The sequence below is a fragment of the Budorcas taxicolor genome, chromosome 2, assembly GCF_023091745.1.
Source record: "Budorcas taxicolor isolate Tak-1 chromosome 2, Takin1.1, whole genome shotgun sequence".
Classification (NCBI taxonomy): Eukaryota; Metazoa; Chordata; class Mammalia; order Artiodactyla; family Bovidae; genus Budorcas; species Budorcas taxicolor.
In genome coordinates, this window is record NC_068911.1 from 129,690,148 (window position 1) to 129,822,640 (window position 132,493).

Here is a 132,493-nt window from a genome sequence, read left to right on the forward strand (position 1 = left end):
TATTGGGCATCTTTCCTGTTTTAAATTTAACATTTCTAAAACAACTCTTGATCTTTCCCCCAAAACTTGTTTTTCCTAATAGACTTTCATTGTCTCAACTAATGACAACACCCTCCTTCCAGTGCTTCCTTTCCCACCTAATCTATGAGCCAAACTTGTCTTGAAAATATGTCTGGACACTGACCTCTTACTTCTTACTGTTCCGTTGCTTAGCACCCTGGTCCTAGCCCTCGGCATCTCCCATGGATTATTGTAGTTGCTTTCCAGTGGGTTTTCCTACTCCTGTTGTCTTTCTGCCATCTTTCTGTTGTCTTGGCTACCATCTGGGCAGAGTGATCCAGTTAAAAGTTAAGTTAGATCCCAGCACTTCTCCATTCTAAAACCTCCAAGTGCTCTGAGAATAAAGACAGACCTTTACAATAGCCTATAAATCACTGTGTAACACAGTCCCTCTCACCTCATCTCCCAGTATTCTGTCCTTTACTTTGTCCTCCCCAGTCAAACTAACCTTACTGTTTGCAGACCCATCAGACATTCTGACTTAAGGTCTTTGCACTATATTCATTTTTTCTGGACTTTTCTGTCCCCAGATATCCACATTCATTCCTGCACCTCCTTCACAGGTCTTTCCTTAAATAACATCTCAGTGAGGCTTTCTTTGAGCACTTTATTTAAAATGGCTGTCTATACCACAGCCTCCATCCCATCTTCTTTCCAACTTTTTCATCATTGTACTTACCACAAATGAACAAACTAAACATTTAACTTATTTCTTCATATGGAATATAAGTTCCAGGAGAGCAAGGAGTTTGTCTCTCTAGATCATTGCTGTATTCCTTGGTGTCAAAACAGTTTCTGGTTCATGATGGGCATTCAGGAAATGTTTGTTGGACATATGAGTTAATGAAGACAATATTACTTACCAAATTATTTTTTAGTGATTGTGATAAGCAACACTGAGTCCCTGGCCTGTTTTTGAAACCAACAGCATATAGTTGTAGTTATTGCCACATAGAAGAATGGAGCTCGTGTCTGCAAAAGCAAATGTTGCCTTTTCAGAATCACCTGACTTACTAGATATTGCTTATGACATTTGTCTTATTGAAGCCATGCTTTCAGTGAGGTAACCTGAGCTTTTTGAAAATACTTTCCCTAAACAAAAGGACAGAACTGTATTAATTTGATAATGACATATTTGTGAAAGTAATTGTGAATTAACTTTTTTAAAAATAAAAGCTTATATCTTAGTGTTTTTATTATTGTCGCTTTCAAACTTCAAGACTTTAGGATCAAGGCTGCATTCAATGATATTTACTTCTTTTCAGAAATAGCATAGCACAAGCTATATAGTCTCTTTGTTAGAATGTTGGCAGTTAAAGCTCTTTTGTTGTAAGAGAAGTTATGGCTTCTATCCCCTTATGTTAAAGAGTTGAAAGTCTATTATAACTTAATAACTTATAGAACTGCAAGTCTACTGAAAATAACATCATAAAGTTCTGGCCACTGGCCTCCAGGTAGCCTGTGGATTTGTGTATGCGGGCATGGTATCTCTGTTGCCTTTGCTTGGACCCGCCCGATAAGGGAGGACAGGCAGGGGTAGGAGTATCTGCAGTGAAAGTGAGAGTCTACCCTGACTCTAAACCTGAGCTCAATAGTTTCACTTGATCTCAAGTCCTTCCTTTACTCTTACTCTAACAGGCTCTCAGGGACTTCTTGGTGGATGTTAACGCTGTCTTTGCTGTTACTACTGGGCCATCATTTCTGCTTTGTTTCTGAGTATTCTCCTGACCTTAACATTGTTTGTTTCCCCATGTGGAGAGGGGATGGGGAAGAAGAATTTTAAACTAACCCTGAGACCTGTTTGTAATAAATCCTCCAAGGGATAATTGGCTTGATTAGTTTTTGAATCAACCTCTTAAATGACCTGAACCTCAGTGATAGACTAAGAGAATATTTTGGGGACAACGCCATATATTTCACACAAAAACTAGATCCCCTGCACACCATCAGTTGGTGGCCCAGGCATCTCGATATCTCCTCCTTTAGGACGAGTTTTCTATAAACCTCCTGTCCCTCAGAGGCTGGGGGCCAAGTTTATTCTTCCTTTCTGTTTGAGAGTATTTTTTTCTTTCCAGAAGCCTGAGAAGCTCCAGTATAGTTCAGGTTCAGGTGGGTGTGAGCGATGATGCCAATCAAATTCTTACCTAAACGTATATAGACTTTTCTCTTTCCTAAGCAAATGAAGCAACTTGAGTTGTTTTTCAGCTTGTTTTTTTGGCTGAATGCATGCACATCCTGTAAAGTAATGTAAGCATTTTGTACATACTGTGGGTACCTTGAGGAAATAGCAGCAAAACTATGACATTTCAATAATTACATGAAAAAAAATTAAGTGGAAATCTACATCCTACTAAAACTAGATGGGGAACTCATAGTCCATTTTCTGTATTTTTTTTTTCCAAAAATGAACCTTTATATTTGTGTTAGTATTTTTGTCTGACTTCTTTTAATCAGACAATCCTTTTTATTATAACCAGCTCCCTGGGCATAATAAGTTGCCCCCAAAATTGACCTTCCCTCCCACCTCAGGCATCGCTTGTCATTTCCTTTATCTCCTCCTCCTCCTCATTTGTCTACCAGCTATTACCTGGGACTACTGTGTATCCCAGGAATACTATTGTTGCAAGAAACAGGAAAGAATGACTAACGAAAGTTTATATTTCTCACATAAGCAAAGTTCGGAGGTTACTACTTTTAAATGTCAGGTTAATCTGAGTTACTGTGGCCTTTTCCATGTTCTGAGATGCTGGTGATCCCTGGCTTTGTTTATATTTAACAGTGAGGCACTGCATGGCTGACTTTTCTGAGAGCCTTCAGAGCTCTGGGCTTCACACAGGAGGAGGAAAGGACTGGTGCCATCATTTCTGTTCTTTTTATCAGGAAAAAAACATCTTCCCAGAAGCTTCTTGAAAACTGCCTAAAGCCTCTTTGGCCGAAACATGTCACCTGGATGTGCCAGCTATAAGGGAGGGTGAAGATGTGAACTTTTCAACTTCTTTTGGAGAGAGAGGACAAAGGAGCCAGCTGTCTATCACAAACCAGATTAAACACCCTTTTCTTACTTTATCTCATAACCCTTTGTCTGGTTTATTTCTATGTTGGCAGTAGCCAGACAGCAGGTGAAAGAACGTGGAATGGAGGGTAAATCCATGTTGTGTTTTTCATTGCTACTCCTCCATTTTCTCCCCACCCTCTACTATTGGTGGTTCCCCCAACCCTGGCCCTCGTTTCATGGCAGTAGAACCAGTCGTGGGGTTTGTCTTGTGGTTCTTCTATTACCTGAGGACCACTGTCCTTGCTCATGTGGTGACCTGAGCAGGAATCTCGAAATATGGCTTTTCCCCAGAAATGTAGATAAATCTCACTTCACATCTTTGTGTATCCAGAGACTCCACTGATACCTGCCTGTACTTTTGTCTTTCCCTTTAAGAATGCATTGAAAACATAAAAGCTTCTTTATGCCATATCCTTAAGCTGATTCTTAACAGAGAATCTGTTAAAGAATTCAGAAAGGTTATGTGTGAGAAGCCCATTATGTTTTATCAGTTCAGTTCAGTCGCTCAGTCATGTCCGACTCTTTGCAACCCCATGAATCGCAGCACGCCAGGCCTCCCTGTCCATCACCAACTCCCGGAGTTCACTCAGACTCGCATCCATCAAGTCAGTGATGCCATCCAGCCATCTCATCGTCTGTCATCCCCTTCTCCTCCTGCCCCCAATCCCTCCCAGCATCAGAGTCTTTTCCAATGAGTCAACTCTTCGCATGAGGTGGCCAAAGTACTGGAGTTTCAGCTTTAGCATCATTCCTTCCGAAGAAATCCCAGGGCTGATCTCCTTCAGAATGGACTGGTTGGATGTCCTTGCAGTCCAAGGGACTCTCAAGAGTCTTCTCCAGCACCACAGTTCAAAAGCATCAATTCTTCAGTGCTGAGCCTTCTTCACAGTCCAACTCTCACATCCATACATGACTACTGGAAAAACCATAGCCTTGACTAGACGGACCTTAGTCGGCAAAGTAGTGTCTCTGCTTTTGAATATGCTATCTAGGTTGGTCATAACTTTTCTTCCAAGGAGTAAGCGTCTTTTAATTTCATGGCTGTGGTCACCATCTGCAGTGATTTTGGAGCCCGCCAAAATAAAGTCTGACATTGTTTCCACTGTTTCCCCATCCATTTCCCATGAAGTGATGAGACTGCATGCCATGATCTTAGTTTTCTGGATGTTGTGCTATAAGCCAACATTTTCACTCTCCTTTTTCAATTTCACCAAGAGGCTCTTTAGTTCTTCTTCACTTTCTGCCCATAAGGGTGGTGTCATCTGCATATCTGAGGTTATTGATATTTCTCCTGGCAATCTTGATTCTAGCTTGTGCTTCTTCCAGCCCAGAGTTTCTCATGATGTACTCTGCATAGAAGTTAAATAAGCAGGGTGACAATATACAGCGTTGACGTACTCCTTTTCCTATTTGGAACCAGTCTGTTGTTCCACGTCCAGTTCTAACTGTTGCTTCCTGACCTGCATACAGATTTCTCAAGAGGCAGGTCAGATGGTCTGGTATTCCCATCTCTTTCAGAATTTTCCACAGTTTATTGTGATCCACACAGTCAAAGGCTTTGGCATAGTCAATAAAGCAGAAATAGATGCTTTTCTGGAACTCTCTTGCTTTTTCCATGATCCACCAGATGCTGGCAATTTGATCTCTGGTTCCTCTGCCTTTTCTAAAACCAGCTTGAACATCAGGAAGTTCACGGTCCATGTATTGCTTATGTTTTATAGAGGAGCACAAAGGAATGAAATCTTGATCAGAAGCATAAAATGAGACTAAAAAGAAAATTTGTACACTTTGACCTTCATCATTCCATTTCCCTTAGCCCCTGGCAACCACCATTCTATTCTGTTTCTATGAAATTGGATTTTTTTTTCCATGGGTTTGGTGTTTAGATTCCATATATGAGTGATATCACACACTTTTCTTTTCCTCTGTCCAGCTTCATTCACTTAGCACATGCCGTCCAGATTCATCCTGCAAATGGCAGGATGGCCTCTCATGTGGCAGAATAACATTATAAATCACATCTTTATTCATCCACTGAAGGACATCTAGGTTGTTTCCATATCTTGGCTGTTCTAAATACTGGTACAGTGAACATGGAAATGCAGATACTTCTTTAAGATACTAATTTTATTTCCTTCAGATATTTACCCAAGAGTGGGATTGCTGGATCTTCTGGTAGTTCATTTTTAATTTTTTGAGGAATTTCCATACCGTTTTCCATTATGTCTGTACCACTTTACAGTCCTACCAACAGTGCATAAAATTCCCTTTTCTTCACATCTGTGCCAATGTTTGTTGTCTTTTGTTTTTTAAAAAAATAGGGAGGGGGGGTTCAGGATTGGGAACTCATATACACCCGTGGTGGATTCATGTCAGTGTATGGAAAACCAATACAGTATTGTAAAGTAAAATATATATATATATATAAAAAATCATAAAAATTAAAAAGATAAAAATCTAAAAAAAAAAATAGCCATTCTAACAGATGTGAGCTGCTATCTTGTGGTTTTGTTTCCCTGATGATTAGTGATGATAAGCATCATTTCATGTACCTGTTCGCCACCTGTAAACCTTCAATAGAAAAGTGTCTTTTCAGATCCTCTGCCCATTTTTTAATTGTATTGTTTCTTAGCTACTCCACTATATGTGTTCTTTATATACTTTAGATATTAGCCCTTTAATATGGTTTGCAAATATTTTGTCCCATTCTGTAAGTTCAGTTCAGTTCAGTCGCTCGGTCGTGTCCGACTCTTTGCCACCCCATGAATCACAGCACACCAGGCCTCCCTGTCCATCACCAACTCCCGGAGTTCACTCAGACTTACGTCCATCGAGTCACTGATGCCATCCAGCCATCTCATCCTCTGTTGTCTACTTCTCCTCCTGCCCCCAATCCCTCCCAGCATCAGAGTCTTTTCCAGTGAGTCAACTCTTCGCATGAGGTGGCCAGAGTACTGGAGTTTCAGCTTTAGCATCATTCCTTCCAAAGCCTTTTCAAATAAGAGGATCTAGTGTATAACATGGTGGGGAGAAGGCGATGGCACCCCACTCCAGTACTCTTGCCTGGAGAATCCCATGGGCGGAGGAGCCTGGTGGGCTGCAGTCCATGGGGTCGCTAAGAGTCAGACCCGACTGAACGACTTCCCTTTCACTTTTCACTTTCATGCATTGGAGAAGGAAAGGGCAACCCACTCCAGTGTTCTTGCCTGGAGAATCCCAGGGACGGTGGAGCCTGGTGGGGTGCCGTCTATGGGGTCTCACAGAGTTGGACATGACTGAAGTGACTTAGCAGCAGCAGTGTATAACGTGGTGACTATAGAAATGAGATTGTATATTTGACAGTTACTGTGAGAAGGTCTTTAAGCATTCTTGCCACAACAAAAAAGTTAGCTACATTAACTATACAAGGTTGCTAATTTTGTGGATGTAATTATTTTGATTTTGGTAAACATTCTGCAAAGTATATGTATGTCAAAACACATATACACTTTATATATATTCAATTTTATATTTGTCAGCAATGATTTGAGCAAATACCAGGCGATAATGAAGGACAGAGGAGCCTGGCATGCTTCAGTCCATGGGAATCACAGAGTTGGACATGCGTTAGCAACTGAACAATAACGTTCCTCAATAAAGTTTTTTCCTTTTATTTAAGTAAAAAGAAATAGAAAAGCCATTCTCTGGGACCTGTAGGGGAAAGATAGAAGGTAATTGAAGAGCTATTCCATGATGAGAAAATGGCTCAATGGCTATAGCAATATTACGTTGGCAAGAAGCTCAGCCTTGCCACAGTGCTCCCCCACCCCCGCCATGGTTCTTAAATCCTGCCATCAATTTTAAGACTTACTTAATTCCTTCATTGGTTCCTGGGGACCATCTTCAGTGACTTGAACCTGAGGTAGTCCCCACTTCCATTGCCTGGGAGGTAAGGAGAAGAGAGAGTAATTACACACCAAGTTGGGGAGAAAGATGTGTTAATAATATCCCAAGTGGGGCCTTTGTGAGCACATTCTCATAGGTACAGTATTGCTAGTGATGGTTAAGGTTTACAGTTTGTTTAGTGTAGAAATGTCTGTACAGGATGGAGTTACAGGAAAATGTTCTTAAAGTTTCCACCACTGATCTTGTCATTGAACTTTGGAAATGTGATTCAGTGGTAAGAATGCTTTTAAGCTAATTCTACTTCTGTAATTAATACGTGAAGGAGTAGTGTCGCTACTCCCAGTTACTCTTGTGTGTTCTTGAGGGAGGAGTCTGGTAATTTGATGTCAGTAGCTGTAGAAGGAAATGGCAACCCACTCCAGTGTTCTTGCCTGGAGAATCCCAGGGACAGGGGAGCCTGGTGGGCTGCCATCTATGGGGTCGCATAGAGTCGGACACGACTGAAGCGACTTAGCAGCAGCAGCAGCAGCTGTAGAAGAGTTTTTGCTATGAAGTTTGCAAGTTATTTTTAAAAGTCACTGCTTCAAGGTATTTGATGAATCTATTTTATGGCAACTGCTCAGAGGTCCAAGTACTGCAGAATTGTTTTTATCAGAAAGTTTGGATGGCAACATGTTAAAATGAAAATGGCTGGTAATGAAAGAGGTAATAACTCCCTCAGCCAAGTTATAGATCCTAGTGTATGTCTAATAGTAGCAGACAGGATAGACTGTGATCAGTAGTGAACTACCCAACAATCTGTGGCTTATGACAACATAAGTTTATTGCTCCCTCACACTGTGCGTCATGGATGGGCCACGGCTCTGCTCACGTCATCTTTACTCTGGGATCTTAGCCTGTGGAGAAGACCCTATCTGGGATGTTGCTCATCTTACAGAGAAGGGAAAAGAAAGAGCTGATGAATGACAAGTTGGCTCTTAAAGTTTCTCTGTGTCTGTTCAGTTGCTTCAGTTGTGTCTGACCTTTGTAACTCCATGGACCATAGCTCACCAGGCTCCTCTGTCTATGGGATTTTCCAGACAAGAGTACTAGAGTGGCTTGCCATGCCCTTCTCCAGGGATCTTATTGACCCAGGGATCTTCCTGACCCAGGGATCAACCCCTCATCTCCTGTGCATCTTCGGCATTGCAAGTGGATTCTTTATCGCTGAGCCACCTAGGGAAGCTCCTTAAAGCTTCTACCCACATTTAATTGACCAAAGCAGGACACATGGCCATTTCCAAGCTAAACAGGACAGGGATGTATAATCCTCCACAGAAAGGGGCAGTTGCTATCTTGAACAATAATATAATCAACTACACTAATATTGTAACTTTATTCTCAGGTGCATATGGAAACTACAATGTCCAGACCAGTCCTCTCTCCAACCCGCATCAATGCTACAGCTTCTGAAACATTCACAGTACTTCAGCAAAGGATGAGAATAGTTGAAGAACAGACCAGTTCTCTGAGGGATGACCTAATAATGTTGGACTTTGGTGACAAAAGGTAGCAAATGAAAAATAAACACTGTAGGTTGAGTTTTGCTTCACTGGTTACAATAAAGAGTCACAGTATGGATGGTTTGGCAGTTGAAATAAGTATTTAGAAAATAATTGAAAAATAACCATTTTGAGTAGAATATTAATTGGAAAATATTTGCAAGATAAAGGGTTGTCCTCCTATAATAGAACTACTACCACTTGTAAACAGGTATTCAAAGTGTGTTATATTCAATAGTTGATTAAAAACAAATGTAATTATTTACATAATTAGAAAATTTGATCCTTTTTGTAAAAATAGACTTTTATATTAGTTAAGGTTAACATCTCACTGGATTCATGCCATTAATATGATCTGTATTTTCTTTCTCCAGATTTATTGTAAATTAAGAGAGAGGTTTTAAGTCTTAAAAAAAAATTCATAGTTTAGAATGCTGTTGCTGCTAAGTCACTTCAGTCATGTCCGACTCTGTGCGACCCCATAGATGGCAGATCACCAGGCTCCCCCGTCCCTGGGATTCTCCAGGCAAGAACACTGGAGTGGGTTGCCCTTTCCTTCTCCAATGCATGAAAGTGAAAAGTGAAAGTGAAGTCGCTCAGTCGTGTCCAACTCTTAGCGACCCCATGGACTGCAGCCTACCAGGCTCCTCTGTCCATGGGATTTTCCAGGCAAGAGTACTGGAGTGGGGTGCCGTTGCCTTCTCCAAGTTTAGAATGAAGTACTCAAAAAAAGAACTGTGTTTTTCCTTTGTGCTATAGAAGAAGTTATTCCCATTAAAAGTTAGATTGTTAAAGGCCTGAAGAATATGGGTGCTTACACAGCCAATATTGAATTTACTGGTGTGATTTTCTTTAAAATTACCAGAGAGATGATATGGGGTGGGAGGTGGGAGGGGGGTTCATGTTTGGGAACTCATGTACACCCATGGTGGATTCATGTCAATGTATGGCAAAACCAATACAGTATTGTAAAGTAAAATAAAGTAAAAAATTTTTTTAAAATTACATATATATATTTTCCTGAATGTCTCTTATGAAGATCAAAAATTAGTATGATTGGTGTTATAGCACCTATAGAGTAAATAACTGTTCAGCAGTTAAAAGATTAAAATTGTACCAATGTTGAGTATGTCAGAACAAAATTGAAATTTTTATTATGTCTTTGTTTAAAAATTTTCTAAGAAGGATGTGAGTATATTGCCTCCATGCTAACTAATTCTTAATTTTCTATTATAGAATTAGCATTTAGCATGTTTTATATATCACTTGTTTTTACGTACAAAGCAAGTTTATGAAAAATTCAGATTAAAATAACCATTAAAATGTCAGTAACTTTTACCCATCCCACACTGGTCTCATTCTCTTTACCTAGTTGTTGTCATTTAGTTGCTAAGTCATGTCTGATTCTTTGTGACCCCATGAACTCTAGCCCACCAGGCTCCTCTGTCCATGGGATTAACCTAATAGTTCTCGCTATAGTTAAATTTGCAGAGGCTATCAGATATTTGTTAACTAAAGAACTTACTGTTTATTCTCAGTAGAAATGCAACATTGACTCAATGGTTTCAGTTTCACTTCAATCACTCAGTCGTGTCCAACTCTTTATGACCCCATGGACTGTAGCACACCAGGCCTCCCAGTCCATCACCAACACCCGGAGTTTATTCAGCCTCATGTCCACTGAGTTGGTGATGCCATCCAACCATCTCAACCTCTGTTGTCCCCTTCTCCTCCCGCCTTCAATCTTTCCCAGCATCAGGGTCTTTTCAAATGAGTCAGCTCTTCACATCAGGTGGCCAAATTATTGGAGTTTCAGCTTCAACATGAGTCCTTCCAATGAACATTCAGGACTGATTTCCTTTAGGATGGACTGGTTGGATCTCCTTGCAGTCCAAGGGACTCTCAAGAGTCTTCTCCAACACCACAGTTCAAAAGCATCAATTCTTTCATGCTCAGCTTTCTTTATAGTTTAACTCTCATGTCCGTATGTGACTACTGGGAAAACCATAGCCTTGACTAGATGGACCTTTGTTGGCAAAGTAATCTCTCTGCTTTTCAATATGCTGTCTAGGTTGGTCATAAGTTTTCTTCCAAGGAGCAAGCATCTTTTAATTTCATGGCTGCAGTCACCATCTGCAGTGATTTTGGAGCCACAAAAAATAAAGTCTGTCATTGTTTCCACTGTTTCCCATCTATTTCCCATGAAGTCATGGGACTGGATGCCATGATCTTCATTTTCTGAATGTTGAGCCTTAACCCAACTTTTTTACTCTCCTCTTTCACTTTCTTCAAGAGGCTTTTTTAGTTCTTCTTCACTTTCTGCCATAAGGGTGGTATCATCTGCGTATCTGAGGTTATTGATATTTCTCTTGGCAATCTTGATTCCATCTTATGCTTCATCCAGCCCAGCGTTTCTCATGATGTACTCTGCATAGAAGTTAAATAAGCAGGGTGACAATATACAGCCTTGACGTACTCCTTTTCCTATTTGGAACCAGTCTGTTTTTCCATGTCCAGTTCTAACTCAATGGTTGGGATTACTTTATAATATTGTTACATTGGCATCTTTGTCCAGGGGCCAGCTGGAAACTCCAGAATGTTTAGAACAACCTGTGAGCCAGAACATCACTAGACCTATCCAGAATGAGATAATTTGTTCAGGAAAAACAAATATTTTGTGGAAGAACTGTGAGTTCCTGGTCAATCGAATGTGCCGTCTGGAAAGTCTCATCCAGTCCTTGAAGATGAACATCTTCCGTCTGCAAACTGAAAAGGATTTGAACCCACAGAAAACAGGTACAGAGAGAAGAGAATCACCAGAAATTTGGTCCTGTGTGGGTGCTTGATGAGTTTGTGATTCTTTTCCTCACCTTCTTTAAGCTGCTTGATGACCCTTCTGTCCTGTCTGGTAGATTTTCTGAAGGAAAGACTGAATGCAATACAGGAGGAGCATTCCAAGGACCTCAAGCTGTTGCAACTGGAAGTGATGAATTTGCGCCAGCAACTGCGAGATGTAAAAGAGGAGGAAGACAAAGCACAAGATGAGGTGCAGAGGTTGACTGCGACTCTGGAGATTGCCTCTGAGACAAAGGTTTGTGTCCAAAGTTCTGGATAACAAATTCACCATTATGTGTTAGCTGGAGGAGGCAACAGACCCAAAAAACTGACTTTTAAAAATAGGTGATGTTGATGTGAGAATGCTTGACATTTGAAATTTATCTCCATCGATAGTGTAAAGCATTGTGTGCTATTAGTAACTGAATATTTATAGATCTCTTCTATGTGACTTTTGAGGACCCAGAGGTGTGAGGGAGTCTGAGTTCTTCAAAAGCTTATATGCTTACTGGGAGAACAAGGCATAACAGGAAACTAAAGAGAAAAGATAAGAGTATAAGAAATAATATTAAAGGATAAATGTAAGCCAATATTGCCAGCTAAGTGTTTTATGTTCAGGCAGATTTAAGAAGATGTACATGTCTTGTCTAGAACAGATTAGGCTAGGCTTCAAAGAAGAGACAGGACCTGAGCTGAACCTTTAGAAGGTAAATTGGAGAGGTGTGGACATTTCAAAGAACACTCACAGAGGCAGCAAAAAATAAAGACTAAGGAAAGAAATTTGTCTTCCCTCCATAGGCCAGGCAGTATAACAGAGATTGTTTTGTTTAAAACATGTTACTTTGCTTAATCTCTGCAAAACCTCAAAGTTAGGGTATGGTTGTCCTTATGTTAGTGATGAGAGGACTGGGGCCCAGAGAGAGGTCACTTCTCTGAGGTCACACTTCCCTGTATTCTTCCTGTAGCTCAGATTTGAACCTGCATCTTTCTACTGGATGCAGTTAGGGGGAGATGCATAGGCTAGCCTGACCAGAGTGAAGATTTGTTTGTGTGAAGTAAGTTGGAAATCAGCTAGGGCGAACTTCATAAAGGATCTCAAAATCAAGAGTAATCAAGTAGTTGGGCTTGGTCTTTGAGGGAGTGACTAAGATTTTTGATAAGAAAGTGAAGTCATGTCCGACTCTTTGCGACCCCATGGACTATAGCCTACCACACTCCTCCGTCCATGGGATTTTCCAGGCAAGAGTAATGGAGTGGGTTGCCATTTCCTTCTCCAGAGATAAGAAAGTGACATAATGAAAATAAGAAAACTAATCCAGAAATAGTATAGGACAGCAGTCCCCAACCTTCTGGGCACTAGGGAATGGTTTCCTGGAAGACAGTTTTTCCATGGGGACGGTTTCAGGATGATTCAAGCACACTGATTGTGCTACTGATCATCTGTATTTGCAGCTGCTCTCCATTGTTAGCACCACCGCCTCAGCTCTCAGATCGTCAGGCATTAGGTTCTCCTAAGAAGCACGCAGCCTAGATCCCTCACATGTGCAGTTCATGGTAGGGTTCATGCTCCTCTGAGAATCTCATGCTGCCGCTGATCTGACAGGACACAAAGCTCAGGCAGTAAGGTGAGTGATGGGGAGGGGCTATAGACACAGTGGAAGCTTCCCTCCCTTACCCAATGCTCACCTCCTGCTGTGCAGCCCAGTTTCTAACACCCCACAGGCCAGTACTGGTCCATGGCCCCAGGGGTTGGGGGTCCCTGGTATAGAGTATCAATTATAGGAAGAGAGACTGGAGACAGGAAAACCGGTTAGGAATCCATTGCATTATTTGAGGCATAGACCTTATTAGGTCTGAACTACAGTTGTGGCATGTTGAAAAGAAAGGTATGATGGAATATGGTGTTGGGCAGGGGCTCAAGGTAGGGAAAAAGGCATAGATGACCCTATAAGTGTAGCTATATCAGGAACATTCTCTTATGTGAAGTGCTTTATTTATCTGAGGTTTTACATCTTATGAAAGAATGACTAGTGAAAGCTGTGTTTTTCATCCTCAACTCCTAAGCATATTTGAGGCTAGAAGAAATGATGTTTGTTATTTTAGTCTCTAAGTTGTATCTGACTTTTTGTGACCCCCATGGACTGTATGTTGCCAGGCTTCTCTGTCTGTGGGATTTCCCAGACAAGAATGCTGGAGTGCGTTACCATTTCCTTCTCCAGGGGATCTTCCTGACCCAGGGATCGAACCCATGTCTCCTGCCTTGGCAGGCGGATTCTTTACCTTTGAGCCACCAGGGAAGCCCTAGAAGAAATAGAGTACTTTAAAAAAAAAAACAAAACAGGAATACATCCCATAAGAAAAATATCTAGCAGTTACCAGGTTTTCCTCTGATGATTGAATTTTACACAGGAGGTACCTGTGACTAATCATTTTTTAATGATCTAAAAGGGAAAATGATAGAAGTCATGAATCAAAGTAATAAAATAACTTTAAATATCTCATTGTAATAATTTCTTTAGATTCATATTAAGAAGTATTTATAACTGTAGTCAGAATAGCTTTTATGGATTTCCCCCAAAAGTCTAGATTTGATATACATATGGACAGTTTTGGAGAAGGCAATGGCACCCCACTCCAGTATTCTTGCCTGGAAAATCCCATGGATGGAGAGGCCTGGTAGGCTGCAGTCCATGGGATCGCGAAGAGTTGGACACAACTGAGCGACTTCACTTTCACTTTTCACTTTCATGCATTGGAGAAGGAAATGGAAACCCACTCCAGTGTTATTGCCTGGAGAATCCCAGGGACGGCGGAGCCTGGTGGGCTGCCGTTTATGGGGTCGCACAGAGTTGGACACGACTGAAGTGACTTAGCAGCAGCAGCAACATGGACAGTTTATTCCTATCAGATTTTAGAACCTTTTCTACTTCTATTTTTAGAAGAATGCAGCTATTATTGAAGAGGAACTGAAGACCACAAAACGTAAAATGAACCTTAAAATTCAAGAGGTAAGGTAAAAAGGATGCTGAGGGGGTGGAGGGGGCATCGGAATTGTAGAGGGGGAAGTGAAGAAAGTGAATAGAGTGAGAAGAAACCACTGAAGAAGAAAATGTGACCATCAGGAAGATTTTTAAAATATGCTGCTTGAAGTTACACCTGCGTTTATATGACATTAAGACTTCGTTTTACCTCAATAATGCCATAAAACCTGAAAAAGGAAATAAGGGCTCTCTGAGTAAGGAGGGAACAGTAACCGTGGAACTCATGCAGTTGCCCATCCACTAGAGTCAGTGGGCCCCTGCACACAAAGACCTATCACATTAACTGAACGTTTGAAATAAAAAGCTTTTAATAAGTCTGCTCATCTAATTTTACCTTATAACTTTCAGCCTCTATTTAAGTAGATAACAGATTGGAATTATGAAGTAGGTGGCTACTAAAAGTTGTTGGACTAAAACTTTGCAGCTGAAAACAGTAGAAAGAGTCAGAATTACTAACTCAATATAGCCTGACAGTGTCCTAAAAACCTCAGTATTCCCTGACGGAATAATTGACATTAGTCCAAATCAAAAGGATCAAATTATATTTAAAATATTCTGTTCTACAAAACAGAAATAGATATAGTATTTTAAAAATTTTAAATTTTAGTGTGCTTAAGGTGGTAAGTGTAGCTATATCTGGAACATTCTCTTATGTGAAGTGCTTTATTTATCAGTAATTGCTGACAAAAGCATTATTGTTCATTGCTGGAATATATTGTTTCACATTAAAAAAATACTTTGGATATTTTAATAGACTTTTTTGAGCTGTTTTAAGTTTTTAGAAAAATTGCACATAGGCAGAGTTCCCATATACCCTTTCTCCCCACCCCCCGAGTTTCTGTTATTATTAACATTTTGTATTAGTCTGGTGCCTTTGATTTGTTATATTTGGTTATGAACCAGAATTGATGCATTATTACTCAGTCCACAGTTTAGATTGTTTCATTTTTTAATTTATTACAGTATACAAAAGAGTTCCACTTCACTGCCCTAAAAATACCCTCTGCTTTACACACTCATCACCACCACCCCCTTTTTCCCAAGCACCTGGCAACTACCAATCTTTTCACTGTCTCTGTAGTTGGAATCATACGATATGTTGCCTTTTTGGACTGCCTTCTTTCACTTATTTAGCATATGTATTTAAATTCTCCATATCTTTTCATCGTTTGATAGATCATTTATTTTTATCACTGAAGAAGAATCAATTGTCTGGATGTACCAAAGTTTATCCATTCAGCTACTGAAGGATGTCTTGGTTCCTTCCAAGTTTAGCAGTCATGAGTAAAACTACTATAAACATTCATGTGTGGGTCTTTTTGTTTTTTGGGCATGTTGTTAACTCGTTTGGATAAATACCTAGGAGCATGATTGATGGATCATATGGTAAGCTTGTGTTTAGGTGTCTAAAAAACTGCCAACCTGCCCTGCAATGACTGTACCATGTTGCGCTTCCACCAGCAATGAATGAGAGTTCCTATTGTCCCACATCCTCACCAGTGTTTTCAGTTTTTACCATTCTAATAGGTGTATGTATAGTGGTATTTTGTTTTAATTTTCAGTTCCCTGATGATGTGATATTTAGCATCTTTCATATGTTAATTTGCCATCTGTTTATCTTATTTGGTGAGGTATCTTAGACCATTTCCCCGTTTTGCAGCTGGGCCTTTTTTTTTTTGTTTTTAATCTCATTGTTGAGTCTTAGGAGTTCCCTTTATATTTTGGATAACAGTCTTTTATCCATATGTGTTTTACAAATATTTTCTCCCAATCCATAGTTAGTCTTTTCTCTTAACAGTGTCTTTTGCAGAGCAGAAGCTTTTCATTTTAATAAAGTTCAACTTACCACTTTTTTCATGGATTATACTTTTGGTAATTATATCTAAAATATTGCTTAAAACCCATAGTCACCTAGATTTTTCTGCAGTTTTAACTTTTAGAAGTTGTATAGGTTTGCATTTTACATTTAGGTTTTGAATTGCTAACTTTGTGAAAGGTGTAATGTCTGTATCTAGATTCTTTGTATGAGTTTGTGTTTGTCCAGTGGATCCAACACCAATTTGTTGAAAAAACTATCCTTTCTCCATTGGATTGCCACTTAGTGTTGTTTTTTATTGGTAAAGTCTTAATCCTTGGTGCTGTGGTAAAATCTTAATTTTCGTTATACTCGTTGAGGACCTGAAGAAGGACAGTATGAGTCAAACATGAACATCTTGAGGGTATGTGGAGCAAGGAAGGTGTATTCTGCTGGGGCTACCACACACTGCCACACACTAGGCTTGAACAACGGAAGTTTTTGTCTCACTGTTCTGGAGGCAACAAGTCCAGGATGAAGATATCAGCAGGCTGGTTCTCTCTTGAGTCCTTTCTCCCTGGCTTGCAGACGGCTGCCTTTTTCTCTGTGTCCTCACATGGTCTTTTTTCTGTGCACACATCCCTGGTGTCTCTGTGTACAGATTTCCTCTTATAAGGACACCAGTCACGTTGGATTAGGGCCCACCACAGTGACCTCAGTACTGAAATGACCCTTTAAAGGCTTTCTCTCCATTTATGGTCATATTTTGAGATACTGGGGTTATGGCTTCAACATATGGATTTTGGGGGGATACAGTTCAACCCATAACAGAGCTATACAAAGAATAGAATAAATGCAGCATATATCCTAAGAGATAAATATATATATATAAAGTCTGATTCTGATAAGCATGAAATAGATTAACTGATTGCGCTTAATAAAGCTTTAGGAATGAGTATCTCAGTAGTATAATTATCAAATAAAGATTCCTTTTGTAAGGCACTTAAATTATATCCTGAGCAAATTATACTGTATAATTTGATGTAGAGCTTAGAAGAGTATATGATGCTTCTCTTAAATTATAAAGTGATTGTAGTCTGATACTGAAATAGAACCTGAAAAATACAGCCAAAAGCAAAAACTATGACTCATTCTTAAATAAAACTAATATTTAACTGATCATTGGTTAAGGAAGGAATTTTAAAACTTGAACAGGATTATTAAAAGCTCAGTTGGTTTGACTATATAAAAATTAAAATCTTATACATGTAAAAAAACAAAACAAAGAAAACATAATGAAATTAGTTAATAATCTACCTTTTAAAGAACTTTAAATGACTTTGAAAACCTCAAAATCAGTGGGCAAAGGATAAGCACAGTTCAGAAAATATGTGAAGAACAAATAACCATATTGGAAAATTTTAATCTCACTAGGAACCAAAGAAATGAAAAAAATATTAAGATATTGCTTTTTATTTATTAGATTAGCAAAGATTTAAGAATGTGATAATCTCTAGTGCTGATGACATTTATTCAGATACTACTGATAAGGAAGTAAGATTGGAAGAATAATTACAAAATGTATGAAAAGTTTAAAATAGTGTTTATACTTTTAACCTAGTAATTCCTTTTGTAGGATTTATCTCAAGGAAATAATGAGAAATTCAGTGAAATGTTTATTCACAATCATGTTCAGCAGAGCAGTATGGAATAGCAAGACACTGGAAATGTCCAGATGTTCAGTATTAGGTGTGTGGTTAAGAAAATCATAGAACATTTCCAAAACAGTTTATCTTGTAACAGTTTCATGTCAACATACTTTTCATCTTTTCCACTTTTAAAAACTTTTTAAAAACTGTAAAATACACCATCCTTCAAGAAAACACATATAAATTACATGTGTACAATGTAGAAAAGAGTTATAAAATAAACTCAAGTTGCCTTTACTGGGGTTTAAAAATAGAATTTCTTTCAATTTAATATCCGTTTATAAAAGGAATGCATGCATGCTCAGTTGCTGCAGTCATGTCTGACTCCTTGCCACCCCATGGACTGTAGCCCCCAGGCTCCTCTGTCCGTGGAGATTCTCCAGGCAAGAATACTGGAGTGGGTTGCCATGCCCTCTTCCAGGGGTCTTCCTCACCCAGGGATTGAACCGGAGTCTCCTGTCTCCTGCATTGGCAGGTGGGTTCTTGACCACCAGTGCCACCTTCAGTTTCCACTTAAATTGGAAAAAAGGAAAAAAAACCTAACCTTCTTTGTATCTTTATCTGACTGATAGTCATTTATGGATAGAAATAAGGTCAGTGTACCCAAATTCTTGAATGTTATTTTTGTCTGCTAGTTAACAACTACTTCATTATTTGTTCTGATCTTTAAATTCTAACAAAAAAATCCAATACATAATTAAACAGCTTTCAGAGAAATGTTTATACTATTATGGGATAAAAATATATATATACACACATATATAGATGAAGAAATCAAATTATAGAAAAATAGAGTTAAATGCAGAAAATACATATGCTAAGACATATTCGTGTTTTTCAGACTTCCGACATATTTTACACAGCAGCAGCAGCATACACAGACGTTTCATGAAGTGGTACTCACTACTTGCTGTGTGCTCCAATATTTTCTTTGTGTTCTTTTTTGCCCCTTTTTTCAAATGCTCCTTGCAACTTACAAATGTGTCTGCAGGTTGGAAAACAGACTTACCTAGTAGGAACGTGAGGGTAACAAATTTGACTCTGCATTTCTTAGAAAGTTAACCGTTAGGGAGAAACAAAAAACATGTTTTTGGGTAGTCATAAACGTATGAAGGATGGGGGTGAGATGATATGTCTGTAAACTTTTCATGGTGACTTTGATTTTTGTTAAACTGCTGGGAAGTTCCCTTGGTCTCACCTAACTGCAGTGTTACTCTGTAGCTAAGGAGACAACTGTCCCAGGAGAAGCACCTACGGGAATCTCTTGAGAAATCTGGATCAGCCTTGCTACTGAGAATACAAGAAATGGAAGCAACAGTGGAGGTGGAACGGAAACAGGTAATGAGATTTTCTCTCCTTGTTTATGTTGGGGAAGTGAAACCAAAAGGGAAAAGCCAGTGTTTTGGCTACAAACCTATAGTTTTGCTAATTTCCTCTAGATTTATTAAATTCTTTTCTTTAGTAATCTTCTATTAACACTCTTACTATGATTTAAAAAATTTTAGTCCAAAATAAGAACTCTGATGCCATTCAGTCCAATACTCTTACTTTATGAATGGGGAAGCAAAGGACAAAGAAGTTATTATGTGTCAGGGTTTATAGAAGTGAACTCTTAGCTCCTGGGAAGGAATCATTCCCCTACCACATACTCTGTGTTCCAGGAATTGATTTTGGAAGGTATTGCCCTTGTCTCGTATTATATGTACATGATGTAGATAGAAAAGAAGGATTAAACCGAGCTGACATTTGAAGCAAAGAATACCAGTAAGTCAAGTAATCAGAAACGTGTTTACATTGCTGTTTTCAGTTCTCATTATTTTAGCATAATATTTTTGTCTCCAGAAGTTGTTATTTGAAGTACCTATATGTATGGCTCAAGATTGTAAACAATCTGCCTGCAGTGCCAAAGACCCAGGTTTGATCCCTGGGTGGGAAGGATTCCTTGGAGAAGGGAATGGCCACCCACTCCAGTATTTTTGCCTGGATAATTCCGCAGACAGAGGAGCCTGGCAGGCTCCAGTCCGTGGGATCGCGGAGAGTCAGACATGACTGAGTGTGTCACTCAAGTTCACTCACTCTAAGCACCCAAGGGAATCAGTAACTTCAAATCCTAATACCTATAATTAGATTATGTTATGTTTACTATTTTAAGCAGTACTGTCCCTAACAGTGAAATTATTAAAAGGATTCTACTTAAGAAATTTGCAAATGATCCGTTATTGCTATAATTTATATTGCCAGTATAGAGGCCATTAACCATATGTGGTTATTTAAATTTAAATTACTTAAAATTAAATAAAATTAAAGGTTCAGTTCCTCATCCTGGCCACATTTCGAGTGCTCAGCAGTTGGTCCTGAGCTGGTGCCTGTTGTGTTGAGTGCACAGACGTCTCCTGGATGGCCCCACTGTAGGACACTGTACTTTGCTGAGATCTTGAACATAAAAACTCTGCTTTTTCCTCCAGTAACATTCAGAAAATCTGCTTTACACATGTGCTGTAAGATAGTTTAAAAGGAGGGGTTTTTTTGCACAATTTCAGGTGCAAATTTTGCAGGAGAACTGCATTGCCCTACGCAGTTCTATTCAGACCACCCAGGAACTACTGGCACAGGAGCAGCAACAGAAAGGAGAGTTGGAAACTGCTTCCTCACAACTCAAGTCTGACCTAGGTATGAAAATAGATGCTAGAAACTACACTTTTGTTTGTTGAGATTTTGTGCAAAAGCTTTCAAGATTCCAAATTCTTGTAGTGGCCAGTGATACTGGTATTCCCACAGAATGTAAAAAATTGCTGACTTTCTTTCCATCCATGGCACTGAGGGGGAAAAACTAGAATTTGACCCTCTTAATTTTAAACTAATTATTTAGATTTTTACCAAGTTTATTTAATTGCTTGTGGACTTGGGACTGTTTGGGTTCTATGGGAATGAGGCCATTAATCCTTGCTGAGTTACTGATTCTAACCATTTATCATGTCAGACCCTCCATTCTTCAGGTTATCAGTCTGTTTTGGTTAACTTATATTTATAGAAATGGTTGGTTGTAAGGTACTATAGACAGCTTAGATTAACTCGTTTCACATTTTTTTGTTTTTGTTTTTTAAAGAGTCCTTAAAGATGACAAAGCTAGAAAATGGAAGTGTCTTGCCTGGAGAATCCCAGGGACGGGAGCCTGGTGGGCTGGCGTCTCTGGGGTCGCAAAGAGTCGGACACGACTGAAGCGACTTAGCAGCAGCAGACTTGATCCCAGGGTGCTTGGAGACATGTTTCTTCAATCCAACATCCTTTGTCAGATTGCTGTTTGTTAATATATAATTATAAAGGCAGTTTTCAAATAGATCTCACTGTAGAAATCAGAGTTCCAGTGCAGTGCCTCACAAGTGAATAACCCTTCATGGTTTAAATAGGGCTTTCACAAAAATTATCTCAGGTAATAACACAAAACTACCTATACTTTGCAGAGTTACAGGATGAATAAACAGTGAAGTGAGGCCTAAACTGGATCTTCTAACTCCAAACTCAGTGTTCTTGTCATTGCGGCTGCTACAGTGTGGCTGCAGTGAGGGCAGGGAATACTGAAAGAGAAATGAAATTTAAAAAAAAAAGCAAAGAGTAATCATTTACTGGTTTTACTTGCTGCTTTTAGCAGAAGGTACTCTTTTGCCATATAGTTGTCAAGTAGTGAATTATTCTGTGAAGTTCTCACTGATAATGCCCCAGGATAAGTTTCTGTCTTCCTGTGATTGCATACTTACAAAAATACACATTACATTTTATGATACTATGGCAGTATCCCATTTGAGCCTTACAGCAAACTTGTGAGAAAGATAAAATATACCCCATTCTAAAGAAGAATAAAAAGATGTATATCGAAGGACCCCCAATAAATAGAATAGCTGGGACTAAAATACAGATCTTTCTGTTATATTAGGTGTCCTTCTGATTAAGTGATTTTTAAAAAATGTTTCTTTCTTGATAGATTAATGCTTTCCTTTTGAATTTTTAAAGAATATATGAAAGACCATTGAAAACATTAAGATTAGAACAACAGTAATTCAAACTAACATAAAGAAAAGGAGACCTGTCTCAATACCAACTATATGCTTCATATTGAATAATAGATGTTTTACACGCATGCAATTTTATTACTTAAAAATACAAATATTGATAGTTATTATAACTAGATTAGTAAAAGGAATGCCTTTAGATATTTGCTTCAATGAATTTTAAAATGTACCTTTTTGTTATTAGCAATAAACATGTATATATATGTGTGTGTATATGTGTGTGCATAAATACACACACACTAAAGTGATTACATTGTTCTCCTAAATAGAATAAACTTTCCCCTTTGATTCTTTCTTTGAGTAGTGGAATTTCCAAGATAGATCATATGGTTTACCTTGTTGATCCTTCAGTTCAGTTCAGTTGCTCAGTTGTGTCCGATTCTTTGCCACCCCGTGAATTGCAGCACGCCAGGCCTCCCTGTCTATCACCAACTCCCGGAGTTCACCCAAACTCATGTCCATCGAGTCAGTGATGCCAGCCAGCCATCTCATCTTCTGTCGTTCCCTTCTCCTCCTGCCCCCAATCCTTCCCAGCATCAGAGTCTTTTCCAATGAGTCAACTCTTCCCATAAGGTGGCCAAAGTATTGGAGTTTCAGCTTTATCATCATTCCATCCAAAGAACACCTAGGACTGATCTCCTTTAGAATGGACTGGTTGGATCTCCTTGCAGTCCAAGGGACTGTCAAGAGTCTTCTCCAACACCACAGTTCGAAACCATCAATTCTTCGTCACTCAGCCTTCTTCACTGTCCAACTCTCACATCCATACATGACCACTGGAAAAACCATAGCCTTGACTAGACGGACCTTAGTCAGCAAAGTAATGTCTCTGCTTTTGAATATGCTATCTAGGTTGGTCATAACTTTCCTTCCAAGGAGTAAGCTTCTTTTAATTTCATGGCTGCAATCACCATCTGCAGTGATTTTGGAACCCGAAAAAGTAAAGTCTGACACTGTTTCCACTGTTTCCCCATGTATTTCCCATGAAGTGATGGGACCAGATGCCATGATCTTCGTTTTCTGAATGTTGAGCTTTAAGCCAACTTTTTCACTCTCCTCTTTCACTTTCATCAAGAGGCTTTTTAGTTTGTCTTTACTTTCTGCCATAAGGGTGGTGTCATCTGCATATCTGAGGTTATTGATATTTCTCCCGGCAATCTTGATTCCAGCTTGTGTTTCTTCCAGTCCAGCGTTTCTCAGATGTACTCTGCATAGAAGTTAAATAAGCAGGGTGACAATATACAGCCTTGACGTACTCCTTTTCCTATTTGGAACCAGTCTGTTGCTCCATGTCCAGTTCTAACTGTTCCTTCCTGACCTGCATATAGATTTCCCAAGAGGCAGGTCAGGTGGTCTGGTATTCCCATCTCTTTCAGAATTTCCCACACTTTATTGTGATCCACGTACGTTAAATTAGAGTTTATTTAAAATAAGTCTTGGACTCATTTTCAAGAAGTATACTTTTCCTGAGTATATCATAAATGTGAATTGTTATGTGTTTTATAATTTTTCTGGCTTTAAATACTTAAGTGACAAAACTAATAGATCTTTATGAATTTTCTGTGAAGCCAAATATTAATCTCAGAAGAGTTTACATCTTTTGGCTACTAGTATCAAGAGCTTCCCTGGTGGCTGGGTGGTAAAGAATCTGACTGCTAATGCAGGAGACTCGGGTTCCATCCCTGGGTTGGGAAGATCGCCTAGAGAAGGAAATGCCAAACTATTTCCCTATTTTTGTCTTTGGTTTTCTTTTCACTATATATGCAGACTCTCTGAGTGGTTTCAAATCGCCCCCCCACCCCCCGCCACCTCATATCATCCTCCTGAGTTCCAGATGGTATCTTACTGCCAACTAATCATCTATATTTAGATACCTTGCAAATACCTCAAGACACATGATGAAAGCTTTAGTGTTGGAGTCACTATTACTCATTATATATCTCCCAAACCTGCTCCTTGCCTGAATTCTCTCTTCTGTTAGATCCACCATCCACTCTGCTGTCCAGGGCTGCACACTAGATAATTTTCTTGAATCATCTGTTGCCTTCACCTCACTGGTCAGTCACCAAGTCCTGACAACCTTCTGCTTACTCTTCTGCATTCCCATTGTCATTACTTCACAGCCAGCTTTCATTGTTTTACACTTTGGTTACTGCAACAGCTACTAAACTGATCTCCCTGTCGTTATGGAGCCTTCATCAGAGTAATCTAACAAACAGCTTTTGATCGTTTGCCTCTGCAGCTTGAAATCCCTCAGAAACTTGTTTATTATCTGTGTATTGAACAAAATGTGACCTCATTTACCACTGCATGTGACTGTGGACTAGTTTTCCATGATTTAGTTTCAAGTCTATAAAAACATGATAGAAATACTGGCGTTCTGCTTATTTCTGCAAAATACAGACTAAAAATCTTTTTTTAAAAATGAAAATTTCTGAGGGGAAAAGATACCATGTGATTTCAATATAGTTGTAAGCTATGAACATCTTAGTTATGTGAACTTTTTGTCTTTAGTTTCTAGAGACGACATCATTTCCAAGTTGGTTGAAGAAAATAAGGTAAATTTAGAGGTGTAAATTTTTCTTTCATCTCTTCACTATGTAATATTTCCTCATTCATGTTTATAGACCTTCTGGTTCTTCTAAAATCTTTATTAAAAGTTTCAGTGCATATGAGTTTATATCCAGAACTGTTATCAACTGGATATTATGAAATAAATTATTTCACGCAGATTATTATAATTTGGGAAAAGGTAAATTGGCAAAAATAAGATGTATTTGCATTTTACACCTATTGTCAATGAACTGTAATGAAGTTTTTTTAATAATATGTAAGAAATATTAACTATTTTTGTTGATGGCTGCTCAGTATCATGAATGTATGTACTTAATACTGCTGAACTAAACAACCTTAGTATGTAAATATTTTTAAGTGAACTGTACACTTAAAAATGGTAAAAATGAGTATAGTTCCCTGTGCTATGTATATAGTAGGTCATTTTTGGTTGTTATTTTATGTTAATCCCAACCTCCTAATTTATCCCTCCCCACCCTTCCCCCATAAGAGAAAATAATCTGAAAAAGAATGTATATATTATTATATGTATTCTTATTATATATGTATATATTATTGTATACATAATATATACACATTATATATACATGTCACTATATAATATATTATGCATATAATATATATTAATTTCAGTTCAGTTCAGTCGCTCAGTCGTGTCCGACTCTTTGCGACCCCATGAATTGCAGCACACCAGGCCTCCTTGTCCATCACCAACTCCCGGAGTTCACTCAGATTCATGTCCATCGAGTCAGTGATGCCATCCAGCCATCTCATCCTCTGTCGTCCCCTTCTGCCCCCAACCCCTCCCAGCATCACAGTCTTTTCCAATGAGTCAACTCTTCACATGAGGTGGCCAAAGTACTGGAGTTTCAGCTTTAGCATCATTCCTTCCAAGGAAATCCCAGGGTTGATCTTCTTCAGAATGGACTGGTTGGATCTCCTTGCAGTCCAAGGGACTTTCAAGAGTCTTCTCCAACACCACATTTCAAAAGCATCAATTCTTCGGCGCTCAGCCTTCTTCACAGTCCAACTCTCACATCCATACATGACCACAGGAAAAACCGTAGCCTTGACTAGACGGACCTTAGTCGGCAAAGTAATGTCTCTGCTTTCAAATATGCTATATATAACATATATTATGTATATAATATGTATTATGTATATAATGTATACAGTAACATTATATATATAATATAGTATAGAATGTTATGTATAGAATTATATGTATAATTAACCATTAGTATATAACATAGAATGTTAATATATATTAACATTTTTATATAACTGAAAATATAACTTTTATATATAACTGAATAAATATATAACATATATAACATTTATTTATAACCAAATCACTAAAATTAACAATATTGTAAATCAACTATACTTCAATTTTAAAAAGACATTTCATTAAAAAGATTTTAACAGTGGTTAAAATGATAAATTTTGTTATGTATATTTTACTACAATAAAAAATGAAAGATAGATTGGGAAGTGGGGGCAGGGCAGGGACGCGCGGGAGGCGCGGGCTGCAGTGCTTTGTAAGAATCGGGCAGGAACGCCCCACGCGCAACCAGAACGATCTAACTTGCGCTAGCAAACCAGACTGTGGGATAGCTACCACGCGAAAAGCTCGAACATAAGACACCGCCAGGACCGAGCACAGAACAAAGGACGGAACGGAAAAAGCCGGCTGCAGACCATCCCCCGCCGGGGACAGGCAGCCAGAGCCGTAAGGACTGGAAAGGGGCAATTGCAGACCCGGAGAGACTTTACTTACCTAACTGCAAGCAGGCCTCTTTGCTAAGACTTCTGGGGGTGCTGGACACTCACAATCTGCCTCACGGGGGACGCCAGCGGTCCACCCAGAAAGCTGAGCAGCAGCGGCAGAAAAGGTGACACGCCGCGGCGATCGCGCTCGCCAAACTCCTGAGCTACTCGGACCTGGGAAGGGCACAAAACGCAGTCCCAGCCGAATCTGTGCCTCTGAGGGCGGCCTGAGCGGCTTGGACCGGGGAAGTGCACGCAGCCTAGGGCCGGCCCCAGACGGTTCCCGGCGGAGCATCGTAGAGCCGGAGCGGTTTGTACGCCGCAAGAAGGGACAAGTCAGGCGGGGCTGAGACACTGTGCACACGACAGTGCTATTTGTTTGCAGCATCCCCCCTCCCCACAGCGCGACTGAACTAGTGAGCCTAAAAAACCAGCAAACAGAAGAAGTTAAACAGAGGGAACCACCTTGGAAGTGATCCCACACGGCCCAAAACATCAGAGAACGGCCAGATATATTTTTAATAATTTTAAAATCATTCCTTTTTTTTTTTTTCCTTTTTTTTCTTCTTTTTTTTTTTTCTAACTATTTTTTTAATTGTTAAGTCTTCTATTTATCCTCTAATTTTTATTTCTATAACCTACTATTAATATTTTTTAAAAAAAAAAGACTTTTTTTTTTTTTTTTTTTTAAGGCAAACACCATATATAGCCTTTGGATGGTTGTTGGTGGTTTTTTGTTTTTTTTTGGTTTGTTTTGTTTTTTTGTTTGTTTGTTTTTTAAATAATTCTTGTGTGTTTTTTTTCTTTCTTCCTTTTTCCTTCTGCTTCTTTTCTTTAATATTGTATTTTTTAAAATCCAACCTCTACTCTAGATTTTTAATCTTTGCTCTTAGGTTTCTGTTGTCAATTTTGTACATCTAAAAACCCAAACTTCACTACCCAAATTTACCTGAGAGCGAGATTACTGGCTTGACCACTCTCTCCTCCTTTGGACTCTCCTTTTTCTCCACCAGGTGGCCTCTGCCTCTTTTCTCCCCCATCTCTTCTCTATCCAACTCTGTGAATCTCTGTGTTCCAGCCAGTGGAGAACACCTAAGGAACTGGTTACAGGCAGGATTTGTCTCTCTCCTTCTCATTCCTCTCTCTTATCCCCCTGGTCACCTCTGTCTACTTCCTCCCTCTCCTCTTCCCCGTATAACTCCGTAAATACCTCTGAGCGGTCCAGACTATAGAACACACATAAGGAAGTGACTACTGGCTAGCTTGCTCTCTCCTCTTTTGATCTCACCACATCTAATTCCAGTTACCTCTAACTACCCCCTCCATCTTCTCTTCTCCTTGTAACTCAGTGAACCTCTCTGAGTGTCCCTCAATGTGGAGAAACTTTTCATCTTTAACCTAGATGTTTTATCATCGGTGCTGTATAGTTGGAGAAGTCTAGAGGCTACTGTAAAAATAAAACTGAAAACCAGAAGCAGGAGGCTTATGTCCAAAGCCTGAAAACATTAGAGAACTCTTGAATTCAGGGAACATTAAGCAATAGGAGCTCATCAAATGCCTTCATACCTACACTGAAACCAAGCTCCACCCAAGGGCCAACAAGTTCCAAAACAAGACATACCACTCAAATTCTCCAGCAACACAGGAACACTCCCCTGAGCTTCAATATACAGGCAGCTCAAAATTATTCCAAAACCCTTGATGTCTCATAACCCATTACTGGTCACTCCACTGCACTCCAGAGAGAAGAAACCCAGCTCCACCCACCAGAACTCCAACACAAGCCTCCCTAACCAGGAAACCTTGACAAGCCACTGATAGAACCCCACCCACAGTGAGGAAGCTCCATAATAAAGAAAACTCCACAAACTACCAGAATACAAAAAGGCCACCCCAAACCCAGCAATATAACCAAGATGAAGAGACAGAGGAATACTCAGCAGGTAAAGGAACAGGAGAGTTGCCCACCAAACCAAACAAAAGAGGAAGAAGTAGGGAATCTACCTGAGAAGGAATTCCGAATATTGATAGTGAAAATGATCCAAAATCTTGAAATCAAAATAGAATCACAGATAAATAGTCTAGAGACAAGGATTGAGAAGATGCAAGAAAGGTTTAACAAGGACCTAGATGAAATAAAAAAGAGTCAAAATATAATGAATAACGCAATAAATGAGATCAGAAACACTCTGGAGGCAACAAATAGTAGAATAACGGAGGCAGAAGATAGGATTAGTGAAATAGAAGATAGAATGGTAGAAATAAATGAATCAGAGAGGAAACAAGAAAAACGAATTAAAAGAAACGAGGACAATCTCAGAGACCTCCAGGACAATATGAAACGCTCCAACATTCGAATTATAGGAGTCCCAGAAGAAGAAGACAGAAAGAAAGACCATGAGAAAATCCTTGAGGAGATAATAGTTGAAAACGTCCCTAAAATGGGGAAGGAAATAATCACCCAAGTCCAAGAAACACAGAGAGTTCCAAATAGGATAAACCCAAGGCGAAACACCCCAAGACACATATTAATCAAATTAACAAAGATCAAACACAAAGAACAAATATTAAAAGCAGCAAGGGAAAAACAACAAATAACACACAAGGGGATTCCCATAAGGATAACAGCTGATCTTTCAATAGAAACTCTTCAGGCCAGGAGGGAATGGCAAGACATACTTAAAGTGATGAAAGACAATAACCTACATCCCAGATTACTGTACCCAGCAAGGATCTCATTCAAATACGAAGGAGAAATCAAAAGCTTTACAGAGAAGCAAAAGCTGAGAGAATTCAGCACCACCAAACCAGCTCTCCAACAAATTCTAAAGGATATTCTCTAGACAGGAAACACGAAAAGGGTGTATAAACCCGAACCCAAAACAATAAAGTAAATGATAACGGGATCATACTTATCAATAATTACCTTAAACGTAAATGGGTTGAACGCCCCAACCAAAAGGCAAAGACTGGCCGAATGGATACAAAAACAAGACCCCTCTATATGCTGCTTACAAGAGACCCACTTCAAAACAAGGGACACATACAGACTGAAAGTGAAGGGCTGGAAAAAGATATACCACGCAAATAGAGACCAAAAGAAAGCAGGAGTGGCAATACTCATATCCGATAAAATAGACTTTAAAACAAAGGCTGTGAAAAGAGACAAAGAAGGCCACTACATAATGATCAAAGGATCAATCCAAGAAGAAGATATAACAATTATAAATATATATGCACCCAACATAGGAGCACCGCAATATGTAAGACAAATGCTAACAAGTATGAAAGGGGAAATCAACAATAACACAATAATAGTGGGAGACTTTAATACCCCACTCACACCTATGGACAGATCAACTAAACAGAAAATTAACAAAGAAACGCAAACTTTAAATGATACATTAGATAAATTAGACCTAATTGATATCTATAGGACATTTCACCCCAAAACAATGAATTTCACCTTTTTCTCAAGTGCTCATGGAACCTTCTCCAGGATAGATCACATCCTGGGCCATAAATCTAAACTTGATAAATTCAAAAAAATCGAAATCATTCCAAGCATCTTTTCTGACCATAATGCATTAAGATTAGATCTCAATTACAGGAGAAAAACTACTAAAAATTCCAACATATGGAGGTTGAACAACACACTTCTGAATAACCAACAAATCATAGAAGAAATCAAAAAAGAAATCAAAATATGCATAGAAACTAATGAAAATGAAAACACAACAACCCAAAACCTGTGGGACACTATAAAAGCAGTGCTAAGAGGAAAGTTCATAGCAATACAGGCATACCTCAAGAAACAAGAAAAAAGTCAAATAAATAACCTAACTCTACAACTAAAGCAACTAGAAAAGGAAGAATTGGAGAACCCCAGAGTTAGTAGAAGGAAAGAAATCTTAAAAATTAGGGCAGAAATAAATGCAAAAGAAACAAAAGAGACCATAGCAAAAATCAACAAAGCCAAAAGCTGGTTCTTTGAAAGGATAAATAAAATTGACAAACCATTAGCCAGACTCATCAAGAAGCAAAGAGAGAAAAATCAAATCAATAAAATTAGAAATGAAAATGGAGAGATCACAACAGACAACACAGAAATACAAAGGATCATAAGAGACTACTATCAGCAGTTGTATGCCAATAAAATGGACAACATGGAAGAAATGGACAAATTCTTAGAAAAGTACAATTTTCCAAAACTGAACCAGGAAGAAATAGAAAATCTTAACAGACCCATCACAAGCACGGAAATTGAAACTGTAATCAGAAATCTTCCAGGAAACAAAAGCCCAGGTCCAGACGGCTTCACAGCTGAATTCTACCAAAAATTTCGAGAAGAGCTAACACCTATCCTACTCAAACTCTTCCAGAAAATTGCAGAGGAAGGTAAACTTCCAAACTCATTCTATGAGGCCACCATCACTCTAATACCAAAACCTGACAAAGATGTCACAAAAAAAGAAAACTACAGGCCAATATCACTGATGAACATAGATGCAAAAATCCTCAACAAAATTCTAGCAATCAGAATCCAACAACACATTAAAAAGATCATACACCATGACCAAGTGGGCTTTATCCCAGGGATGCAAGGATTCTTCAATATCCGCAAATCAATCAATGTAATTCACCACATTAACAAACTGAAAAATAAAAACCATATGATTATCTCAATAGATGCAGAGAAGGCCTTTGACAAAATTCAACATCCATTTATGATTAAAACTCTCCAGAAAGCAGGAATAGAAGGAACATACCTCAACATAATAAAAGCTATATATGACAAACCCACAGCAAACATTATCCTCAATGGTGAAAAATTGAAAGCATTTCCCCTAAAGTCAGGAACAAGGCAAGGGTGTCCACTTTCACCGCTACTATTCAACATAGTTCTGGAAGTTTTGGCCACAGCAATCAGAGCAGAAAAAGAAATAAAAGGAATCCAAATTGGAAAAGAAGAAGTCAAACTCTCACTGTTTGCAGATGACATGATCCTCTACATAGAAAACCCTAAAGACTCCACCAGAAAATTACTAGAGCTCATCAATGAATATAGTAAAGTTGCAGGATATAAAATCAACACACAGAAATCCCTTGCATTCCTATACACCAATAATGAGAAAGTAGAAAAAGCAATTAAGGAAACAATTCCATTCACCATTGCAACGAAAAGAATAAAATACTTAGGAATATATCTACCCAAAGAAACTAAAGACCTATATACAGAAAACTATAAAACACTGATGAAAGAAATCAAAGAGGACACTAATAGATGGAGAAATATACCATGTTCATGGATCGGAAGAATCAATATAGTGAAAATGAGTATACTACCCAAAGCAATTTACAAATTCAATGCAATCCCTATCAAGCTACCAGCCATATTTTTCACAGAACTAGAACAAATAATTTCAAGATTTGTATGGAAATACAAAAAACCTCGAATTGCCAAAGCAATCTTGAGAAAGAAGAATGGAACTGGAGGAATCAACTTGCCTGACTTCAGGCTCTACTACAAAGCCACAGTCATCAAAACAGTATGGTACTGGCACAAAGACAGACATATAGATCAATGGAACAAAATAGAAAGCCCAGAGATAAATCCACACACATATGGACACCTTATCTTTGACAAAGGAGGCAAGAATATACAATGGAGTAAAGACAATCTCTTTAACAAGTGGTGCTGGGAAAACTGGTCAACCACTTGTAAAAGAATGAAACTAGATCACTTTCTAACACCACACACAAAAATAAACTCAAAATGGATTAAAGATCTAAATGTAAGACCAGAAACTATAAAACTCCTAGAGGAGAACATAGGCAAAACACTCTCAGACATAAATCACAGCAGGATCCTCTATGATCCACCCCCCAGAATTCTGGAAATAAAAGCAAAAATAAACAAATGGGATCTAATTAAAATTAAAAGCTTCTGCACAACAAAGGAAAATATCAGCAAGGTGAAAAGACAGCCTTCTGAATGGGAGAAAATAATAGCAAATGAAGCAACTGACAAACAACTAATCTCAAAAATATACAAGCAACTTATGCAGCTCAATTCCAGAAAAATAAATGACCCAATCAAAAAATGGGCCAAAGAACTAAATAGACACATCTCCAAAGAAGACATACGGATGGCTAACAAACACATGAAAAGATGCTCAACATCACTCATTATCAGAGAAATGCAAATCAAAACCACAATGAGGTACCACTTCACACCAGTCAGAATGGCTGCGATCCAAAAATCTGCAAGCAATAAATGCTGGAGAGGGTGTGGAGAAAAGGGAACCCTCCTACACTGTTGGTGGGAATGCAAACTAGTACAGCCACTATGGAGAACAGTGTGGAGATTCCTTAAAAAATTGCAAATAGAACTCCCTTATGACCCAGCAATCCCACTGCTGGGCATACACACCGAGGAAACCAGAATTGAAAGAGACACATGTACCCCAATGTTCATCGCAGCACTGTTTATAATAGCCAGGACATGGAAACAACCTAGATGTCCATCAGCAGATGAATGGATAAGAAAGCTGTGGTACATATACACAATGGAGTATTACTCAGCCGTTAAAAAGAATTCATTTGAATCAGTTCTGATGAGATGGATGAAACTGGAGCCGATTATACAGAGTGAAGTAAGCCAGAAAGAAAAACACCAATACAGTATACTAACACATATATACGGAATTTAGAAAGATGGCAATGACGACCCTGTATGCAAGACAGGAAAAAGACGCAGCTGTCTATAACGGACTTTTGGACTCAGAGGGAGAGGGAGAGGGTGGGATGATATGGGAGAATGGCATTCTATCATGTATACTATCATGTAAGAATTGAATCGCTAGTCTATGTCTGACGCAGGATACAGCATGCTTGGGGCTGGTGCATGGGGATGACCCACAGAGATGTTATGGGGAGGGCGGTGGGAGGGGGGTTCATGTTTGGGAACACATGTAAGAATTAAAGATTTTAAAATTAAAAAAAAATAAAAAATAAAAAAAAAATGAAAGATAGAAATAAATGTTACTACTTTTATATCTTAAAATATTTCTAAATCAGTCTCATGGTGTAGATGTTATATGATGTTTACTTTTCTTAATGCTTCTTCTGGAAAACTAGGAAAGTGAAGGAAGAGGACTTAGACTTTGTTCATCCCCGTTTGACTTAAGTACTGGTTAGGTAAACCATCCCACAACTCACATCCCTATCACCTTCCCTCATCTTAAAGGGAACATTTTTTTTCACAGAATGAAGGCACTTTCTTCTGCTCCACAGGTATTCCATGATGAAAATATCTTCCCCTACTTATAATTTGAAAAGATCCTTGCATCTGTTTCTTTGAAATAGTAAGATGTTACTGCTACTTAGAAGAAATGTACATGTAATTAAACTAACAAATGTTTCATGTTAGTATAGTTTTCTTGACATATGAATACTAGGTAAATACCAAGGTTCGTTTTCTCTAATTCAGATTTCTAGGCAAATTCTTTCTAATTGGAATCCCAGTATGAAAATATTTTTAATAAATCTTTTTGATAACTTAGAAGTTTGGGAGTTGAAGATACCAAAATGTCAATGTATGGCAAAACCAATACAGTATTGTAAAGTAAAATTAAGTAAAAATAAAAATTAAAAAATTAAATAAATAAATAAATAAAAAGTCCTTTTCTATGTATATCATTAGAACTTGAACTGGTACTAGCCACAGTATAGAACGGGTATTTTGATAGAGGTATATGTAATAACTCTTACACATAGAAAATGAGAAATTTTTTTTTCCCCTATAGAATATACAGATGTCTTTCAATAAGGAACATGAAGGAAATGCATATTTGAGGTCTGAAATAGTATCTCTTCATGAAGCATCAGAAAAAGCACAGGTAAATCCTCCCATTTCCCTAATGTTTAGATGTTAATTTTGTTCAATTAAGTAACCAAGAATAATCCTGGTTACATAAATTCATACCATTGCCATCATCTAAAATTTTTATTTCCTTAAGATTTGTTTCATTTATGAAGCATCATCAAATTAACTCCAGTTCCCATTTAGGAATTCTCTAAATTCCTGTGATAGGTAGGTGTCTGAGATACACTGCTATATCATTCACTAGTCTATACTTTGTGTGCTAATTTACTCATTAAATATATACCTTTTTTTTCCCCCATTGAACTTCTAAACAGTTCAGTGCCAAGGGCTATGTCTTATTGTTTCTTTATGTCTTCTTTGTCAAAGCACAGTAAGAACCTAATAAATAATTGCTGATACTGGAGGTGTATGAAATCATTTAATGTGGGATGGTGGTCCCCAGATTCAGCTAATGTTTTGTGTATATGCATGTGTATGCAGAGGAGTCACCACTTATACAGGACACCATGTTATTTCTCATAGGGCCCAATGAAATAGTGTTGATCAATTGAAAGAACTTTTTGTTAGTACAATTTGATGTTTCAGTGTTAGGATCATAGTGTTGCTATGCTCTTTATGATAAAGAAAATACAAAATGTGTCCTTTGATAAAATAGTGATAACAGTAACTACTAATGTGTTCAGTCACAAAGTCATCTTTGACTCTGTGACCCCATGGATTGCAGCACCCCAGGCTTCCCTGTCCTTTGCTATCTCCTGTAACTTGCTCAAACTCTTGTCCGTTGAGTCGGTGATGCCATCCAACCATCTCATCCTCTGGCATCCCCTTTTTCTCCTGCCCTCAATCTTTCCCAGCATCAGGGTCGTTTCCAATGATTGGGCTCTTTGCATCAGGTGGCCACAATATTGGAGCTTCAGCCTCAGCATCAGCCCTTCCAGTGACTATTCAGGGCTGGTTTCCTTTAGGATTGACTGGTTTGATCTTGCTGTCCAAGGGACTGTCAAGAGTCTTCTTCAGAACCACAGTTTAAAAGCATCAATTCTTAGGTGCTTAGCCTTCTTTATGCTCCAGCTGTCTACTACTACTCTTACTATAAATGATAGTTAAGATTTACCGAACCCATACTGTATACTATGTTACTAACAAATTGTAGTCCTCTCAATAACACTACTACAGAAACTTTTTTCTTATTTTAAAGGTAAGAAAGCTGAAATACAGAGAGGTTTAATAATATAACTAATACGTGACACAGTTGGAATTTGAGCCCAGCAATCTAACTCTAAAGAAAATTAGCTATTTCTTTTCAAAAAGTAAGAGTTCTCCTCTGTCTCACCTCTCAAGTGTTCCTCAATGAATAGTTTGTATGTCTGGTTATGACTTTAAAATGTTCCTTAGTGTATTTCTACCTACTTTGCTATACACACTACTTATGATGCTGTTCACATAGTCTTTCATATATCTCTCCCTTCTTGTTACTAATTTTTGAAGGTTTCTTCTATTAATTCTTCAGAGTTATTTGCCCAATCCTTAAAGAACTTGTATATTAAAACATAAGATCCTTACCAAATGTACTTTGCAAAAATAACTGAGAATTAAGATAAATATTTTCCATAGGAATACAAATTTAAAAATACCAAATGGACAAAAGAATTATAAACTAACTACATATTTAATAGATGTGTTGCTCAAAAGACTTCTGTTTCATTTTGGAAGATTAATCCTGTGAAATGGTACAGGCATCTGTATTTTGCTTTTTTGAATACTGTAATTGGTGATGAAGGAGCTTAGCTATTTTGTGTTATCAGCTAAATAATTCTAAAAACTCATCATCCAATTTTGGGAATGGATTTGTATAACATTGACCATGCATCTACATTGTAAATCCCATTCTGTAGATATCTTGCTCCGATTGACCAGCATGCAAAATGCAAAAGAACAAAAGATTGGTAAACTGCCAAATGCTTCAGTTGTTCTACCAAATCAACAAATTTGTCCTTTTAATTTAGAATTACTTAGGATGGTGATTCCAAATATTTGAAAGTATTTTATAATTAAATATCCATTGGGTTAAAGTTCACATATATAGTGAAATAATACGATGCAATACTATGTAATTGTAAAAAGAATGATGCATAAGTAAAAATAATTATTTATTGGAGAGATCTGTGATTTGCTATATATGTCGTCTTAGATTTTGAATGACCAACTGACCAGAAAGTGTTCAGAATTGAGCAGCATGCTTCAGACTGTTAAAATGGAAAATAGCAGAATCATTGCTGACCACCAAGCCATTCTGCAGGTATTTATTTTTATTTTTTTCACAATAGTAAAAGATGCTTATTCATTTCCATAATCAATAGCCAGATTAAAAATGTAATAACAATTGCAAGTGATAATGGAAACATGATCAACCTAACAATATAAAATAATTACATACAATTTGGGAGAGTCAAGCAGAGTTATGTGCACATGTTTTCTTCCACCCAGTGTCCTTTGGTTAGTGCATTTAATCCATTTACATTGAAGGTGATTATCGATATGTATGATCCTGTTACCATTTTCTCAATTGTTTGGGGTTTATTTTCTGTAGATCTTTTCCTTGTCTTGTGTTTCCTGCCTGGAGAAGTTCCTTTAGCATGTGTTGTAAAGCTAGAATTCTCTTAACTTTTGCTTGTCTGGAAAGCTTTTCTCCATCAAATCTGAGAGTCTTGCTGGGTGGAGTATTCTTGGTTGTACGTTCTTCCCTTTCATGACTTTAAACATATTGTAGCATTCCCTTTTGGCTTGTAGGGTTTCTGTTGAGAAATCAGCTGATAATTTGATGGGAGTTCCCTTGTATATTATTTGTCATTTTTCCCTTGTTGTTTCTAATATTGTATCTTTGTCTTAAATTTTTGTCAGTTTGATTACTGTGTGTCTTGGTATTTTCCTCCCTGCGTTTATCCTGATGGGGACTCTCTGTGCTTCCTGGACTTGATTGACTATTTCCTTTCACATGTTAGGGAAGATTTCAGCTGTTACTGCTTCAAATATTTTCTCACGTCCTTTCTCTCTCTGTTGGTGAGAGAGAGTGTTTAATGTTGTCCCAGAGGTCTCTGAGGCTGTCTTTTTTTTTTTTTTTTTCATTCTTTTTTCTGTATTCTGTTCTGCAGCACTGATTTCCACCATTCTATCCTCCAAGTCATTTATCCATTCTTCTGCCTGTTACTCTGCCATTGATTCCTTCTAGAAGGTGTATTTTCATCTCCGTTGCCTGTTCTTTAGTTCTTTTAGGTCTTTACTAAACGTTTCTTGCATCTTTTCAATTGTTTTCCTGATATCCTGGATCATCATCACTACCATTGTTCTCAATTCTTTTTCTGGAAGGTTGCCTATCTCCATTTTATTTAGTTGTTTTTCTGCCATTATATCTTGTCCCTTCATCTGGAACGTAACTTTCTGCTTTTTCATCCTGATTAACTTTCTGTAATATGAATTTTGTTCTATCTGACGTGGGCTTGTGGTTCTTCTTGCTTCTTCAGTCTGCTCTCTGATGGAGGAGGCTAAGCTTGTTAAGCTTGATGATAGGAGGGACTGGGTCTTGCTCTGGTGAGCAGGACCATGCTCAGTTCAGTTCAGTCACTCAGTCATGTCCAACTCTTTGTGACCCCATGCAGCATGCCAGGCTTCCCTGTCCATCACCAACTCCTGGAGCTTATTCAAACTCATATCCATTGAGTCGGTGATGTCATCCAATCATCTCATCCTCTGTTGTCTGCTTCTCCTCCCACCTTCAATCTTTCCCGGCATCACAGTCTTTTCCAATGAGTCAGTTCTTCACATCAGGTGGCCAAAGTATTGGAGTTTCAGCTTCAGCATCAGTCCCTCCAATGAGTATTCAGGACTGATTTCCTTTAGGATTGACTGGTTTTATCTCCTTGCAGTCCAAGGGACTCTGAAGAGTCTTTGCCAACACCACAGTTCAAAAGCATCAATTCTTTGGCGTTCAGCTTTCTATATAGTCCAACTCTCACATCCATACATGACTGCTGGAAAAAACATAGCTTTGACTACATGGACCTTTGTCAGCAATGTAATGCCTCTGCTTTTTATTATGCTGCCTGGTTGGTCATAAGTTTTCTTCCAAGGAGCAAGCATCTTTTAATTTCATGGCTGCAGTCACCATCTGCAGTGATTTTGGAGCCCCCCAAAATAAACTCACTGTTTCCATGTGTATTTGCCATGAAGTCAAGGGACCGTATGCCATGACCTTAGTTTTCTGAATGTTGAGTTTTAAGCTGTCTTTTTCTACTCTCCTCTTTCACTTTCATCAAGAGGCTCTTTAGTTCTTCACTTTCTGCCATAAGGGTGGTGTCTCTGAATATCTGAGGTTATTGACATTTCTCATGGCAATCTTGATTCCCACTTGTACTTCATCCAGGCCAGCATTTCATGTGATATACTCTGCCTAAGTTAAATAAGCAGAGTGACAATATACAGCCTTGATGTACTCCTTTCTTAGTTGGAACCAGTCTGTTGTTCCATGTCCAGTTCTAACTGTTGCTTCTTGACCTTCACAAAGATTTCTCAGGAGGCAGGTCAGGTAGTCTGGTATTCCCATCTCTTGAAGAATTTTCCACAGTTTGTTGTGATCCACACAGTCAACGGCTTTGGTGTAGTCAATAAAGGCAGAAGTAGATGTTTTTCGGGAACTCTCTTGCCTTTTCTATGGTCCAGTGGATGTTGGCAATCTGATCTCTGGTTCCTCTGCCTTTTTGAAATCCAGCTTGAACATCTGGAAGTTCACGGTTCACGTACTGTTGAAGCCTGCCTTGGAGAATGTTGAGCATTACTTTACTAGTGTGTGAGATGAGTGCAGTTGTACCGTAGTTTGAGCATTCTTTGGCATTGCCTTTCTTTGGGATTGGAATGAAAACTGACCTTTTCCAGTCCTGTGGCCACTGCTGAATTTTCCAAATTTGCTGGCATATTGAGTGCAGCACTTTCACAGCATCATCTTTTAGGACTTGAAATAGCTCAATTGGAATTCCATCACCTCCACTAGCTTTCTTCATAATGATACTTCCTAAGAACCACTGACTTTGCATTCCAGGATTTCTGGCTCTAGGTGAGTGATCACACCATCGTGGTTATCTGGGTCATGAAGATCTTTTTTGTATAGTTCTTCTATGTATTCTTGCCACCTCTTCTTAATATCTTCTGCTTCTGTTAGGTCCATACGATTTCTGTCCTTAATTGTGCCCATGTTTGCATGAAATGTTCCCTTGGCGTGTCTAATTTTCTTAAAAAGATCTCTGGTCTTTCCCATTCTATTGTTTTTCTCTATTTCTCTGCATTGATCACTGAGGAAGGCTTTCTTACCTCTCCTTGCTATTCTTTGGAACTCTGCAATCAAATGAGTATATCTTTCCTTTTCTCCTTTGCTTTTCACTTCTTTTCTTTTCTCAGCTATTTGTAAGGCCTCCTTAGACAACCATTTTGCCTTTTTGCATTTCTCTTTCTTGGGGATGTTCTTGATCACTGCCTCCTTTACAATGTCATGAACCTCCATCCATAGTTCTTCAGTCACTCTGTCTGTCAGATCTAATCCTTGAATCTGTTTGTCACTTCCATTGTATAATCATAAGGAATTTGATATAGCTCATACCTTAATGGTCTAGAGGTTTTCCCTACTTTCTTCAATTAAGTCTGAATTTAGCCATAAGGAGTTCATGATCTGAGCCACAGTCAGCTTCCCGTCTTGTTTTTGCTGACTGTATAGAACTTCTCCATCTTTGGCTGCAAAGAATATAATCAATCTGATTTCAGTATTGACCATCTAGTGATGTCCATGTGTAGAGTCTTCTCTTGCATTGTTGGAAGAGGGTGTTTGCTATGACCAGTGTGTTCTTGTGGCAAAACTCTATTAACTTTCGCCCTGCTTCATTCTGTACTCCAAGGCCAAATTTGCCTGTTACTCTAGGTATCTCTTAACTTCCTACTCTTGGAATCCAGTCCCCTATAATGAAAAGGACATCTTTTTTTAGTGTTAGTTCTAGAAGGTGTTTTAGGTCTTCATAGAACCGTTCAGCTTCCTCAGCACCACTGGTTGGGGCATCAACTTGGATTACTGTGATACTGAATGGCTTTCCTTGGAAACTCACAGAGATCATTCTGTCATTTTTGAGATTGCATCCAAGTACTGCATTTTGGACTCTTTTATTGACTATGATGGCTACTCCATTTCTTCTAAGGGATTCTTGCCCATAATAGTATATATAATGGTCTTCTGAGTTAAATTCTCCCATTCCAGTCCATTTTAGTTCACTGATTCCTAAAATGTCAGTGTTCACTCTTGCCATCTCCTGTTTGACCATTTCCAGTTTACCTTGATTTATGGACCTAACATTCCATGTTCCTATGCAGTATTGCTCTTTACAGCATCGGACTTTACCTCCATCACCAGTCACATCTGCAAGTGGGCATTCTTTTTGGTTTGTCTTTGTCTTGTCATTCTTTCTGTAGTTATTTCTCCACTGTTCTCCCGTAGCATATTGGGCACCTGCCGACCTGGGGAGTTCATCTTTCAGTGTCCTATCTTTTTGCCTTTTCATACTGTTCATGGAGTTCTCAAGGCAGGAATACTGAAGTGGTTTGCCATTCCCTTCTTTAGTGGACCACATTTTGTGAGAAACATGTCTGCTCAGTAAAGCTTTAATCCAGTTATCTTCTGATGGCTGGGGTTGTAGTTTGGCCTGAGGCAACCCAGCCCTGGTGTCTGAGGGTCTATAGTAGGATTAATGGTTACCTCCAAGAGGACTAACCCAAGGGGGACCTTCCAGGACTGCTGCTTCCAGTGACTCTGTCCCTGCAGTGAGCTCCTGCCAACCCACACCTCCACAGGAGACCCTCCATCACTAGCAGGTAGTTTTGGTTCAGTCTCCTGTGGAGTCACTGCTCCTTTCCTCTGGGTCTTGGTGTATGTACTATTTTGTTTGTGCGCTCCAAAACTGGAGTCTCTGTTTCGCCCTAGTCCTGTGAAAGTCCTATAATCAAATCTCGCTGGCCTTCAAGGTCAGATTCCCTGGGGATTCCTAATCTCTTTGTTGGATCCCCAGGCTGGGAACCCTGATATGGGGTTCAGAACCTTCACAACAGTGGGAGAACTTCTTTGGTATTATTGTTCTTCAGTTTATGGTTGCCCACCTGGTGAATATGGGATTTTATTTTTATTGTGATTGCACCCTCCTACCATCTCGCTGTGGCTTCTTCTTTGTCTTTGGACATGGGGTATCTTGTTTTGGTGGGTTCCAGCATTCTCCTGTAGATGGTTGTTCACCAGCTAGTTGCTCTTTTGGTGCTCTCATGGGAGGAGATGAGTGCATGTCCTCCTACTCTGCCATTTTGAGCTGGAAGTTCTGCTCATTCTTTAAGACTCACTGTGATACAGAAGCTTGATCACAATCAGAAAAGATCAGTTTTGTCTTTCAATTTTTACTCCTAGGACACTAAGCAGACTATAATCACAAGGTTCTCTCGCTCTTTTTTTTTTTTTTTTCCCCAGCATACTTATATACCAAGCATGTGCTAAGGATTACATATATTACCTCCTTTAATCCTAGCAGCTGTTATGTAAAGGGATATTTGCCATCCTTATTTTACAGATAATAAAAAAGCTTAGAGAAGTTAATCAGCTTGTCCAAAATCACCCAGCTAGTACGGGATGAAGCAGATATAAATCTAGGTTTGACCCCAGACTTGGTGTTTAATAATTTATGTTATGTTGCCTTTTATTCTGCATTCTGTAGTAGTACTTTATGTGTATGACTCATTTCCTGTACTACATTGTGTTCTTCCTAGGACACTGTCTTATGTGTCTTTGTTATTACCCATAGTGCTAAGTGTATTTTGCATCTAACAGATACTCGATAAATATTTTTCATTATTTCAAACATTGTGTGTTTACCCCATGTAAGTATTGTTATGATACTAGGTCTGGATAGAATTATGGTAGTGAACAAGACAAATCCCTACTTTCATGAAATTGACCACTTAGTAGACTGAATAATGTGACTTATATACATAACACTTTAATAAGCATTTTAAAACCTTGGAATATGACACAAGTGAGATCCCATTTTATCAAGTATGAAGCTGTGAGGATTTGCCTTGTAATCAGTATTGTTCAAAACAATGTATTTTAAAGTATGCTTACAAAAGCAATTAGCATGTACTATATTTATAAAAGCTTTATAAATTGTGGATAGAGGGAGTATGCATAAAAATGGTAAGCCAGAGAAAAATTAATTGTTCTAAACGGTTACAGACTTCTGCTCTCACAGTATCTGAGCACAGTTTCAGATACTGTCAAAAGAATTTACACTAAACTGTGAAACATGATTGTCCCTGGAGAGTGGAATTATTTGGAAGAGGTGTCAAGGAGTTAGAGGTGGAAGAATTTTTTTACTTTGTATACATTCATATTGTCTTACTTTTTAAAGTATAGTACCGTGTTGAAATTTTAAATTACCAAAATATACCTAATACAGTTCTGTATCCAAAAATTTGTCCATGTTAGGAATCGTATAAATTTTGCAGCAAGCTGGGTAAATGATGCACCTTGATTGTTGCAAGAAGAGCTGTGAAGTGATAAAATTGTGGTCAAGTCAGGGTAGGAACAAAGAGAAAACTGGACATTAAGATAAATTCTTTCAAAAAGAGGTTTTATTTATATAAATTAAATTTTACTTTTGTAAGTATCAGTATCTTTGATTAGTTATTTAGAATGATATCCTATCAAATGACTTCTGGCATCTCAGCTTTTAATATTACTTCTAACACTCAGAAGGAACAGAAAATGATGACACAGACATTTCAAGAACAAAACTTACTGCTGGATGCAGCCCATGCCAGTATCACAAGTGAGCTACAGACTGTTCAGAATGAAAAAACACAACTCCAAGTGCATCTGTAAGTAAACTGTAGGCAACTTTTGCGTTTTTTGCTTTTGCACTTGTATTTCATATCTTTAATGCAAAGGTTTTGATTCTGCATTTGCTGGGCCAGCCACAAAAATAAAGACACTGCTCTCATGGAACTAATTTTGTTAGAACATTTTGGTAATTGCTCTCAGGCAGGATATATGTTCTATAAGAACATTTAGTCATAAAGAAGAGCTCCCATTTAGCTTTCATATCTCCTTGTTCTCTTCCTGCAGGGACCATTTAATCCTTGAGCATAACCAATGTATCCAGAAAGCACAAGAGGCTGAGAAGAGGGCAACAGTCCAGAAAGAGCTGCTAGAATCCACTATTGCAAGATTGCGAGGTGACCTGGAAGCATCAATGCAAGAGAAGAAGTCTCTGCTAGAGGAGAAAGACAGACTTCAGAAAGAGGTAGGTGGAGGCAGATTTGTTACCTCCTGGTTGTGGGCGGTGGTCTTGTTTTAAAATTGTATTTTAAGTGCAAAAGACAAGAAATACAACCCAGATGGAGTTTTTCTGAGTTACCCATGAAAGAAGTCTTTGGGTGGGTAATCTCTGTCTTTTAGCCATGTGAGTAGTCTGTGCCAAATAGTATACCCTTACATAGCATTAGTGAACGTTAACTAACCATTCACACATCCTCATGTTAGTTAAGGGGTCAGATTTTAAAAATCAGTTTTCCCCAGTGGGAGTGGGACAGTGTAGCAGAAACAGTGTAAGGGGAAACAGCCCTGTCTTCCTAGTTAGGAAGGAACCAGCAGAGTCTGACATGCAGACGTGTCTTTCTAATTTCAGGGCTATTTGTGAAGTCTGCTCTGCCTCAGAGACTCCCTGAGTGGCCCCTTTTCTGAGAGGATGTGCTATCTCTGCAGTGTAGGTATTAACTCACATGCAGGGTGTGTCTGCTATAGTAGAGCCTGTCAACTGTTTTTAAAAGACTGGTTTCCTTTTTTTCCCCCCTTCTTGGGCAGGTTAATAAAACAGAGAAAGAAGTAGCAGAAGAAAAATGCAACTTGGAAAAAGAATTAGCTAAAAGCAAGGTATTCCACGTTTTCTTTCTTTTTGTGTCATCATGTTTTATTTCCTTCTGTATTGCTGCCTGCTCTATCAGCTTATCTTAGTGAGGAGACAGGTTATATTGTTGAATAGCAAAATGTAGGGGAGAAGAGAAGCTACGAAGCTGGATGCCCTCAGAGCACTTCAGTCACTTCAGCATAAGGCTGCTTCTGGGAAAGGATTGCTTGCTGAGCGTCTTGTGTTTGCCAGTGAATTATCACTGCCTCTGACCCTAGTGTTCACCAAGCAGTTTAGCTAGGAAGACTCCCAAGAGTGAGCTTATGGGCCTATGGGAAGCAGAGGGATGATTGCTGACAGTGCTTTTTTTAGAAAAAAATAAAATAAAATAAAGCTATTTTAGGCTTATTAGTTCTTGCAGTTTTGTGAGATACCCCTTTCTAGGTATTAAGGTAGAATGGCCAGGGAAACGAATACAATCCTTATTGAAATAGAGCAAAAACAACAACAACAACAACAACAGCTTTAAAACATTGCTATTTGCATTTCAGAATTTAAGAGAGTAAGGATTATGTAGCGTTGTCATCTGGAGTATATCTGGAGCACCAAGGACTATTAGGCCACCCTACTCAATAAAAGCAGCAACAGGTGTCAGATACAGTCATCAAGCCTTGACTGTTCGGCTTCTGGCTCAACTAAATAGCCTTCATATTACCTACCATATATGTGAACTTTCTAAAAAACTAATTTTTATTTATCTTTGGCCATGCTGGGTCTTCGTTGCTGAGCAGGCTTTTCTCAAGTTGCGGTTGGGGGGAGGCCACTCTCTAGTTGGAGTGCATGGGCTTCCCATCTCAGTGGCTTCTCTTACTGCAGGGCGCAGGCTCTAGGCACCCAGGCTTCGGTAGGTGTGGCTCCTGGGCTCTAGAGCACAGGTTCAGTAGCTGGGGAACACGGGCTTAGTTGCTCTGCAGTATGTGGGATCTTCACAGATTGGAGACTGAACCTGTGTCTCCCACGTTGGCAGGTGGATTCTTGACCACTGAGCCACCAGGGAAGACCCATCTATGTGAACTTTTAGTTTAAGAACTACAGAGAGAAAAAAAGCTAAATTCTGTACTGGAGCTCCAAGACAGTTCACCAAGCTGGCAATACCTTCTGTGGTTTACTCACTCATGTCCAGTGATTCAAAAACAGTCCACCCAAAAGATCTTTAAATAAAGCTGACTTCCTGTGGCTAGGATTTTGCTGGTGTCAATGTGGCCTCAATATGCTTTTTAAAATTTGGAAAATAGGTGGATACTATTAATTCATTAATACTTTTTGCTTTAAAATTCTAGTGAATATTTCATGGCTGTGGTGAATGGCTATTTATGATTACAACATAGCATTATTATTTTGCTTCTCTGATTTCATTTGTCTTAATGTAGACTAAGTATATGTTCATGGGGCTGAAAGATATTATACTTTCTTGTTTGCTGTTGTTCAGTCAGCAAGTTGTGTCCAACTCTTCACAACTCCATGGACTGCAGCACGCCAGGCTTCCCTGTCTCTCACCATCTCCTAGAGATTGCCCAAGTTCATGTCCATTGAATCGGTGATGGCATCCAGCCATCTCATCCTCTGTCATCCTATTCTCCTTCTGCCTTCAATCTTTCCCAGTATTAGGGTATTTTCCAATGAGTCAGCTGTTGGCATCAGGTAGCCAAAGTATTAGAGCTTCAGCATCAGTCCTTCCAAAGAATATTCAGGGTTGATTTCCTTTAAGATTGACTCTCCTTGATGTCCAGAGGGACTCTTCAAGAGTCTTTTCCAGCACCACGGTTCAAAAGCATCACTTCTTCGGCACTCTGCTTTCTTTTGGGCTTCCCTCATAGCTCAGTTGGTAAAGAATCTGCCTGCAATGCAGGAGACTCAGGTTTGATACCTGGTTCTGGAAGATCTGGAGAAGGAAATGGCAGCCCACGCCAGTATTCTTGCCTGGAGAATCCCATGGACAGAGGAAGGCTATAGTTCATGAGGTCTCAAGAGTAGGACATGACTTAGCGACTGAACCATCGCTACCACCTTCTTTATGGTCCAGCTCTCACAAGCGTATGTGACTACTGGAAGGATCATAGCCTTGCCTATATGGACCTTTGTCAGCAAAGTGATGTCTTTGCTTTTTAACACACTGTCTAGGTTTGCCATAGCTTTCCTGCCAAGAAGCAGTGGCCTTCTAATTTCATGGGTGCTTGCACCATCCACAGTGATTTTAGAACCCCAAGAGAGGAAATCTGTCACTGCTTCCACCTTTTCCCCTTCTGTTTGCCATGAAGTGATGGGACTGGATGCCATCATCTTAGTTTTTTTAATGTTGAGTTTTAAGCCAGCATTTTCACTCTCCTCCTTCACCCTAATCAAGAGGCTCGTTAGTTTTCCTTCACTTTCTGCTATTAGAGTGGTATCATCCATATATCTGAGGTTGTTGATATTTCTCCCAGAAATCTTGATTCAAGCTTGTAACTCATCCAGCCTGTCATAACTTATATATGATGTGCTCTGTGTATAAGTTAAATAGACAAGGTGACAATAAATAGCCTTGTTGTATTTGTTTCTCAATCCTGAACAAATCAGTTGTTCCATATAGGGTTCTAGCTGTTGCTTCTTGGCCCAATTACAAATTTCTCAGGAGACAGGTAAGAAGGTCTGGTATTTCCATCTCATTAAGAGTTTTCCACAATTTGTTATGATTCACACAGTCAAAGGCTTTAGCATAGTCAGTGAAACAGAACTAGATGTTTTTCTGGAATTCCTTTGCTTTCTCGATGATTCAGCAGTTTGATCTCTGGTTCCTCTGCCTTTTCTAAGCCCAGCTTTAACACCTGGAAGTACTCAGTTTCCATAATGCTGAAGTCTTGAATGATTTTGAGAATAACCTTACTAACATGGGAGATAAGTGCAGTTGTCCAGTGGTGTGAACATTCTTTAGTATTGCCCTTCTAGGGAATTAGGATGACAGTTGACCTTTTGAAGTCCTATGGCCACTGCTGAGTTTTCCAAATTTGTTGACATATTGAGTGCAGCATTTTCACAGCATCATCTTATAGGATTTGAAATAGCTCAACTGGAATTCCATCACCTCCTCTAGCTTTGTTCGCAGTGATACTTCCTAAGGCCCACTTGACTTTACATTCCAGGATGTCTGGCTGTAGGTGAGTGATCACACCATCATAGTTATCTGGATCATGAAGATTTTTTTTGTATAGTTCTTCTGTGTATTTTTGCCACTTCTTCTTAATATCTTCTGCTTTCGTTAGGTCCATACTATTTCTGTCCGTTATTGTGCCCATATTTGCATGAAATGTTCCCTTGGTATCTCTGATTTTCTTGAAGAGATCTGTAGTCTTTCCCATTCTGTTGTTTTCCTCTATTTCTTTGTATTGATCACTAAGAAAGGCTTTCTTATTTCTCTTTGCTATTCTTTGGAACTCTGCATTCAGATGGGTATATCTTTCCTTTTCTCCTTTGCCTTTGACTTCTTTGCTCAGCTATTTGTAAGGTCTCCTCAGACAACCATTTTGCCTTTTTGCCTTTCTTTTTCTTCGGGATGGTCTTGATCACTGCTTTCTGTACAATATCACAAACCTCTCTCCATAATTCCTCAAGTACTCTGCCTGTCAGATCTAATACCTTAAATCTGTTTGTCACTTCCACTGTATAATCATAAGGGATTTGATTTAGATCATACCTGAATGGTCTAGTGGTTCTCCCTACTTTCTTCAATTTAAGTCTGAATTTGGCGATAAGGTGTTCATGATCAGAGTCACAGTCAGCTCCTGGTCTTGTTTTTGCTGACTGCATAGAACTTTTCCATCTTTGGCTGCAAATAATATAATAAATCTGATTTCAGTATTTACCATCTGGTGATGTCCATGTGTAGAGTCTTCTCTTGTGTTGTTGGAAGAGGGTCTTTTCTATACCAGTCCGTTTTCATGGCAAAACTCTATTAGCCTTTGCCCTCCTTCATTCTGTACTCCAAGGCCAAATTTGCCTGTTACTCCAGATATCTCTTGGCTTCCTATTTTTGCATTCCAGTCCCCTGTGATGAAAATAACATCTTTATTTAGTATTAGTTCTAGAAGGTGTTGTAGGTCTTCATAGAACCATTCAACTTCAACTTCTCTGCATTAGAGCTTAGGGTATCACCTGGGATTACCGTGATATTGAATGGCTTTCCTTGGAAATGCACAGAGATCGTTCTGTCATTTTTGAGATTGCACCCAAGTACTGCATTTCGGACTCTTGTTGACTATGAGAGCTACTCCATTTCTTCTAAGAAATTCTTGCCCACAGTAGTAGATATAATGATCGTTGAATTAAATTCGCCATTCGGGTCCATTTTAGTTCACTGATTCCTAAAATGTTGATGCTCACTCTTGCCATCTCCTGTTTGACCACTTCTACTTTAACTTGATTCGTGGATCTAACATTCCAGGTTCCTATGCAATACTGTTCTTCACAGCATCAGACTTTACTTCCACCACTCATCACATCCACAGCTGGGCGTTCTTTTTGCTTTGTCTTCTTCTTTTCATTCTTTCTGGAGCGATTTCTCTACTGTTCTCCAGTAGCATATTGGGCACCTACCAACCTGGGGAGTTCATCTTGCAGTGTCTTATCTTTTTGCCTTTTCATACTGTTCATGGGGTTCTCCAGGCAAGAATACTGAAGTAGTTTGCCATTCCCTTCTCTAGTGGACCACATTTTGTCAGAACTCTCCAGCATGACCTGTCCGTCTTGGGTGGCCCTCCACGGTATGGCTCATAGTTTCACTGAATTAAAGAAGGCTGTAGTCCATAAGATCAGTTTGGTTCAGTTCAGTTTGGTTGCTCGGTTATGTCCGACTCTTAGCAACCCTATGGACTGCAGCACACCAGGCCTCCCTGTCCATCACCAACTCCTGGAGTCTACTCAAACTCATGTCCATTGAGTTGGTGATGCCATCCAACCATCTCATCCTCTGTTGTCCCCTTCTCCACCTGCCCTCAATCTTTCCCAGCATCAGGGTCTTTTCAAGAGTCAGCTCTTTCTATCAGGTGGCCAGACTATTGGAGTTTCAGCTTCAGCATCAGTCCTTCCAATGAACACCCAGGACTGATCTCCTTTATGATGGACTGGTTGGATCTCCTTGCTGTCCAAGGGACTCTCAAGAGTCTTCTCCAACACCACAGTTCAAAAGTATCAATTCTTCGGTGCTCAGCTTTTCTCACATCCATACATGACTACTAGAAAAACCATAGCCTTGACTAGAAGGACCTTTGTTGGCAAAGTAATGTCTCTGCTTTTTAATATGCTGTGTAGGTTGGTCATAACTTTCCTTTCAAGGAGTAAGCATCTTTTAATTTCCTGGCTGCAGTCACCATCTGCAGTGATTTTGGAGCCCAGAAAAATAAAGCCTGTCACTGTTTTCATTGTTTCCCCATCTATTTGCCATGAAGTGATGAGACTGCATGCCATGATCTTAGTTTTCTGAATGTTGTGCTATAAGCCAACATTTTCACTCTCCTTTTTCAATTTCATCAAGAGGCTCTTTAGTTCTTCTTCACTTTCTGCCGTAAGGGTGATGTCATCTGCATATCTGAGGTTATTGATATTTCTCCCGGCAATGTTGATTCCAGCTGTGCTTCATCCAGCCCAGCAATTCTCATGATGTACTCTGCATATAAGTTAAATAAGCAGGGTGACAATATACAGCCTTGACGTCCTCCTTTTCCTATTTGGAACCAGTCTGTTGTTCCATGTCCAGTTCTAACTGTTGCTTCCTGACCTGCATACAGGTTTCTCAAGAGGCAGGTCAGGTGATTTGATATACTCCCATCTCTTGAAGAATTTTCCAGTTTATTGTGATCCACACAGTCAAAGGCTTTGGCATAGTCAATAAAGCAGACACAGATGTTTTTCTGGAACCCTTCCTTTTTCAATGATCCAACGAATGTTGACAATTTGATCTCTGGTTCCTCTGCCTTTTCTAAAATCAGCTTGAACATTTGGAAATTCACAGTCCACGTATTGCTGAAGCCTGATTTGGAGAATTTTGAGCATTACTTTGCTAGCTTCTGAGATGAGTGCAATTGTGTGGTAGTTTGAGCATTCTTTGGCATTGCCTTTCTTTGGGATTGGAATGAAAACTGACCTTTTCCAGTCCCATGGCCACTTCTGAGTTTTCCAGAGTTGCTGGCATATTGAGTGCAGCACTTTGACAGCATCATCTTTCAGGATTTGAAATAGCTCAACTGGAATTCCATCACCTCCACTAGCTTTGTTTATAGTGATGCTTCCTAAGACCCACTTGACTTTGCATTCCAGAATGTCTGGCTCTAGGTGAGTGATCACACCATCGTGATTATCTGGGTCATGAAGATCTTTTTTATATAGTTCTTCTATGTATTCTTGCCATCTCTTCTTGATATCTTCTGCTTCTGTTAGGTGCATACGATTTCTGTCCTTAATTGTGCCCATGTTTGCATGATATGTTCCCTTGGTATCTCTAATTCTCTTGAAGAGATCTCTAGTCTTTCCTTTTTTATTATTCTCTTCTATTTCTCTGTACTGATCACTAAGGAAGACTTTCTTATCTCCCCTTACTATTCTTTGGAACTCTGCATTCAAATGGTATATCTTTTCTTTACTCCTTTGCTTCTCACTTCTCTTCTTTTCTCAGCTTTTTGTATGGCCTCCTTAGACAGCCAGTTAGCTTTTTTGCATTTCTTTTTCTTGGGGATGGTCTTGCTCCCTCTCTACTGTATAATGTCACAAACCTCCGTCCATAGTTCATCAGGCACTCTGTCTATCAGATCTAGTCCCTTAAATCTATTTCTCACTTCCACTGTATAATCATAAGAGATTTGATTTAGGTCATACCTGAATGGTCTAGTGGTTTTCCCCACTTTCTTCAATTTAAGCTTCGTTTTTTGTCACTGTGGTTTTCATTCTATCTGCCCTCCGATGAATAAGGGTAAGAGGCTTATGGAAGCTTCTTGATGGGAGAGACTGACTGTGGGGAAAAGTGGGTCTTGTTCTGATGAGTGGGATTATGCTCAGTAAATCTTTAATCCAATTTTCTGTTGATGGAGGAGGCTGTGTTCCCTCCCTGTTATTTGCCCTGAGGCAAAACTGGACCAGTGCCTCCACCAGAGACTCCTGGACCCTCACAGGCAAGTCTGGTTCAGTCTCCCACTGGACACCAAAGTCAAATTTCCTGGGGGTTCTCAGTACCTTTGCCTGATCCTCACATTCGGAAATCTGTTGTGGGTCCTAGAACTTTCTTAACAGTGCAAGAATTTCCTTGGTATAATTGTTCTGCATTTTGTGGGTCATCTGCTCAGCGGTTCTATGTTGGAGCTAATGGCGACCTCCTCCAAGAGGGCTTATGCCACATGCTGCATTATGCCAAATCCTCCTCAGACAACCACTTTGCCTTTTAGCATTTTTTTTTCTTTGGGATGGTTTTGTTTTCTGCCTTATGTACAATATTTCAGACCTCTGTCCATAGTTCTTCAGATGCTCTGTTTACTAGATCTAATCCTTTGAATGTATTCATCACCTCTACTGTATATTCATAAGAGATTTAAGTCATTCTTGGCTGGTCTAGTGGTTTTCCCTGCTTTCTTTAGTTTAAGCCTGAATTTTGCAATGAGGAGCTGATCATCAGAGCCACAGTCAGCTCCAGGTCTTTTTTTTGCACACTGTATACAACTTCAACTCCATCTTTGGCTACAAAGAATGTAATCAATCTGATTTTGGTATTGACTATTTGATGATGTCCATGTGTAAAGTGGCCTCTTGTGTTGCTGAAAAAGGGTGCTTGCTATGGCCAGTGCATTCTCTTGGCAGAATACTGTTAGCTTTTGCTCTGCTTCCTTTTGTACTCCAAGGCCAAACTTGCCTGTTACTCCAGGTATATCTTGACTTCTTTTGTATTCCAATCCCCATGATGAATCCCAAAGAATGCTCAAACTACCGCACAGTTGCACTCATCTCACACACTAGCAAAGTAATGCCCCAAATTCTCCAAGCCTGGGTTTAACAGTATGTGAACCGTGAACTTCCAGATGTTCAAGCTGGATTTAGAAAAGGCAGAGGCACCAGAGATCAGATTGCCAACATCCACTGGATCATCAAAAAAGCAAGAGAGTTCCAGAAAAACATCTACTTCTGCTTCACTGACTATGCCAATGCCTTTGACTGTGTGGATCACAACAAACTGTGGAAAATTCTTCAAGAGATGAGAATACCAGACCACCCGATCTGCCTCCTGAGAAATCTTTGTGAAGGTCAAGAAGCAACAGTTAGTACTGGGCATGGAACAACAGACTGTTTCCAAACTGGGAAAGGAGTATGTCAAGGTTGTATATTGTCACCCTGCTTGTATAACTTACATGCAGAGTGCATCATGCAAAATGCTAGGCTAGATGAAGCACAAGCTGGAATCAAGATTTCCAGTAGAAATATCAATAACCTCAGATACGCAGATGACACCACCCTTATGGCAGAAAGCAAAGAAGAACTAAAGAGCCTTTTGATGAAAGTGAAAGAGGAAAGTGAAAAAGTTGGCTTAAAGCTCAACATTCAGAAAACGAAGATCATGGCGTCTGGTCCCATCACTTCATTCCGAAATAGATGAGGAAACAATGAAAACAGTGAGAGAGTTCATTTTGGAGGGCTCCAAAATCACTACAGATGGTGACTGCAGCCATGAAATTAAAAGACACTTGCTCCTTGGAAGAAAAGCTATGACCAACCTAGACAGCATATTAAAAAGCAGAGACATTACTTTGCCAACAAAGGTCTGTCTAATCAAGGCTATGGTTTTTCCTGTGGTCATGTATGGATGTGAGAGATGGACTCTAAAGAAAGCTGAGTGCCAAAGAATTGATGCTTTTGAACTGTGGTGTTGGAGAAGACTCTTGAGAGTCCCTTGGACTGCAAGGAGATCCAACCAGTCCATTCTGAAGGAGATCAGCCCTGGGATTTCTTTGGAAGGAATGATGCTAAAGCTGAAACTCCAGTACTTTGGCCACCTCATGCGAAGAGTTGACTCATTGGAAAAGACTCTGATGCTGGGAGGGATTGGGGGCAGGAGGAGAAGGGGACGACAGAGGATGAGATGGCTGGATGGCATCACTGACTCGATGGACATGAGTCTGAGTGAACTCTGGGAATTGGTGATAGACAGGGAGGCCTGGTGTGCTGCGATTCATGGGGTCGCAAAGAGTCAGACGCTACTGAGCGACTGAACTGAACTGATACTTTATTGTTCCTCTGTTTCTCCATTACTGTCTTCCTTTGTATTAAGTAGATATTTTTTGTTAACTGTTTTAATTCCCTTAATCTTTCTTTTACTGTGTATTTTTGATTTATAGGTAACAGAATTACAAGCAAAAATAGCTGTACGTTATACCTATATATTGCTACATTTGCTGATACCCTTTATTTCTTTGTGTAGATTTCAGTTATCATCTAATGCATTATTTCATCTTGAAGAGCACCCCTTAATATTTCTTGCAGGGTAATTTTTATAGCCTCACAGTCCAGACCCCATGAAAGAATGGACACTGGTAAATTACCCCACACAATTTAAATTGATATAGAGAGAACTGAAATCTTAGGAATATTGAATCTTCTCATACAGCAATGCAATATATCTCTCCATTTTATTTAGGTTTTTGACTTATCTTGTCAGTATTCTAAGTCAAAAACCTAAATAAAATGGAGAGATATATTGTGTTCCCGTATGAGAAGATTCAATATTGCTAAGATTTCAATTCTGTATTCTGTCAGTATTCTGTAATTTTCAGCATGTGAAATATTGGATTTTTTTTTTTTAGATTTTTACCTAAAAATTTCATGGATTTTGATGTTATAAATGGAACTTTTAAGAAATAGAAATTTTCCAATTTCTTTTCTAATATATAGAAATGCAATTAATTTGACCTTGTGACCTTCAACCTTACTAAAACTCTTATTCAGGTACCTTTTTTGTAGATTTTTTTGGAATATAGAAAATCATGTCTATTGTAAGTAGAGACAGTTTTATTTCTCCCCAGTTTCTATGCCTTATATTACTTTTTCTTACCTAATTGTACCAACTAAGCCCTCCTGTTTGATGTTGAATAGAAATGGCAAGAGCAAATGTCCTTGCCTTTTTCCTAGTCTTAGGGGAAAACATTCAGTCTTCCACCAATATTGGTATTAGTTGTAGGTTTTTTATAGATATACTTTATCAGGTAGAGTTGATTCCCTTTTGTTTCTGGGTTACTAGGTTTTATCATAAATTCATACAAATTTTGTGAAATGCTTTTCTTTTATCTGTTAAGATGGTTATATGATTTTCCTTCTACAGTCTATTGGTGTGGATTATACTAATCAATTTTCAATGTTGAACGTGCTTTTTGTTACCAGGATAAACTTCACTTAATCCTGATTTGTTATCCTTTTATGTATTGCTGGATTCATTTTGCTAATATTTTTTTGGAGGATTTATTTTTACATCTGTATTTATATACTTGAGTTAATATTTATATAAGTACCAAGCACCAGAAGGACTTCCGGTAAATGCACGCTATGCAGTTGGTTATAACCCACCTGCTAAAGACAACTAGAAAAGTAGGGGAACTTGTTCATAAGATACCATTTATTTTATGGTTAAAAATGTCATTTTAAAAACAAGACAGTATTTTTGGATCTGCATAGATTTCTTTTCTCCCTTTGTTTTTCAAAGGTAGACATAAATGCATTAACCTGCAACATGCAGACTCTAGAGGAAAAGAATAAACAACTGACAGATAAGATTGCTTCCCTGGAACTTGAGCAAGCATCTTCTGATTACCATTGGGTGGGTATAAAAAGGTCAGTCTAAAGTAGGAATTAATGACTAACGAGTTTTTTACAAATCAGAAATTAGGAGATGGGTTTCTTCATTTGTTTGTATTTTGATAATTATCACAAGTCCTGAATAACTAAGCAGGCCAAGTATGTCAGAGAGCCCTACAGTATTCAGGCAATAGAAGATTTAAGAGAACGAGAATTGAAAGCAGCTGTTAAACATCTGCCTACACAGATGATCTGTAATGATGAAAAGTACCAGTATTTCTTAACATTTTAAAATACTTTCTTTTCCATAAATTGTGAGAAAGAAACTTGTATTTTTTTTTCCCCTGACAGTTCTATCTGTTGGGAAATCAGTAGTAAGTTAGATTTCTTAAAGCTGTTTGACAAGGTCATTGCCTTACAAATAAATGAAAAAGAAAGTGAAAGTGAAGCCGCTCAGTTGTGTTTGACTCTTTGTGACCTCATGGACTGTAGCCCGCCAGGTTCCTCCATCCTTTGGACTCTCCAGGCAAGAATACTCGAGTGGGTTGCTTCTTCATTCTCCAGGGGATCTTCCCTACCCAGGGGTTGAACCCAGGTCTTTCACATTGCAGGCAGACCCTTTACCATCTGAGCGACCAGGGAAGTCATTACAAATAAACATTTAAGTCTTACAACATCTCCAGGTGAAGGAGACTTAAAGAGATTGTTCTGTTAAACAGCTAGTAAGTTTTCTGTGTGATTTTGAATACTTCAGTTCAGTCGCTCAGTCGTGTCCAATTCTTTGTGACCCCATGAATCACAGCACGCCAGGCCTCCCTGTCCATCACCAACTCCCGGAGTTCACTCAAACTCATGTGCATCGAGTCAGTGATGCCATCCAGCCATCTCATCCTCTGTCGTCCCCTTCTCCTCCTGCCCCCAGTCCCTCCCAGCATCAGGGTCTTTTCCAATGAGTCAGCTCTTCACATGAGATGGCCAAAGTATTGGAGTTTCAGCCTCAGCATCAGTCCTTCCAATGAACACCCAGGACTGGTCTCCTTTAGGATGGATTAGTTGGATCTCCTTGCTGTCCAAAGAATTACCTATTTCTTCTATAGTTTGGAATTCAGCTTTCAGAATTCCAAAGAAGATGTGAAGTCTGTCTTAATCTGAGCTAAATTCTTTCAAGCTCTGTCATAAGCTGCTCATTACTTCAACTATGAAAAATTACAAAAACTAAATCTAAATCCTGTTAGTTTTCATGCCCCTGGAGCCAGACTATTTGTGTTTCAATTTTGGCTGTGACCTTGGGTGTGATCCTTAATGCTTCTGAACCTGAGTTTCTTAATCTGTCAAAATGGGGATAATACTATTATTAGGAGGTTGTTGAGATTAAGTAAGTTAATACATGTACAGCATGTAGCACACTGCTCACATTTATTGAATTCTTAGTATCTCAACTGTCTCTGGAAGAAGCCTGTTAAGTTCCTTTCGGAGCAACAGGGTGCTTTGGCTCTAAATCTTGGTACTATCTCAGGCCAGCCCTCCCTCCCTCAAAATTAAAGATTCATCCTTGTCCTTTGCTAGTTGGCCAGACCTCACCTGGAATTATCTACCCACCAGATTTGTGTCTCTCAGTGTGCATGGTTCTTTCATGCCTGTACTGCCAGTGAGCAGACCTGTGGCCTTATCCTTTTAGTGACTTTGACAAACCTTGCATGTAACTTGGTCAATGTTGATTCCTGCCTGCTTACCACACCTCTTGATTAAGGTCTCACAGTAATTACCCATACCTCAATTCCAGCTTACATATCTCTGCATAGAATCTTCTCTAACCAGGCCTTGTTGCAGTTGGCTGTAATGAGTCTTGAGGAAAGAGGCAGAGATTTTACAACGTTTATTTTTTTAATCTGAGCAATATCATTAAACCTATTGCCATTCGTTGCTGGCAGTATATTTTTGTTTTTTAAAAATTTACACTTAATCCTCAATAAAAACTACCCTCTAGCATAACCTCTTGGAGAAGGCAATAGCAACCCACTCCAGTACTCTTGCCTGGCAAATCCCGTGGATGGAGGAGCCTGGTGGGCTGCAGTCCACGGCGTCGCTAGGAGTCAGACACAACTGAGCGACTTCACTTTCACTTTTCACTTTCATGCATTGGAGAAGGAAATGGCAACCCACTCCAGTGTTCTTGCCTGGAGAATCCCAGGGATGGCAGAGCCTGGTGGGCTGTCGTCTCTGGGGTCGCACAGAGTCGGACACGACTGAAGCAACTTAGCAGTAGCAGCATAACCTCTTATTTTTAGAGATGTGCATATGAGTTTGTGTCTTATATGCCACACCATAGATTTAAATTCAGATCCAGTTTTAACCCATGGCTTCATTTACTGTGTGACCTGGACAGATTCTTAACCTCTGTGGCCCTCAGTGCCAAGGGGATCTTCCCTGTGGAACTCCCCTGAGGGTTCCCACAGCCTACTGTGCATACTCATTAAAATAGTTACTGTTACTTCATAAATTAGAAATTGACCTGTTTCATGCCTCTGCTTTCATGCTGTTATAATGTAAGAATAGTTACTTATTTCTATACTCCCTTGCCTAGCATAGTGCCCATACATAATAGGTGTTTAAGTAACCTTGGTTGGGTAGAACACAAACAGGGTCATGTGTATCATGCCAGGCTGTGAGACTCGAATGTGATATTGTGAGTGAAGTGCCAGACACAGGGCCAACATACAGTATCCTTGTATAAATATCACGCTCGTTTTCTTTTCTCACACTTGCTTATGTTAGGTTTATGTTTGCCATTTCAGCCTTTAGTGACAGTGTAATTTTAAAAAATTTTTATTGAAGTATAGTTGATTTATAATGTTAATTTCTGCCATACAGTAAAGTGATTCAGTTTTACATATATATATTCTTTTTCATATTCTTTTCCAAATTACAGTTTATGACAGAATATTGAATATAGTTCCCTGTGCTATATAGGAGGACCTGTTGTTTATCCATCCTATATATAATAGTGTGTATCAGCTAACCCCAAACTCCCACTGCATCCCTCACACTCTCCCTACTCCCCTTTGACAACCACAAGTCCGTGAATGACGGTGTAATTTAAGTCCATTACCACGGGCCATCATGAAGGGAACCACAGTGAGAAAAGATCCAAATGTGGGAAGTTTACTCTTTCTGGGTTCAAATTAAATGCCTAGTTTCCCCACTTTTTGTTGGTATTTTAAACATACATTTTCAGGTGGTAGCACCAGAAGGAAATAGAATTATTTCCATATACAACTAGGATTTTAATGACTTGAAATTAAACAATATATTAAATATATTAGTTCTTAAAACTCGGATGACATTTAGTCAGTATACACTTGTGAGGGTGACAGAATCGGTTCCATCTGCATGGGCCCATGTCATACCGGTTGTTACTAGCATAAAATTCTTACTTACCCGTCTGCTTATAAAATAGCTTTGTCGTTGTTCAGTCACTAAGTCATGTCTGTTTGTGACCCCATGAACTGCAGCACACCAGGCTTCCCTGTCCTTCACTGTCTGGCAAGAGTTTGCTCAACCTCATATCCACTGAGTTGTTGATGCCATCCAACTATCCCATCCTCTGTCACCCTCTTCCTCTCCTGCCCTCAGTCTTTCCCAGTATCAGGGTCTTTTCCAATGAGTCGGTCTTCACATCAGGTGGCCAAAGTATTGGAGCTTTGGCTTCAGGATCAGTCCTTCCAATGAGCATTCAGGGTTGATTTCCTTTAGAATGGACTGGTTGGATCTCCTTGCAGTCCAAGGGACTCTCAAGAGTCTTCTCCAACACCACAGTTCAAAGGCATCACTTCTTTGGCATTCAGCCTTTTTTTATTGTCCAGCTCTCACATCCATACATGACTATTGGAAAAACCATAGCTTAACTATACAGACCTTTGTCAGCCAAGTGATTTCTCTTCTTTTTAATATGGTGTCTAGGTTGGTCATAGCTTTTCTTCCAAGGAGCAAGTGTCTTTTAATTTCATGGCTGTAGTCACCATCTGCAGTGATTTTGGAGCTCAAGAAAATAAAGTCTGTCACTGTTTTCATTGTTTCCCCATCTATTTGCCACGAAGTGATGGGACCAGATGCCATGATCTTAGTTTTCTGAATTTTGAGTTTTAAGCTAACTTGTTCACTCTCCTCTTTCACTGTCATTAAGCGGCTCTTTAGTTCCTCTTTGCTTTCTGCCATAAGCGTGGTGTTATCTGCATATCTGAGGTTATTGATATTTCTCCCAGCAGTCTTGATTCCAGCTTGTGCTTCATCCAGCCTGGCATTTAGCATGATGTACTCTGCATATAAGTTAAATAAGCAGGGTGACAACATGCAGCCTTAACATATTCCTTTCCCAATTTTGAACCAGTCCATTGTTCATGTCCAGTTCTAACTGTTGCTTCTTGACCTGCATGTAGGTTTCTTAGGAGGCAGGTGAAGTGGTCTGCTATTCTCATCTCTTTAAGAATTTCCCACAGTTTTTTGTGATCCACACAATTAAAGGTTTTAGCATAGTCAATGAAGTAGAAGTAGATGTTTTTCTGGAATTCTCTTGCTTTTTCTGTGATCTAATGAATGTTAGCAATTCATTCTGGTTCCTTGTATATTGCTAAGAGTATTTAAACAAAGGATAGTTTGAGTTCAGCATTCCACAACTCAGAATCTGAGATATTCACTCATTTAAATGGTCTCTTTCTAATTTCTGGTGTCCCATCAATTTTCTTAAGTATAGGGCCTGTTTAAATGATAATTTAAATTACTACCTTAACATTTACCTTAAGTTAGCAAAAAAGGAGGACATTATTTCCAAAGTTTACTTAAAAAATTAAAGAATTATTTATGCCTTTGCCTAAAAAAGGAAATTTTATTGAGGAAAATATTGCCATTATTTAAAAAATTTGTATAAGAGACCCAGACTCTCCAAGTTCTTTTAAAAAAATGAAGGTCTTCAGCATTCCAAGAACACAGAGTATTTTTGAGTATTCTTATGTGTAATAGCATATTTTTGGTTAAATCTAGCTCTTGATTTTTTATAAGCTTTATGTATACTTTGCAATGCTTTGGGCACCTTGATTTATAGAACTTGGAACTGAATTTGAAATTTTAAATAGTTAAGCTTTTATTTCATTAGTTATATGGTGTAGCTTTGTTTTTGTAGTGTTATCAGCCATCCTTGTAATATATTTTCTGCTGAAGACTTGATCAAAACATAGCCCCAAATGTTCATTTGTGGGATGATTTTACATTTTTTACATCATAGTTTCTAAAATGTTGTGTTAAAGGAGGACTGTATGTCTTCCATAGACAAAAAAATTAATGTTATGATAATATATCATTACTGGCCTCCTGTTTATTGCTAGCAGTCTACATTTCTGTTAGGTTACTTTGAAACCGATACTTAATTGGTCTTAATACTTTAAAAAAAATATTGCCTTGGTGGGAGCAACACACAGCGATTACAAGTGAAACTTTAGAAAACTGAAAGTGTGAATCTGTATAAATAAGTATGAAATGAATAGCTGATGTGGCCGTGCTAGTTAGTAACCCACTGATCCCTAATGTTGGGTGCACATGTTTATATTGGATGTGCTTGATTTCATAGCAGAACTATCACTATAATTTCTCCATCTCTTTTTTTTAAGTCTATAATGTCTAAAATGGCTTAATTCTTCTAGTCAAGGCAACTACCAAGAAGACAATGCTTCAGACTAATGTGATCTCTTGTATGCTGTCATGAAAATATTTGAACAGAGGAAAAAATGGGTTACATGTTATATAGTAATCTAGTTTGGAATGTTTTTTTACTTTTATTTGGAAAACATTCACAATATTTAAGATGAAATAAAGTGCACCACAGATTGGCTGTGTTGAAGACAGCGAGGAGCATCTCTTGTGTAAATTAATATCCCAACATATATGTTTTTATCTTTAAAATTTGCCTAAAGCTGAATATAAATTCTTTGGCTTTAAATGCTAAAAAGGAGCCTTGTTCTGTTATTCACAGATTAAGCAAATATAAGCCAGAAATAATGATTTTGTCAGCATAGGATATTTACCAACATCAACAAGACTTTGAACTCAAAATTAACTGCAAATGATCCATAGTGCAGCTCGTTGGCCTCTGTGATTAAGAATTTGTGTTCTTAGTCACATTTGCTTTTGTGTGTATTATCCCTACCATGAGCTTATAAAGGTGATTTTGACTTAATGGCAAATATCAGTATTTTCTGTTATTAAGATACAACAGTGAAACTGATTGTGGAAGGTGAAAATTTCCATCTTCCAATCACTAGTAGTGTTCCTCAAGTATACCAGTAAGGTCCAAAATTTAATCAAGAGAATCTATTTTATACTTATTTCTTCTGAAAAGGTGAGCAAAAAGGCATAGGAAAAAAATAACTGTCATTATTAAAGGTTGTTTTAATGCTTAAATATGTGATTTCATGAAATATAGAGGCTTCAGTAATATTTGTTATAGGTAACATTGTGTTGAGTACTTTGTCAAACAATGTTTCCAACAAGCATTTCTTTTGCTTTTTCAGTTTTTTTTTTTTTCCTAACTGCCTTTTAACTATGGTAACTGAAGTGTCTCCAGTTGTCCAAGTAGTTGTGACCATTTTCTTAAAGAGCTACAGTTATCCCTCAGTATCCATGGAGGATTAGTTCCAGGACCCCCGCAGATACCAAAATCTGTGGATACTGGAGTCTCTTATATAAAATGATATATTTGCATATATTCTACGCACATCCTTCCGTATCCTTTAAATCATCTCTAGATTGCATATAATACCTAGCACAATGTAATGTTATTGTAAGGAGTTGTTAGTTGCCCATATGTGGCAAATTCAAGTTTTGCTTTTTGAACTAGCTGGAAATTATTTTTTTCCTGAATATTTTCCATCCACAATTGGTTGAACTAGTGGATATGAAACCCTATGGATACTGTAATCCTCAAACTGCATATCTGTAACCACTAATAAAACCATCTACATCTGGCTTAGATTGCAACTACAAAGGGATAATTTATGTAACAAAAATAGTTAGGAAACAAAAACAAACTCTGTGACTCTTCAGGCACTCATACTTCATTAGAATTTTCCCTATGTGTTCCCGGGCTTCCTGGGTAGCTCAAACAGTAAAGAATCTGCCTGCAATGTGGGAGACCTGGGTTTGATCCCTGGGTCAGGAAGATCCCCTGGAGAAGGACATGGCAACCCACTCCAGTATTCTTGTCTGGAGAATTCCACAGACAGAGGAACCTGGTGGACTACAGGCCATGGGGCTGCAAAGAGTTGAACACAACTGAGCGAATAACACACACATATGTGTTGCATATTACACTATGATCAGCTGTCTAAAGAAGGACAAAGATGTAGCAGTAGCAAATAAATACGAATCCTGGATTCATTACTGTAGAAATAGTAAGGGTATAAATGCTTGTTTAAGAAGAAAAATAATTATTCATTCTATGTCTAGAGATACTGATACCTATGTTTGTTTTATTAGCTTGCCCAACAACAGGTGGAAAACGTCTTGGGAAAAATTACTGACAGTAAAAATAAACTGGCCTATGAAAAGGGAAAACTTCAGGTATGAACTTTCATTTTCTGATTTTTTTTTTCTCATTTTCTAATGCCAATTGTGAAGCTAAATATTGCTGGACTTTGAAGAGGACCTAGCTCGGTCATTTACCAGTTCTGTAATTTGGACAAGTTTTTAAACCTCTGTAAGCTTGGTACCTTATTCACATCCAGCTGACCTCTATTTACACACTTATAATATAATGCTGAAACCTAAAAGTGTGATCCCAAGGTTCATTCTGTGACAATATGAAACTTTATTATAATTATTTTATGCATAGTCATTTCCTGCCAATGTAGAAAGCCTGTGTTCTGTCTCTTTTTATTGAAGTTTTGTTGATTTCCAATATTATGTTAGCTTTGAGTATACACCAGTGATTCAGTATTTTTATAGATCATATTCTAAAGTTATTATAAAATATTGGCAATATTTCCTGTGCTGAACAACAGAGTCTTATAGCTTATTTTATCTATAGTCAAGAGTTTCAGTTTCAGCTCCTGCCCCACCACTTTTACACACACTGGTTATGGTTACCCTCACTCTGTTCAGGCACAGAGCTGGGTTTGATCCAGCTCCATCTCTCCTAGTCGCTCACTCTTCTTGACAGTGCCAGCCTTTGCCCTAGTGGGGAGCTGCTCCAGAGCAAGAGGGTTTGGAGCTGGTATCTGGTGTGGGCTCGGTCACCTGTTGGGGCCCCAGCCTAATTTCCACTGGTTTCTTCTGCCTTGTTCCTAGGAGTAAGCAAGCCTGTGTGTGCTCTTTAGGAGTGGGGTCTGTTCCTTACAACTCTCTGGTATGTCCCACTGATTTTCAAACCAGGTAATGGGACTCATCTTTCCAGTGTTGGTCCCCAGAACTGCAATTCCTAATATGTGGCATGAGCCCCAAAATCCCCAGGGAGGATCTCTGAACCTATGATATCGCTTTGTTTTCTGTGTCTCTACTAGGGGCTCAAATCCTGACCTGATCATGTCTCCCTACCAAACTGTTGTTTGTCTTTCTTTACAGCCTTGGTTGTAGACATCTTTCTCCAGGTTCATTTGTTTTTAATGAGAGCTGCTCCACATATAGTTGTATTTTTTGATTTATTTGTAAGGGTAGATGAGCTCAGTGTTGTCCTACTCCACCATCTTGGTTTTTATCACGTATGTTTTCTTTTTTGCTGAATTTTTCTAACATTCCTAAAAAGAAATAATCCTGGAAATTAGGTCTCAAGGCAATGGAATTGACTTGAATGCATAAGATGATTCTTTAATTCCATGTTCTTTAATTTTATTGTTCTTTAATTTAATTTGGGTTTTGCCCTTGTAGTATCCACAGAGCAGGAAACTTGCCACTAATATAACTAAGTCTGCCTTAAACGGACTTTGGTAGAAACACTGAAATGTGAATTAATGGTTCTTAGCTTCAGCTACTGGAGAAGGCAATGGCACCCCACTCTAGTACTCTTGCCTGGAAAATCCTATGGACGGCAGAGCCTGTTGGGCTGTAGTCCATGGGGTTGCTAAGAGTCAGACACGACTGAGCGACTTCCCTTTTACTTCTCACTTTCACGCATTGGAGAAGGAAATGGCGACCCACTCCAGTGTTCTTGCCTGGAGAATCCCAGGGACTGGGGAGCCTGGTGGGCTGCCATCTATGGGGTCGCACAGAGTTGGACACGACTGAAGCGACTTAGCAGCAGCAGCTTCAGCTACACAGTAGACTCCTCTGGCGAATTTTAAAAACACCTCGTGCTGGGAAGTGTATGATGTCTGCCATTTACTTTCAAATGAATCATTGAAAAAATATTAGTTTTTTTACATACATAGGAGAAGTGATAGATGGATATATGATAAGCAAGTATAAGAATGTAATGGTTAAATTTGGATGGCAGGTGTCTGTATGTTTAACCATTTTCAAAATAAAAGGGGGAAAATCCCATGAAAAAGCTTGCACCCCAGAGCAATTAAATCAGAATCTCAAAGAGTACGTTATATAGGCTTTAATACTTTTTAAAACTCCCCAGTGATTCCATGGTGCAGCCATTGAGCACCACTGGACTGAATGCTATGAAGCAATGTCTGGTTAGGCTTGGCAGCTATAGAGCTGATAGAATAAGTAATCTCACTAGAGGCTTGCCATGTACCTCAGCGTTAATCTTATCTATTCAAGGGACTTAGCCATCAGGTTAGCAGACATGATCCAGGACAGAAACAGCAGGAGAGCTGTTTGACCACTATTTGCATGCTTTTAATTAATATTTTCTGGAGGCAATGATACATTTAAGTATAATCTATACTTGTGTAATCTTGCACAAGTCTTAATTTTCTTGAGTTTCATCTTAACCTATGAAGTGAGCTGGGGAAGCACACCTCTCTTACTTTCTCACTAGAAAAGACTGTGTAACAGGCTGGATATATAGATTATTACAGGCACAAAAGAACTTTCTCCTTTGTGAAACTAATGGTCTCATAGAAACTATGGCCCATAATATTGACCTTCTTTAAGCTTTCCCAGGAGAAATGAAGTAGATTTTTATGTGTGTGAGAAAAATCACAAACACTCATAGGCAACTTGAAGCCAAATTTTTTCTGGGCGTGGAACACATTTTAAGATTTGTTAGTGAGTCTGATGTTACTTTTCTAACATTTTAAACCTCAGTTACACATTTGAGATTATCCTTATAAACTTAAGGAAAATACGTGCCTTTTTTCTGCCTGTATTCCTATAATAAGGGCCAAAGTGCTTTGATAGTCTTTGAAAGCTGAAACATTTTTGAAACTATTGATTCACTGGTGTTTTTATGTCAAGCTTTGTGTTGAAACACTGCAAAGATACTGATCTCATCAGCCCAAGGGAAAGTGCTCTTATATAGCATAATGGTGGTGGTGGTGGTGTGGCTGTCATTACCCCTGAGCCACCAGGGAAGCCCATATAGCACATTACTCTTTTTAATTGAAATATAGTTAATTTACAATCTTGTGTTAGTTTCTGGTGTGCAGCAAAGTGATTCAGTTATATATTCTTTTTCATATTATTTTCCATTATACTTTATTACAAGATACTGAATATAGTTCCCTGTTCTGTACAGTGGGAGCTTGTTGTTTATCTGTTTTATACACAATAGCTTGAATTCTCCAATCCCAAACTCCTAATTTAGCTGCCTCTTTCACTGTCCCTTTTGGTAACCAGAAGTTTGTTTTTTTTATGTTTTCATGCCTGTGAGTCTTGTTTCTGTTTTGTAAATAATGTCATTTATATCATATTTGGCTCAGACAGTAGAGAATCTGCCTGCAATGTGGGATACCTGGGTTCAATCCCTGAGTTGGGAAGATCTCCTGGAGAAGGGGAAGGCTACCTACTCCAGTATTCTTGCATGGATAATTCCATGGACAAAGGAGTCTGGCAGGCTATAGTCCATGGGTTCTCAAAGAGTCGAACACAACCAAGTGACTTTCACTTTCATATTTCAGATTCCCCATATAAATATCTGTTATTTTTCTTTTTCTGTCTGACATCATGTAGTTTGATAATCTCTAGGGTGATCCATGTTGCTACAAATGGCATTATTTTGCTCTTTTTATGACTGAGTAATATTCCTTTGTGTGTGTTTGTGTGTGTGTGTGTGTGTGTGTGTATGCATGCACCATATTCTTTATTCATCTGCTGATGGACATTTTGGTTGCTTTCATGTCTTGGCTATTGTAAATGATACATTATTCTTTCCAGGTAATCTAAAGAAAGAGCTGCATACTAAGCATAATCAAAATAGTCTTTTCTCTCAATTGGATTATAATTAATTAAAATATTATATATCAACCATATTAGAAAAGAGATTGCATTTTTTTAAACTAATAATATAAATACTGGGTTTCAGGTGTTAATGTAGACTGTCAGAAACTGCTGCCTCACATTCAAACTTGATTTTGATTTGATATTTGGTGCTGTATACTATTACATTATCTAAATATGTCCAAATGTATTTATCCTTTATGTTGATGGATATTTAGGCAGTTTTCAATTGCTTACAAACAATGCTTGTATGATAAATTCTTATACATGTCTTTGTACACACACCCAAAGAGTCTCTAACTATAATTCTTAGGAGGATTGTAGCTTGCCAGTGCAGGAGACATAAGAGACACCAGTTCAATCCCTGGGTCAGGAAGATCCCCTGGAGAAGGAAATGGCAACGCCCTCCAGTATTCTTGCCTGGAGAATCCGATGGACAGAGGAGCCTGGTGGGCTACAGTCCATAGGGTCACAAAGAGCCTGACACAACTGAAGTGACTTACCATGCATTCAGGGTGTGCATAAATTGAATTTTACTAGACTCTCTCAAATTTCTCCTGAAAGTTTAGAAAGCAGTCTGTATAAGAGAATGTAGAATGACAGTGTTATGAATCTTATAAAGTAGATGGATCTCATAAAATAATACTACATGATGTTTTAAAAGTCAAAGTGTTAGTCACTCAGTTGTGTCTGACTCTTTGTGACCCCAGGCTGTAGACTGTAGGCCGCCAGGCTCCTCTGTCCATGGCTGTTTAGGTATATGACATTTATGGTAAAATTATTTAAAAGGAATAGGAATGATAAGTACCAAATTCAGGATAGTAGTAAACTCTAGAATGGGAGGAAGATATTTGTTGGATTAGGCTACACAGAGGTATATTTGTATGTTTTATTCTTTCTAAGTTGAGTGATGGATAAATGGGCTGTTACTATATAGGTCTGAAAGATTCCTGTCACTTTTTTCCTTGTCTTTAAACGTATGTCAGTTAGTGCTTTATGCTCACTCTAATCTACCATCAATCCCATCACTCTTATACCAGCTGGATTCAAATATTATCTTAGCTACTTGGCCCCTTATTATAGGCAGCTGCTTTTATGATCTTAGTTTAAAGATTATTTAAGAGTTTTGTTTCAGTAAATCTTATTAAGCTAGTACAGCTCATGAATTTTCACAAAGTAAAAGTATCTGTGTGACCAGCACTCAGAATAAGAAACAGAATGTTCCCAGAACTCATTTCATAACCTTTTTCAGTCACTGTCTCCCATGATGTTACTATCCATCGTCTTGACTTCTATATCCAGATTAGTTTTACCTGTTTTGAACTTTATATAATTGTAACAGAATATACTTTTTGTGTCTTGTTTCTTTCACCCAGCATTATAATTGAGAGATTCATCCATGTTGTTCGTTGTATTAATGCTTCTTTGGCTTGAATTGCTGCATGAAATTATATGAATGTTATTAAGAGTGCTGTGCTGAAGTTATCACAGTTTTATGACTATATTATCATATTTCAAGTCAAAATACATAACTCCGGCAGTTCAGGTTGTTTCAGTTACGAAACTCAATCTAAACTATGAAGGCGCTAACATTATAGGCTTGTCCTACTTAATTTCTAATTTATCATACGTACTGAAAAAAAAACCTAGGAAATTCTTAATAGCATTCATTTAGAATGCTTGCACTAGGAAACACATAAAAATAAAAATAAGGTTTTCTTTTCATCGGTATCTTAGGTGTCTCATAGTTTCTTTTTTGTTTTGATCTGTCCTGTGCAGCATGTGGGTATAGTTCCCCGGCCAGGGATCGAACCTGCGCCCCGTGCACTGGAAGCATGGAGTCCTAACTGCTGTTACATTTTTTTAGTTTTATATTTCAAAATATATATAACAGGCAGTAGTGGGGTAAGGAATTAAGTGGCACAGACTACTGTGCATAAAATAAGCTACAAAGATATATCGTATATCACATGAAATGTAGCCGATATTTCATAATAGTGAAATGGAGTATAGTCTTCAAAGATTGTGAATCACTGTGTTGCGCACTTGAAACTTACATAATACTGTAAATCAGCTGTACCTCAATTTTTAAAAATACATATCTCTATATTTAAATCATTTGAAATAATAGGAGGAAATGACCTTGACCTAAATACTGCTTTTTTTGAGACTGCCTAATAAGCTGCCTATGGAAGCTATTTTTCATGGATTTAATGACATAGAAACATCAGATCTCTGAGTGTAGCAGGATTTATTTGCTTCTATGTTCTTCCCCATTTGAATATCCTGAATTAAAAATTGTTTTGAAAAAGTGACCCACTGCAAAAACTAAAGTGGCTTATAGATGCAAATATGCCATCTAACAAGTTTCAGAGCATTTTATTGAGTACCTTGAGGCTGAGGGTAGGGTAATTACCTGAGAAAAATTACCCACAAAAAATAATGTGTGTTTTGCTTGAAGAGAGGCAAATTTAAAATTCTTTGGGTGTTTATCAGTACTTTTCCACTGAGTTCTAAGATTAACAGCGGTTTGCTTTTATTTAAAATGAGAATAATTGTTGCATCGAAACACACCTTTAGAGGCAGCCATTCTAATTATGAACCTTAAGTGAAAACCACTTAATGGGGAGCCATGCAACATGTTTTATACTGTGTTGTTCAGTCACCAAGTTGTGTTCTACTCTTCATGACCCCATGGCCTGCAGCATACCAGGCTTCCCTGTGCCCCACCATTTCCCAGAGTTTGCCCACGTTCATCCAACCATCTCATCCTGTCACCCTTTTTTCCTGCCTTCAGTCTTTCCCAGCATCAGGGTATTTTCCAATTAGTCAGCAGTTCGCATCAGGTGGCCCAAAGTATTGAGCTTCAGCTTCAGCATTAGTCCTTCCAATGAATATTCAGGGTTAATGTCTTTTAGGATCAACTGGTTTGATCTCCTTGCTGTCCAAGGGCTGTCAAGAGTCTCCTCCATCATGGAAGTTTGAAAACATGAATTTTTTGGCATTCAGCATTCCTTATGGTCCAACTCTCACATCTGCACATGTCTTACTGGAAAAACCCAAGCTTTGACTGTATGGACCTTTGTCAGCAAAGTGATATCTCTGCTTTTGAATATACACTGTCTAGGTTTGTCATAGCTTTTCTTCCAAGGACCAGGCTTCTTTAATTTCATGGCTGTGGTCACTGTCTGCAGTGATTTTGGAGCCCAAGAAGAGAAAATCTGTCACTGCTTCCACTTTTTCCCTTTCTAATTGCCATGAAGTGATGGTACCAGAAGCCATGATCTTACGTTTTTTTAATATTTTAAACTGGCTTTTTCACTCTCATCCTTCACCCTCATCAAGAGACTCTGTAGTTCCTATTTGCTTTCTGCCATTAGGGTGGTATCATCCGCATATCTGAGGTTGTTGATATTTCTCCCGACAATCTTGTTTCCAGTTGTAACTCATCCAACCCAGCATTTCTCATAATGTGCTCTGGTATAAGTTAAATAAACAGGGTGACAGTAAACAGCCTTGTCATCCTCCTTTCTCAATCCTGAACCAGTCAGTTGTTCCATACAAGGTTCTAACTTTTGCTTCTTGACCAGCATATAGGTTTCTAAGGAGACAGGTAAGATGATCTGGCATTCCCATCTCTTTAAGAGTTTTCCACAGTTTGTTATGATCCACACAGTCAAAGGCTTTAGCATTGTCAATGAAACAGAGGTAGATGTTTTTCTGGAATTCCCTTGCTTTTTCTATGATCCAGCAAATGTTGGCAATTTGATCTCTGGTTCCTCGGCCTTTTCTGTATCCAGCTTGGACATCTGGAAATTCTCAGTTCACACAATGCTGAATCCTAGCATGTAGGATTTTGAGCCATAACCTTACTAGCATGAGAAGATGAGGGCAGTTGTCTGGTGTTTTGAACATTCTTCAGTACTGCCCTTCTTGGGAATTGGGATGAGGATTGACCTTTTCCAGTCCTGTGGCCACTGCTGGGTTTTCCAAACTTGCTAACATGTTGAGTGCAGCACTTTGATAGCATCATCTTAAAGCTCTGCTGGAATTTGATCACCTCCACTAGATTTATAGCTTTTTTCTGGGTTTGGGTGACTGACCACACCATTGTGGTTATCTGGGTCATTAAGATCTTTTTTTGTACAGTTCTCTGTATTCTTTCCATCTCTTCTTGATCCTTTCTGCTTTTATTAGGTCTTCACCATTTCTGTCCTTTATTGTGCCCATTTTTGGATGAAATATTTCTTTGATATATCCAATTTTCTTGAAGAAACCTCTAGTTTTTCCCCTTCTGTTGTTTTCCTCTTTTTCTTTGCATTGTTCATTGAAGAAGGGTTTCTGTCTCTGCTATTCTGTGGAACTCTGCATTCAGTTGGGTGTACCTTTCTCTTTCCCCCTTGCTTTTCATTTCTCTTCTTTCTTCAGCTATTTGTAAATCCTTCTCAGACAACCACTTTGCCTTCTTGCTTTTCTTTCTCTTTAGGATGGTTTTGTTCGATGCCTCTGTACAATATTATGGACCTCTGTCCATAGTTCTTCAGGCACTCTGTTTACTAGATCTAGCCCCTTGAATCTATTTGTCACCACCACTGTGTATTCATAGGGGATTTGGCTTAAGTCATACCTGGGCTGGCCTAGTGTTTTTTCCCACTTTTAGTTTAGGCCTGAATTTTGCTATGAGACACTAATGATCTGAGCCACAGTCAGCTCCAGGTCTTGTTTATGGTGACTGTCGACAGCTTCTCCATCTTTGGCTACAAAGAATGTAATCACTCTGATTTTGATATTGACCATTTGGTGATGTCCATGTGTAAAGTTGTTTTATACTGTACACTGTGGAAGAGAGAAACAGAAACAGGCAAAGATGAGAGAAAGGATTCTGCTGATGAAACAAGAGAGATTTCCTGAGACAAAATGTGTTTCCATGTAGCCTTTCCCAAAAAAGTTAATATTAGCACTCAAATTTTAACAGTTGCTAAAAATTATCAGTACCTACAGCCAAGAGGAGTATGCCCTTCACATGTGGGAAATAAAAGATTCTAAGAGAGGAAGAAGTTTATTTAAAATTTTGGATGAAACTTTTTCTGATTCAGAGATAGGCTCAGTAATGTTATTTGCATGAAAGGATTAAAAATAAGAGGAAGAAAATATAGAGAAATACACAATTTGGAGATTTGTGCGTAAATAATAATGATTCATTTCCCCAAATGGGGCTTCCCAGGTGGCACTTAGTGGTTAAAGAACCTGCCTGCCAATGCAGGAGAAGTAAGAGACTAGCATTCAGTCTTTGGGTTGGAAAGATCCCCTTGGAGGAGAAAATGGCAACCCACTCCAGTATTCTTGCTTATGGAGAATCCCATGGATAGAGGAGCCTGGTGGAGGTCCATAAGATCCCAAAGAGTTGGACAATACTGGAACAACTTAGCATGCACATTCCCCCAAATCATCATCATCTTTAAAGATATGAATAGTCAGCTTTATGAGTTCATTTTCAAATATAATTCAGCTTATAAGAATTCTGTTAATTCAGCTTTTGTAATTCTCTGTTGGTAAAACACAAAATTCTGTCTCCTCCTTACATAGTGACAATTCTAATTATTTGTACTCAGAAAGGTTTCAGAGTGCTAGATACCACAATTCCTTTAAAATAGATATGAAAATACATTGCCCACAAAGTCTCACTGTCATGTTCATGAACTGTGTTAATTTGGAGTTTCCATAAGTGCCATAAACCAAATGAGTTATCTCAGTACTTGTATATGGCTACAGCCTACTTTTATTTGTTGAAGTAACTATTTTAGTTGACATAGAATCATTGAAAAATGTAGGCTTGCTTTCTTAAGAATTTGCTGTGATTTTTTTTTTCCAAAAAATTCTTGGCTTTTTTTTTTAACTTTTTAAAGTGTATATATCTATCTATTTCATCAGCAAGGCTTATTTTATTGCTCTTCTGTTTTTTTCCTCTAGACAAAAGTTAAGCAGCTAGAAGAACAACTGCATTCTCTTACTGAAACAAGTTCACAGAATGATCATCTACGCAAGTTGAATAAGGCACTAGAAGGCAAATATGCTCAGGTGTGATTAATAGCTACAAAACAGATTGCTTTTATGTTTTCATTAGCTTTTAAGAAACAGGCCTTTCTCCCCACCTTACCATACAATCCCAGGAAGATGAATATTCTCTCACTGTACTCCATTTAACAAACATTTTTTAAAACACCCTCTATGTACAAAGTTCCACTTAATCCTAGAGGATTTCAGGAAGATGCCAGAATCAGGATTGGGACATTCAGCTTGCGTATGCTCTAACTGGAGGATTAGGAGTGTACTCAGTAGATTTTATTATAGAAGATTACGGCTTTTGGAAACAAAATAGATTGTAATGGGAGCATCCTTAGGGAGCGTTGTTATGATGAAAGCATCACGAATCATGTTTTTCATAGAAGAAGTGGGTTTTTTTGATGTGAGCCTTAAAACTTTTGGCAGATGCGAGGAACAAGTATCTTTGATTTTTTTAGTTATAGGCAAAGACAGAACTTGGTGCCAGCACGACCCACAACAGCGCACTTGAAAGAGGTATTAGTAGTGGAGGTGCTTACTTGTCAACATGGTGGCTCTTGAGACTGAAAACCTTTCATAAGTCACATAACACTTTAACAGATGAAGAGAAAATTAGACAAATAAGGTATATAAAACATTTAGTGAAGAAAACAATCCAGGAATATGTGTTAGTAAAAAAAAGTGATTCATTTCATTGATTTACAATTTACCACATTATCTGTTTATTTTTAATTCTTAACACTCAGTGTTAGCATGTGTAATGTTTGTGTCTATAACACTTGTGTATGTTATACCTCTGGTAACCAAGGAACTAGAATGCATCTTCAGATGGAATGCTGCTAGTGTTCTAAGCATCCGACTATACCGGAAAAGGGGGCTTCATTAGATTCGCTTTCTTTCTTCACTAGGACATACTTCATTCTGGTTATTTTTTTTCATTCTGAAAGCAAAGGAACACATTTTTAAGTATATTTTCCATCACAGCTTTGTTTAGAACATTGTGTTGTTTCTCATAGTAAACGGGACACTTATTGAATAATAATCCTAGGTTTAGTTGATTTGTTTTTCTCAATTGGTGATGCCTCCAAGAAGAAGGAAATCTCCAGAGAGGCCTGCTTCTTCTAAATTCCTTGAAAGCTACAGGCCTCCTATAAACAGCGTAAAGGAACGAATTTCCTCAGGTTTGCCCAGTGTTGTGCCAAACCCCACACGCCGTGTGACCTTTGCACCTACCCTGACTTCTGTGAGGTCTTCTCAGGAGATTGGAGACTCTAGGATCTCTCTAAAGACTCTCTTGAATGCCATTAAAACCATGGAGGGAAGACTAGAAGGTAAAATAGACATTCTTGCCTCAAGACCATTAATAAATGATGAGTCACCAAATTTCCTTAATCGAGATTCGGTAAGTGAAGACCAGAAATCATAAAGAAATTTCAGATTTATACAACAATGAAGAAAAGTAGTAACATCTAGAGAGATAAAGTTTAGAGATGTGCGTACTAACAAGGAAACAAGCTTCTTCACCAACAGGATAGACTAATGTAGATTGAAACCATCATTCTCGCTATCTCATACTTTTGGACACAGAAATGTCCAATTTGGCTTAACACTAACCATTGAGATTTTTTAAATCTAATTTTCTATTTCTTAAAAATTAGTATGTTAATAATCTTAACATTTACAGTAAAATGTGTGGATAAAGATTGATTTTAAAGTAGAAGTACATAAATAGGAGCCCTAATATCTTGGATGCTGGCATATATTTCTCCCAAAAAACTTACTAGAGCACCTATCTTTGTTTCCTATTTAAAAACAGAAAATACTATAACTTGTCTTAGAGTTAACTGATGTTTAGATACTTTTATTAAGTACTTTGGCTAGCGGCCTTTTCAAATTTATATAAACACTGGTAAAACTGTAAACACTATGTTCTTCTAATGTACTTTTCCCATTCAATAGGTTTTCAAAACGTCTAAGTCAGCATTTCTGTACTATGCTTGGATCCCTACAGAAAAAGTATTTTAAATGTTACACGTTAAAAGTTATAGGGAAGTATAATATTGAGGGAGATATGGGGAAAAGGCATTCTTTGTTGATGTTTGGAGTGCCCTCTTCCCACAAAGGACAATTTGGCTTTGTTTATGTTTATTTCTTGGGCTTCCCTGGTGGCTCAGATGGTAAAGAATCTGCCTATAATGCAGGAGACCTAGATTCAATCCCTGAGTCTGATCCCTGGGTTGGGAAGTTCCCCTGGAGAAGGGAATGGCTATACCCAGTCCAGTATTCTTGCCTGGAGAATCCCATGGACAGAGGAGCCTGGCAGGCACAATCCATGGGGTTGCAACACAAAAAAACCAGAATTGAGTGACTAACACTTTCACTTTTTCACAGAGGAGCCTGGTGGCCTAGTCAATGAAGTCGCAAAGAGTTGGACATGACTGAAGGGACTTAGCACACACAAACACAATATATAATCTGTATTAAGATGTATAAATACATATTTTATATATATATATCTTCAGATATATAAGATATATAAATATCTTTAGATATTTAAATATACAATATATAAATATCTTAATCATAACATAGGTTAAAACAAGGTTCAGAAGAGTGTACAAAATATTTCACTATTTGTGTGCAAAAGGGTTGGGAGAATGAAGAATATATAAATATGTGTTCACCTTTGCAAAGAGTATCTCTAAAATGAATTATAATAAATTGGCAATGTTATTTTCAAGAAAGGAGACTGGGTGGCTGGGAGTTTTTCACTGTATCAAAAGGATAAAGTGAAAAATCTCCCAGCCAAAGCAAAAGTGGACAAAGGATGGTCTTTGCAGCAAGCGGTGCTTAAGCAATTGTATATCACATGCAAAAACAAAAACTAAAATACCTTTGATCTGTACCTCTTACCGTATATAAAAATTATCTCAAAATGGATGAGAGCCCTAAAGGTAAAACCTAAAACTATAAAGCCTCCAGAAGAAAACATTGGAAGAAAGCTTTATAATCTGGAATTACACAAAGATTTCTTAGATTTGACATCAAAAGCATGATCCATAAAGGAAAAAAAAAGAGAAACGATGGCTTATGCTCTTCAAAGACATTGTTAAGAAAATGAGATAAATTACAGGCTGGGAGAAGAAACAACTGCAAATTACATATGTGATGAAAGTTTTGTCTCCAGAATTTATTAAAATCACAAAACTCAGAAGGAAGCAATTTGGAAAAAGAAAAGTATTTGAACATATATTTCACTAAAAAGATACATGGATATAAGTAAGAATTTGAAAAGATGTTAAACATCAGGCATTAGGGAAATGCAAATTAACACGCAGTGAGATACTGCCTCACACTATTGTGTGTTTGTGTTCAGTCATGTCCGACTGATTATGACCCCATGAACTATAGCCCTCCAGGCTTCTCTGCCCAGGGAATTTTCCAGGCAAGAATACTGGAATGGGTTACCAGACAGTAAAGAATCTGCCTGTAACGTGAGAGACCCAGGTTTGATCCCTGGATTGAGAAGATCCCCTGAAGAAGGAAATGGCAGTCCACTCCAGTATTCTTGCCTGGAGAATTCTATGCCCAGAAGAGCCTGGCGCGGGCTACAGTCTATGGACTCACAGAGAGTCAGACACAACTGAGCGACTAACACTTTCACCTCCGGGGGATCTTCTGGACCCAGGGATCAATCCACATCTCTTGCTTCTCCTGCCTTAGCAGGCGGATTCTTTACCACTAGTGCCACCTGGGAAGCCCACCACATACTATTAGAATGTTTAAAATTGAAAAACTGGTTGTACCGAGTGTTAGTGAAGATATGGAGGAGCTCTCATACATTGTTGAAGGGAGTGTAAAATCAACCATTTTGGAAAATAGTTTGGTAGTTTCTTTAAAAGTGAAACAGGGGACTTAACTGGTGGTCCAGTGACTAAGATTCTGCAATCCCAATGCAGGGGTGCTGGGTTCCATCCCTGGTCAGGGAACTAGATCCCACATGCCACAACTAAGACCTGGTGCAGCCATTTTTTTCAAATGAAACAAATTACTACCATATGACCTATCTCTTCCACCCCTATGTATTTGCCAAAGATAGATGAAAGTTTATATCTACACAAAGATTTGTATACAACTACTCAAAGCAGTTCTATTTGTAATAGCTTAAAACTATCACTTCATGGCAAATAGATGGGGAAACAGTGAAAGACTTTATTTTCTTGGGCTCCAGAATCACTACAGATGGTGACTGCAGCCATGAAATTAAAAGACGCTTTCTCCTTGGAAGAAAAGCTATGACAAACCTAGACAGCGTATTAAAAAGCAGAGACATTACTTTGCTGACAAAGGTCCATACAGTCAAAGTTATGTTTTTTCCAGTAGTCACGTACAGATGTGAAAGCTGGACAATAAGAAAGGCTGAATGCCAAAGAATTGATGCCTTCGAACTGTGACTCTTGAGAGTCCCTTGGACAGCAAGGAGATCAAACCAGTCAATCCTAAAGGTTATCAACCTTGAATGTTCATTAGAAGGACTGATGTTGAAGCTTCAATACTTTGGCCACCTGAGTGAAGAGCCGACTCGTTGGAAAAGACCCTGATGTTGGGAAAGATTGAAGGTAGGAGAAGGGAATGACAGAGGATGAGATGGTTGGATGGCATCACTGACTCAATGGACATAAGTTTGAGCAAGCTCCAGGAGATGGTGAAGGACAGGGAAGCCTGGCATACTGCAGTCCATAGGGTTGCAAAGAGCTGGACACGAGTGAGCGACTGAACAGAACAGAAAACTGGAACAACTCCAGTGTCTAGCAGAATACTGTTCAGCAACAGGGAGGAAGAACTGTTGATACATGCAGAAGATTGAGTGAATCTTAACCGTGCTGAATAAAACAAACCATTCAAAAATGAGTACCGTACATCCTCTACATATGAACCTTCAAGTTGTGAACTTTCAAACTTGCATTCACGTGTCCAGTCATGAAGGTTAGTTCTATTTGAGGTGGCGCAGGATTCGAATGTAGACTGGTACTGGAAGTCTGCAGCAGCTGTTCAGAATACAGTCCAGTTCAGTTCAGTTGCTCAGTCACGTCCAACTCTTTGCGACCCCATGTACTACAGCATGCCAGGCCTCCCGTCCGTCACCAACTCCTGGAGTTTACACAAACTCATGTCCATTGAGTCGGTGATGTCATCCAACCATCTCATCCTCTGTCATCCCCTTCTCCTCCTGCCTTCAGTCTTTCCCAGCATCAGGGTCTTTTCCAAAGAGTCAGTTCTTCGCGTCAGGTAGCCAAAGTATTGGAGTAGCAGCTTCAGCATCAGTCCTTCCAATGATTATTCAGAACTGATTTCCTTTAGGAAGGACTGATTGGATCTCCTTGCAGTCCAAGGGACTCTAAAGAGTCTCCTCCAACACCACAGTTCAAAAGCATCAATTCTTCGGCGCTCAGCTTTCTTTATAGTCCATCTCTCACATCCATACATGACCACTGGAAAAAACATAACTTTGACTAGAAGGACCTTTGTTGGCAAAGTAATGTCCTTGCTTTTTAATATGCTATCTAAGTTGGTCATAACTTTCCTTCCAAGGAGTAAGCATCTTTTAATTTCATGGCTGTGCTACCAAAGAGTCCAGTGCTGCCAAAGAGCTATACGACCCTGAAGCTCAGACAGTAAAGAATCTGCCTACAATGCAGGAAACCTTGGTTCGATCCCTGGGTCAGTAAGATCCTCAGGAGAAGGGAATGGCAGCCCACTCCAGTATTCTTGCCTGAAGAATCCCATGAAAAGAGGAGCCTGCCGGGCTACAGTCCATGGGATCACAAAAAGTTAGAAACGACTGAGGGACTAACACTACCCAGATGTCACTGGATCATTTTTTCAAGAGGGTAGCTGGAAATGAATCTAGCAAGTAACCAGAACTTGTGCCATCAGTGTCCGGCATGAGCGAAATTGCAGTGTGCCTTTGTCTCCTCTTGCTGATGATCCTTCAACTCTTAACCATCTCCCACCTCCATTCCCTCTTCCAGTCAGTTCTCACCTGTTCACTTGATGCCAGTCAGCCCCTGTATGCCAGCTGTTGTACTGCTGTACTTTTCAAGGTACTATACTGTAAGGTTAATAATGTTTTTTGTTTGCTTGTTTTTTATGTATTGTCTGAAAAGTGTTATAAACCTATTAAAGTACAGTACTACATAGCTGGTTGTGTTAGTTGGGTACCAAGACTAACAGACTTAAGAACAAATTGAACTTATGAGCACGTTCTTAGAACAGAACTCATTTGTATGTAGGGGACTTACTGTACATAAAATACCTCATTTATATAAAATTCTAGGAAATAAAAATGAATTTATTGTGACAGAAAATAGGTCAGTGGAGGCCTTGCATGGACATGTAGGAACAGGGAGAGAAAACGGTTTGATTACTAAAAAGGCATAGGGGAAGTTCCGGGTAACGGAAATTGTTCATTATTGTCATGATTTTAAGAGTTTATATATATTTCAGAGACATTACTTTGCCGACTAAGGTCCGTCTAGTCAAGGCTATGGTTTTTCCAGTGGTCATGTATGGATGTGACAGTTGGACTGTGAAGAAGGCTGAGTGCCGAAGAATTGATGCTTTTGAACTGTGGTGTTGGAGAAGACTCTTGAGGGTCCCTTGGACTGCAAGGAGATCCAACCAGTCCGTTCTAAAAGAGATCAACGCTGGGATTTCTTTGGAAGGAATGATGCTAAAGTTGAAACTCCAGTACTTTGGCCACCTCATGTGAAGAGTTGACTCATTGGAAAAGACTCTGATGCTGGGAGGGATTGGGGGCAGGAGGAGAAGGGGACAACCGAGGATGAGATGGCTGGATGGCATCACGGACTCAATGGACGCGAGTCTGAGTGAACTCCGGGAGTTGGTGATGGACAGGGAGTCCTGGCATGCTGCGATTCATGGGGTCGCAAAGAGTCGGACACGACTGAGCGACTGAACTAAACTGAACTGATACATATTTCAAAATTGTACATGTTAAATGTACACAGCTTACTGTATGTCAGCTATATCCCAGTATGGCTGTTTTTAACATGTATACTATCATGTAAGAATCGAATCGCCAGTCTATGTCCGATGCAGGATACAGCATGCTTGGGGCTGGTGCACAGGGATGACCCAGAGGGATGTTATGGGGAGGGAGGTGGGAGGGGGGTTCATGTTTGGAAACGCATGTATACACCCATGGTGGATTCATATCAATGTACGGCAAAACCAATACAGTATTGTAAAGTAAAATAAAGTAAAAATAAAAATAAAAACAAACAAATAAATAAATAATGAAAATATAAAAAATAAAAAAAAAAAATAAAAATGTTAATTTTTGTATAAGTAATTATTTTAAAGTATTTAAAATGACTTTCTTGAAATGACAAAAACAATAAAGATAGATAACAAGTTAGTGGTTGCCAAGGAACATGGAATGGATTTGGGGAGGACATGAACACAAAGAAAAAATACAAGTGAGTTCTTTGTGGCAGTGGAGCAGTTCTGTATCTTGACTGTGGTGGTGGTCACCAGAATATGTGCATGGGATCAGATTACATAGTTATATGTATGTGTGCATACACAGGTGAATGCAGGTTAAAAAAATGGTGAAAACTGTAACTTTTGTAGTCCAGTTAATCTGATTAACAATCATGTAAGATTGTGAAGACGTAAAGATGTCATTATTAGAAGCAGGGTGAAGAGTGCGTGGGACTGTCACTAATTTTGTGACATCCTGTGAGTCAATTATTTTAAGATAAAATCTTTTTTTTTTTTTAGAGTAGTTAAGATAGTATGATAATCTGAAATGATTGTGTAGATACACTGAAAGTGTTTCAGGGGTGTAAAATTGTAATAATTTTAATTAGGATTAGAACACTATTTAGAATACTTTTATAACTATTTTCTTGATACTATTTGATACTTACCTGCTTTTATTATGTACTTTGTTAATTTACATCATATTTTCAAATTCTGTGATAACCAATTTCTCCCCCAGTTTTCATCTTACCATCAGAGGGTTTTTTGTGTTTGTTTGTTTTTTTAGCATTTTTAAGTTTTTATTGGTATATAGTTTATTTACAGTGTTATGTTAGTTTCTGGTGTAAGCAAAGTGAATCAGTTATACATACATCCACTCTTTTCCCATATAGGTCATTACAGAGTATTGAGAAGAGTTCCTTGTGCCATATAGTAGCCATCATAATCATAGTCTGATCTCCCATATCCCTCATTCCAGGCCTTTCATATTGACATATATATTAGAGATTTGCACGTATATATTAACAGATTTATTTTCCTTTGTAGTTTTAAGGGGAAAAACAGCTACTAGAGCTAGTTTTTTTGTTTTTTGTTTTTTGCAGTTATAGATAAGCATATTTAATTAAACATTTTAAATTTGGCTTCTAAATTGCTATGTCTTATTCTAACCAGAGCTTCCCTTATGGCTCAGATGGTAAAGAATCCACCTGCAATACTGTAGGTCTGAGTTTAATCCCTGGGTTGGGAAGATCCCCTAGAGAAGGAAGTAGCTACCCACTCTAGTATTCTAGCCTGGAGAATCGCCATGGACAGAGAAGCCTGGCAGGCTCACAGTCGATGGGGTTGTAAAGAGTCAGACAAGATGGAGCAACTAAGCACAGGACGTTCTAACTGCTGATTGATTGTGCTTTAAGAAAGTCATTTATTATCGTTTCTTTCTTTCTGCTAAGGTGAAATCCCTTCTTGAAAAGAGTGAAGCGGAGCTTTCACAAGCAGTGAAGGGTCGTGCTGCAGCCCTGAAAGAGAGTCAGAAGTTGAAAGGGGACCTTGAAACTCTGGAGGACAGGGAGAACAAGAAGGCAAGACATCATCCCTTTGTGAACTCTTTAACTGACACGAAGCGCTTCTTAAATTTTCATGAGCCACATTCGTTCATTTCTTGTTACCTTTAGTTTAAAAAAAAACAAAGAAGATTGATCAGATGAGAATTTTCTTTTCTAAAGGAAAGATAACTTTAGAAAAACTTTAAAATACTTCCCTTAAAAATAGATTTAACTCACAATGTGTTTTTTTTCTTTCTTAATCAAAAATCTACTTTTTTTTGTTGAAACACATCTGACCTTGGTAATAATAACCACCTACTTATGTCTTATTAATGTGATAAAACATTGTTATGATTCTGTGTTAAATCCCCAAATGCTTTCTGCTTAACAGTGTGTTTTCGGTGGGAGGAGAGGTCACATCCCAGACTCGTTCCCCTCTGAAGAGGGCTGTGACTTACACCATTCTTCAGCGGCTCCCACTCTCCCTTATGTTCTTTTTTCCCTCAGATAACTCTGATGGGCTTCGGAGGTGTTATCTTCTTCTGAGCCCATGATAAGATTAGCTGAGCAGGGCCTGTATGGGCCACCCTGGGACTACCTCGAGATCCAAGAAGTTGTCGGTCTTTATGTCTCTGGTTAATACTGATGTGTGTGCTGGGATATGACAGTAGTCAGGAAGCACTGCAGGGTTTTTCACTGGAGCCATAGGATCTGGGTCTAGTTTTCTTTTTCTCAAAGTCAGAATAACTCAATAAACAAAATAAAAATAAAATATACTTTAAAGCAATTATCCTCTAATTAAAAATAAAACATAGTAGAAGCATACCTCACACCTATCTGTGGAAAATCTCTGTGGAATTGTAAGTGAATTTAAGAAGAATTTTATATTCTCTTGTTTATTTAAAACTGCTTTGGTTAAAAAAGAAAAAATACATATTTATGTATACACACACACTTAATCCTCTTAGCATTGTACCAGACCTGGTTTCGGTACTCTTCTAGCAGTCACAGGACTCAGCAGCAGCAGAATAGCTAGACCGGATCAAAACATTGTCTTATTTCGTCTTCTGTTAGGTGGGAAACTTTCAGCGACAACTGGCAGAAGCCAAAGAAGACAACTGCAAAGTGACAATCATGTTGGAGAATGTGTTGGCTTCTCACAGTAAGATGCAAGGTGCTCTGGAAAAAGTGCAGATAGAGCTTGGCCGGAGGGATTCAGAGATTGCAGGCCTCAAGAAAGAAAGGTACCAGAGATTATTTTTGTCTTTGTCCTTGTATTTTTCTGCTGTGTTGTAGTAAGGAACACTGTGTAATCAAGAAACAGTCACTTTATGTTACTTCCTTTGTGAAAAAAGTAGTAAAATGGTATTTAAAGAATTAGCAAATTTGGGAGAATCTGGAATTATAAAAATGATATCCAAAAATTCACATATTTTGTAGTGGTGTAAATGAATATGTATTCCAGCAATTCATGTGATAAATGCTGTCTTGTCCTTGCTGTTTTCTACACCATTTAAACCTGCCCTGGGGTCTACAGAATAGTAATTGTCAAGATTATTAAAGCCAGGCATCTACTTTATTTTGAATAAATTATCCATTTATTAGTATACTATTTAACAAATTATTTTAGAGGAATCATTCTGAGAACTGCTTTCAGCTATAAGAAGACTCCTTTGAATGTTTCAAAATTTACATGCACATTTCCCGTTTAGGTTAATGAACAAATGGTTTGAGTTTAATAAGGCCTCTAAGTATAATGTATTACTGGTACATATTGCCTCTGTGTTAAGGGGGAATTAGTGACTTTTATATTCTTCATCATGCTAATTTTTTTTTTTTTTAACGTTGTGAATCAGTGTTACCTCTGAACTTAAATCAAGGGGATGGTATTAAAAAACAGTTTACTGTTCACAGTAAAATTCTAGGTAAAAAGCAGAAATCTCAAGAGTAAGCCAGTCCATCTAGAGGTGATACATTTTTGTGCCAGTGATATATATAGAGAGAGTATAAAATTGCCAGCTTTTAACTTAGTCAGTAACATGTACTGATAGTTTAATATACCAAGCAAAATTGAATCATAGAGATGGGAGAAATTTTTAATCCCCAGGAGAATTAGTCACTTACTCTGACGCTGAGGCTGCAGATTTATCACCTGCCAGCTCTCAGATATTCTGTAGCCCATGACCTAATGCCATTTCGGCTTCCTGGAAGAGTGCCCTGTACATCCCAGTGGTATCATTGCTAGATGGTTCTTTCCATTTCTAGAAAGTGGTCACTTTCTCTGTGCTATCCATCTTTAGGGCTCTAAATCAACAGCGGGTACAGAAGCTGGAAGCAGAAGTGGACCAGTGGCAGGCCAGAATGCTTGTCGTGGATGCCCAGCACAACAGTGAGGTAGAAGCCAGATCTTTATAGATGATAATGTTAGTGTTTTGTTTTTCTTTTTTTTAATTGGGATATCACTGTTTTGGAAAAATGGAGGAAAATAATCAGGTAAATTTCCTTCCAATTCAAGTCTGAGTTTTGAACAATACATATTCCCAAATGGGAAACTGGTTTATAATCTTGCAGTGAGTCGTTTAGCAAACCAGGACCATAATTATGCCTAATTCTTTTTGTCTTATATGGTCTACATTCTTTTCATATGTTAATGCATAAGGGATTGCAAATGTTAAAGTTCAGCTCAGTTCACTTCTGTCGCTCAGTCGTATCCGACTCTTTGCGACCCCATGAATCGCAGCACGCCAGGCCTCCCTGTCCATCACCATCTCCCGGAGTTCACTCAGACTCACGTCCATTGAGTCCGTGATGCCATCCAGCCGTCTCATCCTCTGTCGTCCCCTTCTCCTCCTGCCCCCAATCCCTCCCAGCATCAGAGTCTTTTCCAATGAGTCAACTCTTCGCATGAGGTGGCCAGAGTACTGGAGCTTCAGCTTTAGCATCATTCCTTCCAAAGAAATCCCAGGGTTGATCTCCTTCAGAATGGACTGGTTGGATCTCCTTGCAGTCCAAGGGACTCTCAAGAGTCTTCTCCAACACCACAGTTCAAATGCATTAATTCTTCGGCGCTCAGCCTTCTTCACAGTCCAACTCTCACATCCATACATGACCACAGGAAAAACCATAGCCTTGACTAGATGGACCTTAGTCGGCAAAGTAATGTCTCTGCCTTTGAATATACTATCTAGGTTGGTCATAACTTTTCTTCCAAGGAGTAAGCGTCTTTTAATTTCACGGCTGCAGTCACCATCTGCAGTGATTTTGGAGCCCAAAAAAATAAAGTCTGACACTGTTTCCACTGTTTCCCCATCTATTTCCCATGAAGTGATAGGACAAGATGCCATGATCTTCATTTTCTGAATGTTGAGCTTTAAGCCAACTTTTTCACTCTCCTCTTTCACTTTCATCAAGAGGCTTTTTAGCTCCTCTTCACTTTCTGCCATAAGGGTGGTGTCATCTGCATATCTGAGGTGATTGATATTTCTCCCGGCAATCTTGATTCCAGCTTGTGTTTCTTCCAGTCCAGCGTTTCTCAGATGTACTCTGCATATAAATTAAATAAGCAGGGTGACAATATATAGCCTTGACATACTCCTTTTCCTATTTGGAACCAGTCTGTTGTTCTATGTCCAGTTCTAACTGTTGCTTCCTGACCTGCATACAGGTTTCTCAAGAGGCAGGTTAGGTGGTCTGGTATTCCCATCTCTTTCAGAATTTTCCACAGTTTATTGTGATCCACACAGTCAAAGGCTTTGGCATAGTCAATAAAGCAGAAATAGATGTTTTTCTGGAACTCTCTTGCTTTTTCCATGATCCAGTGGATGTTGGCAATTTGATCTCTGGTTCCTCTGCCTTTTCTAAAACCAGCTTGAACATCAGGGAGTCCACGGTTCGTGTATTGCTGAAGTCTGGCTTGGAGAATTTTGAGCATTACTTTACTAGCATGTGAGATGAGTGCAATTGGGCCGTAGTTTGAGCATTCTTTGGCATTGCCTTTCTTTGGGATTGGAATGAAAACTGACCTTTTCCAGTCCTGTGGCCACTGATGAGTTTTCCAAATTTGCTGGCATATTGAGTGCAGCACTTTCATAGCATCATCTTTCAGGATTTGAAACAGCTCAACTGGAATTCCATCACCTCCACTAGCTTTGTTCATAGTGATTCTTTCTAAGGCCCACTTGACTTCACATTCCAAGATGTCTGGCTCTAGATTAGTGATCACATCATCATGATTATCTGGGTCATGAAGATCTTTTTTGTACAGTTCTTCCGTGTATTCTTGCCACCTCTTCTTAATATCTTCTGCTTCTGTTAAGGTCCAGACCATTTCTGTCCTTTATCGAGCCCATCTTTGCATGAAATGTTCCCTTGGTATCTCTAATTTTCTTGAAGAGATCTCTAGTCTTTCCCATTCTGTTGTTTTCCTCTATTTCTTTGCATTGATCACTGAAGAAGGCTTTCTTATCTCTTCTTGCTATTCTTTGGAACTCTGCATTCAGATGCTTATATCTTTCCTTTTCTCCTTTGCTTTTTGCCTCTCTTTTTTTCACAGCTATTTGTAAGGCCTCCCCAGACAGCCATTTTGCTTTTTTGCATTTGTTTTCCATGGGGATGGTCTTGATTTGCATAAGGGATTGCAAATGTTAAAGGGCTTAGAAAATAATGTAACTTCAGTTAGAAGTAGGGTAGTCCTACTAAATAAGGAAACAGATGTGTTATAGGTATGTGAATGTGAACTCGCTCAGTCGTGTTTGACTCTTTGCGACCCTGTGGACTGTAGCCGACCAGGCTCCTCCATCCATGGGATTCTCCAGGCAAGAATACTGGAGTGGGTTGCCATTTCCTTCTCCAGGGGATCTTCCTGACCCAGGGATCGAACCTGGGTCTCCCACATTGGAGGCAGACGCTTTAACCTCTGAGCCACCAGGGAAGCCATAGGTATATACATATATATATAAGTTCATAGGTATATACATATATAAATATGTATCTACACATATGCACACATGTTAAATACATAGGGATATTTCATATGAATAAGCTTTTTCTAGAGAAATATACAAGGAGCAGTTGCCAGTTCTTATCTCTGTAGGCAGTGAGGTTAAAGAATCAAAAAGGGGAATTTAACTCATTTAAAATTTTAGAAATTAGGATAAATAAGTTGGTTCTGTTTTCAAGAACTCTCTAGTGACCAGCGGAGCATACCCTTCCCATCACCTTCTAAGAGTCTGCTAAGCACTGTCTGTAATAAGTTCTCACATACATATCCCAGGCATCTGGAGTCTTTGTTTCTGGTTCCAAATAATTATGGTTTCAAAGTTTAAAGAGGGAATATACAGTGTTATGTACTTCTAGTATCTTTTACAGTAGAACAACAAGATTAAAATCAATCTTCTCTTTCAGATGGAACCTCTGCAAAAAGCTCTAGATGTAGCTAGAGAAGACAACAGAAAACTGGCTATGAGCCTGGAGCAAGCTCTCCAGACAAATAATCACCTACAAACAAAGCTTGACCATGTTCAAGAGAAATTGGAAAGCAAAGAAATTGAGCGACAGAATTTGGAAACCTTTAAGTAAGAGCAGTATAGTCACGGTGAAATTAGGGAAGAGCCTCTGGGAGAGTAAGTCTGGCTCATTCACATAAACCAGTTAAAGCTTTTTCCCTACTTTGAGCTGGTCCTCCTGCAGAACCACGTGAAGGAGACAGGCGTAGCTAAACAGCAGAGGATGCTGGCTTGGATATGCTCCTCTTCAGCTCTTCCCTCATCTGGTGTTAATCTTCTGTATATGAAGGTTAAACCAATTCGGGAGGGACACATACACATTTTTGCCAAACCTTTTCTATCAGAAGCTTATGTATCCTTCAAAGGCATGATTTGGAAAAGGAACAACAGAAGCCTGGATGGAAATAACCCCTCCAGGAGTGGGATAATTCCATTTAAGCAGATGCTCGACCATTAATTGTTTTCCATTTTGCCCTGAGATTAGTTAGCTCAAATCCTTCTAATTCAAGTCAAGCCACTAGAGTTTTTTTCTTAAACTGTATCTAGGCACATATGATTTAGATATTAACAACATCCCATGAAAGTTTATACCCAAGGGAAATATATTATGCCCACAGATCTTTATTGCTTTCAGGTAGTGAGCATATTGATATAGCGGAGCATGTTTATATAAGCTAAAGCTAAGAGGGTATTTTTCATGTTTGTAATCTGTACAAATTGTATATTCTGGTGAAATGCTGCTTGCTCCGGACTATTCAGTATTGGTTAAAAGAATATGTGTTTTCACTCTTAAGGGTGGATCTCTTTATACTAATGACTTTGTTTTTTAAGGCTGTAGGTAAATGCTTAGTTTTCTTTCTGTTAATGAGTTCCAGATCAGTGATTTTACATGGTGACTGATCTGCTCAGTTGTAAATCATACTGCCTAAGATGCTTTCTAAAGGTGCTTTAACATCTCTCTTTTTCAAAACAGAGAACGGATGAGTGAAGAATCCAAAATAGAAGCAGAATTGCATGCTGAACGCATAGATGCTCTAAGAAAGCAGTTTCAAATTGAGAGAGAAACTGCCAAGAAGGCAGCACAGCGGGAGGTGACTGAGGTATGGAGGCACACGACAAAAGACACATAACATCCATCCTCTAGGTGGTTGCCAGCTGGAGGATTCCTGAGAATGGCTGCAGTTGTTCTTCAGCGCTTCTAATTCTCCTTTCACCAGCAAGTGGGATGCAGCTGTAAGCTGTTTGATATACAGTTATCTGCCCAGTGAAGGAATGCCTTGATGATAGTCTTCCCCTTGGAGAATAGTAACTTGAGTGGTAAAGAGAAGGGAGGAGACTGCCATCTGCTATACAGATAGCAAGTCACCTATCTCCTCAGTCCACTTCACTAGCAATCCATCATGCACCTACCTTCTCCTGAGAGGCCTATCTAAAAACAGTAGAAGACGTGGTCTATACTAAATGACCCCTTATTTGTCACCTCCACTGTTACATGAGACAAGTAGGGAAGACGTCAGAAGACTCTCTGATATTTACAAGCTATGTACAATTTTAAATGAATGCAGAGTAAGGGAAAGTTTGTTTTAGGCTGGCTGGGTGATAGGAGGAGGAGGGAAGTTTGACCAAAGTACAGGACTGAGACTGGCAGAGCTTGCAGGGATAGGACATGCTATGTAAGAGGATAACCAAATGAAAAACGAACAGCATATGTGAGCAAAGGAAAAGCATTTACCTGTCTTGATTAAAGCAGAGACTAGGAAATTTCTGAGAAAGAAGGGCTGCTGCTGCTGCTGCTGCTAAGTCGCTTCAGTTGTGTCCAACTCTGTGTGACCACATAGAAGGCAGCCCACCAGGCTCCCCCGTCTCTAGGATTCTCCAGGCAAGAATACTGGAGTGGGTTGCCATCTCCTTCTCCAATGCATAAAGTGAAAAGTCAAAGTGAAGTCGCTCAGTCATGTCCAACTCTTAGCGACCCCATGGACTGCAGCCTACCAGGCTCCTCCGTCCATGGGATTTTCCAGGCAAGAGTACTGGAGTGGGGTGCCATTGCCTTCTCCGGAAAGAAGGGCTAGCCTAGAGGAAACCAGCTGGTAGACGGTCTTAACTACCAGAATATTGGCTGGAAACTGTTAGGTAAAAGTAAAGCACTGTAGGTTTCTGAGAAGGATATAAGCACAGTTTTAAGTAGGTTAGTCTGTTGGCAGTGGAAAGAAAGTAATAATGAAGATAAACCGGAAACATGGAGGCTCATGGGAACTAGAGCAGTTACTTCGGGCTTTGGATGATTAGGGCCAAGAAAAGCGGTTCTGTTGAAAGTAGAGAATAATTAAATAAAAAAGCCATTTTTAATAGAAAAACATACACAAAATGTATCATAAGCAAAGAGCAGGGAGTAATAAAAATAATTCCAAGACTTAGTGGAGTGGCTGGTCTGTATTTTGCCAGATTGAGTGCATTGCTTTGCAGTTTACAAGGAGCAGTCAGAAAAATCAGATTCAACTTTTTATATGGTACTTTGTAAATTGCAACAGCACTGTATAAATATTATAATAAAAACGATTTCTGTGAGAAACAAAAATGGACACTGAAATTAAATATACCTTTAATCAGAGATAGTTGTTCAGAATACTTAGTTTAAACCCTTTTAACAGGAATCAGTGAAGATCGTGAACTTGTGCAGGAGACCGAAGAACAGTAGTATGAGTGTGCTGTCTTGAGCAGTTAGCCACAGAGGTGGCATCAGGGTGTGCTGTTTAAGTGCCTCAGCTCTGCCTCTTGAAAGCAATGTGGTAATTTACTATCTGTGCAGATGACTGAACTTTTGAGTCTGTTTCCTTGATCATAAAATGGAACTTCTGAATGTTTCCTTGATCATAAAATGGAAATCATCACAACTACTTTCCAAGGTGGTTTAGAGGATTAAATTGGAAAATATATGAAAAGTAATTACTAAGATCATGGCATCTGCTCCAATCACTTCATGGAAAATAGATGGAGAAACAGTGGAAACAGTGTCAGACTTTATTTTGGGGGGCTCCAAAATCACTGCAGATGGTGATCACAACCATGAAATTAAAAGACGCTTACTCCTTGGAAGGAAAGTTATAACCAACCTAGACAGCATATTCAAAAGCAGAGACATTACTTTGCCAACAAAGGTCCATCTAGTCAAGGCTGTGGTTTTTCCAGTGGTCATGTATGGATGCGAGAGTTGGACTGTGAAGAAAGCTGAGCGCTGAAGAATTGATGCTTTTGAACTGTGGTGTTGGAGAAGACTCTTGAGAGTCCCTTGGACTGCAAGGAGATCCAACCAGTCCATTCTGAAGGAGATCAGTCCTGGGTGTTCTTTGGAAGGAGTGATGCTAAAGCTGAAACTCCAATATTTTGGCCACCTCATGCGAACAGTTGACTCATTGGAAAAGACTCTGATGCTGGGAGGGGTCGGGGGCAGGAGGAGAAGGGGACAGCAGAGGATGAGATGGCTGGATGGCATCACCGATTCAATGGACATGAGTTTGGGTGAGCTCTGGGAGTAGGTGATGGACAGGGAGGCCTGGTGTGCTGTGATTCATGGGGTCGCAAAGAGTCGGACACGACTGAGCGACTGAACTGAACTGAACATAAGTACAAAGTAAGTGATAGTTTTTAAGGCTTACCCAGTTTTGACAAAGCTGTGATTGAGGTAATGGTGGAATGTCTAACAGAAATTTGGTTGAGTGGTAAAAGACGAACACTGTAGTGTGAATTCAGGAGCTGAAGGAATGAGCTAGTATGAAGAGAAAAGGTAACATTATTTTGGTTCTTTCTTTGACATGTTAAACACTTACCAGCCGTAGAAAATACCACCTTCCTATCTTCTCCCTTCTCAGCTGCCTCCTCTTCCTAAAAATCAAGTGGTAACTTTTTAGGTGCTTCTTCCTAAAAATTCAAGGATCCAAGAGGAGGAGAGGAACTCTGTAAAATGATTTAAGTAATGTAAAAAGATAAATTGAGGCATAATAAAATTGAGTTTATTTGAACAAAAATCTGTTTGAATTGGACATTATGCCATTGATTGCAGTAGAAGGCACTCTGAGGAGTTGTACAAAATGGAAGACTCTTATAGGCAGAAGGGAGCAGGAACAAGAGAGTTAAACTAGGCAAAAAAGTAGATGGGTTACAGCAAACTTACTTCCTTTAGTGGATGGCAGGTGTCTACCAGGCAGATTACCCAACTAATGCTGATCAGATGATTCCTGATTGACTGGTTTGAGAGTCCATTTCTGGGAGAGCCAAAACTAATTAAGTTTGGTGACAATAGGGCTTAGCATAGGTCATTTTGTTTGGGGCCTGTTGTATTGTTTTTTTATTAATAATCACTGTTATTTTACCATAAGACAAGTTTCCTAAAATTTCTAAAAGCAGTAAGTACAAATTATTATGTAAAATAAATAAGCTATACGGGTATATTATACAGCACATGGAATATAGCTAGAGTATAGTCTAAAAAAATTATAACTGGAGTATAATTATATTTTAATCACTCATATACCTAAAAATATTATAAATCAACTAAACCTCAATAGAAAGGCAATAATAAAAATATTTATATTCCAATTAAAAATGAATGCATGTAATAGTCAGTAGCTGATAGGTATTTACATGTGTGCTTAGTCACTCAGTCATGTCCTGCTCTTTGCTGCCCCAGGGACTGCAGCCCACCAGGCTCCTCTGTCCATGGGGATTCTCCAGGCAAGAATGCTGGGGTGGGTTGCCATGCCCTCCTCCAGGGGATCTTCCCAACCCAGGGATCAAATCCAGGTCTCCCACATTGCAGGCAGATTCTTTACCAGCTGAGCTACCAAGGAAGTCCATTACAGAAGCTACGATATAATTTATTTCACTTCTCCAAACATGACATCACAAGTGACAGAGATGAGCTTAATCTTAAAAAAAAAAAAAGCTTTAAAGCATGGTAATGATCACAGCAATTAGTGTGTGTCAGGCTCTATATTCTTTTTCTACCTTGTTTTACTGTTACATGACTCCTATGAGGTAGCCTATTCACACAGTTCTCCAGCGATGAACCCAAGGTTTACGGATATTATCTGAAATTACTTGACTAGTGACTGGTGAAGTTGAGATTCAAAGTGGCTGATACAAAAGCCAAGCTCTTAATATATGATGAACATATATTTATATTGTTTATGTGTTCTAAGAAAGATTGTGTTTTTTAGTGTTAAATCACTGAGAGTGTTTCTCCACAAATCTCTTCAGTTCAGTTCAGTCACTCAGTCGTGTCCGACTCTTTGCGACCCCGTGAATCGCAGCACACCAGTCCTCCCTGTCCATCACCAACTCCCAGAGTTCACTCAGACTCACATCTATCAAGTCAGTGATGCCATCCAGCCATCTCATCCTCTATCGTCCCCTTCTCCTCCTGCCCCCAATCCCTCCCAGCATCAGAGTCTTTTCCAATAGTCAACTCTTCGCATGAGGTGGCCAAAGTACTGGAGTTTCAGCTTTAGCATCATTCCTTCCAAAGAAATTCCAGGGCTGATCTCCTTCAGAATGGACTGATTGGATCTCCTTGCAGTCCAAGGGACTCTCAAGAGTCTTCTCCAACACCACAGTTCAAATGCATCAATTCTTCGGCGCTCAGCCTTCTTCACAGTCCAACTCTCACATCCATACATGACCACAGGAAAAACCATAGCCTTGACTAGATGGACCTTAGTCGGCAAAGTAATGTCTCTGCTTTTGAATATGCAGTCTAGGTTGGTCATAACTTTTCTTCCAAGGAGTAAGCGTCTTTTAATTTCATGGCTGCAGTCACCATCTGCAGTGATTTTGGAGCCCCCCAAAATAAAATCTGACACTATTTCCACTGTTTCCCCATCTATTTCCCATGAAGTGATGGGACCGGATGCCATGATCTTCGTTTTCTGAATGTTGAGCTTTAAGCCAGCTTTTTCACTCTCCACTTTTACTTTCATCAAGAGGCTTTTTAGCTCCTCTTCACTTTCTGCCATAAGGGTGGTGTCATCTGCATATCTGAGGTACTGCCTTACCTAAACCTACTTTTTAAAAGGATAGTCTAAGGAGAACAAAATATAGGGACACAGCTAAACATAACCTTCTCTTACTGAATGGAAGGTTAAAATGTTCTCATTTTCCCTTTGTGTCCCACAGATGAAGAAAGCCCTTGATGAAGCCAACTTCAGATCAGTGGAAGTGTCCCGGACTAACCGAGAGCTCCGGCAGAAAGTTACAGAGCTGGAAAAGCTACTGAACAGCAGCAAGGAGAAAATAAAGAATCAAAGGGCCCAAATTAAGCTCCACTTGTCCGCCAAGGCGAATAATACTCAGAACGTAGAGAGGATGAAGGTTGTCTGAGAAACCCTGTTTCCCCTCACCTCCTAGTATCGATGAGGACCCAGGCAGGCAGTGGTGTTGGAGGAAGATGGTCTCAGAGCTCTAACACTGCCCTGTCATCTCTGGGAATTATAGCTACACCTGGGACGTGGGCAGACTGCCTTGAAGGGGATGGGTACTCTCCTTTTTTCTGGCAAAGATACTGCTGTGTGAATGTTTGGCTGCTCATTAGCTGCCAGTGTCCCATCCTGGCTCCTAGCTGTCTCTCCCGCAGTGATTGTATAGGACTTGGCTCTCTTGGGGTCAGTGGGCTGGATGGAAGAAGACCCAGCAAGAACTGATAAAACTGGGTTGCATGTGGGATTCTTTCTGTCATCCTATAGGCAAAAAAAGCAAGGCCTTTTTTCCACTGATTATCTTTCTATGTTATTTCCACATTTACTTTCAGCAAATAGAAACAGAATTGAGGCAAATGGAGCTAATTAAGGATCAGTATCAGAAAAAAAACTACGAACAGGTAGATGATGTCCACACACTGTTTACCATTCATGTAAAATCCCAAACTTGGGCAGGTTCGCCAACCATCTCCCTCTTTGTGCCCTACAGTCACTGAGTATCCAGAAATTTGTATCTGAAATGACTAACCTGCAGAAGGAGATGCAGCTGTTGGCCAGGAGCCAGTATGATACCTCAGCACGGAATAAACAGCAAGAGCTGCGCCTTGAGGCCGAGCGGAAGCTGAGGCAGGAGCTGGAGAATCGGTGCCAGGTGAAAAGGCTTCCTAGGATTCCTCTCAGAGATGACCAGCAAGTGCCATGTGCTGAACCCAGCATTAGGGCATATTGCTTTTCTAGGCTCTAGAGAAGAAAACAAATTTCCAAGTTGTTCATCTTAGCTAAGACCTCAGAATCATATCTAGGAAGAAGCCTGTAGCTTTGAATATGGCACCTCATTGTCATTTTCAATGTAAAAAACTCATTTTTAAAGAAAAGCTAAGTTCATGGGGTTCTCAAGGCAAGAATACTGAAGTGGTTTGCCATTCCCTTCTCCAGTGAAACACATTCTGTCAGACCTCTCCACCATGACTCGCCCATCTTGGGTTGCCCCACGGGCATGGGTTAGTTTCATTGAGGGAGGGATTGGGGGCAGGAGGAGAAGGGGCCGACAGAGGATGAGATGGCTGGATGTCATCACTGACTCGATGGACGTGAATCTGAGTGAACTCTGGGAGTTGGTGATGGACAGGGAGGCCTGGCGTGCTGCGATTCATGGGGTCGCAAAGAGTCAGGACACGACTGAGCGACTGAACTGAACTGAAGTGAAGGCTCACATATGCAAAGTACTAGTTACTGAGTAGGACTTTTGAATTTCATAGCCTTTCAGGAACTTTAGACTCCTTGGTTCTTCCCGTAGCTCAGATCTGTCTGTCTGTTGCCATTACAGGACTTTTGCCTATCCCCAACCAAATGAAAAGCATATTTTATTCCTGAAAAGGGACTTCAGGAGGGCATCAAGCTCTTGCCTTCCAACAGAGATTGTCTGCTACGAATATTATTCCCTCAGTTCTAGAAAGAAGTGTTAATCACCTTTCCTCAGGAGAATCAGTAAATCAATATCTTTCATCATGTACAAATGTGTATACAGTCAATTAAACTGAAAACAAGTTTTTAGCTTGTAGTCTGGTAGCACCTGGTATTAGAAAGTATCCCATCATACTTTCATAATTTGGTTTGTCTTATTACAATACTGAAGGTTTTTCTCCCATATATGGCACATTGGGAGTTTGTAAAAATCTTTGTATCACATTTTCAGGAATTGGAAGAAACTATCAGACACCTAAAGAAATGTAAAGAGGCGACGGAGAATAAGCTGAAAGAAGCCAGTGTGGAATCAGAGCAGGTGAGCCAGACACACGAATGACCCTGAAACACAAACGTCTCTGTAAAATCCTCCATTAATACAGTTGTCAGAAGTGCAAAAGGCAAGAACCAATACCTTATTGACTATTGCCTCTGACATGTTATAAAGAGCAAATAGTTTTAGATTAAGATTCTGTGTCTTGATAAGCGATCATAGAACACTGAAATACTGATATTAACTTGATAGTCCAAGTCCCTACCACTAGATATAAGGGAAAACCAGCATGTGTTTGGATTTTAGTGATTATTGTTTGACACAAAAGCAGAGATATTACTTTGCCAACAAAGGTCCGTCTAGTCAAGGCTATGGTTTTTCCAGTGGTCATGTATGGATGTGAGAGTTGGACTGTGAAGAAAGCTGAGCGACGATGCTTTTGAACTGTGGTGTTGGAGAAGACTCTTGAGAGTCCCTTGGACTGCAAGGAGAGCCAACCAGTCCATCCTAAAGGAGACCAGTCCTGGGTGTTCATTGGAAGGACTGATGCTGAGGCTGAAACTCCAGTACTTTGGCCACCTCATGCGAAGAGTTGACTCACTGGAAAAGACTGTGATGCTGGGAGGGATTGGGGGCAGGAGGAGAAGGGGACGACAGAGGATGAGATGGCTGGATGGCGTCACCAACTCGATGCACATGAGTTTGGGTGAACTCCAGGAGTTGGTGATGGACAGAGAGGCCTGGCGTGCTGTGATTCATGGGGTCGCAAAGAGTCGGACACGACTGAGCGACTGAACTGAACTGAACTGAATAAAAGTAGAAACACTTTACCACCAATAACTAGAAATATAAAGTAGACCTTATTAATTTGTGAATTTGATTTCTCTTAAATAGGCCTTTTTGAAGGTACTTAAAATCATAATTTAAAAAAATTTTATTAAAATATAGCTGATTTATAACTGTGTTCATTTCTGCTATGTAGCAGAGTGCTTCTGTTATACATATATTCTTTTTCATTGTGATTTATCACAGAATATTGACTTTAGTTTTCTGTACTATACAGTAGGACCCTGTTGTTTATCCATCCTGTGTATACTAGTTTGTATCTGCTAATTCCAAACTCTGAATCTTTCCCTCCCTGACTTTCTTCCCCCGTGGTAACCACAAATTTGTTCTCTATGTCTGTGAGTCTGTTTCATAGATATGTTCATTTCTGTCATATTTTGGATTTCATATATAAGTGCTATCATATGTTTTTTTTTTCTTTCTGACTTACTTCGCTTGGTATGATAATCTCTAGGTCCATCTGTGTTGCTGCCAATGGCATTATTTAATTCTTTCTTATGGATGAGTAATGCTCCATTGTGTATGTGGACCATATCTTCTTTATCTGTTCGGCTACCGATGGACATTTAGGTTGTTTCCACGTCTTGGCTCCTGTGCGTAGTGCTGCTATGACCATAGGGGTGCATGTGTCATTTGGGATTATAGTTTTGTCCAGGTGTATGCCCAGGAGAAGGATTGCTGGATCATGTGGTAACTCTGATTTTTTCAGGATCCTGCATACTGTTCCCGTAGTGGCTGCACCAGTGTGCGTTCCCACGAACAGTGTAAGTGGGTTCCCTTTTCTCCACACCCTCACCAGGATTTGTTATTTATCGACTTTTTAATGATGGCCATTCTGACCAATGTGACGTAGTATCTTCTTGTAGTTTTGATTTGCATTTCTCTAATAATTAGCAATATTGTGCCTCTTTTCATGTGCCTACTGGCCATCTGTATGTCTTCTTTGTAGAAATGTCTACAAAACAAAAACCCACTTTTCAGTTGGGTTTTTTGTTGTTGATTTATAGGAGCTATTTGTAAAATCCTACATTTTTTAGAACTGGAAAAGATCTCCGAAATTATTAGTCTACCACGACTACCCCTCATTATCCAGATAAGGGAAGAGATTCTTTGGCTAAAGGTAGCACAGTGACATTGCTGCCAGCTTGTCCCTTTTATAGCCATTAAATTACATGATAGTATGACTTTCAGAATGGTTTATTAAATGGATTATGGACTCCTGTTGTGAGTTTGCCAACTGTGACACTTACTATGCCTAAGTTACATTTACATTGTTTAACTCATCAGTTGCCACATCTGTAGTAGGAAGTTGTTACCTACCATTGTTACTCTGATAGATGGCTCGGAGTAAGTTTGAATGTACGTTAGCTCCCTTCTCATTCACCATACAAGAGGAAATATAATGTATGATGCCATTACAAGTATCATTCCCTCCACTTCTGATAGAGTGCCGAAGAAAAGTGGGGTTTCGTTTGGGTGGGAGAGGTGTCTACCATCAGGATGCACAGACTGGAGAACACTTAGCTTTGTGGCTTTCTAAGAATTAAAGACAAGGGGAGCTGTGTTTTCTTATCTCACAGTTGTACCCACACTGTGCCCTAGTTAATATGAGACAGGTACATTACAGCACAGATTTGAGGACCTGTTATGGCTGTGCTAGGTGCTGGAGATTAGAGGGTGAACAAGCCAGATGAAGCCTCTGCTCTCAAATTTGCCTTCTCATGCAAGAGAGAAATATACTACTCTCTGAGAACTGAGTCAAAACATGAAAATGCTGTCTATGAAACATAAATAATCAAGACAGGGAAGTTAGTCATTTTACATTTTATTCTAGAGGATATGTTGTAGAGCCATTTTGAAGCAGCCTTTATATAAAAGCCTGTTGGCTCCATGTTCAAAATATTAGAATATCCCAAATACTTAGTGGAGTGCCAGGCACATACAGGCAATCAGATATTTGTCAAGTAAGTGAAACTGATTCCAGATCATCTTCAAAGGCAGACTAGTAGAGGGACTGTTTTCAAGTCTAACAAAGATAATTTGGAAGTTTGTGCTTAGGGGCTAAAGTATAAGATATTTTGATAAAGGAAATAAAGAGTACAATTTACACTAAGCTACTCCAGTGTTCTTGCTAATCTATTCTATTACTTTCATAAAACACAGCAGAAAAAAACTAATCTTTATAGTTTAGGGACTCTGGAGAAGTATTTAGTCTTAGAGAACAGAATTCAAATTCTGAATGTGGTTCACACCACCACGTTAATTTTCAGTGCCATCTGACACTTTCATGCCTGCCTTAATTTGAGTCCTCTCTCACCTCACTACACATCCAGGAAATATTAACAATATTTTATTAATGCAGGGCTGCATGTATTCTTTAACTTCACATTCTAAAATAATTCTCTCATCTATAGGAGGATGTGTACATGCAAATAGGTGGCAAATACCATGCAGTCAGAATGTGAGTCTTTAATAGCTAGGTAAAAAGTCTCTCAAACTGGCTATAGTAAGAAAACTTTCACACTAATGTGAAACCCACTTGGGGGGAAATAAAGTTTTTACATTATACAGTGTAAAATGAGTCAAAGTAGCACACAAACCTACAATTGTTTCTTTATTGTAATTTTTAATAACATTTGTGCATTCAGATAACAGCTAACCTAGAAGAAGCTCACCGCTGGTTTAAGTGCAGATTTGACGGTCTACAACTTGAGCTGACCAAAAACCGGTTGCAGAGGCTTCCCCGGGAAGACAAGTGGCAGGAAGAGGTAGGATATTTGTCTTAAGCAATTCTGGATTTATTCCTTCTCAGATTTCTAATTACACAAGTTATCTCTTCATCCAGTTTTGCTCCACTAATTTGTAGATTTCTTTACAGTACTGCTTAGAAAACCAGTGAACTGAATTTCTTTCTTAAAAGTTCTACTTCTCCCATGCTGTCTAGATTAGAACCACCTATATTTATGAAAAAAAAAAAATCTTCATAAAGACAATATAGGTCCTCAGCTCTGCAGTTGTTTTGAACAGTTTGGGGTGTGTGTTCTTTCCAACAGGACCAAGATAAAAGGCACAACAGCATGTCAAACCAGTCTGCTCTGCATCGATGGGAGAATAAACGAAATAGACTTGTGCCCAAGAAGTGCCACTCTGAACAAGAGAGAAAGTGATGTCCTTGACAGAGCAGCTTCTTCAACTTAGAACAGCTTCATCACCCTGATTGCCTGAGTCCAGCAACTAGGGCTTGCCTGTTTCCACAGTCATCAGAACATGAAGTCTTTGATGTGGGCTGAGGATTTTGGACCTAAGTTTATCCTTTTATGAATTATTCAATATCAATTCAGAACCATCCCATCTTTTTTGTCCCTTTCCCTATTTTCCACCCAATAAATTTATATTCATGTGTTTTATGATAGGAGATGTTGTTGCATGATACTTGGCTGTTTTTCCTAAGTAAATTTCATCAAAAAGCATTTAATGGGGTATGGATGATAGACTTCCAGTGAAATGTTCTAGTCTAACATCTAGTAGATAATCCCTGAAAATACAGTAACCTGTAAAAAGGTAAAAACTTTCCCACTGTCTAGTAAGCATATATTTTTCTATGTGAGGTAATTACTAGCACACCTTTAATAAAACCGTGTCTCTTTTTATATAAGATATCTCAGAGATGGTATTTGCAGCTTCCTTTAACATTTACAGAGTTACTGAATTCTGCTCCATGAGATTATGCCAAGCTCTCTCTTACCATACAGTAAGCAATAAATTCAGCTTTACCTTTTCATTTCAGATAGAGTAGTGGATTAGTTAATCCAGACCTAAAATATGTAACTAGCTGGCATAATGCCTCGCTTAATTGATGTTAAGTAATGATAGTTGCTGGTAATAAATAAGAAATCATAATAAATCAAGTGACCAATTATGAAACTGGAGAGAATATCAAATTTAAAACTCAGAGGTTGATGAGCCTACCACTCCATAGCTGATAGAAAAAATAAAAAAATAAAACGCAGCTGAGTTTACTGCTGGATTTGTTTTACTATGGTAAGGAAGAGCTATGTTGGTCAAACAGAGTCCTCCCTGATCAGAGCCAGCCTCTGATCTTATATAGGATTTTAAGGAAGCATGGAGTTAAAGCACTGGAAGACTTTCAGAAGCTTAAATGGGTTCACATTGTCTGTAGAAGTGTAGTTACTTGGGTAAGACCATTGTTGATTAACTGACATTCAGAGGCAAGTTTATTGGAGTGTGTCCATTTCTGTATCTGACCCTAAAGTTGTCTAACTCCTCCAGTGTTTATCTATTTGGATTCTGTAAGTATGGGGCTTCCCTGGTGGCTCAGACGGTAAAGAATCTCCCTGCAATGCAGGAGACCAGGGTTCAATCCCTGGGAGATCCCCTGGAGAAGGGAATGGCTACCCACTCCAGTATTCTTGCCTGAAGAATTCCATGGAAAAAGGAACCTGGCAGGCTACAAGTCCATGGGATCACAAAGAGTTGAACACTAGTCAGTTTGACAGTACTGGGGAGTCAGAATCTTAAAACAGCCTAGGAGCCCCACAGAACAATTAACCTTGGTCCTGGGATGACACTGAAAACCATGGTCCTGAATTCTGCATAGGAATAAGGTCCCAATTACTGCACAAGAATGATCACCCTTAATGGGCTGTAAATACATTGTCCCTGAGTGTTATGATTACTTGCCAAGAATACTAACATCCTCATCCAGAACAAGAGAGAAGAATTAGATTGGTGATCATTTCTAGTCAGGTTTATAGTTAAAACTGCCTATTTAGTGTGATGATTTTGTTAAAGTATTTCTGTGCTATTTTTAAAGTGTTTCTATAGTACTTGAAGAGTGTCTGTCATACATACTACCTTCTATTATGACCCTCTACTTTCATGTGAAATAACCAAAAACCAGACAAAAATATGACACTGATTTTTAAGACACTGAACGTCATGCAACAAAGCTCTGTGATACTTTGAGAGAAAAGAAACAAGTGAAGTGAGCTCTTCTGTTGCCTCAGCTTACAGCCTAGAAGGTGAAATCAGGGCGGGTCCCTGAGTTAAAGAATGAGAACAGAGTCCAGGGAAGACACTGGCTGCTAGGGTTCCAGGACAGAGTATGAGATAGGAGAGGGCTGCACAGAGGGGAATCTCAGAGATGTCCTAAAGGCCCCCACTGAGTATTCAACTGACTACTGGTCAGCAGATGCCTGAGAGAGACTGTCTAAGGCTGGAGACAGGGCCACCCGAAAGGGCTATAAGTGACAATGCCCAGCACACACACACACAGTACCGGTTCCCACCAGCCAGAATCAGACACCTTATGGTTTACAAGCTTTGGGTAGCATCTACAACAGGGTCTCGCCTCAGTAGTAGAGACTAGTGAACCCTAGAGTCAACAGTGCTGTGCTCCTAACTTAACACCATGACCCCAAATGACCCACATCCAAGTAGCTGCATTTCAAAACAGAGCTTAAGAATATTTAGAATACAAAAATATGCACATCAAGCTAAAATCATGATTTCTGGCATCCAAAATTATCAGACATGCAAAGAAGCAGGAAAATAGGACCCATAATGTAAAAATCAAATTGACCCCAAACTAATACAAACCACTTCAGCATTCTTGCCTTGAGAACCCCATGAGCAGTATGAAAAGGTCAGAAGAGATCCAATATGCTACCGGAGAAGAGTGGAGAAATCGCTCCAGAAGGAATGAAGAGGCTGAGCCAAAGTGGAAACGCCCAGTGTTGCAGATGTGTCTGGTGGTGAAAGTCTGATGCAGTAAAGAACAATATTGCATAGGAACCTGGAATGTTAGGTCCATGGATAGTCAATTGGAAGTGGTCAAACAGGAGACGGCAAGAGGGAACATCACTATTTTAGGAATCAGTGGACTGAGATGGACTGTAATTGTTCTGAAGCAAGGAGACTAAGCTATGGCTACTGCTGATTTAGAGACAGGCAATGCCATGTTGTTAACACCCCAAGAGCCCAGCCTAACCTTTCCATGTTATTATGAAAAGAGAACTATGAAAATCCAGTAAAAGTTCATCTGAACTCTGTAATGAACTTTAGCCTATGAAGTATTTTACCCTTGGGTATTCTGTGACCATAGCCTAAAGAAACTTGGCAATTTTTTGGTTAGCTTTATTGACCTGAGTTCAGTCCCTGGGTTGGGAAGATCCCCTGGAGCAGGGAATGGCTGTCCACACCAATATTCTTGCCTGAGGAATTCCATGGACCGAGGAGCTTGGCAAGCTACAGTCCATAGGGTTACAGAGTTGGACACTACTGAGCGACTTTCATTGAGGTAAAACTGACAAGTTGTAAGAAATTTAAAGTATGCATTGTAATAACTTGATAAACACTGATTGTTCTCATCTAATTGACACATCCATCACCTCACACCTTTAAAAAATATCTGGTGACAGCATTTAATTTCTACTCCATTAATAAATTTTAGTTATATAATATCCTATTATCAACCACAATCATCATGGTGTACATTATTCATCTTATAACTGAAAGTTTGTACCCTTTTCCCAACTGCACCCTATTTTCCCCTACCTCCCAAAACCTGGAAATCACTTTTTCTAAACCCTGTTTCTGTAAGTTTGACCTTTTGGATTCCACATGTAAGTATCTTTGGTAATTTCTTGAGTCATTTCTTTAGTGCAGATATTCTAATGTTACATCAACTATAATCATACTGCAGTATATTTTCTCTGAAAATAGATCCTGCCTGTTAAATCTGTAGGTGTCACAAAGAATAAAATAATATTTCTCCAAGAGTGATCCCAAAATATCAGATGTGAGTGGAGACTTAGAATTGTTATAAATTCCCATTTTCAAGAGTGGCTCCAGTAGACCAAATTAAGTTTATTTCTTCTCAAGCTTCTGTAATAACATTTTCAAATTCATCATCTTTTTATGTCAGTCATTTTTACATTAAGACAAAATTCCTCTCTCACTCTCACTGCAAGTTAATTTGCTGTTCTTTTTGCTTTTTACACAACTTCAACACTTAGGTCTGAAGATCTGATGTTCCAAAGTGATGGGATTGTGAAGTGAAAGTGTTAGTCACTTAGTTGTGTCTGACTCTTTTTGACCCCATGGACTGTAGCCCCCGAGGCTCCTCTGTCCATGGAATTCTCCAGACAGGAAAACTGGAGTGGTGGGTGGCCATTCTCTTCTCCAGGAGATCTTCCTGACCCTAGGATTGAAGCTGGGTCTCCTGTACTGCAGGCAGATTCTTTACCATCTGAGTCACCATTAAGTGTAGATAACACTAATACCTAAGAACGTTATATTATTCCACTTGGGAATTTAGAGGAAGGATGAGGAACTGTTGTGGAGATGCATGTCTCCCTCAGAGCAGCCATGATTAGACAGATTTTGGGTTGTCTTTCAGGTTCTTAGTTAGTATTGGACAATTGTTATTTCAGTGCCCCTTTCGCTTGCACTATCTGTCTCCTGGTTTCTTTAGGTACAGGCTTCCAATTCTTAACAAAGATTTTTGTTTAGTTTTTACTCAGGGGTCAATTTTATCTAGAGACCTTGTTTACTTTACCTTGTTTACCTTGTTTACTTTCTAATGCTCTCTAAAAACATCTGATCACTTATTTTCTAAAAATAGTTTCACATTAATTTTTTCTTACTATAACAAATTCCCTAGTTTATATTTGAGCCTATATTTCAGCCTATTAAAAAAGGGAAGACAAAACCTCCTTTACTTCTGCCATGGGGCCTACCCCAAAATACTTCTGAAAATTCTCAACTGCACACACAACCTTCTCCAGGATAGATCACATCCTGGGCCATAAATCTAGCCTTGGTAAATTCAAAAAAATTGAAATCATTCCAAGCATCTTTCCTGACCACAGTGCAGTAAGATTAGATGTCAATTACAGAAGAAAAAAAACTATTAAAAATTCCAACACATGGAGGCTAAATAACACACTTCTGAATGACCAACAAATCAAAATATGCATAAGAATGAATGAAAATGAAAACACAACAACCCAAAACCTATGGGACACTGTAAAAGCAGTGCTAAGGCAAATGTTCATAGCAATACAGGCTTACCTCAAGAAACAAGAAAAAAGTCAAATAACCTAACTCTACACCTAAAGCAACTAGAAAAGGAAGAAATGAAGAACCCCAGGGTTAATAGGAGGAAAGAAATCTTAAAAATTAGGGCAGAAATAAATGCAAAAGAAACAAGAGACCATAGCAAAAATCAACAAAGCTAAAAGCTGGTTCTTTGAGAAGATAAAATTGACAAACCATTAGCCAGATTCATCAAGAAACAAAGGGAGAAGAATCAAATCCACAAAATTAGAAATGAAAATGGAGAAATTACAACAGACAATACAGAAATACAAAGGATCATAAGAGACTACTATCAGCAACTATATGCCAATAAAATGGACAACTTGGAAGAAATGAATAAATTCTTAGAAAAGTGTAACTTTCCAAAACTGAACCAGGAAGAAATAAAAAATCTTAACAAACCCATCACAAGCATGGAAATTGAAACTGTAATCAGAAATCTTCCAGCAAACAAAAGCCCAGGACCAGACGGCTTCAAAGCTGAATTCTACCAAAAATTTAGAGCCGAGCTAACAGGTGTTAGCTCCTGCTCAAACTCTCCCAGAAAGTTGCAGAGGAAGGTAAACTTCCAAACTCATTCTATGAGGCCATCATCACCCTAATACCAAAACAAAATAAAGTTGCCACAAAAATAGAAAACAGGCCAATATCACTGATGAACATAGATGCAAAAATCCTTAACAAATTTCTAGAAAACAGAATCCAACAACATATTAAAAAGATCATACATCATGGCCAAGTGGGCTTTATCCCAGGGATGCAAGGACTCTTTAATATCTGCAAATCAATCAGTATAATATGCCACATTAACAAATTGAAAGATAAAAACCATATGATTATCTCAATAGATGCAGAGAAAGCCTTTGACAAAATTCAACATCCATTTATGATAAAAACCCTCCAGAAAGCATGAAGAGAAGGAACATACCTCAGCATAAAAAAAGCTATATATGACAAACCCACAGTGAACATTATCCTCAATGGTGAAAAATTGAAAGCATTTCCCCTAATGTCAGGAACAAGACAAGGGTGCCCACTTTCACCACTACTATTCAACATAGTTTTGGAAGTTTTAGCCACAGCAATCAGAGAAGAAAAAGAAATAAAAGGAATCCAGACTGGAAAAGAAGAAGTAAAACTCTCACTGTTTCAGATGACATGATCCTCTACATAGAAAACCCTAAAGACTCCACCAGAAAATTACTAGAGCTAATCAATGAATAAATAAAGTTGCAGGATATAAAATCAACACACAGAAATCCCTTGCATTCCTAGGCACTAACAATGAGAAAACAGAAATTAAGGAAACAATTCCATTCACCATTGCAACGAAAAGAATGAAATACTTAGGAATATATCTACCTAAAGAAACAAAAGACTTATATATAGAAAACTATAAAACACTGATGAAAGAAATCAAAGAGGACACAAATAGATGGAGAAATATACCATGTTCATGGATTGGAAGAATCAATATAGTGAAAATGAGTATACTACCCAAAGCAATCTATAAATTCAATGCAATCCCTATCAAGCTACCAACGGTATTTTTCACAGAGCTAGAACAAATAATTTCACAATTTGTATGGAAATACAAAAAACCTTGAATAGCCAAAGCAATCTTGAGAAAGAAGAATGGAACTGGAGGAATCAACCTGCCTGACTTCAGGCTATACTACAAAACTACAGTCATCAAGACAGTATGGTACTGGCACAAAGACAGAAATATAGATCAATGGAACAAAATAGAAAGCCCAGAGATAAATCCACATACCTATGGACACCTTATCTTTGACAAAGGAAGCAAGAATATACAATGGAGAAAGACAATCTCTTTAACAAGTGGTGGTAGGAAAACTGGTCAACCACTTGTAAAAGAATGAAACTAGAATACTTTTTAACACCACACACAAAAATAAACTCAAAATGGATTAAAGATCTAAACGTAAGACCAGAAACTATGAAACTCCTAGAGGAAAATGTAGGCAAAACACTTGCTGATATAAATCACAGCAGGATCTTCTATGACCCACCTCCCAGAATAATGGAAACAAAAGCAAAAATAAGCAAATGGGACCTAATTAAATTAAAAGCTTTTGCACAACGAAGGAAACTATAAGCAAGGTGAAAAGACAGCCTTTAGAATGGGAGAAAATAATAGCAAATGAAGTAACTGACAAAGAATTAATCTCAATAATATACAAGCAACTCCTGCAGCTCAATTCCAGAAAAATAAACGACCCAATTAAAAAATGGGCCAAAGAACTAAACAGACATTTCTCCAAAGAAGACATACGGATGGCTAACAAACACATGAAAAGATGCTCAACATCACTCATTATCAGAGAAATGCAAATGAAAACCACAGTGAGGTACCATCTCACGCTGCTCAGAATGGCTGCGATCCAAAAGTCTACAAGCAATAAATGCTGGAGAGGGTGTGGAGAAAAGGGAATCCTCTTACACTGTTGGTGGGAATGCAAATTAGTACACCACTATGGAGAACAGTGTGGAGATTCCTTTAAAAACTGTAAATAGAACTGCCATATGACCCAGCAATCCCACTGCTGGGCATACACACCGAGGAAACCAGAGTTGAAAGAGACACGTGTACCCCAATGTTCATCACAGCACTGTTTATAATAGCCAGGACATGGAAGCAACCTAGATGTCCATCAGCAGACGAATGGATAAGAAAGCTGTGGTACATATACACAATGGAATATTACTCAGCCATTAAAAAGAATACATTTGAATCAGTTCTAATGAGGTGGATGAAACTGGAGCCTATTATACAGAGTGAAGTAAGCCAGAAAGAAAAACACCAATACAGTATACTAATGCATATATATGGAATTTAGAAAGATGGTAACAATAACCCTATATGTGAAACAGCAAAAGAGACACAGATGTATAGAATAGTCTTTTGGACTCTGTGGGAGAGGGAGAGGGTGGGATGATTTGAGGGAATAGCATTGAAACATGTATAATATCATATGTGAAACAGATTGCCCGTCGAGGTGTGATGCATGAGACAGGGTGCTCAGGGCTGGTGCACTGTCCCAACCCAGAGGGATGGGGTGGGGAGGGAGGTGGGAGGGGGGTGCAGGATGGGGAACGCATGTAAACCCATGGCTGATTCATGTCAGTGTATGGCAAAAACCACTACAATATTGTAAAGTAATTAGCCTCCAATTAAATAATCTTTTTTAAAAAGTTGACAATATTTGACTATGAAAAAAAGAAAAAGGAACAGATTTAAGAAACTTGACTATTTGATAATATTTGGCATCTCAAGAGCATTTATTCCAGGCTCTTATCTCTGGTGATCTCTCACCTCATTTACTAAGATGGCTCTTATTTTAGCACTGCACTATATTATAGTATCTTCTCCAACATGGATTTCTATAGGCACTAGAGATTCTAGAAACCATTTGCTAATGTAATCCATTTTAAACAGACCATGGAATACTTCCTGTGGAATATTTTCTGGGGAATACCAACCCTAGAAAGAGCTGTTGATTAGAAAGTGTGCTTCTCTTTTCTTATATAGTTCAAATAGGAAATCCAGGGTTGAATCTCTTTGGAAGGACTAATCCCATGCCCACACTCCACCCATCACTGTGACTTGAAAGATGAATTTATATAATGACTGGTTAGGTCTCTGTGTGAGATGTGTCCATCTCTGAAACTGAAGGTGGTTCCCCAAAGGAAATCTAAGTGATATTCTCAGAAGAAAGGGGAAATGGAAGTGGACCAAATCAAAACTTTGTAATACACCAAGGTCACTGGTAAACTTCATGCATACTGCAGCCAGAGTCTGAGCAGGGAATCAGTCAGTTCAGTCGCTCAGTCATGTCTGACTCTTTGTGACCCCATGGATCGCAGCACGCCAGGCCTCCCTGTCCATCACCAACTCCTGGAGTTTATCCAAATTCATGTCCATTGAGTCAGTGATGCCATCCAGCCATCTCATCCTCTGTCGTCCCCTTCTCCTCCTGCCCCCAATCTCTCCCAGCATCAGGGTCTTTTCCAGTGAGTCAACTCTTTGCATGAGGTGGCCAAAGTATTAGAGCAGGGAATAGGGTCCTCATACTGACACTCCTTTTCCTCCAGAGCATTGATATAAGACAGCCACAAGCAAGCTGTCAAGAGCTTCCTGATGGTTTTAAAACTGATTCATCAGTTACCTATGCAAAATAAGGGCTTTTGGGTAACTGAAGACATGCAGCTGCTTAGCTATCTGCCTCCTATTATTTCCTTCACAAGCAATATGAAACAAGAAAAGTCACTTCTACACAAAACTATACTATATAACTCAAAGGCAGATAATGTCAAATCTTCAAAATAAGTAAAGATGGGGAAAAAAAAATCACCAAATTCCCATGCATGCTCTCTCACACTTCTCCACACCTCCCTCATTAAAACACTCCGTGGCAGACAAAGGAAGACCAAAATAACTGCAGTGAAGACAGAAAAAGGAAACTAGAGAAGGAGTCTAAGGCTGATGTGGAACTGCCACCACAAAGACTAAATGCATCCTAAATCTGGAAATACTAAAAAGTGTCCAGGCAAATGAGAGCATGAGCTATAGGAAAGGAACTTCAAAGTATACATGATTTAAAAGGGACAGGCATGATTCAAGGGGGCACTCATCAAAATGGATAGATTCTAGGGGAGTTTAAAAAAAAAAAAAGGCAAAAGGAATCGTTAAGGAGAAAAGAGAAGAAAAAAAAAAAGGAAAATTTGGTGCCAGTAAGAAAAATGAGAAGTATAAACAACCATACATGTGAACAAGAGGAAAATTAAGTCCATACAGAGCTACTGTAGAAGGTCAGGAAGTGAAACTCCCTGCATCGCAAATGAGGAAAATTTCCCTCAATAAACATTCATGAAGACATGAAAAGTGAATTTTCCAAGCAAATAGAAAAACTTTTGAGGATACAAACCACTGTGAAACTAATTCAAAATCTAAAGTCAGAAATGGACAAAAATCAGAAGTGAAAGGAGAGTTGTTTAAACTCAGGAAATAAATGAAAGAAAAAGGCAAAAATATCTCAGAAATGAGGAACAAGTTACAGGATACCCAAGAGAGCAGATTCAGATGAAAATAAGTCATTGATGAAAGGCAGGAAAACAACCAAGAATATGAAAGTGGCATAAAGTTAAAAAAGTCAGAGAAAAATTAAACAGAATGGAAGATATGCAAAGAAGGAATAATATTCATGTTATTGGAGGCCCTGAGGAAGAAAAAACAGTAAAATAGAATATTTTAAACTACAGCCCAAAGCACACTTACCAAAAATAGAAAAAAAAATGTATATCTGAATCTACGTTGTAAGGACTCTGAAGGTACCTGGGGAAAACTGATCAATTTTGATATACTAATAAAACTATCAGATATCAAAAACAAAATGTTATTGAAGTCTATAGGCAAAAAGATCAAATAAACAGCAATAGAAACTGGCAACAGACATTTAAAAACTAACACACCAAGCAAGGTAACAGTTGAGCATCAGGATAAGCAGTATTCTAAGGCCATGAGATTTCCTGCCCTCTGGTACACACACCCACACCATTGCTGGGACTGTGAAAATGGTGACTTTACTCATGATTAGATAATATATTACAACTGACTAAGGAAAGAAGATTATCCTGGTCTAATCACATGAATATTTTAAAAACTGGTTTCCCCACATGGTTATGAGGCAGGAGGTCCATGTCCCATCCCGCCACCCCCAAGATAAAGTGATTGGAGATCTGTCCCCTGTGGACCAATATCCCAAGATGAGAATGGCAGGACAGTTGAGAGAAGAGTCTGGGCCCTGACCAGATAGAAAGTAAGAGACCACATATTTCTCATTCTCAGAGTCAGGCAACCTCCCCCACTATACATGCACAGAAAGCTCCTTGGAGTTCTACAGGGGAGTGAGGCTAACTGATGCCAAGCTACCCATAGGCCTTTTTGGTGGAATCCATCTTGGCTAAGGAGATGTGTGCATACACATGGAAGGATTCTGGGATATACCAAATATGGACTCTGAACCAGGTAAATAAAACTGACTGGCCAAAGGAAACCCAGAAGAAATTGAAACTACCATGAGGGTGTGACTCAGTGACTCTCTCTCTCCTCCTAATAAATATTTGCTTCACTACTTTCCATCTTTGTGTGAATTCTTTTTCTGAAAAGCTGAAGGGCCAGGGCCTGGTGACTGACCACTGAAAGGTCTAGTGGCTATGATTTAGTGCTCTCACTGCCACAACCTGACCACAATCTCTGGCTAGAATTCAAAGTCTAGCTTCAAGCTACTGTAGGCTGAGGCCACCCGAGATGAGATCAGTTACAGAAGGGAAAGTCAAAGATTTGAAGCACAAGATTTCATATGCCCTTGTTGGCTTGAAGATGGAGTAGGCACATGGCAAAATATACTTGTGGCTTCTAAGAGCTGAGAGCAGTCCCCGGCTGAAAGCCAGAGAGGAAACATTGACCTCAGTCCTAAAAGTGCAAAAAAAGTAAAACAAACAAACAAGCCAAAACGCTGGATTCTGCCAACAACCAGGTTGAGCTTCAAAGAAAATTCTTCCCCAGACCTCCATAGAGGAACACAGCCCTGCTGACACCTTGATTTCAGCCTGTGAAACCCAGAGTGAGACTCTAGCCTCAGAGAAACTATGAGATAACAAGTGTCTTTATTATTTTAATGGTTTATCATAGCAGCAATAAAAGTACAAGTAGCATTTTTTTAAAAAACTCTGAGAATGTATATAAGAAAAAATAAAACTTAAAGAATATATGTGAACCAAGGATTTTATACCCAGCTACATTGTCCTTTAAATATCAAGACTAAGAAAATTAATTATAAAAATATAAAAATGTAGAGAATTTTGTGCCTGTACCCAGCAGCCTTTCTTAAGGAATTTGCAAGAGCAGAGGTCAGCAAACTTTTCTATAAAAGGCCTGATAGTAAATATGATTTTTAAGAGTCATCTATGGTTTCTGTCACACCTTATTCTTTTTCTGTGTGTGTGTACATGTTTTTAAAAATATAGAGTAAAATTCTTAGCTCATAAGCCATACAAAAATGGGTTGTGGGTCAGATTTGGCCTGTGGGCTTTATCTGAACAATCTCTGTATTAAATGATTAGCCTCATCCAACCAAGTGATAACTGGGAAATTTTCAGGCAAAAGGCTGATTGGGGTGAGCATTTAAAAACTTAAATATATATAGCAAAATATGAAGCAAAAGACAGAATAAGAATGAAAAACTGACGTACAAATGTTACATATTATGACAAAGCAGAAATGCAACTACAAAAATGGTAAAAGGAAGAAGGAAATATAAAAAAAGACTAGTACTATTGCTATGTAGGCCATAGTGAAATGAAAGTGAAAGTGAAGTCACTCAGTCGTGTCCGACTCTTTGCCACCCATGGACTATAACCCACAAAACTCCTCCGTCCATGGGATTCTCCAGGCAAGAATACTGGAGTGGGTTGCTATTTCCTTCTCCAGGGGATCTTCCTGACCCAGGGATTGAACCCAGTTCTCCCATATTGCAGGCAGATGCTTTAACCTCTGCACCACCAAGGAAGCCCTTAAATACAAGAATACCTCAGGATTTCTCTCAGAAAACCTCCTATAGAGACACAGAACTTCAGATCCAAGTACTAACATCAAAGATTCCAAGGGAGGAAAAGAAGCCAGGTTGAAAGAAGAAGGGGGAGGAGGCAGGAGAGGGGGGCCTAAAGGGATGGCCTTACAGATATCTCCTGCCACCTACAGATACTCAGGTGCCGGGAGCCAGCATGGGAGATCCCACCCATGACAAGATCATGCGGAGGAGACCTGACAGGCAAGGCGGATCAGGACTCGAGGGACTCCCTGGACCTGCTCGAGCATCTACCCCAAACCAAAATCTGTCTACTGTATACTATATTATGTCTTTCACCAACTCTTCTGACATTAACAGGGGGCTATCCCCGACCACCTTTCTCTGGAGAAAATCAACTTAGGGCTCTAGCTGATAAGTCTCCTGGGCATGAAAGGAGCATTTCAATTCAACCCCCCTGTTAGCATTCTAGCTTGCTTGGCAGGTGTATCCAGACTCTTGCAACTACGCATATGATTGTTCACAAACCATGACATGGGAAGCCTAAGCATTGTAAAAATACAGAGCCCTTCGAGGGGTGAAAAAGTTTTATTAAAATAATACTGGTGAAGGGTTTCATTGCAATGCTTGCTGCCAAGTTCCCATATCCCTTATCCATTGTGTGCCTGGGAGTGCATTAGTTAATATAGTTGGAATGTAAGAAAAACAAGTAGTAGCCTTGGTATTAACCACATCAGACCTTTGAGCTAATAAGTTCTTTTTTGTAACCCACTGCACTTTTGCTCCATGAGAATGTAACTCTGTTTAGTACTTTCTGAGGCTGACACAGATTAGAGGTATAAAACAAAAAACACTTCAAGGGAAAACAAGTTTTCTGGTTGACCAACCTTTATCAAAAAAGGGTCATAAAATGTCAACAGGCCTCCAAGGCCAGAAGATAATGTACACAACATAAGACCCTTGTTTATGGGAAAGGTATGCAGAAAAAATCCTGGTTTCGATAAGGGCAAAACTGATGGAATGTTGAGCTGACTCTGCATGACTCTGCACCTTTCACTTTGCTCTATGTACAACTCAGGGTATAAAAGCCCCCTTTGAAAATAAAGTTACGGGCCTGGCTCACCAAAGCTTGGTCTCCCCATGTCATTCTTTTGTTCACCAATGCTGTTCATCCTGAGGGTACCCCCTGGATCCTGCTGAGGCTAGACCCCAGCACCCAGGCATTATGGAACTTTTCCCTGGGCCTCCAGAGAAGGGAGGACTGGAACTCAGCCCTACCAGAAATCAGACCAGACCAGAATCAGAATTCGAGTTCTCTGCCAAGAGGAGGTGATCAGTCTCCAATTCTCAGCTCAAGCTGAGGGCCCTTCGACCAGATTCCTGCGTCCAGGACCGGGGGACTAGAAAAAGAGGAGAGGATAGGAAAGGTTAAGGAGAGGAAAGAGAGAGGGAAGGGGAGAGAGGTCAATAAAGTCTCTTGTTCCTTACCAATCGGGGCACTCTGGCCAGTTGTCTGCATCAGCAGGAGACCAGGGACAAAAGGGTCCCACTTGCAGCCACTGGGTCTGGTCCATTGGCAGGCAAGCTGGCCCCTGAGTACCCCGAGTGGTCAGGATGTCAGTCTCAGTGAAGAAGAATCCCACCAGAGTAGCCATTTGTTGCAGGAAGGCAGACCCCTTTCCAGGCGCTGAAACCGGGCTCTTGTCTAACGCTCAGAAATGAATTGTCGAAGGAGACACATGTGCTGACAAAGCAAGAGACTTTATTGGGAAAGGGCACCCGGGTGGAGTACTCCAACGCACTGTCAAAAGATGGAGAGGTGGATGGTTCCCCAATGGCTGGGATGATCCTCTCACTCATTAGCATATGAATTCACCCCACTTGCAAAACCTAGCCAGGCCTTCAGTTCAGTTCAGTTGCTCAGTCGTGTCCGACTCTTTGCGACCCCATGAATCGCAGCATGCCAGGCCTTAGGAGGGCATTAAAGGAAAAACAAAAGCATCATAAACCAGATAGCCAAAGGTTAAATAAAGAAACCAGAGTAAGAGCTTTTTAAAAAGTATAAATAAGGGATGCAGTTTAAGACAATGATGTAGGAACATTCTGAACTCACCTCTTCCCACAGACCCTCAGAACATATAGCTAAATATGGGATCAGTCAGTCAGTTCAGTTGCTCAGTCATGTCCGACTCTTTGCAACCCAAATGAATCGCAGTACGCCAGGACTCCCTGTCCATCACCATCTCCCAGAGTTCACTCAAACTCATGTCCATCGAGTTGGTGATGCCATCCAGCCATCTCATCCTCTGTCGTCCCCTTTTCCTCCTGCCCCCAACCCCTCCCAGCATCAGAGTCTTTTCCAATGAGTCAACTCTTCACATGAGGTGGCCAAAGTACTGGAGTTTCAGCTTTAGCATCATTCCTTCCAAAGAACACCCAGGGCCGATCCCCTTTAGAATGGACTGGTTGGATCTCCTTGCAGTCCAAGGGACTCCCCAGAGTCTTCTCCAACACCACACTTCAAAAGCATCAATTCTTCGGTGCTCAACTTTCTTCACAGTCCAACTCTCGCACCATACATGACCACTGGAAAAACCATAGCCTTGACTAGATGGACCTTTGTTGGCAAAGTAATGTCTCTGCTTTTCAACCTAGGTATGCTATCTAGGTTGGTCATAACTTTTCTTCCAAGGAGTAAGCATCTTTTAATTTCATGGCTGCAGTCACCATCTGCAGTGATTTTGGAGCCCAAAAAAATAAAGTCTGACACTGTTTCCACTGTTTCCCCATCTATTTGCCATGAAGCGATGGGACCAGATGCCATGATCTTCATTTTCTGAATGTTGATCTTTAAGCCAACTTTTTCACTCTCCTCTTTCACTGTCATCAAGAGGCTTTTTAGTTCGTCTTTACTTTCTGTTATAAGGGTGGTGTCATCTGCATATCTGAGGTTATTGATATTTCTCCCGGCCATCTTGATTCCAGCTTGTGCTTCTTCCAGCCCAGTGTTTCTCATGATGTACTCTGCATCTAAGTTAAATAAGCAGGGTGACAATATACAGCCTTGACATACTCCTTTTCCTATTTGGAACCAGTCTGTTGTTCTATGTCCAGTTCTAACTGTTGCTTCCTGACCTGCATACAGATTTCTCAAGAGGCAGGTCAGGTGGTCTGGTATTCCCATCTCTTTCAGAATTTTCCACAGTTTATTGTGATCCACACAGTCAAAGGCTTTGGCATAGTCAATAAAGCAGAAATAGATGTTTTTCTGGAACTCTCTTGCTTTTTCCGTGATCCAGCGGATGTTGGCAATTTGATCTCTGGTTCCTCTGCCCTTTTAAAACCAGCTTGAACATCTGGAATTTCACGGTTCACGTATTGCTGAAGCCTGGCTTGAAGAATTTTGAGCATTACTTTACTAGTGTGTGAGATGAGTGCAATTGTGTGGTAGTTTGAGCATTCTTTGGCATTGCCTTTCTTTGGAATTGGAATGAAAACTGACATTTTCCAGTCCTGTGGCCACTGCTGAGTTTTCCAAATTTGCTGGCATATTGAGTGCAGCACTTTCATAGCATCATCTTCCAAGATTTGAAATAGCTCAACTGGAATTCCATCACTTCCACCAGTTTTGCTCGTAGTGATGCTTTCTAAGGCCCACTTGACTTCACACTCCAGGATGTCTGGCTCTAGGTGAGTGTTCATACCATCGTGATTATCTTGGTCATTAAGATCTTTTTTGTACAGTTCTCCTGTGTATTCTTGCCACCTCTTCTTAATATCTTCTGCTCCTGTTAGGTCCATACCATTTCTGTCCTTTATCGAGCCCATCTTTGATGAAATATTTCCTTGGTATCTCTACTTTTCTTGAAGAGATCTCTAGTGTTTCCCATTCTGTTGTTTTCCTCTATTTCTTTGTATTGATCGCTGAGGAAGGCTTTCTTATCTCTTCTTCCTATTCTTTGGGACTCTGCATTCAGATGCTTATATCTTTCCTTTTCACCTTTGCTTTTCACTTCTCTTCTTTTCACAGCTATTTGTAAGGCCTCTCCAGACAGCCATTTTGACAGCTGACAGAATGTGGCCCACTGGAAAAGGGAATGGCAAAGCACTTCAGTATTCTTGCCTTGAGAAGCCCATGAACAGTATGAAAAGGCAAAATGATAGGATACTGAAAGAGGAACTCCCCAGGTCAGTAGGTGCCCAATACACTACTGGAGGTCAGTGGAGAAATAACTCCAGAAAGAATGAAGGGATGGAGCCAAAGTAAAAACAATACCCAGTTGTGGATGTGACTGGTGATAGAAGCAAGGTCCGATGCTGTAAAGAGCAATACTGCATAGGAACCTGGAATGTCAGGTCCATGAATCAAGGCAAATTGGAAGCGGTCAAACAGGAGATGGCAAGAGTGAACATAAACATTCTAGGAATCAGTGAACTAAAATGGACCGGAATGGGTGAATTTAACTCAGATGACCATTATATCTACTACTGTGGGCAGGAATCCCTCAGAAGAAAAGGAGTAGCCATGATGGTCAACAAAAGAATCCGAAATGCAGTACTTGGATGCAATCTCAAAAACGACAAAATGATCTCTGTTCGTTTCCAAGGCAAACCATCACAGTAATCCAAGTCTATGCCCCAACCAGTAACGCTGAAGAAACTGAAGTTGAATGGTTCTATGAAGACTTACAAGACCTTTCAGAACTAACACCCCCAAAAGATGTCTTTTTCATTATAGGGGACTGGAATGCAAAAGTAGGAAGTCAAGAAACACCTGGAGTAACAGGCAAATTTCACCTTGGAATATGGAATAAAGCAGGACAAAGGCTAGTAGAATTTTGCCAAGAGAACGCACTCGTCATAGCAAAGACCCTCTTCCAACAACACAAGAGAAGACTCTACACATGGACATCACCAGAAGGTCAACACCGAAATCAGATTGATTATATTCTTTGCAGCCAAAGATGGAGAAGCTCTATACAGTCAGCAAAAATAAGACCGGGAGCTGACTGTGGCTCGGATCATGAGATCCTTATTGCCAAATTCAGACTTAAATTGAAGAAACCAGGGAAAACCACTAGACCATTCAAGTATGACCTAAATCAAATCCCTTATGATTATACAGTGGGAGTGAGAAATAGATTTAAGGGACTAGATCTGATAGATAGAGTGCCTGATAAACTTTGGACTGAAGTTCATGACATTGTACAGGAGACAGGGATCAAGACAATCCCCACGGAAAAGAAATGCAAATATGGGATAATTTCCTCTGAAAAAGATCTTGAAAACTAGCTGAGAATCTCCTTCATATGCAGAAAATGAGGAAAGGGCCACAGCAAAGCAGCAAGAGAGTCTGAGACCCAATTTCACCATAAACCCCATCCCTGCTTCCTGATACTTTGGCCACCTGATGTGAAGAACTGACTCATTTGAAAAGACCCTGATTCTGGGAAAAATTGAAGGCCAGAGGAGAAGGGGATGACAGAGGAAGAATTGGTTGGATGGCATCACCAACTCGATGACATGAGTTTGAGTAAGCTCCAGGAGTTGGTGATGGGCAGGAAAGCCTGGCATGGGGCAGTCCATGGGGTCACAAAGAGTCGGACATGACTGAGCAACTGAACTGAACTGAACTGCTTCCTGAGGAGCAAAGGGTTTGTAGCCCAAAAAGGCATCCCAACTTTTAAGACTTGCACATGAAAGATGAGCCTCCAAGTCTCCTGACTTTGAAATCCAACAGGGCTCATGTCCATGAGACCTGAAGAGCTGCAGCAATCTGAGAAATGGCCCAGAACTCATTTGTCATGGAGCCCAGCCCTGAAACAGCCATTTGAAAAGCACCCAGACTTCACGGGAAAGAAATCCCATTGCTAATCTTAGAGCCTTCACCAGAGAGATGGGACATGCTGAAATACTCTCCAGGGATGGAGGGTGGTGGGAGCCCTTTTCACCTTCCTCTTCTGCCTTGCTAAACCCAGTGAGTGCCTTTTTTCTCACCCCTCAGCAAGTATCATCGCTACCCTCCAACCTTGCTAAACCTAGTGGTGTCATCTTTTTTCTCTACCCTGGATCCTTTCTCTTCTTATTAGGTGCCATCTTTGTGCCTTCTCTCTCTCTCTGCTGTGCTCCAGAGTGTCAGTATCTCCCAGAAGGGAGATTTTATATGCATCTGATACCTGGTTTTAGTCACTGATGCCCATTGGATGCCCTTTGGAACATCACTTGGCTTTGGAAGCCTAGGAGCTTGCATTCCTGGGTCCCAGAGGGCTATAACAGTCAGAGACAGCTTTTATAATCAGAGGGCACTGCAAAGGCAGTCAACTTAAACATATTCATGGTCTTTCTGAAAAAGAGGCCTATATTGCTCATGCAGGAGCTCTGGCCTGAGCAGCAGGCTTCTGGTCTGGTACACTTATAGGACGTACTCTTGAGGAAGGGAGCCGGTGGGCACAGTTCTGTGTCTCCCCCTGCCTCACTCTAGTTTGCTGATTATCTTCCAGAAAGCAGCTTATATACTTGTCTGTGCCCTAATTTTTTCAGCTGCCACCAGGGAACACCTCTGCATTGCCTGGCTCAGGCGGCCAAGGTGGCTTACACTCATGGGTCCTACAGAACTACAACCAGGAGAAAAACAGCTATACTTAGAGCAAAGCAAGAGGTAACAGACCCAGGAGCTCAGTCTTCCTGTGAAACAGGCCTAAAAGCTTACCATCATTGACAGCAAGCTTTGGGGGAGTCGGGGTGGGGGAGTTCGTGGCAAAGCTTCTCATTAAAAACACACCAAGGGCTGATTGTAAACCTTTCTGTAGACTGCAGAGGGCAGGCACTACCTTCGTGCTCTCCCTCTGCACACTCCAAAATGCCAGTATATCTTGGTGAGGAGCCTTACACATGTCCAGTGCCCCCGGGTTTTATCTCTGGTGCCTTGGTTTTTTGTGGCTGCCATGGAGAACACCCCTTAATTACCCGGCTCTGGTAGCCACAGGGACTCACATTCCTGGGTTCCACAGAACTATAACAATTGAAAGGATGATTCTTGGCAGACTGCTACTGCAGGGCACTCCACAAACAGAAGACTGAAGTACATCCCTGGTCTTTCTGTGAAGCAGGTATTCACTTGTCCTGGCACTTTGGCCAGGATTCAGGTATAGGATGTGTTTAGAACCATGTGGAGGTGCTCTCAAGGGATATAGGCAAGAAGACACCATCTATGCTCTCTTCTGTCTCACTCCCAGAAAAGGAGCTGATACACTCCTCTGGAGCCTTGATATTTTCAACTGTTGCTCAGTGGACACCTCCAGATCACAGTTCCAGAGAACTGTATATATCTGCATGCTTCAAAAGTTGCTGCTTAAAGGTCTGGCTTCCAAATCTGCCTGAATCTAGGTGCTGACTGACATATGCCCCTTCAGAACAAGGACAAGTCTTGACGCACACTCAACTACTGGGAATGATTAAAAATAAAATAGGCTGTGTGGACAGTCACAAAGGATGGAGAGACAATGAAAAGTTGGGGATGGGCTGAACAATAAGGTGCATCTCTACACAAGGCCACTCCTTGAAGACTGAGTCTGTTCAGTTCAGTTGCTCAGTCATGTCCAACTCTTTGCAACCCCATGAACCACAGCACATCAGGCCTCCCTGTCCATCACCAGCTCCCACAGTCCACCCAAACCCATGTCCATTGAGTCGGTGATGCCATCCAACCATCTCATCCTCTGTCGTCCCCTTCTCCTCCCGTCCTCAATCTTTCCCAGCATCAGGGTGTTTTCAAAAGAGTCAGCTCTTTACATCAGGTGGCCACAGTATTGGAGTTTCAGCTTCAACATCAGTCCTTCCAATGAACACCCAGGACTGATCTCCTTTAGGATAAACTGGTTGGATCTCTTTGCAGTCCAATGGACTCTTAAGAGTCTTCTTCAACATCACAGTTCAAAAGCATCATCTCTTCAGTGCTCAGCTTTCTTTATTGTCCAACTCTCACATCCATACATGACCACTGGAAAAACCATAGCCTTGACTAGACAGACCTTTGTTGACAAAGTAATGTCTCTGCTTTTCAATATGCTATCTACGTTGGTCATAACTTTCCTTCCAAGGAGTAAGTGTCTTTTAATTTCATGGATGACCTTCTTTGTAAGGCAGAAAGAGAGACACAGATGTAGAGAACAAACATATGGATACCAAAGGATGGTAAGGAGGGGGTAGGATGAATTAGGAGATTGGGATTGACATACATGCCCTATTGATACTATGTATAAAATAGATAACTAATGAGAACCTACTGTATAGCTCAGTAAGCGCTATTCAATATTCTGTGGTGACCTAAATGGGAAGGAAACCCAAAAAACAGGGGATACGTGTACAGCTGATTAATTCTGCTATACAATAGAAATTAGCACATTGTATAGCAACTATATTCCAATAAAATTATTTTAAAAAAAAACAGAAAAAAGAAATGAAAAATATAAGAAACCACTGAATAAAAATCAGTAACTGTGAAGAACACAGTTACTGAACTGAACAATAAACTAGACGGGTTCAACAGCAGAACAGATGAAGCAGAAGAAAGGATCAGACAGCTCAAAGGTTAGACAGTGGAACTCACACAATTAGAGCAGCAAAGAGAAAAAGAATGAAAAAAAATATGTAAGGGACTTAATGGACATGAAGCATATTAATTATTCACATTAAAGGAGTCCCAGAAAGAGAAGAGAGAGTCCCAGAAAGAAGAAGAGAGAAAAAAAGACACGAAACTTATTTTAATAGTAGTGCCTGAAATTTTCTCTAAGCTGGGGAAAGGAATAGACATCCAGATGCAGGAAGTCTGAGTTCCAAAAGAGATGAGCCCAAAGAGAGCAATACAGAGTCACATTATAATTAAAATTTCAAAAGTTAAAGACAATGAGAAAATCTTAAAAGCAAGAGAAAAATAATTACATATAAGGGAACCCTCTCATAAAATTATGAGCATATTTTTCCACAGAAACATCACAGACTAAAAGATAGTGACACAATATATTCAAAGTACTAAAAAAAGTTCTAACCAAGAATATTCTACATGGAAAAAGTTATTATTCAGAATTGAAGGAGAGATGGAGTTTTCCAAACAAGTAAAAGCAAAAGGAATCCATTACAGTGAATAATAATATAACTATTATCATAAATAACAGTCAAAATAACTACAATAATTAATAATATTAATATATAATTAATAATTATAATTATCATAACTACAACAATAGCTATTAATTATAAAATTAATAGGATATTAACTGCAATATTAATAATAAATTTAATTAATAATTATAATTAATAATATAATACTTAATAATCAACAGTGAAATAACTATAATAGCAGTTTTAACTATAATAATAAATAGCTATAATAATTATATCAATTAGCATTACTTATCACAATTAATGACTGATTATTAACTATTAATAATTATAATAATTAATAACATATAAGATTTAATATGTGACATCAAAAATATCAAACTTTGGGGGTCCAAAATGTAGAACTTCAAAATATGTTCAAAAGTATTATCAACTTATTGACTGTGATAAGTTGTTTTATTAAGCCTCATGGTAGCCACAGGTTAGAATCCTATAGGAGATATACAAAAGACAGTAAGAAAAGAATCTAAGCATACCACTAAAGGAAGTCATCAAACCACAGAGATAAAGAGAAGAAGAAAGAACAGAAAAAAGTACAAAACAGCTAGCAAATAATAAACAAAATGACAATAACTATATCTCTATCAATAATTACTTTATATGTAGATGAACTAAATCCAAGAGACAAAGAGTGGTTAAACTGATTAAAAAAAAAAACCAAGACCCATTTAGACTGCCTACAAGATACTCCACCTGTTAAAAACACAGACTGAACATGAAAGCCTGAAAAAAGAGATATACCATGCAATAGAAACCGAAAGAAACTGGGCTTGCTGCTGCTGCTGCTAAGTCGCTTCAGTTGTGTCCGACTCTGTGCGACCCCATAGACGGCAGCCCACCCGGCTCTCCCATCCCTGGGATTCTCCAGGCAAGAATACTGGAGTGGGTTGCCATTTCCTTCTCCATTGCATGAAAGTGAAAAATGAAAGTGAAGTCGCTCAGTCGTGTCCGACTCCTAGTGATCCTGTGGACTCTACCAGGCTACCAGGCTGCTCCATCCATGGGACCTTCCCGGCAAGAGTACTGCTATGCTTATATATATCAGACAAAATACTATAGTCTTTAAAACAAAGACTGTAATAAAAGAAAAGAAGGGCATAACTTAATAATAAAGGAGGATATACAAGTTATGTAGATATTTATGTTCCCAACATCGCAGTCTTCTAAGAATCTGCCCACAATGTAGAAGACCCAGATTCAATCCCTGGGTCGGGAAGATCCCCTGGAGAAGGGAATGGCTACCCACTCCAGTATCCTTGCCTGGAGAATTCCATAGACAGAGGAGCCTGGTGTGTTGCAGTTCACAAGATTTATATAGCAGCCAACCATATATATATATATATGTATATGTATATGTATGTGTATATATAATATATATATAGCAAAATATAGCAAATATTAAGACCAGAAAAGGAGAACTAGACAGCCATGTAATAATATCAGAGTACTACCATATTCCACTTGAATCAGTGGATAGATCATACAGACAGAAAATCAGTAAGAAAACATAGGCCTTAAATGACATACTAGATCAAATAAACTTGACAGATACATATAGAACATTCCATCCCAAAGCAGCAGAATACACATTCTTCTCAAGTGCACTTGAAACTCTCTAGGATTAGATATGTTAGGCCACAAAACAAGTCTTAATAAATTTAAGAAGACTGAAATCCTATCAAGCATCTTTCCCAACAGTGGTATAAAACTAGAAATTAATTATGAGAATAAAACTGGAAAACTCACATATGTGTGGAGATTAACAACACACCACTGAACAAGCAATGGGTCAAAGAAGAAGTCATAAGAGAAATAATACCTGAGACAAATGAAAATGGAAATAAAACATACCAAAGTCTATGAAAAAGTGAAAGTATTAGTTACTCAGTCACGTCTGATTCTTTGCAACCCCATGGACTGTAACCAACCAGGCTCCTCTGTCCATGGAATTCTCCAGGGAAGAAAACGAGTGGGTAGCCATTCCCTTCTCCAGGGCATCTTCTCAACCCAGGAATCAAACCTGGAATTCCTGCAATGTAGTCAGATTCTTTAACAACAGAGCCACCAAGGAAGCCCACCAAAATCTATGGGATATAGCCATAGTAGTTTTAAGAAGGAATTTTTAGCAATAAATGCCTACCTCAAGACATGAGAAAAATCACAATCTAAAACTATACCTTGAGGAATTAGGAAAAGAAATGTTAGTAGAAGTAAAGAAATAAAGAACAGAACAGAAATGAATTAAATAGACTAAAAAGACAAGATAAAAGATTAATGAAACTAAGAGGTTGTTCTCAAAAAGATAAACTGGCAAAACTTAAGTTAGACCCACCAAGAAAAAAGAGGATGCAGATAAATATTGAGTTGGCCAAAAAGCTCGTGCCGGTTTTTGAAGAGCTGAAACGAACTTTTTGGCCAACCCAATAAAATCAGAAATGACAGAAGAAATGTTACTACTGATACCACAGAAATACAAAAGATCGTAAGAGACTACTATGAAGAATTATACACCAACAAATTTGACAACTTATAAGAAATGCATAAATTCTTAGAAATATACAGTCTTCAAGACTGAATCATGAAGAAACAGAAAATCTGAACATACTGAATAGTAATGAGGGGATTGATTGAACAAGTAATCAGTAACTGAAAACCTCACAACAAAATAAAGTCCAGGACCAGATGGCTTCACTGATGAATTCTATCAAACATTTAAAGAAGAACTGAGCTTCCCTGGTGGCTCAGTGGTAAAGACTGCACCTGCCAATGCAGGAGACATGGGTTTGATCCTTGATCCGGGAAGATCCCACATGCCTCAGAGCAACTAAACCCATGCTCCACAACTATTGGGCCTGTGCTCTAGAGCCTGGGAACTGCAACTGCTGAGCCCATATAGCACAACTACTGAAGCCTGAATGCTCCAGAGCCCTTGCTCTGCAACGAGAGAAGACACTGCAATGAGAAGCCTACACACCACCGCTAAAGAAAGTAGCCTTGCTCGCCACACCTAGCAAAAAGTTCGCACAGCAGCAAAGACCCAGCACAGCCAAAAATAAATAAAACTTTAAAAATAAATAAAAGAATTAGTACTAATCCTTGTCAACTCTCCCAAAAAATAAAAGAGGAAGGCATACTTCCAAAACTCATTTTATGAGGGCAGCATTACCCTGATACCAAAACAAGGACACCATAAGAAAATTACAAGCCAAAATCTCTGATGATAAAGATGCAAAAATTCTTTACAAAATAGTAACAAAGCAGTGATCAGAAGAAAATTCATAGTACTAAACATTTTTATCAATAAAAATGAAAATCTGAAAACCAATAAATGAAGTTCCCAAAAATAACTGCTGAAAGAATAAAGTAAATCAAAAGAAAATACAGAGGGAATAATAAAGATTAAAGCAGAAAATGTGACAGAAAATTTTAAAAACAGACTTAAATAAATTAAAATATTGTTTTAAGAAATTAACAGGAAGAATGGAGCTGGAGGGATCAACCTTCCTGACTTCAGACTATAAAGTTACAGTCATCAAGACAGTATGGTACTGGCACAAAAACAGAAATATAGACAGATGGAACAAGATAAAAAGCCCAGAAATAAATCCAGGTACCTATGGGCACCTTATCTTTGATAAAGGAGTCAAGAATATACAGTGGGGCAAAGATACCCTCTTCAATAAGAGTACCAGGAAAACTGGACAATGATGTGTAAAAAAATGAAATTAAAACACTTCCTAGTACCATACACAAAGATAAACTCAAAATGGATTAAAGATCTAAATGTAAGACCAGAAACTATGAAACTCTCAGAGGAAAACATAGGCAGAACACTTGATGACATAAATCAAAGCAAGATCCTTGATGACCCACCTCCCAGAATAACGGAAATAAAAACAAAAGTAAACAAGTGGGACCTGATTAAACTTAAAAGCTTTTACACAACAAAGGACACTAAGCAAGGTGAAAAGACAACCCTCAAAATGGGAGAAAATAATAGCAAATGAAACAACTGGAAAAGGATTAATTTCCAAAATATACAGGCAGCTCATACAACTCAATACCAGAAAAACAAACACCACAACCAAAAAGTGGGAAAAAAAACCTAAACAGACATTTCTCCAAAGAAGACATACAGATGGCTAACAAACACATGAAAAGATGCTCAACATCACTCATTATTAGAGAAATGCAAATCAAAACCACAATGAGGTACCATCTCACACCAGTCAGAACGGCCAATGTCAAAAAGTCTACAACAATAAATGCTGGAGAGGGTATGGAGAAAAGGAAACCCTCTTATACTGTTGGTGGGAATGTAAATCAGTATAACCACTATGAAGAACAGTATGGAGGTTACCTAAAAAACTAGGAATAAAACCACCATCTGACCCAACAATCCCACTACTGGACATATACCCTAAGAAAAATCATAATTTAAAAAGACATATGTACACCAATGTTCATTACAGCACTATTTACAATAGCTAGGACAAGGAAGCAATCTAGATGTCCATCAACAGATGAATGGATAAAGAAGTGTGGTATGTATACGGTGGAATACTAGCCATAAAAAGGAACACAAATATCGCATATTAACATGTATATATGGAATCTAGAAAGATGGTATTGATGAACCTATTTGTAGAGCAGCAATAGAGATACAGATAGAGAACAGACTTACGGACACGGAGGGTGGTAGGTGGGGTAGTAAGGAGAGGAGAGGGTGAATGGAGAGAGTAGTACAGAAATACATACGCTAACATATGTAAAACAGATAGCCAGTGGGAATTTGCTATAACTCAAGGACTTTCCTGGTGGCTCTGACGGTAAAGCATCTGTCTACAATGCGGGAGACCTGGGTGTGATCCCTGGGTCAGGAAGATTCCCTGGAGAAGGAAATGGCAACCCACTTCAGTACTCTTGCCTAGAAAATCCCATGGACGGAGGAGCCTGGTGCAGGCTACTGTCCATGGGGTTACAAAGAGTCAGACACGACTGAGCGACTTCACTTACTTACTTAAGGACCTCAAATCAGGGCTTTGTGACAACCTACAGGTGTGGGATGGGGTGGGAGGTGGGAGAGAGGCAACATATGTATACCTATGGCTGACCCATGTTGATGTATGGCAGAAACCAACACAATATTAGTCTTTAATTAAAATAAATTAAGAAAAAATACCAAAATAGACAAACCACTAGTTAATTTGATCATTAAAAAGGGAGGAGGCATAAATGGCAAAAAATGACTAGGTGGAAATAACCACTAAAACAGAAGAAAGTTTGAAAGTCATAAGAGACTACTTTGCACATATTTCTGCAAATGTGAAAACTTAGATAAAAGGGGTAATTTCCCAAGGAATATAGATGACCAAAATTGATCTGCCTAGGTTACAGAAAGCTTAAACAGATTAATTTCTGTAGAAGAAATAGAGAAAGCTATTAAGAAACTAACATGAACACAGAATTCTACCAAACCTTCAAAGACTGGTACCCAAATGCTTCATTATTCCAGGGCATTAAAAGAAAGGGAAACTTCTTAATACTTTCTTTTTTAAGGCAAGTAAAACACTGATATCTAAATCTGATAAAGATGGTACCCCCAAAAAAACCCTACAGGACAATATTACTCATGAATAGTCAGGCAAAACACTAAAATACCAGCAAACAGACTCCAACCCTGATGCTGGGAAAGACTGAAGGCAGAAGGAGAAGGGGACGACAGAGGATGAGATGGTTGGATGGCATCACTGACTCAATGGACATGAGTTTGAGCAAGGTCTGGGAGTTGGTGAAGGACAGGGAAGCCTGGCACGGGGTCGCAAAGAGTCGGACATGACTAAGCGACCGAACAATCACCACCACCACCACCACCACCAAGTGGGGTGTATTCCCGGAATGCAAGTAATGTTCAACATTAGGATGTCTGTTTATATCATATAACATTAAAAATCTAAGGGGAAAAAATACTAAAAAATCTATGGAAAAAGTCATAAAGATTTCCATAGATGCTGAAGAAGCCTATGATAAAAATCAACATCCACTGAAGATAAAAATACTCAAGAAAATAGAAGTTGAGAGTTTCTAACAAGAACAAATATATATAAAAATATAGATTTCATTTTACTTATATATAAATAAAATACATAATATGTATTCACACAATATGTATATTATAAAATGTATAATATAAAATTATGTTGATCCTTGAACAACATAAGTTTGTACTGTACAGGTCCATATATATGCAATTTTTTTCAACAGAGCACCTGTATTTTCGTTTTATAAATCTTTAAATGTGGGGGAAAGTTGTGTTCAATTAGAGACTGCGGTAAATGGAATTTAAAAATCTACGGTTTGGGTCCTGATTCTATCCAAATGGTTTTACCTTCCTGCCCTTGAGTGGGTCATCTATTAAGTCCTTTGTTTTTGAGGCAGAGATAGCAGAACATAGATTTTCAATTTTGTATTTATTTTTTAAACTATTTTTAATTGAAGGATAGTTGCTTTACAATATTGGTTGGTTTCTGCCACACATCAAACACATGGATTTTCTAATGCAGCGGGATGAGAGTTAGAGGAACAATCAGCTGCACACACAAATTATACACACACATAATCTTATTCCAGGAGCCAAGGCAGGGATGTGCACACTACTCAACACTGTTCTAACCGAAGTATTAAACAGTGGAATTAGAAAAATCAGAATCTAAGAATGGGTAAAGAAAAAGTAAAGTTATCTCTTCTTGCAGATGATATGACAGCACACCTGGAAAACTCCAGGGGATAAATGATAATGCTAACTCAAACAGTGAAAGAATTAATAAATTAGCAGGATATAAAAGAAACCTACAAAAATCAATGTCCTTCTTTATAGGTTTAATTAAGAAAGTTAGAGTCACTGAGTTGTGTTAAATAAGGAAGGAGACCTCACACAGTGCAGGACAATGGAGGGAAGTGACAGTCCAGAAGGAGCTGGAGAATCAGAGCAATCATTCCCCAGCCTTGCTGAACCCCTGAAGTGGTTTGCATGGGAACCTCGAAAGTCTTGCTTTTTCAGCTGCCAGGGTGAAAACACAGGAGGGAAGCTGGTGAAATCTGCTGAAAGCTGTGGCATGTGTTGGAGGTTTGCTCTACTTTTGGACAACAGAGCTGGCAGTTAGAAAGAGGAGCTGGATGCAGAGCAGAAAAGAGCAAGCATAAAATGAAACCCACCTCTGTGTTTGCCACCATATCTAACCACAGTGATCATCAGAGCAATGACTGCTACTTTGCTTTTACCTTCCAAAGCTCATGCAAACTCCCTGGGCCACCTCTAACATGGAACCACTCAGAGAAAGAAATTCTTGAAAATGTAGCTCCAGCTTAATCAAACTGACAGTTCAAACCACACAGGCATTCTGACCAGCAATGAGTACCAGTGGCCCACAGGGGAGCTGGTCATGTTCTGTTTCTTGATTTGGCTGGTGATTTCACGGTTGTATTCACTTTAAAAGAATTCACTGGTCCCTACAGTGATGATCTGAGCCCTTTCCCCTAAATATACTTCCAATAAATAGCCATTTTTAAAGAGGAAAAAACGTGTTGTAAAGTTATAAACATTAAAATAATTTGGTACAGGCTCAGAAATAGACAAAGAGTTCAACGGAACAAAATATAAGATATACAGATGGCCATAAAGGACATGAAAAAGTGCTCAACATCACTAATTATTAGAGAAATGCATATCAAAACTACAATGAGGTATCACCTTACACTGGTTAGAATTCAGTTGAGTTCAGTTCAGTTCAGTCACTCAGTCGTGTCCGACTCTTTGTGACCCCATGGACTGCAGTATGCCAGGCTTTGCTATCAATCACCAACTCCCGGAACTTACTCAAAGTCATGTCCATCAAGTCGGTGATGCCATCCATCCATCTCATCCTCTGTCATCCCTTCTCCTTCTGTCTTCAATCTTCCCCAGCATCAGGGTCTTTTCCAATGAGTCAGTTCTTTGCATCAGGTGGCCAAAGTACTGGAGCTTCAGCTTCAGCATCAATCCTTCCAATGAATATTCTGGACTGATTTCCTTTAGGATGGATTGGTTGGATCTTCTTGCAGTCCAGGGGACTCTTAAGAGTTTTCCAACACCACAGTTTAAAAGAATAAATTCTTCAGCACTCAGCTTTCTTTATAGTCCAACTCTCACATCCATATATGACTATTGGAAAAACCATAGCTTTAACTAGACAGACCTTTGTTGGCAAAGTAACAACTCTGCTTTTTAATATGCTGTCTAGCTTGGTCATAGCTTTTCCTCCAAGGAGCAAGCATCTTTAATTTCATGGCTGCAATCACCATCTGCAGTTATTTTGGAGCCCAAGAAAATCAAGTCTGTCACTGTTTCTGTTGTTTCCCCATCTATTTGCCATGAAGTCATGGGCCTGGATGCCATGATCTTCGTTTTCTGAATGTTGAGTTTTAAGACAACTTTTTCACTCTCCTCTTTCACTTTCAAGAGGCTCTTTAGTTCCTCTTGGCTTTCTGTCATAAGGGTGGTGTCATCTGCATATCTGAGGTTATTGATATTTTTCCCAGCAATCTTGATTCCAGCTTGTGGAACCCAGTCCAGCATTTCACATGATGTACTCTGCATATAAGTTAAATAAGCAGGGTGACAATATACAGCCTTAACACACTCCTTTCCCAATTTGGAACCAGTCTGTTGTTTCATGTCCAGTGCTAGCTGTTGCTTCTTAACCTGCATACAGATTTCTCAGGAGGCAGGTCAGGTGGTCTGGTATTCCCATCTCTTTAAAAATGTTCTACAGTTTGCTGTGTCCTGTCATTTAACACGGCTGAAATTATCATGATATTTTTACATTTTGATAATCTGGCAATGAAAAGTCAGTGTGAACCATTCTTCACTCACCCAAAGCTGGTTTTAATCTGTGCCTTGAGAATGACACGAAAGCAGTGTTTTCACACCTTTTCTGCATCACAGCACACTATAAATGGCACTGTCTGTAAGGCACACAGCAGCTCTGGATTCTCTGGCCTACCCAAAGTCTGCCCAGCTAATTCACCAGGCTCCAGCCCAGAGAGTTCGCGAGATTTTGGGAAGGTCTGTGAATACCATGCTCCCTCTAGTGGGGTCGCACAGAGTCGGCCACGACTGAAGCGACTTAGCAGCAGCAGCAGCAGCTCTAGTGGTCAGAATCACTACTTTTCCTCCTCCTTTAATCCCTGAAGAGGAACACCTGAAATGGGGGAAAAGGCGCCTCACCCACACACAAATTTATCAAAGCATCTCAGTCCGAATAAGGCAGAACTAATTATGCAAAGCGTTTGTTAGAAAAATACCTCTTTCAACTGCCTATAGGTATGCAGGTGGGCCTAAATAAGAAACTTGTTTGGCTGCATTCAAACTTCTCTGAAACTAGAAACTGAAATTAATCTACACCACTACATAGCTCTAGAAAGAGGCAACAACTCACATCCTTAGAACTGGCTGTTCTAGGACTGACTCGGCAAAGCTGTGGGCCCGAGTGGAGGTATCTTTAATCAGCTTTCTCTTTCTTCTCTTGCTTGAAGGCCGTTTTCTAAATAGAAACACATTTGCGTGTCTTTACTAAAATGCCAAGTGTTGCTGCTAATTCTCACTCTGATCCTAGTTTGCTTGAGTCCAAAAATCAGAAAAAAATGTGTCTTGTATGATGTGTGTACCTTTGATAATTCCTAGACATTCTTTTGCTCAGGGCAGCAAGAAACACAGGGCTCCAGCTGTCCTCTCCATGCTGACGGAGAGCAGTGCAAAGGGACAAAGCTTTTGGGATATGATATAAGCCCAAATGTGGAGAGAAATATTGAAATTTTTTCTTCTCTAATAAAAAGTTAAGTTTATTTTGGAGGAAAAATGTTAAAAGCTGGCATAATTGTATTAAGACAATGAAATGATGAAATAAAATTTCCAAGTTATAGAATGTACTGCCATCTACTGCATATAAAAAAATCACTGTTCCTCCTACTGAAATTATTATAAATCAAGCAATCACACACTTTGAAATATAAATGAATTTGTAAGATCTGGTAACTGCCACAAAGAACTTGTAATTTAGATGTTCTATAGCTTTTAATTTTCTCATCTGAAATTCTCTCAATTTTCCCTTTTATCTTTTTAAAATTCTATTTTTCCCAACCCTTTCATGGCACTAATTCTGGAAGTTACATTTTTAATTTGATATTTTATTTTTTGAATATGCTTTTTATAGCATTTTTCTCTTCAGTTCAGTTCAGTCACTCAGTTGTGTCCAACTCTTGGCGACCCCATGAATCGCAGCACACCAGGCCTCCCTGTCCATCACCAACTCCCAGAGTTCACTCAAACTCACGTCGATTGAGTCGGTGATGCCATTCAGACATCTCATCTTCTGTCGTCCCCTTTTTCCTTCTGCCCCCAAATCCCTCCCAGCGTCAGAGTCTTTTCCAATGAGTCAACTCTTCACATGAGGTGGCCAAAGTACTGGAGTTTCAGCTTTAGCATCATTCCTTCCAAAGAACACCCAGGGCCGATCCCCTTTAGAATGGACTGGTTGGATCTCCTTGCAGTCCAAGGGACTCTCAAGAGTCTTCTCCAACACCACAGTTCAAAACCATCAATTCTTCGGTGCTCAGCCTTCTTCACAGTCTCTCACATCCATACATGACCACTGGAAAAACCATAGCCTTGACTAGACGGACCTTTGTTGGCAAAGTAATGTCTCTGCTTTTCAATATGCTGTCTAGGTTGGTCATAACTTTCCTTCCAAGGAGTAAGCATCATTTAATTTCATGGCTGCAATCACCATCTGCAGTGATTTTGGAGCCCCCAAAAATAAAGTCTGACACTGTTTCCACTGTTTCCCCATCTATTTCCCATGAAGTGATAGGACAAGATGCCATGATCTTCGTTTTCTGAATGTTGAGCTTTAAGCCAACTTTTTCACTCTCCTCTTTCACTGTCATCAAGAGGCTTTTTAGTTCCTCTTCACTTTCTGCCATAAGGGTGGTGTCATCTGCATATCTGAGGTTATTGATATTTCTCCCGGCAGTCTTGATTCCAGCTTGTGCTTCTTCCAGCCCAGTGTTTCTCATGATGTACTCTGCATCTAAGTTAAATAAGCAGGGTGACAATATACAGCGTTGACGTACTCCTTTTCCTGTTTGGAACCAGTCTGTTGTTCCATGTCCAGTTCTAACTGTTGCTTCCTGACCTGCATATAAGTTCCTCAAGAGGCAGATCAGGTGATCTGGTATCCCCATCTCTTTCAGAATTTCCAACCGTTTATTGTGATCCACACAGTCAAAGGCTTTGGCATAGGCAATAAAGCAGAAATAGATGTTTTTCTGGAACTCTCTTGCTTTTTCCATGATCCAGCGGATGTTGGCAATTTGATCTCTGGTTCCTCTGCCTTTTCTAAAACTAGCTTGAACATCAGGAAGTTCACGGTTCACGTACTGTTGAAGCCTGGCTTGGAGAATTCTGAGCATTACTTTACTAGCATGTGAGATAAGTGCAATTGTGCAGTAGTTTGAGCATTCTTTGGCATTGCCTTTCTTTGGGATTGGAATGAAAACTAACCTTTTCCAGGCCTTGTGGCCACGGCTATTTTCCAAATGTGCTGACATATTGAGTGCAGCACTTTCACATATACAATATTCTTTCATCTGAGAATATTAATTACATTT

At 39.2% G+C, this 132,493-nt stretch overlaps 1 protein-coding gene across 1 annotated transcript; it reads left to right on the forward strand.

Annotated features, from left to right (window-relative positions):
* Positions 1-8,390: 8,390 nt before the first annotated feature.
* On the forward strand, positions 8,391-99,043 carry CCDC150 (coiled-coil domain containing 150). Its single transcript, XM_052660516.1, has 25 exons — positions 8,391-8,548; positions 11,117-11,337; positions 11,454-11,632; positions 14,316-14,384; positions 19,143-19,259; positions 20,462-20,591; positions 24,503-24,546; positions 34,141-34,233; positions 36,412-36,519; positions 43,045-43,169; positions 43,417-43,594; positions 44,155-44,223; positions 54,960-55,073; positions 62,576-62,659; positions 81,226-81,354; positions 82,393-82,562; positions 83,619-83,712; positions 86,722-86,891; positions 87,796-87,922; positions 92,994-93,188; positions 93,625-93,693; positions 93,783-93,944; positions 94,989-95,075; positions 98,525-98,644; positions 98,930-99,043. The coding sequence occupies exons 1-25, from the start codon at positions 8,391-8,393 to the stop codon at positions 99,041-99,043; spliced, it is 3,126 nt and encodes a 1,041-aa protein (XP_052516476.1).
* The last annotated feature ends 33,450 nt before the right edge of the window (positions 99,044-132,493 follow it).

What these genes read in the sequence shown, in the direction of transcription:
- CCDC150 (XM_052660516.1), top strand. Translation starts at nt 8,391, where the DNA reads ATGGAAACTACAATGTCCAGACCAGTCCTCTCTCCAACCCGCATCAAT. An exon ending in ATGCCCAGCACAACAGTGAG is followed by an intron (nt 83,713 to 86,721) that starts GTAGAAGCCAGA and finishes CTTCTCTTTCAG; the next exon opens with ATGGAACCTCTGCAAAAAGC. An exon ending in AGCTGGAGAATCGGTGCCAG is followed by an intron (nt 93,945 to 94,988) that starts GTGAAAAGGCTT and finishes TCACATTTTCAG; the next exon opens with GAATTGGAAGAAACTATCAG.